The sequence below is a fragment of the Petromyzon marinus genome, chromosome 3 (genome assembly GCF_048934315.1).
Source record: "Petromyzon marinus isolate PM22_M1 ecotype Great Lakes invasive population chromosome 3, UKy_Petmar_22M1.pri1.0, whole genome shotgun sequence".
Taxonomy (NCBI): Eukaryota; Metazoa; Chordata; class Hyperoartia; order Petromyzontiformes; family Petromyzontidae; genus Petromyzon; species Petromyzon marinus.
This window is the reverse complement of record NC_133669.1, coordinates 10,227,798-10,353,614: the sequence shown is the minus strand read 5'-3', so window position 1 is coordinate 10,353,614 and position 125,817 is coordinate 10,227,798. Positions and strand designations below refer to the sequence as shown.

Genomic DNA, 125,817 nt, shown 5'->3' with positions numbered 1-125,817 from the left:
CGAGACTGTCTGGTAGGACAGCGCTGGAGTGAGAGAGCCACGTTCAGATCACGGCTTTTAAGCTGTGTGAGAGGAACAAAGAGCCTTGACGAAGGAATTAGCATAAAATTTAGCATTGAAATGGCTGAATGATTAGCTTGTGACTGGTCACAGAAATAGCTATGTTAAAAGTTAAAGCATACACATCCGCAGAGGCACCCATTGTTAAAAGGAATTAGCATAGAATTTAGCATTGAAATAGCTAAATTAAGGCATACACATCCGCAGAGGCACCCCTTGATAATGCTAAATTCTATGCTAATCCCATTATCAAGGGGTGCCTCTGCGGATGTGTATGCCTTAATTTAGCTATTTCAATGCTAAATTCTATGCTAATTCCTTTTAACAATGGGTGCCTCTGCGGATGTGTATGCTTTAACTTTTAACATAGCTATTTCTGTGACCAGTCACAAGCTAATCATTCAGCCATTTCAATGCTAAATTTTATGCTAATTCCTTCGTCAAGGCTCTTTGTTCCTCTCACACAGCTTAAAAGCCGTGATCTGAACGTGGCTCTCTCACTCCAGCGCTGTCCTACCAGACAGTCTCGCTCCCTTCACCTGATGAAGGCCGCTTGTGTTGTGGCCGAAACGTCGTGAGAATATTATTGTGTTATTTTATTTTATCAATTTATTATTTTATTCTCATTCTACGTGACTTTACCGAAAGAACCAAAGAAGAGGAATCTAAACGCATGTTTCTGGCTGTACCGCCAGATCATTGGCCCGCAATTGTCTGGCTCAACCACCTCAATGTGAATTCAAAGTTGCTCCTCTGCATCACCACCGTCAGCCGGATTCCGCCCACTGTTGGCGTAGATCGCAACTCAGAACTCGCTCAGGAGGTGGGATGGACAACCGAGCGCGTTGCGAATGACCGCTACACGTCGAGCCAGTGAACCCGAACCCTCCCCCTCCCGAACCACGAATCGAGAGGCCACGCACGGCAACTAATTACCATTTATTCCGCCCAAATCGCAGAGATCTAACGTATTAGAGCGTACACCCACGACATCGATGTGTACTATATACCGAGAGGGCAGAGGCATCCGTGGGAACTCCGCTCATCCTCATAGCAGCGGCTTTTGGCGAGCATTTGAACAAAGACGGGTCACTGACTGCATCGCACGCTTTCAGTATCGCTTCTGCGGCCGTCTGGAACGCTCTTCCTTTCGATGTTAGGAAGCCACTGGAGCTATATGCAATTTTAAATCTAGATTGAAAACTCCTTTCTTTAGAACTTATTTGTGTTTAGTTTGTTGTCCTTCACCCGCACCTCCGATTAACACGGTTGGCTACTTACGGTGCGAAGGACGTTCAACATACAGATAAGAGAACATTTGGGGAGATGGCAAGGAGAGGAGATGGCAGGGAGATGAAATGGAAAATGGGAAAATGAGACGAGAGACTCGAGAGATAGATGTCAAGAGATATGAATGTGAGTTTAAAGAGAGAGAGAGAGATGTCACGAAAGGGAGGACGGCGCTGTAGATTGTGGGGGTCACAGAGATTAGCCATGTGTCAATGTTGGTTCTTGTTTAGATCAAATGTTTGGCCGTGGAGCAGGCGGGGCGGGGTGGGGGGTAAAGTTACAAATTAGACCACATTCCCTTGCAGCCCCGCCCCTCACAGCACCCCGCTGGGCTCTTTCCAGAGCTTGTCCACGTGAAAGCGCTGGTGCGTGCTCATTGGAATAATCCCACATTGATCTCATTATCTTCATCAACCACGCTCTATTTGCAGGTGGGTGAAGGCCTTCACAAGGCGCAACCATCCATCGCGGTCACGCAAATGCAACCATCTCGCAACTGCACACGAGCCGATTTAATTTTGCACGATCTCCCTAGTGGACATCCTCGCGCCCTTGTTTTCCTCCTTGGGTTGCCACTTCGTCGTTAGACTCAATCGCCGGCCACGTGTCATGCCCAAGCCCACTGACTTTTCTTAACAGTCAACATTATGGGCTGACTCGAAGTTGTATGTGTTCCTGTGTTTGTCTCGTAATTTCTCAGCATCCACTCCTCCACGCTCCTTTGTGCACATTTTAGCTGCTATTCCATTTTCTTTGCCAGTGTCCATGTTTCTCATGAATGTGTCATAAGCAGAAAAAAATAGAGTACTACTTTGTGGGAAATGAAAAGTACTTGTCCAATGAAATTACTGACCCCCCCCCCCCCCCCCGGTGTGGGAATATGGAATTCCCATCGCTGGCACAGGGCTGACAACTAACATGAGCATGGAGACACTTTGATTTTAATACATTGTGTGGTCGAGTAACCCTAACGTGAGTACCACGTGGAGTGTAGGCAATGGCGATTATACAGGAAGCATTGGTCGGGATCAAGGCCCCCCCCCCCAAATGAACAATAATGTATTATCCCCACCCCCTTCCCCCCTTTACTCCTCATTCAGGGACAGTTCCTTGAGGTGGAAGCCCTCGGGCTAACATCAGGCCTTTTACCAACTCCCTTTGAAACAGAGCTCATACAGTAATTTAAAAGCAGCCCACGCAGTTATAACCTCTCTAAGCTGGATTCGGCGAGAAAGTGCAGGCGTCATCACCAATACCACCCGTGGAAGACTGGCACGATCGATGAACCCGTGCAATGTAATTCATTTAGCTATTTAATATCCAAACCATGAGACAGCGCAGGATCACCACGAGCAAGAGGCACGGTGTGAGAACCCCTGCCCTGAGACGTGTCATACTACCCACCACGTAGTCTGCTCGTATTAATGTTGTGCGCTCTCATTTTTGGGCACTGATTTATTTTAAAAATTACAACATTCCATCAGTTTAACGTAATTTGAGTCCTAAAATACAGTCCAGCCTCCCGAAAGAATATATTCGCTTATGTGTGGCCGGTGTGGGCAGTGGTGATTAGACAACAGTCTGCGCCCCCCCCCCTCTCTCCCCCGGATGGTCACTTTGTCTCATATCATGATGCTGAAAGCACAAACGGAATAAAATTAGGAAAAAAACTACGAAATCGCTGACAATGCCGTTTAATGACATTACACCTTGCCATCACTTATTTCCTTCTGCTAAAGTCCGCAGCATTGGTAAAGTCGATACCCAGCCTCCAGGGTATTCCTCTAGCGGTTGCAATTATGTGTAAAAAACACATTTTTATTCTTGAGGGTATTCCTCTAGCGGTTGCAATTATGCTAAAAAAACACGTTTTTATTCTTGAGGTTAATGTAGCAGCCGCTAGTGGCTGGAGGGGTCATGTGAAGCCATTCCGTACAAATGTGAATAAAAACATTGATTCCTATTAACATCCCATGCAAACCAATGCAAACATATATGTACACACATGTACATACAGGCATATCTGCATGCAAAAAGTACACACATTGACACATCCACATGTGCCTACACAATCACGCACATGTACAGACACACATAGACATCCTGTAATGTATGTACAGACACGCCCACATACGTAAGCGTTATTTGCCACTTAGTGACAGTGGCGTCATTACGGTGCTCGTGCCAGGCTAGGTGCACATTGAGGTTAAAATGAAGTGTCGAAGGCTCGCTGGCAGGTCGTGGGACAGACCCAGATGTTATAGGTTAACTGGTATCATTGGCAGTGCTCCTTGCTGTGTTTTATCCGCCCGGTCTGCTCGTTGTTGTATCGCTGCTATGCCCTCCGTTGTTGCTGGTGTGCGATTGCCACCAATTGTCCAGCAGCATCCTTCATAATCCTTCTCAAGTACCACAGCAATTCATTTCCCCCAGACCGAACCGCACCCGTCGAAACCCCTCTATCCTGCCAAACTAAATATGCTGGGGCATGCGGTGGCTGGGTATGCAGGGCAAACGGATCCACGCCTGCCAGGGGAGCTCACCGATGGGGCTGTTTCCACATCTTTCAAAGATGTGTGATCTCAAAACAATCCTGTCTGGTTAAACCTAGGATGGACGATAGGCAGGCGAGCCTGAATGTTTCAAGCCGGAGCAAGCGTTCACGTGAAGGGGGGTCCACAAATCACTGTAGACATTAAGAGAGTGTGCGATTGTGGCCATAAAACACTCGGGAGGCTCCGTGTGGAATAACACGCCAGACAACTTCTTCCACGCCGCCTTTCTTAGCCGATTTCGTAAAAAAAAACCGCTTGACTGATTCGGAGTGTGCCACTGTTCCCTCCACAAAACACACAGACATGTACACGCGTGGCCACCCACACACACACAAGCACTTCCAATGTATATACATACCGACACAAACACAGACAAATCATGGGACCTATTTTGCCAGTACCAAAATATGATAATAGGGGTTTCCCCTTTTATCTGGCAACAAAACAGGTGTTAAGTTGTCAAAACACCAAACTGAAACCTTTTACAAGGAATCATGGCGTCCGCTGGTCTAACACCGTTTGAGACGAGGCTCAAAAGAAAGCTCTCTGGTGTGGACCAATCAGTTTCAAGGACAATGCATCATATATTATCAGAGTATGCTTTTTTTTGCATTTTGACCACAAGTATTGTGGTTGATGCAGACATGATTCCTTGTAAAAGGTTTCACTTTGGTGTTTTAACAACTTAGCACCTGTTTTGTTGCCAGATTTAAGGGGAAACCCCTATTATCATATTTTGGTACTGGCAAAGGAGGTCCCACGATGTAGATGCTCACCCCGAGCTCTCATTACTCTGATAGTGGCATTGTCTTTGTGCTGTACTCCTTTTGGCGTCCTCTGGTCTAACACCGTTTGAGACGAGGCTCAAAAGAAAGCTGTCTCTGGTGTGGACCAATCAGTTTGAAAGACAATGCATCATATTATCAGAGTATTTTTTTGTTTGCATTTTGACCACAAGTATTGTGGTTAATGCAGACATGATTCCTTGTAAAAGGTTTTAGTATGGTGTTTTAACAACTTAACACCTGTTTTGTTGCCAGATAAAAGGGGCAACCACTATTATCACATTTTGGTACTGGCAAAGGAGGTCCCATGATGTAGCTGCTCACCCCGAGCTCTCATGACTTTGATAGTGGCGTTGTCTTTGTGCTGTGTGACGCCTTTTGGCGTCCTCTGGTCTAACACCGTTTGAGACGAGGCTCAAAAGAAAGCTGTCTCTGGTGTGGACCAATCAGTTTCAAAGACAATGCATATATTATATTCTTGGTTCTTTCGGTAAAGTCACGTAGAAGGGAAACAATAAAATAATTAAAATATAAAACAATAAAATTCTCACGACGTTTCGACTGCAGCACGAGCAATCATCATCAGGTGTGAAAACCACATCAAGAAAATCTTTAAAAAGTGGTTTTCACACCTGATGATGATTGCTTGTGTTGCAGTCGAAACGTCGTGAGAATTTTATTGTTTTATATTTTTATTATTTTATTGTTTCCCTTCTACGCGACTTTACCGAAAGAACCAAGAATATGAATTCCTGCAGTCACGAAAGCTTTAAATCAAAATTTAATGCATATATTATCAGAGTATGTTTTTTTTGTTTGCATTTTGACCACAAGTATTGTGGTTAATGCAGACATGATTCCTTGTAAAAGGTTTCAGTTTGGTGTTTTAACAACTTAGCACCTGTTTTGTTGCTAGATAAAAGGGGAAAAACCTATTATCACATAGACAAATATACACCCACACCCGCACCCACGTACGCACACACGAATACGCCACCACCGCTACTGGCTGGGGGTGCCTAGGAGCCGTTCGGGCCTAGTGGCCTTCCGAGACAGAGGCCTGCCTTGCTCGGTTTTACTCCCCGCCTCCCTTCACATCGCTGGGTACAGCCACGGCGCATGCCGTCACTGCGAGGGGAGCAAAACAACAACGCCCCAATGTGTTTAAATCTGGATTGTGTGTGTTTTTTTTGTCTAACCCCTTGATAAATAGTCCCGTTTGTCTGTGTAGGGCAAGTCCCTTAAAGCAACACTTTACGATACAATTTTTAATGTTGCCTGTGACGCCCCCGCTGCGATAGATGGACAGCAAATGCAATGGCATTTTAAACCTTCGCTGAAATAATTAAAAACGTTTTGTTTACGTGTCGAACCTTACTAACTGGCTGTGTCGCGTGGTGGCGGATTAACGACACATTTATATGTACGCGATCTAATAGGCCTCAACTTTGGTTATGTTTAAAATTAGTGATATGTCATAGCCGGTAGTACGCATTACGTAATGCATTCTATTTAGGTACATAGGCAAGTTACTTTTCATGAAGTTTAGCTTTCCAGATACTATTTTTATCTGTTTCCTGTTGTATAGAGTACATGCAAGAAGTATGACCATCAGGATGGAGAAATGCGTGAACAATTAACATTTCCACTCAATAATTCTAAAGTGTAAATACTTCCAATGACAAATGCATATAAGAAAGCCTTACAAAATCCATGCGTACCTTAAAATTATTTCTTAACTAATTATGTTGCCAATGTTTACTTGCTATTTGGACCTCAAAAATTGGATGCGATGATCCACTTTGTAATTTATGTACAGTATAAAAATATGGTCAGTATAATCTTTAGTATACGATTTAGAAAATACATGCTTAGCATTTTTTTCCCCCATTGTTCCTGTATTGTATTAGAATAACAGCGATTTAAAACCGCAAATCCACCGCTGGACGACGGCCTCTCCAATAAGCAGGTCATATATTATTGGTACACAGTACAAATAATGGCACGTGCACTTACATGTGCACCTCGGTTTAAATCTACACAGGGACACGTCCCCAAGCCCGCCCATCTCCCTTGCACGTGATAATTGAGAGCGTCCAAGCGTTAATTAGGGACCGGCAATTAACGACCCTGAGTCACAGTGCAAGGGGGTGCTGCACGCCCACACAACAACGGCTTTCATGATACTAATCATCAACAGAATATTTATTTGTAATCGCCATCATAACTTTCGTAATGATCAAAATCTGTTATATTTGTCATTCATCCAAATAATTGCCAGCTGTAATATCAATCATTTTAATGTTCATCATCGTTATCTGTAATCATATCGAATAACCATCTATAATCTATATCCATAAGTATCACAATGTCCGCTATACATAATCGGCATCATCATTTTCTCGACTGTCCCTCATTACCTTCCCTACGATAATCGTCATTATACCTTTCTCATCTTTTGTACTATCACCACCTTACCCCGCTCATCATCTAATCATCACCTATCACTCACCTCCCACTTGACTCAACCCCATTCCCTATGCTACTCATCATCCACACCACTTCCCTGCCATACTCCACACCCGACATTGCCATCCACCAGGCTCACCACCCAGCCACCCACCTCCCAACCACCCACCACCCAACCTTCCACCACCTACTTCACGTTCTACGCTATGCACCACCCACTCACGTGCCTCTGGTCTTCCCCACTTCATATTCATCATCCACCCCACTCACCTCTCAACCTAACCACTCACCACCCCATTGACCACCAAGCCACCCCACTCACCACCCAACCCACTCACCACGCAACTCACTCACCACCACGCTCCCTGTAATACAGGGTCGCTTTGCTGTATAGCCGCTATTTGGTTGCTTCATGAGTCACATACCGCAAAAACACGGTTTAAATTCAGCTAGTTGTCGGTACAATGGGTATAATTGTACACCATTATTAAATAATTGTTTTAGAATTATGTTCTATAAGGGCTAGAAATCTCACGTTTCTAATTTTTGGGCCCCCACTCCCCCCAACATTTTGAAGTGGCCAGGTTAATTAAACTTTTGTTTCTAAAACCTATGCGTTGGGAAAGTTTGTATTCTGGAGGTTTTAAAGAGTGCTAGATACAAATATGACATCACATTGCCAACGACTACTTTTTTTAGTGGATGGTAAAGTGCAGTCCATATCGGGACGAGCAAGACACCAAAGCTAAGCGTAAGAGGGCAACACCCGCTACCCAGTTATTATTGTGGTAACAAGTACGGGAGTATTTCTATTTTATAAAGATTGAGCAATGTATAGACACCCCACTGAAATAATGCGAATTATAGCGAACCCTACATTTATTTAAACGCTTCTGCATGTCTCCCATCGAGTTCAATACGCTATGAAAAGGTGCAATACTGTCCTTAACATATGGATCTATCGTTTTCATCGTGTTCAATAATTTATTGAGAAGATAGATTCATTATAAATGAGTAGGGTATCTATACATGGATGACAGTGTACGTATTATTGTTCTCCAGTACTTTTAACTTTGGTGCTGGGCACATTTATACATTTATTTTCAGTAGTTTACCATTAAGATAAAATATATGCACTCGCGATTCCTAATGTAAGGAACGAAGCGAACCCCTTGCCCCTCCAAATATAAACTCGGCCTGTGGGTATACCGCTGACATCAGTGGCGAGTGATATCAGAAAGGGTTCAAGGCCAACATATGGATGGATATGCTGAAATGCATTGTGGATTTATGGGGCGATACAGGGATATTAAATTTGCCGATGACTGGGTCACGGGGAATGCGCCTGATCTCGTCTGATCTTGGTAGCGAAGCAGCAGGGTATTGCTCGGTTGGAGGTCCAGCATGCCATGGAAGGTGATACAGGCGACTGCGGACCAATGTTGTGGTCAGCAGAGGGCAGTACAGGTGAGGGCAAGTGGACTGACTGCCGCATTTGAGATAATACGTTATCACTGAAGCTTAAAACCCCAAGATATCTAAGTCTATCTCAGAGAGCCTCTGATATTAACACTAAAGCTTAAGAACCCTATAGAAGCATCACTTAGTCTCTTTGAGCCTCAAATATGAACACTGGAGTATACTAAAAAAAAGCCTTAGTCCGGCTCAATGAGCCTCAGTCATAAATACTGAAGCCTGTGAATCATCGAGATGGGAGAGCCTTAGTGTGACTCTGAGTCTCAGTCACGAACTCTGAAGCCTGTGAATCATCGGGGGGGGGGGGGGGCTCAGTGTGACTCTGAGTCGCAGTCACGAACTCTGAAGCCTGTGAATCATCGAGGGGGGGGGCTCAGTGTGACTCTGAGTCTCAGTCACGAACTCTGAAGCCTGTAAATCATCGAGGGGGGGGGCCTCAGTGTGACTCTGAGTCGCAGCCACGAACTCTGAAGCCTGTGAATCATCGAGGGGGGGGCCTCAGTGTGACTCTGAGTCGCAGTCACGAACTCTGAAGCCTGTGAATCATCGAGGGGGGGGGCCTCAGTGTGGCTCTGAGTCGCAGTCACGAACTCTGAAGCCTGTGAATCATCGAGGGGGGGGGCTCAGTGTGGCTCTGAGTCGCAGTCTCGAACTCTGGAGCCTGTGAATCATCGAGGGGGGGGGGCCTCAGTGTGGCTCTGAGTCGCAGTCACGAACTCTGAAGTCTGTGAATCATCGAGGGGGGGGCTCAGTGTGGCTCTGAGTCGCAGTCACGAACTCTGAAGTCTGTGAATCATCGAGGAGCTCTGTGGGAGCCTCAGTGCGGTTGGCTCTGTGAGCCCCCCCCCCCCACACAGGTGCGTGACCCCTCCCACTTCCTTCACCCCAGCCCCCACGGAAGTGACGTCACGTCCGTTATTCAATCGACGAGGTGACGTCACCTGGGCGTCGGCAGGTAAAGCGGAGAAGACGAAGTCGCCTTAGATCGGCAGCGCCATCAACACCATCATCGCGATCGTTAACAATTACCAACACCACCAACAACTCCTGCATCAACTCCTGCATCACAGCATTAGCGTGGACCCGCATGGGCCTCAGTGACCGCCAAGGTGAGTTGGGGTGGGGGTTGGTGGGTCGCCTGTCCAGGTGTGTTGACTGACGAGGGTGGGTTTAGAGGTGGATAATGGAGGGGTTCGTTAGGGGGGCTACCTGTCCAGATGTTGTTAGGATTAGGAGAACGTTTAGGGTGGCGCCGAGGGTGGGGTGGGGGGGGGTAAGAGCTTCATCTTGGTTATCACCTGCAGCTCACCTGGTTCTTAACTAAACACATCCGATCGCCTGTCTCAATAAAGCAATGGACACGCCGCTCGGTGGCGGAGGTGAGAGAGAGAGGATGGGTGGATTGTGTGGTGGTCAACGGGGCCAGTTGACTTGCTTTGGCCTGCCTGAGTGGAGGGTTGGGGTCTTGCCCTTTTCGTATAAACCTGCTCTTATTCGCATAGATTCTCAATCATTGAGGACTGTGCCTTCACGTTTGGAAATACCATCTGGCCTGTGCTGTTGTTCGGAGACTGGGCGAATGGGTTGAGTTTTTGAACATTCAACATCGCTGCCACAAACTTTGCCATCACCACTTCCATTGCTGCCATTCACAATCACCGTCACGATGAGCACCACTACCACCGTCACCTCCACCGCTTCCACCACGAAACCATTCGCTCTCGCAACCACCTTCACATACCTCCACCATCACAGGTCTTCAACCATTTCCACCACTTCCCTCTACCACCTCCACCATCAAACCCACATCTGCCACCATCGCGATCCCCGCTTCCATCGCCTTTACAACCACTAAAGACCGCAACAACCTCGTGTATTAACCGCGATCACAATCACCACACCTCCACCACTACCACCACCATAGCAACAAGCTCTGTAAAACCTCACCGCAAAACGAAGCCCGTTATCGCCCATTAACGCACATGCGCGCTGTTTCCTCCTGCCCGATGTAGGGGGGTGATGGGCGAGCAAAGTAGAGGAAGATGTGGCGGTGGCAGGGCGCCCCATAGGTTTCGGGGGGCCCGGGCAGATTTCCACGTAGGGCCCCCATTATTCATTAGCGACAACGAGAGAGAGATAGGAGAGAAAGGAAAACAGGCCCCATGTGGAGGCTCCCTCTTTTGTGCGATGCCTGGAGCTAATCGTCACTTTTCCCTTTTCTGGGCAGCCGTGCCATGATGGTTATTCACCACCCCCCTCTGTGCCTTAGCTGCTCTTATGTGGCTAAATCGGGGTTTGAGACCCAGGTGCGTTATCTCAGCTGCCTGACATAGATCTATGGTAATTATAGGATTGCCACCTGTCCAGGTGTTTAGTACTGTACCGAGATCTCATGGTTAATGTGTTGAAACTTTATTGCGGTACACTGCACAGTTTTGATATACCTCGGCTGACTTTGGGGCTGGTAACCCTATTTAATTTCCAGGCCCTGCACTAGTTATCATATGTAACTTGATGTATGCAGTACTGTATATTTTACACCAATCAAATATGTAATGATGTTATAAAAAGGTTAGAACGCTGACCTTTTGCCACATATAGCCCAGTCTCCTCTACTACCCGTAGCTGTAAAAGTTTGAACAGCCCAAATACCTGTACAGTATTCGAATTTGGGCCTACACATATTACTGCGCAGATTTTGATTGGGTTTCACTCTTTGTTCAGGATCAGTCTAAAGTTATACAGTCTTGTTTATTGTATTTAGTCTCATGCCAATTAGCTTAATGGATAGACCAGATAATTGTCCGCTCCTGGTCACAAGTGGATGTACACGCAGAGTTGTAGTTGTTTGTCACGTATTACAATGACGAGACCACATCGCAACAGAAACATTTGTACAGACCGGAAAACAAACATTTAACAACACTCGGAGCATCTTTTGAGGTCGATGTTTTGACTGGTATTGATGGGAACATTGCCGGGTCTGATGATACTCAACATTATGTTCGTACACACACGTGTATAATGATACAGTACACACATGCTGTTGTACATGCATACACGTGTGTGTACTGCAGTACATCATACTGTCACTGTGTAGACACGTGTAGTGCAGTTCATACATAAGTGCATATACATCTAGAGTACTGTATATACCACTACAGTTTAGGGCGTGCACACACACGTGTGCTTACAAACGCAGTTCAGTACGTACGCTTGCATTGCGTTCGGACATGTGCAGTGCACAGTATGGGTGGGTGATTCAGTGTGTACTGTAACGCGTAGTGTACCTTTGTGAGTAATCGTGCGTAATATAACGCACGTGGCTGTGCGAAATGACTTCGTAGGTGCTAAACGGGGAATTTCTTGTGTTTTTGAGTCGATAAGCGATTTGTCTTACGCTGATATAATTGTAGACGCGCTCAAACATACATCAATATACTTAATTCACAAACATCTATACAAATATGCTCACCTGCACACAGGTGAGCATACACACGCTACTACAAAGACATGGAAACCTGTACACAGGCTTATGTGTAGGTGTAAACTACCGCAAATTAAAAGATCCCCCGTTCAGACTGTTGGGCCAAGTGCTGTTAGCGAGCACCTTTGAAGGCCGGCACGGCACACGAGGGGGTGGGTGACCAGCACCACGCCCGATCGCCTTTGTATCCCCCAGTGGCGATGTTTACACACCGCCCCAGGTACTCATTTGAGGTTGAGTCGACCTGGGAGAGGCCCAGATAATCGTCACTGGCGTTGGCCGTGAGCAGGAACCGAACTGGGGACACGCCGGGAGTCGTAGTGCAGCGCGCTAACCGCTACACCACCGCTCCCCACACATGCAAACAAAGACAAAGATTCCCCATATAGCCTCAACAGACTGTAGGGGCAAGTGCTGTTAGCGAGCACCTATGAAGGCCAGCACCACGCCCGATCGCCTTTGTCTCCCCAGTGGCGATGTTGACACACCGCACCAGGTACTCATTTGAGGCCGAGTCGACCTAGGGGAGGCCCGGGACCGGTTCAGATAAATCGTCACTGATGTTGGCCGTGAGCGGGAATCGAACCCGAGTCGCCAGGTTCATAGCGCAGCGCGCTAACCGCTACACTACCGCTCCCCACACACACACACACCTTTATTCACACACACACACGTAACATTGTATACACGACAACTGTGACTCCTCTCTCTCACGCGCACACACACACACGAGTCATCACGCACACGCAGTAATTACAAAAGCGCACGCATGCCCACGTAATTACACACGGTCCACGTGAGCACGCCTCTCACACGTCCCTAATAATGAGGATCCTGACTCTGCCGCTAATCTCCACGCTCCGCTCTCTTCTATTCGCCACCTCTTCTCGCGTCCTTCCGGAGTTTGTCTTGGTTGCCGTCTCGGACTCCACCTGTCTTGACAGTTTCTGCCCCGATAACCTGTACCGGACTCGACAGGATAAACTGGTATGCAGTGCCTCCCATTCACGTGTACCACAGTGTATGGGAGTTTTTTTTTTTAATCTGTTTCGCTGCCTGCTTCTGTCAGTTTTGTCTCAATTACCGACACTGTACATGTATGTGTGCGTCTTTCCCCTATACTTAAGTTTATCAAGGTGTCTCCGACATCTACTGTAGTGTATGTCCGTATGTATACGTGTATGCGTCTTATTCACATGCTGTAGTGTCTGCTATATATACTCTGCGTGTCTCACCTCATCTGTCTCGCCTCAATTTAATACCGTGAACGTTTGTTTTATCTTTGCGCAATCGTGTATCTCTCTCTGCTATTTTACTGTTGTGTACCTTTCTGCGTGTCTCTGTGTGTCCGTCTCCTTTCATGTTCATCTCGTGAACTTCTTTCGCACCGTACGTAGCAGACCGTGCTAATCGGAGGTGCCCTGACTCATGACGCTTAGATAATAGATCAGTCGCTCAAGAGACATCTCTCACCATCTCTGGCCCTCTCTCTCTCACCATCTCTGACCAGCTCTCACACACTCGAACTCTCTCCATTGCACACTCTACATATCGCCTTCACATTTTGCGTCTCGCATCCACTCTCTCTGCCAGGTAAGTGCGCATACAGGTGAGAGTCCAAGTAACAGCTAAGACAGGTCCAGGGAATGCAGCGGTGTGTACAGTAGTAATAGGGTATGTGTGTTTCTCTAAGCACGTTTTCGGTGTTTGCATGTATTTATTTATATGGACAGTATGTGCACCTTGTAGCCCTGTGTACAGAGTCTGTGTGTGTATGTACTCTACAGGGTCGAGGGCTATATTTCATTTACAGGGTGTAGAGGTGCTTGCAGGGTGTGTGTTTATATACAGGGTCTAGGGGTTTGTTTATCTACAGAGTGGTCCATGTACAGAGTTTGCAGGGTGTGTGCGTAAGTACATGGCGCACGAGTGTATATGTCGGGTATTTGTATTTACAGATGGAGTGATGTGTTTTTATTTTACAGGGTGTATGTATCGGGGGTTGTTGTGTACACGATATGGAGAGGGTGGATGTGCTGCAGGGTGTGTGTATGTACAGGCTGTAGGGGATGCTTTTTATTTACGTTATATAGATGTGTGTGTACAGGTTGGGTGTTGAGTGTGCAGGACGTGAGTGTTTTATATTCATGGTGTAAAGGGTGCGTGTATTGGGTGTGTGTATGTGTACATGGTGTGTGCGTGTTTACTTGTAAGGGTGTGTGTACGTATGAATATATAAGGTGTAGGTGTGTTAGCGTTATAGGGTATGTGTGTACAATGTAAATGTGCATACAATATTAGTATTTGTGAATGTGCACCGTTTTGCCCGAGTGTGTGGCTGGACGTTAATGTGTGTGGGCATCAGTGTTGAACTTCTTTCCCACCGTACGTAGCCGACCGTGATAATCAAAGCTGCCGTTTGTGTTCACGACAGCGTGTGTATTTACACCCGTGCTTGTACACTATAATTGTTTGCGTTTCACACCATTAAAATGTTTGCGAACATCACTATTCAACACCCTGCCACATCCCAAGCATCCAATCCCGTTATTGGGTGACTGCGTGTGCGCGAAAAGGAGTACATAGTTGTGCTTGTGTAGTGTGTAAGAAGAGACTTGTTGTGGGTGCGTGTGAGTACATGTGTGCGTAATGTGGGGAGCGGTAGTGTAGCGGTTAGCACACTGCGCTACGAACCCCGGCAACCCGGGTTTCGATTCCCACTCACGACCACCAACACCAGTGACAATTATCTGAACCGGTCCTGGGACTCCCCTAGGTCGACTCTACTTTAAATGAGTACCTGGTGCGCTGTGTAAACATAGCCACTGGGGAGACGAAGGCGGTCGGGCGTGGTGCTGGCCACCCACCCCTTCGTTTGCTGTCAGTCTTCATAGGTGCTCGCTAACAGCACTTGCCCCAACCGTGTTAATGGCTATAATAGGGTTCTTTGTCTTTTTTGCATACGCGTGAACCCGTGTGAGCCGGTGTGACTGTCCGTGAACATGGGTGCATGTATATGAGTGGGTGTGAAGTGAGATCGGTTTTGAGGGTGTGTATGAACTGGTGTAATTATGGTGCATGTGCGTAGCTGGTGAGGTTGTGTGCGGGTGTGAGTGGGTTTAAATGTAAGCGAAGGGGTGACTAGTGTGTTGGCATCCGTTTGTTCGCATCTGTGTGTGTGTTTGGTATGCAGGAGGTTCGCGGGTTCGATCCCGACCCTGACGCCTGCTGTATATTTGGAGTTTGCATATGCTGCCTGTGGTCGCTTGGATTTTTTTTGGGTCGTCCGTTTTTTCCCTCCACTTAGAAACATGCGTTTTGACTATTTAGATGTTTTTGTCTGCTATCAATGTCAAATTGATACGCCATTTTGTTGAGCTATCATTTGTGGCCAGGCCGCTTTAAGAAAATAAGTTAATACTTCAGTGGGCTGAATTATTAACTTGGTAGGATGGGGATGGTTTAGTTTTATTTGTATGTTTGGGTGAATGTTTACATTTCTTGTACTTTGCACTCTGATCATGTTTTTGTATTGTTTGCTGTAATGTTCTTACCCGCCCCGACTGGACATCTGTGAAAAAGAGCTTCATAGCTCATCGGATTCTTCCATTATAAATACATATTCTGATTCTCAGGTAGTGTTTGAGCGAATATGTAAGCCTGATCGTATGTATCATCACATGTGTAAGTGTATGTTGCTGGTGTATAAGCATGGGTATGCATGAAGGTGCATGCATGTGTGAGTGCATGCGTGTGTAACTGGTGTGGAAGCATGTGTGTGTGTATGTAACTGGTGTGGAAGCATGTGTGTGTGTGTAACTGGTGTGGAAGCATGTGTGTGTATGTAGCTGGTGTGGAAGCATGTGTGTGTGTATGTAACTGGTGTGGAAGCATGTGTGTGTGTATGTAACTGGTGTGGAAGCATGTGTGTGTGTGTGTAACTGGTGTGGAAGCATGTGTGTGTGTGTGTAACTGGTGTGGAAGCATGTGTGTGTGTGTGTAACTGGTGTGGAAGCATGTGTGTGTGTATGTAACTGGTGTGGAAGCGTGTGTGTGTAACTGGTGTGGAAGCATGTGTGTGTAACTGGTGTGGAAGCATGTGTGTGTAACTGGTGTGGAAGCATGTGTGTGTCTGTAACTGGTGTGGAAGCGTTGTGTGTGTGTGTAACTGGTGTGGAAGCATGTGTGTGTCTGTAACTGGTGTGGAAGCATGTGTGTGTGTGTAACTGGTGTGGAAGCATTGTGTGTGTGTGTAACTGGTGTGGAAGCACGTGTGTGTGTGTGTAACTGGTGTGGAAGCATGTGTGTGTGTGTGTAACTGGTGTGGAAGCATGTGTGTGTGTATGTAACTGGTGTGGAAGCATGTGTGTGTATATGTAACTGGTGTGGAAGCATGTGTGTGTGTATGTAACTGGTGTGGAAGCGTGTGTGTGTGTGTAACTGGTGTGGAAGCGTGTGTGTGTGTGTGTGTAACTGGTGTGGAAGCGTGTGTGTGTGTGTGTAACTGGTGTGGAAGCGTGTGTGTGTGTGTAACTGGTGTGGAAGCGTGTGTGTGTGTAACTGGTGTGGAAGCGTGTGTGTGTATGTAACTGGTGTGGAAGCGTGTGTGTGTATGTAACTGGTGTGGAAGCGTGTGTGTGTATGTAACTGGTGTGGAAGCGTGTGTGTGTGTGTGTATGTAACTGGTGTGGAAGCGTGTGTGTGTGTGTGTATGTAACTGGTGTGGAAGCGTGTGTGTGTGTATGTAACTGGTGTGGAAGTGTGTGTGTATGTAACTGGTGTGGAAGTGTGTGTGTATATAACTGGTGTGGAAGCGTGTGTGTGTGTAACTGGTGTGGAAGCGTGTGTGTGTGTGTGTGTAACTGGTAGGTGTTCTCTAACAGCCACCTACCCCAACCGTTTGGTAAAGGCAATACGGGAGATCTTTTGTCTTTGTTGGAAAGCATTCGTGTGTGGATGTGTGAGTGTCACTTCGAGACTCGTGTTCACTCACGAGTCCCAACAGGTCTGAGCTCGCGACGCCCGAACACTTGTTTTGAGCCAAACTCGGTGTGACGTGTGTGTTAATGTGTTTGTGACCGTGTGTTAATGTGTTTGTGACCGTGTGTTAACGTGTGAGTGTGGAGAGTGGTGGCGTAGCGGTTCACGCTGCACTTCGAACATGGCTACCCGAGTTCGATTCCCGTTCACGGCCAACACCAGTGACTTATCTGAACTGGGCCTGGGCATTTCCTATTTAAACTCAGGCCAAAACCAGTGACTTATATATATAAAAAAACATGACTACTCGGGAGACACGCGGCTGGAAATGGTGCCGGGAATGCCTTTTATGTCTTAATAGGTTCTACTAACAGGACTTACCCCAGTTTGTGTAAGGTTTCACGAGAGATATTTGTCTTATGCGCGTGTGTGATTGTGATTGTGGTTATTTGTGTTTGTATGAGTGTGTGAGTTATTGTATACGAGTGTTTTTGTGTATGAGAGCGATGTTTATTCACGTACCTATTACTTTGTAAGTGTGCCCTGTTTGTCATGTCGTACATTTTTTTTTACTCTTGTGCTTCCATCCCAGCGACCTGTCTAGTAAGACACAACATCCTCAAACCAATTTGGCTCTAACCTGGCCTGCATCTCCACAAGATTGGCTATACGCTTGAGTACCAGTGTTTCAAATCCACTGTTGAGAAAACATTTGTTAATGTCCCTGGAATAATTTTGAAGGCATGTTACCTAGTATGGCTCCCCTTCTATTGGACATCTGTGAAAAATATCTTCATAGCTCATCGGATTTCTCCAGGATAAATACATATTCTGATTCTTCTCATATATTGGGGGTACTGTTTTCACATCTCGGTATAACTGTAACATTTTTGAAACTTTTTTTTACCATTTCAAAATATATTTTATTCATACCTTTTATTTGTGAGAGCTTGGATAACTGCAACAATTTCCACTGAGCCGAATGCCTTGCCATAATAGAGATGATAGCATGTGGTACATTCACACACGCACACACCCCCATGCCTCTAACACGAACCCGCATTCTGTCATCCCTTGTATGTCTGTCTCAGGATTCCATTGGGCCAGATAAAATCTCCACATCTCCGTGCTGTGCCCACCAACACCTGTCAAGCTACTCAAATCTGGCAGGTCTGCATTTTTTTTCAAGAAGAGTTTTTTTTTTAATTGAGAAATCTCATAAATCCCCACCAGCGATAAGACAAATCCCATAGGTTATTACTGTATTGTTTTGTGGAGCTAAAGTCTAGAAAAATGTTTCCTCATCAGTGAAGCAACGCTGTGTAATGAGGTGATCTGATGACACTGAGAAGTGATCTCAGATTTAAAGTTTTACCTTCTGTTTGAGATGTTTCAATCGTGGGAAATTCAGTCCTGGTACGCGCAGTGATTAAAAAGAAAAATGTCTGCTCTAACGTTATCTCAGTCAATAACAGTTACCGAGCGACTCGCTTGTGTCTCAGTGTTTCGATCAGGCAACAAAGTGTCAATGTCAAATTCTTTGGGTCTTTCGGTAAAGCCACGTAGATAGAAAAAATAATTCAAATAATAACAATATAACGATGTTTCGATCGCAACATAAACAATCGTCATCAGGTGACAAATATAGCGGGAAAGCTGCTGAGGCAGGAAAAAATATATGGCGGGAGAGCTGCTAAGGCAGGATGTTATAAAGGTTTGAGATGGGTGTAGCCCAATGGTAAATGAGTGGGGCTAGAGATGAAATTTGCATGTAAATGTAAGATCGGTGAGCTGAGCCGACGACGAAGCTGTGGGGGAGGCCATTGTATTGTGAGAGATTAGCATATCAATGTAAGGATTTGCATGTAAATGTGAAATCGGAGAGAGCTCGGCAAGAGCCACCGCCACATCGAGGAAAACGCGCAACGGTGGCTGTGTTAGTGAATGTAACTCAGAGAGTCGAAATTAACTGCTAACATAGGCAGGTAGGAAGGGAACATCACAGCCAGTTATGACCTAAACTGGTTATTAACGTCCTTCCAATGATTGCTCAGTTTGTACCCATCTTCTCAGTTGAAATTGTCTTTATATATCTGGATGGCTTCATGAACGAATCTTTGCTGATAGCCAGTGGGTTTGCAGAGTACCTTCGTCTTGGCAAAATCAATTTCGTGTGTGTCCATAGCGTTAAAACAATGATCAATTATCTACTATTGACTCTTATCCGATTATTAGGTGTCCAGTTATGCAAAATCTAATTGCATACTCATTAAATCCTTCACTTTATACGACAATCATTTACATACCTTGGCCCGATAAAGCAAAACGGTAAACGTGTGAACATCTCTTCAAATGTACAAAAATAATGTATTGTTAACCCTCGGTTATTTTCATCTGGTATATTTTGCATATACATCGTCATACCAGTGAAAAGTAATATATATTTTTTACACGCTTTCTATTAACTCACTCTCTTGTTGTTGTCGTATCCTCAAATCTTGTAACTCAATTTTAACCCACTTCCCAATATGGTATTGACTGCAAACTTGGTATACTTATGTCATACTGATGACAATACTATATTCTATCATTATAAATAAAAAATATATATTTGTAAACATTGCTTTTTATATGTTATGTTTCGGCTTGGGTCTAATTGTGCACGCTCAACTGACGTTGGCTGTAAATCACCACGGCCCCTTAGGTTATGCTAAGCTTTGGGGCCACTTCCTGGAGTCGTGAATTTCTGCCATTATGAGTACGGTACATTTCATTAAAGCGTGTTTAAAAAAAAGTATTTTAAAATATTACTTATTGTAATTGCGTTTTACTATTTAAAAATATATATACTTTGGTTTGTGAGAGCTTGGATAACTGCTACATTTTCCACAGTCAAATGCTTTTACACCCGCTAGAGGCGCTATACACACCGCAGCAGCAAAAACAATTTATTCGTGAATCAAACGTGCACCCTGAATTGTGGAGATTCATTGGTTCCTATAGGAGAGCAGAGTGACATTGTTACAAGACTGCCGGTTATAAATAACAGCCACTGATCCATCTTTCTCAGGGATCGGAACCTGAAATAACAAGAGCCATTTTTTTATTCTGTAATACACTAAATATTACAACAGCATGTGAATACAAGATGGTGGTCCTTAAAGAGCCACATGTGGCTCTGGAGCCGGAGGCTGATGACCCCTGATCTATCTGGTGGTTTCACACAATGCGTTTTTATAATTTTTACATTTCCCCATATTTTATTTGCACACTCCATTATTTTATATAATTAATTGTGTCAATTGATATCCATTTTATTATTTTGCCCCTTTCGGGGTTTGCATCTTGTTAAGAGTTGGTCTTAAATCAGCTCCTTGTTTGCTTAGATGATTTCTGCTATTTCCTAACTTTATTTTGGTTTCAAATGAAATATGCTCCCCTTGCTATGTCTCTTCATTTAGGTTTTTGTCTTCACCAATCTGATTGTATTTGACACATAACCACTTAAATTGGCATTTTAACCGAGAAGATTGGTAAACGCGGAAAGGCGCTAACAATACTTGGTTTTTTTGTCTGTCCAGGCGGCTCTGGCAGCGCCGTCGTGGTGTGCCATGCCTCCTGCGGTGATGGGGTTGCCAATGCCATCACTTTTCCTGCCACTGCTGCTACTGGTTTCCACGACACCGCTGGTGCAGGGGGCCTTGCTGTACGAGGTGGACGAGGAGGTTCTGGTGGGATACGTCATCGGGGATCTCAGGCAAAGCAAGGAAGTAGCTGATATGGGACCTAACCTGGAATTCAAGGTCATGTATTCGACAGAGGCCAAGCATCTCATTAAAGGTAAGCACTGGACACGGGCTTAAGTTCTGTGACCAATTGCTTAACACTTTCTTAGTGAAAATGTCTCTTTACTGACACTGATTCAGATCGGGGTAGCTAAGATATATCATATTTTAAGTTGTGATTATTTACATTATTTTGCTGCTATAAATGTCCAAATGATGGGCCGCTTTATTGAACTTGTATTTGTGGCCAGGTCGCTTGTGAAAAATGACTTAATACCTCAGTGGGCTTTGCTTGGTAGGATGGGGATGGTTTATTTTTATTTGTATGTGTTTGGGTTATTTGTTTACATTTCTTGTACTTTGCACTCTAATCATTTTTTTGTATTGTTGTTATAACGTTCTTAGCCGCCCCTACTGGACATCTTGAAAAAAGAGCTTTATAGCTCATCGGATTTCTCCAGTATAAATATATTCTGATTCTTATCATTTACAGCCCTATGTCGATCCATTGCTAGATTAAAGGCCTCCCCATACCGGGTAGATTGTGGGGGTTTTCTGAAATTTCTGAACCATGTGCTGGTCAATGTGGGTTGGTGAAGGCGTGGGTTCCGGGACAGGTCCAGATACCGCTTGCCACTGATGTTATCTATTGCCAGGGATCGAACTCAGATTGGCATAAACCACACTGCACAACCACTACACACCTACTTTTATCTGTGCCTTGGAAATAATACATGGTCTCTGTCAATGTGACATTTAATATATTTTCATGAAGACTACAACACCCCCGAAACCAATATCTGCAAAATGTACTCCACCACTCTTAACACTATTGCCAGATTTATATAGAGTTTGAAAAAGATTGGCAACAACAAAATGCATTTTTTTAAAATGCAAATGTTTTTGTGTACCAGCAGGATGAGCATGCATGTTTGTTAAAGCCTATGCCCGACTTGTACGTTCATTTGTGTTTCTATGCGAAAACTTCTTTGCATGGTAAAATCCCTGACAATATGCAGCCTCCCTCAGTGGAATGAGTTGTAAAAATTTTAATAATATAATATAAATAATTCACAGCCCCTTGTCAACACTGTTGCAAGTGACATTCCCTGCCCCCGTGGGTCCTGTCCCCATTTCTCATTTGCCCGCGTCTCTTTTCTGTGTCTCTTGCACCCTCCCATGTCTCATCCCCATGTGTTTTTTTCCCTTCCATTGTCTTTGGTCCTCCTGTGCCCCATCCCCTTGTGTCTCTTGTCCTAACCCTGTGCCTTTTTTTTCTCTTTGTCTCCTCTGCGTGTGTTTCTTCCCCCCTGCACCCCATGTGTCTCCTCTCCCTCTCCACACCCCCTCCCTGTGCATAGTGAACGAGTTGTCGGGCGAGCTTTCCGTGGCCTTGCGCCTTGACCGTGAGGCTCTGTGCATGGAGGAACCCGACGCGTGCAGGAGCACCGGCTTCATGCACACCGTGCAGGTCGCCGCCATGGCCAAGGGCCAAGGCTCCAGTAACCTCCGTCTCCTCGACGTGCAGCTTCTGGTGCGTGACATCAATGACCACGCGCCAGCCTTCCGTGCGCCGCATCTCAATGTCTCCATCTCTGAGAGTGAGGCCGTGGGGCGCCGCGTGCCACTGCCCCGTGCCATTGACCCCGACGCTGGCACCAACAGCATACAGCATTACCGAATCTCGGCGGCCAGCGGAGATGGGCTCCAGCTCGGGCCCTTCAGCCTCGTCGAAAGCGACGATGATGACGATGGCGGCGGGGTTGGTGTTGATGGGGATGGTGGCATGGGCCATCGGGCCCTGCTGGAGCTGCGCGAGCAGTTGGACCGCGAAGCAGTGCCCTCGTACGAGTTGCTGCTGTGGGGCGAGGACGGCGGCAACCCGAAGCTCTCGGGCTCCGTGCTGCTTACCATTGTTGTCGTCGATGCCAATGACAATGCGCCAGTGTTCGTTGACCCACCGACGCGACCCGTCCGCATCACCGAGCACTCAAAGGTCGGCACAAGTGTTGTACAGCTACGTGCGGCTGACCCCGACGCTGGCCCCAATGGTGCCATCGCCTACTCCTTCCACACGAAGCTGACATCGCTGGCGACGCAGGCGGCATTGCACGTGGACGGCACGACGGGTCTCGTCACGGTGAGGAACGCGGAAAAGCTGGATCGTGAGACGATGCCCGTGCACCGGCTAGTTGTGGTGGCGCGTGATGGTGGGCAACTTTCTCGTTCCGCCTCGGTTACCGTGACAGTGGAGCTGAATGATGACAACGACAACGCGCCGGTATTTGAGGTGATCGCGCTGCAAGGCGAGTACCTCCCGGATGGCGGTGTAAAGATTGTCGAGAACCTGCCATCAGGCACGCCTGTGGTGCTCATTTCCGTGTCTGACCCAGACCTGGGGTCCAGCGGCACTGTCGATGTGCGCCTCGAGTTTCCCACTGGTCCCAACGCCGCCTTCGAGCTCACCAGTGTGGGCGGCTCTGGTGGGGGCGGTGGAGCTGGATCGACTTCGTCGGCAGGAGCAGAGCTCGCCAGCCCCAACAAGGTGCAGTTCCTGCTGAAGACGACGCGTCTGCTGGACTACGAGGAGGCGCAACAGTACAATGTGAGTGTGTTGGCAGCGGACAGGGGTACCCCCAAGCTCTCCAAACTATTGAACCTCGTCATCTCCGTGGTGGACATCAATGACAATACGCCGGTCTTCATGAACCCCGCATCGATCGAGGGCGATGTGGCCGTGTACGAGGTGTCGCTGCGCGAGAATGGCCCAGCTGGCACTGTCGTGCTGAACCTTTTGGCTACAGACGCTGACAGCGGGCCGAACGGGGCCATCACATTCACGCTAAGCGAGTTGGCGGGTGGGAAATCTGTGGCAGAGCTGTTCTTGCTGAACATGCGCACGGGACAGCTGACGTTGGCGACACCGCTGGACCGCGAGACGCACATGCGCTACGAGCTGTCGGTGGAGGCGTGCGACGGGGGCTCGCCCCAGCGCAAGGCCCGTGCCATCGTGCGCGTCACCGTGCTCGACGAAAATGACAATGCCCCCACATTCGTGGGCGTCTCCAATTCCACCAACTGCATGTACCAGTTCTTCGTGGAGGAAGAGACTTCGGTAGGCACGTATGTGGGCACCGTCTCAACGAGCGACCTGGACGAGGGCGACAACGCCCGCGTTGCCCTCAACCTCGTACGGGAGGCTGGGCCTGACTGGATTGGCGGCGCAGGCGATGCGGGTTGGAGTAACCAGTACTTCTCGATGACACCGGGTGGGGTGGTGCGCACACTCGTGGTACTGGACCGCGAGGATCGCGTTCAGTATGAACTGAGCGTGAGGGCTGTCGACTCGGGCCGCCCCGCCCTGTCAGCGTCATGCCGTGTGAGCATCACAGTCAGCGACACCAATGACAATGCGCCGGTGATCACGTCACCCAATACCAACGACACTTGGAAACACGTGCGCACCTTCTCGCCGGCCGGAATGCTGGTCGGGGTTAGCGTGACAGCGAACGACATCGATGCTGGCGACAATGGGCGACCGCTGTACGAGATCGCCGGAGGAAACCCCAAAGGTATCTTCCTGCTCAACGCCGACTCGGGTGCCCTGTCACTGGCACGCACGGTCAGCAGCTTGGACGAGGGGCTGCACCGGCTGGTGGTACGTGTGCGTGATCGTGGAGGTAGTGGGTCACGACGAGTCCGGGCGGTCTCCGGGTTGCTGGAGGCAGCGGCGCCGGTGCTGCTCCATGTGTTTGTGAATGAAACGGTGGAGAACGTGACGCTCATCGAGCAACTCGTGGCTGAGAGCCTGATGCGACCGCTGAGTGAGGATGTGGTGAATTTGGGCCGGCGCACTGGGCCCGATCTGCCCACGTGGGCCATCGTTGCACTGGTGGCGGCCGTGGGCGTTATCCTCCTCGCTGTCACCATCGGACTTATTGCCTTCTTTTGCCGGCGCCGCCGACGGCAGAGTGGGGGGAGGGGCGGAAAGAAGGGCGCGCCCAGTGGCGGTGCAGGCATTATAATGTCGTCGTCGTCATCATCATCATCCGGGCAGCACTTGCAGTCACAGCAGGCGGGCGATTTCCTCATCGCGGGCAGCAAAAAGGGGCGCAGGAAGCAGAGGACGAACAAGGGCGCCGTTGCTGGTATCCAGATGCAGTCACGCGGTGAGATGCTTGCTCGCTAGCTCTTTCACTCCCCCAGTCATCTACTTGCTTGCTGTCTTACTGTTTTGTTTTCTTGTCCAATTTTTTGCCTGCTTAACCGGTTTGCATGAGCACATTTGGTAACGTGCAGGATCACTCGCCTGTGCTATTTCATCGCTTCACTATCTTCCTTGTGGCGCCCATTTATGCGTTTGCTTAAATCACTCTAGTGCCTACCACTCTCGCATTCCTTTGTTTTATTGTTCACTGAAGATTTTTGCTATATGCCCGCCCATCTACCTGCACACCTGAATCCAAGCAGTGGCTTTGCTTCCATGTATTTACCTGCTTGCATGACTACGAGTTTCCTGTTTTTAGCCCACATTATTGTCCGCTCACTCATCCGTTCACTCATTTTACCACCTGCTCTCTTCGCTCTTTCACCTGCTACCTTGTCCATCTGCTCGCTTGATCGGCTCTCATTTTTTATGCCAGCCAAAGCTTTACCTGTATGTGTGTGTGTCCGCTTGTTCCCTTGTATTCAGGCTCTGTGGGTGAGCGTCTGGCCGGGAGCCCCGAGTCTCAGCCGTTCATGAAGAGGTTCCGCTTCAGCTCTTCCTCATCGCACGGTGGGGGCTCCAGCGTCTACCGCCCAGCCTTTCTCGCCGGTGAGACGCTCCTGCCCCCACTCACCTGTTCGTGTCCCCAATGTGTCCCTCTGTGCATCTCTCACCTATTTCTGTCTCTCAACGTGTGTATGTTCACCAAGGTCTGACTGCATGTCTTTCTGTCACGTATGGGTTTCTGCGCTCATTTTGTGTTCCCTACTTATGTCCACATTCACCATGTGTCCGAGTGTCGTCTTGTGTCTGCCAAATGTGTCCTGTCTCCATGTATTCTTCACATGCCCCTCAAAGTGTGCCCATATTTCTCCATTTGTTCCCCATAGTTGTCTGTTTTTTTGTTGTTATTCTGTCTCTCACTTCAAATAAACCTAACATTAGAATTATAGACTGATAATTTCTTTGTCAGTGGGCAAACGTACAAAATCAGCAGGGGATCAAATACTTTTTTCCCTCACTGTAAGTGAGATGTGATTACAACCAAAATGCAAACCAAACGGCCACTTACCTACTTACCAGCCAACTAACCAAGCAAATGTGCAACCAATTAACCAACCAACAACAAATTTGTATGGGCAGAGAATTATGGGAGAGCTGAGACGGCAAACACTGCGACACAGCCCCGGTAGGAAACGGCACCAATAATAACAAGCCCGATTAACAGCCGGGCCAGCTAACGCAGTGCCAATTAGCACCCAGGGCTTCCAATTAGAGGTCTGGGTCCATTCACGAACCAACAACCAAACAAAATACTGAACCAACCGACCAACAAAACTATCAAAGACACCGATGGCCTCTTGGCCCGCCTGATCATGCCGGCTCCGTGATGGTCGCTCGCTTAACGCTGTCTTCTCATTGCAGGGCCAGACGGGGATCCAAGCCCCCCGCCAGCGTCAACATTCAAGCCGGATGCTCCGTCTTTCAGCACCTTCGTGGAGGCGCCGGTCGGCCGGGTCATGGGATCTGGGGGCCGTGGTGGTGGTGGTGGTGGTGGTGGTGGCGCTAGCAGAGGCAGTTATGCCAACGACGGCCCTCGGAGCAACCACAGACAGGTGACGGCGGGGACATGGGGGCCACCACACTGTGCGGTGACGAGTTTTCTACAGTGCACCGGCACCGCCGGCATTAACACCACTTGTGGCGTGTTGGGTATGTTGCATTATTCAGGGTGATTTGTTAATAGATAGCTCACCAATTTCCAAAGATCCTTTTACTTTCGCAATAGGTTATTGATTATTGTGCCTCCCTATCTTACACAGGGACATTAAACGATTTAATATTTGTGTTTAGATTCCTCAGATCTGGAGAAGCATGGAATTAATTTAGTTTTCTCCTAACTTCTTCCTCTTATTTTAGTGACATCTGTAAAAAGATCACCCTGTCTAATAATGGAGCCGTGGGGTCCAGTGGTAAGCACAGTCTGCTGGGAACCTGGCCACCTGAGTTTGATTCCCTACCATGGAACACATCAGTGGCGAGTGATATCTGAACCCATCCTGAGCCTCCTATAAATCGAGACCTCTTTAAATGATCAGTTGATGTGGTGTGTAAACATCAGCACTGGAGAGACAGGTGGCCAGACGTGGTGCTGGTTGCTCTCCTTTCTTGTGTGCTTTGCCAGCCTTCATAGTGGTTGCCAACATAAGAACATAACAAACGTGAGAGGCCAATTCGGTTGTTAGTAGCATATTGATAAATCTATCCGAGTCCAACAGCATTTGTCCCAACGGTCTGTTAAGGGCTGTACAGTGGATGTTTGTTTTTCATCATGGTTGTCGCATTATACAGGATGTTTCTGGTGATTGTTTGTATACTGTGTATTATATATGCCTTTCTTGCTCTGTTGTGTAAAATCTCAATTGTTTGCGTGCTCTTGTATACTCGTGTGTGTCCTTTATGCTCTTATGTATGCTGCATGTGCTGTATGTGATGTGTACGTAGAGTTTGTGGCGTACATTCCGTTGTCATGTATGTTTATGGTTTTGTTTGCTGTGTGTTTCATAGGCTGCTTTACGTGCCTTGTGTCATGATGTAAATTGTGTTGCGTGTGTTACGGTGCTTTGTGTGTAACATGTATGTAGGAAATTTACGAAGGAATTTTATTTGTGCACAGCACGGGGGACCAGACCGATATGATGACGGCTATGAGCATCACATGAGCGGCCACCCCCCTTTACCCACAACGCATCGTCTGAACCGTACCCACGACCGCAGCACCCCCGAGGGCAGCGTTGGTGGACGCGACGACCCCGAGACTGGCGGTAATCACCTCCTAACCTGTCCCCCGTCTGAGCTGACCTTTACCCGTTAACCTCTGATGTTTAATCATCCTTTCACCTTTTCTGTGTGTGATTTCTTCACCTGTTGGAACTGTTACTCTCTGAAATAACCCTACGATTTTCGACCTCGCTCACCTGTAACAGGTTTAAAATGTGACCTTTTCTGAAGCGTAACCTCCACACCTTTGACCCTCAACCAGTGACCCCCATGAACCTGACGAGGTGAGGTGGGTCCTGTGGGTCTTTTAACGAGGGGTTGGAGTTTGTTAATGACACCCGAATGTTGGCCATTGAGAGGACAGACTAATGGAGGAAATGTACTAATTAATGATGAAATACACTTTGCTCGTTAATTGTGAAACCAGGTTTGTAATGAGGTAGCATTGGTTGCTAACAACAACACTTGACTTCTTGAATGAATGCACAAAAATACTATTAAATGAGATTCTGCACTTAATTTGGCTAACTTCCAGCTCTCTCCGAAATGAAAACCACCAATTTGGCCATTACGTGAAGAACATTACACCGTGGCAGGGTAGGAAATCGCTGCCGCCTAATGCGTGGAACATAGGTCACTTGAAGGTATTTCAGAGAGAGCTCCACTTCTATGAGCCTCTACTCGAACACAAACGTGAAGGGTTGCATTGTTCTGTGAGACTTCCAATGTACTCTTTGTGTTTTTTTTTTCGGTAAAGTCACGGAGGTAAAAAAAATCTATAAAATAAATGAAAAAACAACTAAATTAAATCACGACGTTTCGGAGGCAACACAAGCTTCCGTTTTCAGGTGGAAACCGTCACAGCAAAATTGCTCTATCAAGTCAAGAGAGCTCTAAGATACCCGAGATTATATACAGGTTAAGTGGGGGGGGGGGGGGAGGAGCCAAGAAAAGACTTCCAATGGTTTCTTCATCTCCTGATCAGATTAAAGTTGGAGGAAAAGACAACAATAAATAAAGAGATGTTACTCGCCAATGACGGCGAAATGTTCAATTGCACTACACCACTTTTCCTCCTCCCTCCCCTGCCTTAAAAAAAATCCTCAATTTGTTATGTTTTATCTCATCATCGGGTGGTGCGTTAGGGGATCTCGCCTCCGGCAGTGCAGCTCCACGTGATAATTAATCATTAATTGGTGTCACTCGCCACTTGGGGGTTATATTTGGCTGCGGCGTGGGCCGTGCGTCCGCTCTCGGTACTGGAGGTTTTCGAGTCTCTACGCAGATGCCTGCTAATTAATATTCATCGTTATATATAGAATTATTACCACTCGGGCGACCGACACCCTCTCCCAACCACTCACGAGGTATCCTCATACACTGCCGAGAGATAGGAAAAGCAATGCATGAATTCTAAAACGTGCCCGAGTTCGATAAATTGCATTGGTTGTTTATAAAGCAAATTGGTCTTTTGCAAGACCTGTTGCTAGAAGGGATGATGGCCAATGATCTTGAATAATAGTGGAGTAGCAGCCAAAGGCAGGAAACTCGCCCGACAGCACATCCACCGTGGGCAATGAAATCGGCCCATGTTTAGGAGCTATATAGATTGTTGGATCACGAGAAAACGTGAGAAATTGGGGAGGCTCTTACCCTGCATTGGATAGATCATGCCTGATGCTGAATTATAATTATAATCGCACGAATCCTACAACCACAGTTAAATCCCAGCATTGGCTATGCTCAGTGGCGAGTGATGTCTGAACCGGTCATGCCCTCCCCACCTGCCCCAAATTCACCGTTTAGCACTGACCAGGCTGATTTAATATGGTCAGACTGGCAGCTTTAATCCAGCAGTTGACTGACATATGGGTATAACCTATAAGTGTAATTATTACCAAACATGTGCCATTGACTGAAACAAAGTTTACAGAGTCTAATGTCACAAGAGGTTGGGGGACCATGACCTAGGAATTGAGGTTGAATTTGGCGTTAGTTCATAGTGACAGAATATGTAACAAACTATACATGAATGCATTTGGCCAAACATCTATATACAGAACCTTTCAACAAGTGTTTTGAGACTCATTAATGCTTTCCTGGGTGAATGATGTGGTGGGTTTTTTAACAGGTCTCTGAAGCATCTATTAATTTGCTCTAAATTATCTTTTCCATATCTAATAGGTCTCTGATAGCAAATGTTGATCACTTTTACTACTACAGCTCTATCAAATTTAATGGAGGGCTATAAAGTCCAGCTCTTGCGTCCATTCCCTTGGGGTGTGAGATTACGTTTGCGAGTGACGCCGCTCATCACGTGCCTCTTTCACCTACACCCCATACTGCATATACATCCTACACACTACACCCCACACTTACACCTACTCGATGCGTACAATCTACACCACATCCGTAACCCCACACTGCACAATCTACACGCACACTACAATATGCTCTCCACCAATCCCAAAACCCACACCCGACACACCATTTATACACACTGCTCTCCCCACTTCCCCTCCCTCTCTCCTGCTACAGGCCGCCTGCCTGACATTGCACGCTACCCTCCTCCTCAATTCCAAGACTACGCAGACCCGTTGGACGCTGATGTCGTCTATGACCCACGCGGCTTCGACCCCCATGACTATAGCCAGGACTATGATGACCAGCACGACTACGGCAACCAGCACGACTACAGCGACCCACCCGACTTCAACAACCAGCACAACTACGACAACCAGCAGCACCAACACTATGGCGAGCAGCTGTACAGTAACCCGGACCGTGACTACGAGCAGGAAGCGTACGGCTATCCGGATTACGACCGGCCACACGAACGCACGGCGAGGCATGTGCCCACCACCGAGTTGTGAGCTTGTAAACGAGCGAGTGTGTGCGCGCATGTGCTTGCGGGCGTATGCACGTGCATGCACACACACGCTCGCGCGCATGTACATGCCTGTGGGTATGTACGTGTTTGTGTGTATACACACGGCCATGTGTACACGCACGGCGTGGTTATGCACACCATCGAGTTGTAAGCTTGCGATCATGTACCTGCAGGTATGCATGTGTGCACTTCACATGTACATTAGTGCATGCCAGGTGCGCAATCTTGCACGTGTGTACCATACGCGTGCGTGTACATCCGTACAACTACCATGTACGCCTGTGCCTGTATATGCGTGTGGGTGGGTTCATGGGTGTGTACACTTACCTACAAGCACACAGTGTACATGCGTATTAACACAATGGATTTGTTTACACCTGTGTATCTGACCGCCTGTATATACACACAGGTGTGTACCTGTGTGCATGCAAATTGTATATAAAGTTGATCTTGTATGTCACATTCAAGCAAAAATTCACATCGTGCATACAGACACATACGTGTGAATGTACGCACGTGCATGTACACATACGCTTACATACATACGTACACATACACGTTCAAGAACGTACACTTGCAAACAATCATATGCAGCGTTCATGTATGTGAACCCTCCCACAAACATGCCGTGTATAGCCTGAACAGACTGGTGGGGAAACTTCTGTTTGCGATCGCCTATTAAGGCTGGCATGGCACGTGAGGGGGTGCTTGGCCAACACCACGCCCGACCACCTTTGTCTCCCCGGTGGTGATGTTTACACACCACACCAGGTACTCATTTGAGGCCGAGTTGACCTACGAGAGGCCCATGACCGGTTCAGATACTCGTCACTGATGTTGCAGCGGCGCACTAACCACTACACTACCGCTCCCCATGAATCAACCCCCACCCCCCACACGCGCACACGCGCGCGCGTGGTATGCGGTCTCATGTCAAATTAATTAAGGAGATTAAAAATAAGAATAAGCCATTTCGCTAACTAACTGCTTGTTGCTATGGTGACTAACGTTAGTCATAGAGTAATTGTGGTGATGGTTTGTGTGCTAGTGCATCTCGTTTGTAAAAAAAAATGCGTCTGGGTCTTTAGGCACTTTAAAACGGGGACATTCAAAATGTGGGGTTCAGTGGTGTTACGTTGTCTACCGGCGTTTAATAATCTCAATTACAGAGATTCATAACCTGGGATAAACATGTTAACTTTGTGAATAAAAGCTCATTAACTCGAGATTAACACCTTCAAACTGAACTGAACCTCATCTTGTTAACGTGGGATGAAGTAACTGACACGTCAGCCTTGTCAACAAGAACTTGTTATGCCAGAACATTTGCGGGCTTTCATTAACCTGCACTAACCTCCGTTAGCAAGAGCTAATTTACCCAAGATAACCTTGGTAACCCAGGCTAGCCTTGGCAATGGGAGCCCTTACTCGGGGTAACTTAGCTCTGTAACCCAATCCACCTTTATCCGAGGGCCATCTCTGCAGATAACGGTTTTACAAGTGAGGTGCGATTGTGATTTCATTTTTGTAAAGACGGTGTTATGATGTTTATTTTTGTTAACGTGCAAATAGATGATTGCTTATGGTATTTTTTTTTTATAAATTTGTTTTATATTTAATATCTCGCCAATGCCAGGAAAGAGGATGCGCGCGAGGTGGCGTCTTTACATGTATACATCGGCGTTCACTTGCACAAAAACAAATTAGGTGTTTTTTTTTTGCTTCTCTTAATACAGCTTTCAAAGACAAACAAGATGGAAATAGTTTCTGCTTGGGGGTTTTGTGCAACCATTTGCGGATTGTTGTCATAACAGGATGTGTGTAATATTAGTTTGCGAGCGAAACGTTTCGTCCATAGACAATATTGACTTGAAGTTTTTGTTAAAACATCGCGATGTCTGTTGCGAGGATGCCGCTGTGCTGGGCGGTGATCGTCCATTTTGCTTACGCTGGCATCATGAATAGCATGTCATAGTTTGATATCATCATCCCTTATAGGGGAACTGCCCCGTGTAAACATGGCTGCTTGGTTACAACAGCGAGTTATCAAACGGACGTCTCGTCACTACATTTGTAATTATTATTGCCTTGAAAGTAAAACGAGCCAACACAGACAATTTTGACCAATTACGCTCCGAGAAAAGAGGGAGCAAGCCTGACCGTTGTGGCTTAGAGTTGGAGCATGCAAAGGTTGTTAATGGTTAACCTGCACTGTAGTTTTTAAAAACCAAATCAAACTTGCCTGATTTTTCTAGGTATTCCACTCTTACACATGATTTGCTCCCATTGTTGTCATGCCTTCATGATAAAAGCGTATATTTCTTTCAGGCAATTATGCAGCAAAGTCAGGACATTATTTCACATCCTCATCAGTTTTTAGACTCGCCCCTGAAACACTGAACTATACTACTGTGTCAGAGACGCGTATTACCAAACTTTAATTTCAGCTGGTTTGGCATGTTCTTTCACGATGAACTTAACACCGTCATGCAGTACATAACGCACCGTTTGCCACCGTACGGAAATGCCAAGACTGATTTGCGCAGCCATATGATGTAGCTTCACACAGGAGTTGCCAGATACTGCCACGACCAGCTCCATCGAATTGAGAAGCGATTTGTCACAATTTATTTAAAACAGAGAGCAGGTTCACTGTAAATGACCCTCGTATATTCTGCAGTGTGGTGCCTTGTAAACATTCGGACATTGGGAATGTAGTTATTTTAATGTGGAGACTATTTAAGAAAGGGTTTATATGAACAGATGGTGTGCCAAACACTTTAATGGCAAAACAACAAGTTTAGGAGACCCTTGAATGGGAAAACTAGTAAAAAATTAAAATGGCGTTTTGAGTTGGGGTAATGCACGAATCCAAAACTGCAAAATGTAATTAATAATAGGAGAAACTTATAAAATGCCACATGGCATTGCAAGTGTGTAACGATATCTGTGTGGGCACACCACTGCCAACGCAGTCCCTCAAGTGTTTTTTTTTGACGCAGGTTACCGGCGTCGATTTGAGTAAGCGACGCGCGTCGCTGAGGGACACTCAACTGACCCTACGGACAGGAAGTCTGCGTTTCGCTTCCAAGTACAAAGGCGCCGCTTTGCTAATTTTAAAACATGTTGTAAATGTTTTCTTTTTACGGTGCGAGTGAGTGCTCGAGAGCGAGGTTTTTTTTTGTCATGTTCAAAATGAAAATGGAATGGATGAGGTTTGAATAAAATACAAAAAATAAAACGATTAATTGTTTTTAGACCTGGCCGGCCATGTGTGCTGCTTTTTTAGGGCTCTTTCGCCAGGTACAAGCGTCGATCATTTTCTTCACGATCTCAAGTGGCCAATCGGCCGGAATATCAGATCTCGGAAGCTAGGAGTTTTGAGACTGGATAGCGCTTGGATGTGCAACCCCCCCGCCCCGCCATGCACATTACAGGTGTTGTAAGCTGCTGCGAGGGCAGTGCAGAACAATCCATTGTACACTACTGTAGTGTGCTCCCATATCTGCTCCTTGCCTTCAACAACCCAGACTGACCAGCATGGTGAAATATGGTTAAAAAAAACCCAGAGTATATGGTCAAATACCATCGCAAAACGTGTTGACCGCCTATGTGGGGTCGCCGAACTGAAAAGCCCTGGGAAGTGTGACTTGTGATGATGCAAGGCCTTGCTTTCCCGGGGGAGATCTGGAGGGACGGCTCTGCCTTGTGACTTGACTGAATTTCGCACTAATTTGGATATAATTGGTGCCATGCTGGTTTTTTGGATACATGTTTTCTAACAGTCCAGCAACCAAGGTCCTCCTTGCAAGGTTCCCTTGACTTTGGGTATAATTATATATTTTTTAACCAGCACATGCATGAACTCTCATATGCAAGCACAAATACAATATATATCTAAACCTAACACTAAACATACAAAGATTCAGATTCCTCTGACTTTAACAGATGTGGGGCAAATGCTTTTAGCAGGCACCTAATTAAGGCCAGTATTGTACACGAGGGGTGGTATGGCCAACATTTCCCCAGTGCTAAGGTTGACACACGGCATCAGCTTCTCAAGGCGTGGTTGATTTTAGGATGGCACCAACAACGGTTTGGAAATCAAGCGCCACTTACGTGAGTCATAGCCGGAACTTGAACCCAGGTGGCCAGGTTCATAACTCGGCACCACTGTTTCCCGGCACATGTATACGCATGCACACAAATTAAAAAGAAACCCATATATTCTTGGTTCTTTCGGTAACGTCACGTAGATCGAAAATAAACAAAAAACCCACGACGTTTCGATCGTAACACAAGCGGCCTTCATCAGGCGGAGAGAAAAATGTTACTACATCACCCCCCCTCCCCCCTTGGTAGCATTCATCCGTCCCAGCTGTCAACTCCTCCTCCAAACGGACGAATTATTGAAATGCAATAAAAACAGTGTGCCTCAATAACAAATAAGTACCCTAACCCGCCTGTACAAAAATTACACTATCCACAAATGTACAAACCAACAGGGAGAAGGGTGTAAACCTCCGAACCCATACTAACACCACATCAACAAGCAATATATAAATAAGTAATATTAAAAATAAACTTTTTTTAAACACGCTTTAATTAAATGTATCGTACTGGAGGAACTCCACGACTCCAGAAAGTGGCCCCGAAGCTTGCCATAACGTAAGAGACCGTGGTGATTTGCAGGCAACGTCAGTTGTGCGTCGACAATTCGACCCAAGCCGAAACATAACATGTATAAAATTATGTTTAAAAATATATATTTTATTTTAATGATAGAATAAAGTATTGTCATCAGTATGACATAAGTATACCAAGTTAGCAGTCGATACCACATTGGGAAGTGGGTAAAAATTAAGTTACAAGATTTGAGGATACAACAACAGACTGTTAACAAAAAGCATGTAAAAAACGCGCAAACCCTCGGGATCTCCCCCCCCCCCACCATCGCACCTCCCACCTTCACCGTGTAACAACGCTCGTGAGCTCAGTGGCAGCCAGGATCAGCCAATAATTGCCATGCGTTAGTGAGCGTGACAAGCATCTGACAGCGTGGGAGAGTATGTGCAAGGGGATCACGAAAAACAAGTCTGTGAGCGAGTACTTGATGCCGGTCCCCCAGGGGAGGTGGGCTCGCTCACCCTGGAGGTCCCGGGGGGAATGTGCCAATGTTCCGCCGAAGCCGGCTCCTCACGGAGAGCAGTAGGCCGGGTTGACGGATCCTCCGTGCTCGAAGCCTGCGAAGCCAGCATCCGCGGCCGTGCAGGAACATCAGTCGTGCAGCACCTGGGGGCGGAACAGAATCGCTCTGCTGAGGACCAACCTCAGCGGGCATACACCTCGGCTCGTCGGACACATTTGACACTTGGCCCCTGTGATGTGGAGATAAAATGAATTCGCCGGCGCGATAAATGGTTTCAGACGAGAGGGATGCACGAACCAATTCCGCCGACCCAAGTTGATCTGGACACACTGTGGTCGAACAACCTGAACAACATCGACTAGCCCCCGCCAGGGTTGGAGTAACTTAGGCGATGTACCTACCGGCACCTGTGAACATTGCAACCAGGCCTTGTCCCCAGGTGTTTATTCATACAGAGAAGCACGCACTCCCTTAAGCCGTTCGTTGGCCAATTGTCGCGACTCAGAATTAACCCTGGAGGCTTCCCGTGCCTCGGAAAGCTTCTGAAGAGTGAAACGAACGGAGTCAGAAATATATATTCTTGGTTCTTTCGGTAAAGTCACGTAGAAGGGAAACAACAAATCTTGGATTTATACTTTGTCGGCATGGCCTGTAACTACATCGATGGGGGGTTCGTATTCCCTTCCATACATTAAAAAAACAGTGAGTAGCCAGTGGACGCATGCAGGGCCATCATGTAAGCGCTGAGGACCGGAAGGATATGTATATCCCAATCGAGTTGTGACTCATTGACCTGGTGGCTCAACATGGAGGTCAGAGTCCTATGTAGCCGTTCGACCATGCCATCCGTCTGCGGGTGGTACGGTGACGTGTGCACCTTATTTGTTCCCAACAAAGCGCAGACCTCGTGCAACAATTTAGAAGGAAAATTATTGCCCTGATCGGTCAAAAGGCATTCAGGAGCGCCTTTGTCCATAACATAACCATGGAGGAATGCCTCCGTAATAGTCACAGGCGATTGGTTAGGGAGCGGCCAAGCAACAGGCCATCGAGAAAAATACTCAACCCCCACAAGCAGGTATTTGTTCCCTCGAGCGGTAGTGGGAATCGGGCCAAGTATGTCCAGAGCAACAAGTTTGTTGATGCGCGATACCTGAATCGATTGCAAGGGGGGTCGGCAGAGTTTCGACGGTGGCTTCCGCCGAGCGCACTGCACACACCCTTTGAGCAAATCGTCCACATCCGCGGACATGGCCGGCTAATAGAAATCCTGTTTGAGCGTGGCCAGCGTCTTCTGGACGTCCAGGTGCAAGAGACGCTCATGCACCGCCCAAACAACCTCGCCTCGCAGGGCAGTGGGGACAACTATGGTATAACGGCGCAGCCCCCCGTCCCAATGCATGAGTAAGCCGTCCCGCAGAACCACCGAGGTGACACCCTGTCGATCATCGCCCCCATCAGCTTCCCTCACACGACGCCGCAATTTGAGTCGCGAAGCGTCTTCCGCCTGAAGGCGTCCCCATTCCACGTAATCCAGACCAAGGACCACATCCCGTGCGCCCAGATCGGCGCCCGGATCGGCGCCCGTCCCACCTGTCACTGCATCGGCAGATGCTGCGAGAGGTTATATCAGTCAGTTTACATCACCCGGAACCCGAAAAACATGCACAACCTCCGGTTGTTGGTAATCGCGACAGGGCATCGGCGTTCATATGGCGAGAACCCTTGCGGTACATAACAAGGAACGAGAAGTCCTGCAGGATCTCCAACGAGTGTGATAATTGGCCTGACGGCTGATCCACACGCAGCGCATATTGGAGCGCTGCATGATCGGAGCGCACCTCAAATCGTCTACCGTACAAGTAGGGGCGATATTGCTGCACCAAAACCACAATGGCTAGCAATTCACGGCGCGTAACACAGTCACGCTGTTCGGCCGGAGACAGCACCTTACTACCATACGCAACAACTCTCTCCACCCCGTAAACAACCTGCGACAAGACGGCACCAATACCGATATTGCTAGCGTCCGTATCGAGGATGAGCGGCAATGAAAAATCCGGATAACGCAGTGGAGGGGCGTTCAACAATCCATCATGGAGGCATGAAATGCCGCCTCCTCCCCCCAATGAAACTAATTACCCTTAGCCATTAACACGTGGAGAGGTTTTGCAATTGACTCGAACTCGGCAACAAAACGGCGATAGCAGGACGCAAAGCCGATTAAACTGCGCACCTCAGTCACCGAGATGGGAGTCGGCCAAGTTCGAATGCACGCAGTCTTCTCTGGGTCGGTCGCAATACCCAATTTGTTAACAATGTGGCCAAGATACCGAACCGATTTCTGGAGAAGGTGACATTTCTGAGGTTTAAATTTAGCTGGACACATTTTGAGAAAGACAGCACGCAGACGGAGCAAATCGTCGTCAAAAGTGCAGCTGAAGACGATTACATCATCGAGATATATCAAACACGAGTCCCATTGGAAACCCGCCAGGACCAGTTACATTAAACGTTGGAACGTGGCCGGCGCGGAATGGAGCCCCATAGGAATCCGATTAAATTCGAACAATCCCTGGGGCGTACGAAAGGCCGTCTTAGGTCTCGAGACATCGTCAAGCGGCAACTGCCAGAACCCGGATAGGAGATCCAGGGTGGAGAATAATCGTGCCCCCGTCAACGAGTCCAGCGAATCATCCATGCGAGGCAAGGGATACGCATCCGCAACAGAGACCTTATTAAGCTTTCTAAAATCGACGCAAAATCGTAAGCTACTGTCGTGCTTCTTCACAAGCACAATCGGAGCTCCCCAGGGACTGGTGGATGGTGAGATAATGTCTGCGGCCAACATCTCATCAACCGCCAGCTGAACATGTTCTTTCTCCACCGAGCTCAGCCGGTAGGGATTCTGCCGGATAGGGGCCGAGTCGCCCGTATCAATGTGGTGACTCAGGAGCGACATGCGAGCAATATCAAATTTGCCCTTGCTAAAAATATCCGAAAACTTAGGGAAGAGCATGCGCAGCTTCCCTATCTGGTCCGTGGACAAGGTACCACTTTCAGCGCACAGTTTGTCAATCCAATTTTCATCCACATCACGGGATTGTCGGGTGTAAGGCTCAGCACCCACATTCCCGACGACGCCCCCTTCCGGGCATGCCGGTGACGCATGAGCCAAACACCGTACCCTCCTGGATGACCGTGTTGTCCAACCCAGCATTAAGAACCTGAATAAAAGGCTCCTGGTCATTGGACACTATCGTTTGAGCCGCCACCAAAGTCAGTCCGCGACTGACCTTGTTGGAAGGACCCAAAACAATTCCATTCTCCGTAGTTCCCATATCGAGCGGCTTCCTCAAGCGGAGGGGAACTAACATCTGCGCACCGGGAGGGATTCTTACCATTCGGCGCGCGAGCGTCTGCACCATAGCGTTGGCCGTACACAACCGTGTGGGGGAAGGCAAAAATGCCATACGACGGCCGGATGGCAATTCCAAAAAGCCATGGTCATTGCGGATTTTCAAAGGCATCCTACCAAGGAAATCGGTTCCAAGTAAACACGGAACAGCCAGGGACGTGGAGACAAGAATGTGCCCCGAAAATATAATGTCAGCGAAGCGCACCTCGGCCGTTATCCAACCGATAATACTCAATGAGCCACCGTTAGCGGCGAAACACAGTGCATCAACAGAACCTGACACTTGGGCGGCAAAATATTGTAAATCAACTCCGAGATGATAGTTGCCGACGCACCTGTGTCGACTAGCATCCTAATTTCCACACGCTCAATAAACCCAAGCACGGCAGATGAACCCGCGGCTGCAGCTACCACTCGATGGGCCAGCTCCGACCACTGATCCGGTCGGAGCTGACGAACCTCACAATTACGCATAGGACTCCCCCGTACCGACGCGCAACTGAGACGCAAACCGAAGCACCAAGATGGGTGAGATGAGGCCAGGGGTCGAGTGTGGAGTGCTTCGCGACTCGCCTTAGGGTGTAGGGAAGCGTAGGATGGCGGCGATACTGAGAGACGCCGTCGTGGTACGCGGCAGCCCGATGATACGTGCCCCGGCAGGCTGCAATTGTAGCAGGTGACACGGCCGCCTCTGGAACGAGACAACGATCTTGGCCACCGCTGCTCGTCTCTCCGTCACGCGCCACCGTCACCCCGGTCACCACCACCCCGAGTCGACGTACATGGCGACAGGGGCTCCCCTCCATCCAGCAGCCCCAGCTCCGTGCGGAACACGGCACATGTCACCAGCACCCTGTCCCATTGTAGAAGTTGCTGGGCTTGGATGCACTTAGCGACTTCATCTTCGGCTGGAAGGATGGTGTGAAGGGTTTTTGCCAAGGCCAGCAGTCTCTCGAGGACCAATGCATCGATTTCATCGTGGTCCATTTTAGGAAAGACGGCTTTCGCTAGTGCCAAAAGCGCGCTACGGAAGGTGAGGGCCGACTCATTCTCCCCCTTCCGTCGCGTGGCGAATTTGTGGCACATGTCCGCCGGAGGCTCGTAAATAGACGCCATCTGGTGGAAAGCCTGCGTGAGGGTGGACCTTTCCGGCGGTGGGATGGCGAGAAATGCTGCTAGGACGTCGTCATCGAGGGCGGCAGGCAACGCCCGCAGCGCCTCCGCCTCCGTCCATCCTGCCAAGTCGGCATTCGTGAGGAATCGCCACTTGAAAGCCACCCAGTCGCCACTGGTAGCCGCGAACTCCTTAATGAAGGGAAGCCGATGTCGGAGAGCCAGGATGTCCATTGGCGCCGACGGCACGCTTTCAATTTTGGCGGGCTGCGTGTTTCGCGCCAGCGACAAAATGGTGGCCGAAAGCACGGGCTGCATCGCCGAGTTTCCTGCCTGCTGCGAAATGGCGGTATCGCCGCTCCTTCCTTCACTGGGGAGACTGCTGGACTGATCTCCGCGAGGAGCGAAGCCGCAGCGTGGAGGAGCTCCGCGAGGCGACCGTGCGCCTCCCGGAGGGACGCCTCCGCCGACGGCGAAGCGTCGTGCGGCCGGCTGGCGCCCTGCTCCGCCGGCAGCGTCTCCACCGCATCCTCCGGAGCTGTAGGCAGCACAAGGTGTTCGTCCTCGCTGTCCGACGTCCTGGTACGTGGTCTGCGACGTGTAGACATAGTCTACTGCTAGCTGTATAGACTAGCGTGTTGGCCACTACCGACACCAGTTGTAGTGATACCATCTGAGTCGCAGACGTTTCTCTTTAGAGGCAACACATTTATTGTAACATCAACACGTTAACACAAAGGGGTAACTGCCCCTTCACCAGATACAGCTAACTACACTATACGTAGGAGTTATCGCTACGAAGGGTCAGACCCTCACTCGGGTCCCCGACCACGTGTTGATGCCTCGTAGGACGTAGAGCTTCCAGCTTGTAGACGTAGAGCTTCCAGCTGTCGGATGAAGAACCCCGGTCCCTTTCAGGGACCCAAATTATATCCTCCCGGGTCGGGGCTGCTCCGCCCTCGGCCCCGCCCTCCTTCTCGAGCGTTTTAGCTCCCTCGATCCCCCTTCGAGAGCTCTACCTGGACACATGATCACTCCCTAGCCTCCCCACCTGTGGCCTTCTTTGTGGACACTCTGGATCACGTGTCTATGGGGTCAACCCGAGTGCCATGGCCCGGGGCAACCCTGCCCCTGGGCCGACACTCTCCCACTCCCCCTGGTGGGAGCCCGCACTGCACGCTATGCGTGGTGCCCGCGCTATCTCAGCTCTCACCAAGCGCCGCTAGGGCTGGTACTACACCCGCCCACGGGGTGTACGCGATGACGGTGCATCACACGCTGTGCTGTGCTAGAGCCGGCCTCACACAGCAACCCACACAGTGCTGTCCGCGACGTAGGAACATCGCACGCCACGGCCCTCCCGGGCCAGCACCATACAGTGACATCCCCGATGTCACTACAGACTTAATGTTTTAAACTATTTTGCGTGTGAAATGTTGATATTGGGTTTGTTTATCATTAAATTATGTTGTGGAGCTGGGCAGGTGGTTCAGCTCAGAGCGCTGAACCGGCACCACAGATCCTGGGTTCGAATCTGGGCAGCCACCCATTATCAAACCGGCTTCTCCAGTTTAAGGAGTTAATGATCTCCGCTTAATCATTCATGACGACATAAACATGCACCATGTTAAATGTAAAAAAAAAATCTGTAGTATTGTGGATAAACCACTTGGAAGGGGTTTTTAAAAGCAGTTCCGTGAAAATATCCTTGCTCAGTCTTGCTAGAACATGCGGAGTCGCATAGCTGCGAGATTTCCAAATGGTTTGTCTTAAATGATGCCGACGGTGCACCGGAAATAAATTTGGGGAATAGGCAAATAATGTTTGTTAAAATGTTATCCTGGGAATAGAAAAATAAGCTCAAATGGAAATCAAAGTGTCCTATGACCTTCTTCTTTGGTTCTTTCGGTAAAGTCACGTAGAATGAGAATAAAACAATAAATTAATAAAATAAAATAACACAATAAAATTCTCACGACGTTTCGGCCACAACACAAGTGGCCTTCATCAGGTGAAGGGACGAGACTGTCTCGAGGACAGCGCTGGAGCGAGACAGTCTCGTCCCTTCACCTGATGAAGGCCACTTGTGTTGTGGCCGAAATGTCGTGAGAATTTTATTGTGTTATTTTATTTTATTAATTTATTGTTTTATTCTCATTCCACGTGACTTTACCGAAAGAACCAAAGAAGATGAATCCTTGCAGTCACGAACGCTTTAAATCGAAATGTCCTATGACCTTTCGATACCAATGAGATGCTCATTTACGTGGTAGAGGCTTAGACACAGACACATAGTGACCCATGTAGATATCCCACTAAATAGCAATGGATAAACTACAGAGAACTTCAGAGCATTTCAAAGTATATTCTTAGTTTTTTCGGTAAAGTCACGTTGAAGGGAAACAACAAAATAATAAAATATATATAAAACAATAAAAAATTCTCACGACGTTTCGACCATAACTCAAACGGTCGTCTTCAGGTGTGTTGGTTTGCATAAATTTATTTTTAAACGGCGCATTTATTTATTTATAAAAACGTTAACGCCACACGCAACGATTTGCCAGTTTATTTAGGACTAGTCCATCTATATTCTGAAAAGAGGAGGGGGGAGACGATTTTTTTTATAATGTATGCTGTCTGAAAGCCACTGTAAGCGTGAACAATCAATTAAGACCTGAAATGGTTTATCAAATCTTTCCAATGATTGCTAAGATAGAATCCATCTTCTCGGTTGAAATTGTCTCTGTGCTTGTATATGTGGATAGCCTCATGAACGAATCTCTCATAGTAGCCAGATGGCTTACAAAGAACCTCTGTCTTGGAAAAGTCAATGGCATGTGAGCCTACTGAATTAGAACAATGATCTGCCACGGCCGAGGTGTTGGTCCTACCGTGTTTAAGGTCTGCTTTGTGTTCACGAATGCGGTCCGAGACATGGCGTTTGATTTCTCCAATGTAACTACTACCACAGAGGCAACTTAGTTTGTAGACACCAGGGTATTGTATGTCCGGAATCACATCTTTTACAGACGGAACCAGATCACGGGTTTTATGTAATGTGTTGAAACGGACCTGGATCTTGTGTTTATTCAAGATTTTGGAGATCTTTTTTGTGATCCCCGCAATGTAGGGTAAAGTGATGGTTTTGAAAGGCTCCTCAAGAGGGTTCTTCTTCATGGTTTGAGTGATAGCTTTGCGGATTGTATAGTCGGAGTAACCATTAGCCCTAAGAGCTTGGTGTACGTGCTTGAGTTCACTGCTTATGTGTTCCTGGTCGGATATGCATTGGGCTCTATGATACAGAGTCTTGATGAGAGAATTCTTCTGTGATGGATGGTGGTGGGAATCCGGTTTCAGATAAGCATCCGTATGGGTAGCTTTCCTGTAGACAGAGTGGCTCATTGAACCATCAGGTCTCTTTAGGTCTCTTTAGGTCTCTTTTTGTCTCTTTTTACCTGTCCCCCACCAATCTCAATACCACATCAAATATGTCAACACTTCTCTAAAAAAAAATAGAACCATCGCTTCCACGCTCTTCAGTCACCGATCGAGGACGAGGGTAATCATGTTTAATATGTGGAGCATCTGTACATGGATCACGTGTGTTGGAGTTTGTGCAATGGTGCTAATAGCGGTTGTTAGACAACTTACGGTGCAACCCCCAGGGACTCCATGGATTGGTCATGATTCGTGGTCAGGATGTTTTTGCCGAATGTGTGTGTGTTTGTCTGACGCGTTTTTTTGGATGATTTCTCACCCGTTGTGTATCGTTCCCTGTTTCGTTCGCTCCTTTTGCCCGAATGTGACGCGTATGAATTGTAATTAACCCCACGTCTACACTTCGATGCACGTATCCGTGAGCATTAAATTACATTTTAATTAACTGATGTGTAGAGTTACCTACCTCGTGGTTGTGCTATGAACCCCGCCGTAGGAACGTGGAATTTCCACCAAACTACCAATGGGGATGATCACAGTCCAACGAGCGGGGTGGGGGGGCACATTGTATTGTTATAGATGTATAGCCCTTGTCAATCCACTGTTGGATGAGGATTATATACAGCACACCGTGCTGTTAGTGAGTACCTATCACGGCCGAAATTATAATATATATTGGGGGGGGGACACGAAATGCCCCCCCAAATATATTGCGAGAAAAATAATCGCTATGCTTTGTAAATAAAAACAACAATTTGATAAACCTTGGCTACAATATCTGGACTTGTTTTCGTATAAATCAATGCTTAGATGTATGTTTATATGATTGTGGTTATGGTTGTACTTTATTAATCCCTAATCTCTGCCATTACGTACAATGAAACAAGAAATGGTAAAAAAGTAAAAAACAGGGCAATGTAATACAATACTGTACACTATTCGACATTATTGTAAACAAATAAATAAAAAGCCCATCCCATGTGTTAGTGAATTTTTGAATATTTTAGGCAGGAAATGAGTTTTCAAATTTAGATATTTTTCTGGGTTGGGACGCCCAGACACTCTGGTAAGATTTCGTCCCCCCCCCCCCATGTTTACTCCATGGCTACGGCCTTGGTACCTATGAAGGCCGGAAAGCCACACGCGGCGGTGGTGTGGCCAGAACCGCGTCCGGGCCACCTTTATCTCGATCTTCACGCTGCTGAGTGCAGCTGGGTGAAGTCGCGGAGCGGATGTGTGGAAGCATAGAAGTACTGCTCTACGTGCATGTTTGGCCGCACTGCCCTCACGCTGCCCGCCACGAAGTCCCACAGTCAAATTATATAACCCGGGTTTGCATGGCGCCTCCACCTACCCTGCAAAGTGCTTTGATTCGCGTCGTTTCGATATTCGCCGCACCTTTCAGGAACGCATCCCCGACGTAAACCGGAGTGCCACTCTACTTTTGTATTATCATGGCTCAAACCCTGCTTGGCTTTTGAGATCGGAGGGTGCGACCCGAGTTATTTTTTATGTTATTACAATATTGTTGCCTGGATAATACACTGAGATGGAACGTCGCGTTTGCGGGGGGAGGGTGTCCATGAATTGGTCCGAGTCTCGTGTGAAAGTGACTGTCATCTAAATTAACGCTAACTTTAGCCGCAGCTATCAATCGTGTCAAAGTATATTGACGTCCTCTCCATCTTTGCAAATAACACTGCGAGCTGACACGGAGACGGCGCCGAGTGGTGGGTGACAGGTTTAAACAGAAAGTGCTGATCTCAGCGGATTAGACCGCCTTGCCTCTAATCCAGCTTTTCTGGGATTAATCCCTCCACTCACAGATACTCCTCGCATGCCCCGTGCAGGAGGCAGCGACAGGCAGGGAATAGAGGTGAGTGTTTGCACCCTGCCTTTTTCTTGTATCATCATTAGCATCGTTAGTACTGCCAGGCTATGTTAATTGTCATCGGTGTGTTACGAAGTTGCTGCTTAGGTTAATATATAGCAATTATTTAAAATCACAGCCCTTTGTCATCCACTGGTGGGTGAAGGCGTTGGCCACAACGTGTCAGTCGTGACGATTGTTTTGACCATACTTCACCACGTTGGGTCAGTGCGGGTTGGGTTAAGGCGTGGGGGTTGGATCCAGAAACCGGTCCATATATCACTCCCGACTGATGTTAGCCGTAGCCAGGAGTCGAACTTGGGTGGTCAGGTTCACAACACAGCGAACTGTGCCGTGAACTTTATCAAGGTAAGCCTCGCTGGATCTCGACATTTTTTCTGGAGGGATCTGCATTGGAATATTTGACCAATAATAATCATAAGTAGCACCTACTCCTGTAAAATGCGTACGATGAATAACATGCTAATTTAAAATAACAGCATTTTTTCCCACTGCCTTTGAAAGGAAGGGTATATTTTGCCCAACGTGCCTTTAGATATATTCACTGGGTTTCCAAATGAAATTACATTTCTGTAATCCATTTCTAATACATGAAGTGACTGATTCAAAATTTATGTATTTGTCTGACCGATGGACTTGAGGTAAATCTTAAATACTGTAATTCTAGAGGGCCTAGCAAAGTTGAATATCTGCTTATATCTAGGGAAATTACAAATCTAATATTTTGCATGTATGGAAAAAATATGATCCGGGGATTGATCGTGTTGACTCATAGGGAAAGTTCGCCCAAAAATGATGCGTTACTTTCTCATAATTATCATCAATTAACCAAGTAAGTTGCCTTTTGTGGAGCGTGACGCTCAAAGCAATAAGTATCAAAGAAATCCCACTACCAGTTGAGTATAATAATGTATATCACCTGCTGAGTACTACTGTATATGCATTCATATTGTTTTAATGTGCGCTTATTTTGGGGTATGGTTTGTTTATTTGCCCTATGTATTTCCCAAGCACTTGTTATTTTAACTCACTGTTACAAGGTGGCCACGAGATGGATGCACGTAGCACAGATTCCAGCCTGACCTGCCCTCGCTCGACTTGAGCTGACATTCTGCCCTGACTTTAACTTGACCCAAAACCGACCTTCAATCGGACCTGTCCAGGTCTTAACTCAATGACCCAGCTTGACCTGATCTAAAACAAGAATAACCTGAATTTATCTTGACCCGTTCCATATTGGCCTGAGCTAACGTGATCCGATGACGTGACCCGATTTTACTCAACCGGACCTGACCTCAATTGACCCCCACTGTGACCTCACCTGGCTTCATTCTGACCCAGCCTAAATCAACCCTAACCTTACCTGACCTTGACCCGACCTGGCCCCTTATGAGAAATCCTCAGCGAACTCTAAAACATGTCCCTCTGTGTATTCCCCACTCACGACGCATGCGTGGGACAACAGGGACATGGGACGCAGCAGCAGCAACAACAAAAATATAGGTGACAGTAGCAGCAACAACAATAACAACAACAACAAAGGCGGCGACGGCAACGACAACGATAAGGTCAACAAGGATGGGTGAGTCTGGTGTGGGGCGCGTGGCTGGGCAGTCTCAGTACAGAGGTGTCTCTTCCCAGGTGTGGCCAGGTGCGTGTGTGTGTGTTTGCGTGCGCGTGTGCTCAGGTGTGGGGAGTAGTGGTGTCACGGTTGGCGCGACCCGAGTTCGATTCCCGCTCACGGCCAACACACCAGTGACGATTTTCTGAATCGGTTCCGGACCTCTCCTGGGTCGACTCAGCCTCCAATGAATACCTGTAGCGGTGTTTAAACATCCCCACTGGGGAGACAAAGGCGACCGGTCGTGGTGCTGACCACCCACCCGCTCGTGTGCCGTACCGGCCTTCATAGGTGCTTGCTAACGGCACTTGTCCCAACAGTCTGTTGTGGCTATGGGTGGGGGATCTTTGTCTTACATCTGCCAGTCATCTCAGTCAAACCCATAGCACCTGGGTCTGTCCGGTGATCTGTCATTGGGCGTTCGACACGTCACGTGGTCTTAAAGCGCACCTAGCCTGGCACAAGCGCCGCGGTGACATCAACGCCACTTAGTGGCGAACGGAAGTTGTTGCGTGTGCAACAGGTATCTCTCTTATTCTTGGTTCTTTCGGTAAAGTCACGTAGAAGGGAAATATTAAAAATATAGATGGACTCATCCATCTGAATAACTGCCAAATCGCTCTCCGTGGTGCTAACGTTAAAAAAGTCACTTTTTTCAAATTTTATTTCTGTGGTTTTCACACTTGATGATGATTGCTTGTGTTGCAGTCGAAACGTCGTGAGAATTTTATTGTTTTATATTTTTATTATTTTATTGTTTCCCTTCTACATAACTTTACCGAAAGAACCAAGAATATGAATCCCTGCAGTCACGAAATCTTTAAATCAAGGTATCTCTCTGTAGTGAGTCCAACTGAGTCGCAGACGTAGACTTGGAGGCAACACATTTATTTAACTCCAACACACAGGATAACTTCCCCTTAACAGAATAACCACGTAACTGGTGTAGTTAGCCAGGTGGTGACCACCAGGCTCACTACACTAGTTACCACGTGACTGGTGTAGTTAGCCAGGTGGTGACCACCAGGCTAACTACACTAATTACAAGGTAACTGGTGTAGTTTACCAGGTTGTGACCACCAGGCTAACTACACTAGTTACAACGTAACTAGCTACTTCGGAGCGGGACCAACAGCTTTTGTCCAGGTCCACGTGTTGGAGACTCGTTGAACGAAGAACGTAGATCGTTGACGAAGGTTTCTTCCACAATGAACAACAACTCCGGTGCCTCTCGGGACCCGGCTTATATTCTCTGCGGCGTGGCCGGTTCCACCCTTGGCCACGCCCACCTTCCAGAATCCTCGAGCAGGATCTAGACCCCGACCACGTGACCACCCCTAGCCCCCCACTTGGGGCCCCTTTGTAGATTTAACTGGTCACGTGTCCTCTCGGGTCAACCAGAGTGCCATGGCCTCTAGTAACCTCATTCCTACGGCCGGCACTCCCACATCCTGTCCTGTAGGGGTCGGCACTGCACGCCAAGCGTGGTGCCATCCAGCACTATAAATCAGCGCTCCCCGGGCTCCTCTAGGGCCGGTACTACACCCACATCCACGTGGTGTCCCCGATGTCGTTACGCCGCACGCCGTGACTCTCCAGGGCCGGCACTGCATGTTGACATCCCGCGATGTTACTACATCTGTACACAGTTGTGTCTCAGGTGTGAGCTTACAGGTGTGTAAGCAAGTGTCCACACGTGTCTACAAATGTCCAGATTTGAGTATCCAGATATCGGCTCGTCCACGTGAGCCCAGATGAGTTGTGTGTCTGACCTTGATCGGAGTTCGTTGACAGCACTTTTCCCAAGGATATATGTTGATAGTTGTTTTGTGCGTACTCTTATGGCCAGGTTCAAGAGCTCAGATGTGCGTCTATGTCATATATATACGTACACTTAGGTGTTAAAGCGTGGATATGTGATATCAGCTGTGAACCCAGGTTTTTCTAGCCCCAAGTTGACTATAGCCCACGACTGACCACTGCTTATGATGATGATGTGCGGTGACCACGCCACACTCAGGGTTCCAGAGAAAGAGGAGCCCAAACCCCCACCTCCACCGCCCCCTCCGCCCCCCAAAGAGACCCCCAGGTGAGTACACGTACGCGTGTGTGTGTGTGCAGATGTGACTAAGCCTCAGCTGAGTTATTGTACCTGGTGCTGTCATCATTACCACCAGGAAGACAAAGGCGGCCGAGTGTGGTGCTGGCCAACCACTCCCTCGTGTAATGTGCCGGCCTTCGTAGGTGCCCGCGAACAGCACTTGCCCCCATAAGTCTGTTAAGGCTATAAGGGTTGATGTTCTTGGTATGTCCGTGTTGTTATTTTGTATTCACATACGTTCGTGTGTAGTGCAGTGGTTAGCGCGCTGCGCTGCAAACCCAGAGTCTCGAGTTCGGTTCCCGCTCATGGCCAGCATGGCCAGTGACGATTATCTGAAATGGTACTGGGCCTCCCATAGGTAGACTCAGCCTTAAGTGAGTAGAGTAGTAGCTAGTGCGATATGCTGTATATACCTAAGAACTGTGGAGACAAAGGCGGCCAGGCACGGTGCTAGCCACACCACCCCCTCATGTCCCTTTCCGGATTCAATAGGTGATCGCTAAAAACATTTTCCCCAGCTACTGTTGTCTGTGCAGGATATTTAGATGGGTCTTTGTATATTCGAGTGTATATGTGGTGTGTGTGTGCGCGCAAGTATTTATGTGTCACGTGTTCATCCCTCCCTTTAACACTAATGGAAATGTGTTCATGCGTATGGCCCCATGAATCCCAAGTGACCCCCATCATGATCCCAAGTGTCCCCCGTGCCTTCCCGTGTTGGCCCCATGCGAGTCCATTTGCCCCCACGTACCAAATCATGTGTCAACCATGTGACCCCTCCCCCCATAAGACCCCACGTAATGTCACGTGACCCCACGTAATGTCACGTGAGCCCATTGTGGGCTCAGGCAGGACGCGTCGCTTCGAAGGGGCGATGGTCGGAGGTCGAGACTACGGAGTGGCAGCCAAATGAGGGAATGCACCCGAGAGGGCGTCCACCACGAAGATAGGGAGATGCAATAAGCTCGTGTTCTGGCGCTCGGTCGATTTAACATCGCAAGGGACCGTAAAAGGAATGGGCGACGGTTTTGAGCAGCCCTTCATCCAGCAGTGGATTGTTCATGGCTGACGATGACACATCACAGGACCACGTGACCACGTGGTGTGTCATCACCAGTGCCCCCATAGGACATCGCGTGACCTCCCCACGGGCTCCTGATTCCATGTGCACTTAATGTGACCCCCCCCCCACTCTCATTGCCCCTGCGGGGGTCTCCTTGTGCGCCCCCCTACCCTAGTCCCCCGAAGAAGGTGTTTGTCCTGGACCCCTCGAGTACCCTCTACTACCACTGGCTGTGCGTGGTGTCCGTGCCCATCATGTACAACCTCCTCATGCTCGTGTGCCGGTAGGGGCTCCCCGGGGGGGTCGGGTTGGTGGTGGTGGTAGCGATAATAATGACGACTGTTTGCGGTGGTCTTGGTGTTTTTGTTGTATCAGATGGTGGCGGTAGTCAAGGTGGTGGTTGTATTTGCAATGGTTGAAGACGATGGTGTTGTGTTGATAGTGGTTATGTTTGTGGTTTTGGTGGTGGTGATGCCGGTGGTGGTCAATAGTGGTAAAAGTAGTGATGATGTATTCGTCGGTGGTGACCATTGGAGGTGATGATGCTGGTAGTTATAGTAGCGGTGCATGCTGTGTTTTGTCAGTATGGGGTTTCAATGAGGAGATTAATATATTTTTCACAGAACATGTGTTGGCATCCACATGACAGACAAAATCTCCATAAAGTTGTTGTTGGTGGTGGTGCAGGGCATGTTTTGATGAGCTGCAGACTGAACACACCTACACCTGGATGACCCTGGATCTGCTGTCCGACCTGTTGTACCTCCTCGACACCTTGGTTCGCATCCGCACAGGTTATAGATGCCTCATCACACCTCATCACACCTCATCACACCTCATCACACCTCATCACACCTCATCTCTGATCTCATTGTGCATTGTTACCCTCAACGCATCCATCACACCTCATCATACCTTATCACACCGAATTGTTACCCTCAACACATTGCACCTCCTCACACCTCCTCACACCAGCTCGTACCTGTTCACACCTCATACGTGACTTTTGTTTTACGCGTAGTTATCTTGAGCCCAACGTTGCAGCAGCCTTTTTTCCATTAAGTTTTTCTTACACTTTCTGTACAGTTGCTCATTCCTGTTGACCATCACGATGGCTTTGTGATCGCCAACTGTGAGTTGAATGTTTCCTTCATTTATATATTATGCCTTTGTTTCTTTCTTCGATCCAGTTATCAGAAAACACTGGTCAGTGTTGCTGTAACACAAAAAGAAGGCCTCAATAATAAAAAAAAACATATTTAGATAATATATATGTAAATAACGCATTACACGAGATACTGGCATACTTATTAGAAGTGGAGGCACACAAAGAGACACACTTTTGCCAACGTTATGCTCGTAAATGACTGTACTATACATTCTACATTTTACAATGACTACCACTAAAAGGAACAACTACTCGAACAATCGCAACAACCACCACCACGCTGACATGCATAACTCCAAGATTGACACTAAACACCTCACACCTCCTAACACCTCATTCACGACCCAGCGACACATCCAAACCCCTTTGTACCTCCTGACTGATACATGCCAGTGTTGGTGAGATGTGATGATGGAGAAGAGGTACGTACGTACGTGCAAGGGAAGGATAACAAACTACACACACACACACATGAGATCATGACGAGGTGTGGCGGTGATGGAGAGGTGTCGTGTTGTGCAGGGTTCCTGGACCAAGGTCTCCTCGTGCACGACTTGAAGCGTCTTCGACAAAACTACATGAAGACGCGGTTATTCAAACTCGACCTTGTCTCCATCCTTCCCACCGACATCGCTTATATATGGGTACTCACGGGGAGAGTAGGAGCAGTGCAGCGTGTGAGTTGAGTGCTGGGGGGGGGGAGATGGAGAGTTTTGAGTGACAAAGGGCGTGTGGGATGATAGTGGCCTATGGGGTGTTCGTAATGTGGAGTGTGACTGACTGAGAGTGATGTACAATTCTGGAGAGTTGCTAAGAGTTAGTAGATTTCTGGAGAGTTCTGGAGAGGTCCATAAAAATGCCCAGAGCACTGGAAAGTGTGTCGATTTATGGAGAGTGCTGTAGAGTTCTGGAAAGTTTTATAGTTTTTGAGAGCACTGGAGAGAGTGTAGAGTACTATAGTGTGCTGGAGAGTTCTGAAGAAAGTATAGAGTACTTGAGAGTGCTGGAGAGAGTGTAGAGTACTTGAGTGTGCTGGAGAGTTCTGGAGAGAGTGTAGAGTACTAGAGAGTGCTGGAGAGTTCTGGAGAGAGTGTAGAGTACTAGAGAGTGCTGGAAAGTTCTGGAGAGAGTGTAGAGTACTAGAGAGTGCTGGAGAGTTCTGGAGAGAGTGTAGAGTACTAGAGAGTGTTGGAGAGTTCTGGAGAGAGTGTAGAGTACTAGAGTGTGCTGGAGAGTTCTGGAGAGATTGTAGAGTACTAGAGAGTGTTGGAGAGTTCTGGAGACAGTGTAGAGTACTAGAGAGTGCTGGAGAGTTCTGGAGAGTGTAGAGTACTAGAGAGTGTTGGAGAGTTCTACAGAGAGTGTAGAGTACTAGAGAGTGCTGGAGAGTTCTGGAGAGAGTGTAGAGTACTAGAGAGTGCTGGAGAATTCTGGAGAGAGTGTAGAGTACTAGAGAGTGCTGGAGAGTTCTGGAGAGAGTGTAGAGTACTAGAGAGTGTTGGAGAGTTCCGGAGAGTGCCTGTGAAAATCTGTGCTGTCCCAGCTCGGCCCGAACTTCCCGGAGCTGCGCTATAACCGCGTGGTTCGCATCTACCGCATGTCCGAGTTCTTCCAACGCACGGAGACACGCACCAACTTCCCCAACCTCTTCCGCATTTCCAACCTCGTGCTCTACATCATCGTGATCATCCACTGGAACGCGTGCATCTACTTCGCCATCTCCAAGGTCTCTCCGCGGTGGCGGTGTAGCTGTCGAGTGATTGGTGTGCAGGCAGTGCAACTGCACTGGGGCCCCACTGGCTGGAGGGGATCAGGTGCTGGGCTATCAAGAGAGTGGGGTGGGAAATTGCTACAGGGGGCCCCATTTCATTCCTTACATCAGGCCACACACCAACCACGCTACTCCGTTGGTCCCAGGAGCCCTGGAACTGGAGAGACAGGGGTTCCGTTTACAGATGAGGGTGCCTGGGAGAGATGACGGAACGTGGGAGATAACGGGATTTCAGAAGAGGGGAACCTGGGAAATACATGGGGATCTGGGGGAGACTTGGGGGTCTGGGTGTCCCTGCAGGATTGAGAGAGAAAGGGACCTGAGATTGAGGGGATGTGGGAAACTAGGGGACAAGAGACTCGAGGACAAGTTGACCTACGAGGTTAGTGAGGGGATTTAGAAAATATAGTGCTCTGAGAGGCAGGGTTACCTGGATATCTGTGCCGCTAGGAGACCTGGGGAGTGAGGCAGCATTTGGAACAAGGGAACTTGAAGCTAAGCCTCTTCTGCGTAGACTGTTCACTCCAGGACACTCGTCAATGATGATGATGACCATTATAGCGATGTTATCAATGATAATGATGAATATGATATTATTGACAGCGATGATGAAGTGGATGTTCATGATGATGTTGTCATATCTCGTGTGCAGGTTATCGGGTTTGGCTCTGATCAGTGGGTTTATCCAGATGTCAACATTCCTGAGTATTCTCATCTCATGCGCAAGTACGTACACACCACACAAATGCAGATAGTTTACACACGTACATGCAACCTTATACTTACACATCATTCAGTTAATACAGGAATGCAGGTGTAGTGAGTTCAACTGAGTCGCATACGCACTTCTTGGAGGCAACACGTGCTAAACAGTTATTATACCAACACACGGGGCTAACAAGATAACAACCTTTGGTGGTGAACCACCAGGCTAACTGCGCTAATTACTCTGTAACGAGCTACAATGGAGCGGACCACAGCATGGGTCCGGGCCCACGTGTTGGTGACTCTTCAGGACGTAGAACGAAGATCGTAGACTTCTTCAGGATAGCAACAGCAACGCCGAACCCCGACCCCTCCGGGGACCCGGCTTATATCCGCTCTGGCCGTGGCTGGCTCCGTCATTGGCCACGACCACCTTCCAGAATCCTCTACCAGGATCTCGCCCCGACACGTGACCAACCCCTAGCCCCCACTTGGGGCCCCTGTGTAGATTTTACCAGTGACGTGTCCTCCGGGGTCAACCAGAGTGCCACGGCCTATAGTAACCCCATTCCGTGGCCGGCACTCTCACACCCGATCTTGTAGGGGTCGGCACTGCACGCCAAGCGTGGTGCCACTCAGCGCTGTCAATACACCGCACGCCGAGACCCTCTAGGGCCGGCCTTACGCAGTGACATCCATGATGTCACTACACAGGTATTATCAGCGCAGGTTGAATATTTACCTGGGTTATGGCAACTAGAGTCACAACGATGCATCGATTGATATAATTGAACCAAACCATACGTGCATCGATTTGCTGACCAAATAGTTGATTATTTAGCAAGCGTAATTCATGCTAAAGCTAATAATATGGGACTGTCGTGTCATTTCCCGAACTGGTACGGCACAGGGAGGGAAGCAATGAGCTGGAGACGGGACAATGTGGATAAAAAAGTACGTGTTACCCATGGTTACCCCTTCACCAGGAGGGTTACCCCGTTGCCATGGTGCAGGCACGTGTTCAGCCTGTAGCGGTGTTACACATGTTACCCATGGTTACCTTATCACCACGGTTACCCCGTTGCCATGGCGCAGGTACGTGTTCAGCCTGTAGCGGTGTTACACATGTTACCCATGGTTACCTTATCACCACGGTAACCCCGTTGCCATGGCGCAGGCACGTGTTCAGCCTGTAGCGGTGTTACACATGTTACCCATGGTTACCTTATCACCACGGTAACCCCGTTGCCATGGTGCAGGTACGTGTTCAGCCTGTACTGGTCGACGCTGACGCTGACGACGATCGGGGAGACACCGCCACCGGCGCGCGACGAGGAGTTTGTGTTTGTGGTGTGCGACTTCCTCGTCGGGGTCCTCATCTTCGCCACCATCGTCGGCAACGTGGGCGCCATGATCTCCAACATGAACGCGGCACGCGCAAATTTCCAGGTCAGGGTCTCCACCCCGTGGTTGTTCCTGGCCAAGGGGTCTGACGAGGCTTCGGAAGTCCGCCTCGGAGTGGCAGACGCACGGAGACACTCGCAGAGACGTGGGACACACGCACGGAGACACTCGCAGAGACGTGGGACACAAATAGGGACGCGTGGAGTGACGTCAACATAGGGGGGCACAAAAGACACGCGGTGAAGGACAGACGCGCGCAGATGGGCAGGACACATGGAGGTCCACCTCAGTTAGACCCACGTGGACGTGGTGAAGCGCTGTATCTTCTTCCCACCGGTCTGTTCATCAGACCCACGTGGACGGGGTGAAGCGCCGTATCTTCTTCCCACCGGTCTGTTCATCAGACCCACGTGGACGGGGTGAAGCGCCGTATCTTCTTCTCATCGGTCTGTTCATCAGACCCACGTGGACGTGGTGAAGCGCTGTATCTTCTTCCCACCGGTCTGTTCATCAGACGCGCGTGGACGGGGTGAAGCGCTACATGCGCCTGCGGGGGGTGACGCGGACCCTTCAGGATCGCGTCGTCGCTTACTTCGACCACGTGTGGGCGTACGGCAAGGCGGGCGACGAGGCGGCCGTGCTCGCCTCTCTGCCCATTCGGCTCCGCGCGGAGGTGGCCTCAAACGTGCACATGGAGACCATCAGGAAGGTGGGAGGGGGGCAGAGAAGCTACGAAGCGTTGTTCTTGGATCGTGCAAGTGTCCACCTGAGCATGCCCACATTTTTTTTCCACGTGTGTCTCTGTCAACACGCCCCATGTGGTGCATCTTCGCATGTCCCCATGGGTGTGTCAACACGCTTGTTCCCCCGTCTCTCCGCCGCTGTTGCTTCCGCGTGTCCGTAGGTGCGAATCTTCGCAGACTGCGAGGCAGGGCTGCTCATTGAACTCGTCCTAAAGCTGAAGCCGCAGGTGTTTGGCCCCGGGGAGTACATCTGTCGCAAGGGAGACGTGGGGCGAGAGATGTACATCGTCAAAGGTGGGGGCTGGGTGACGGGGGTGGTCCATTATCACGGAAAGGAGTGCCCATTATCACGTGTGTGTTCACACGTGTGTCTTGTGTGTATACACGTCTGTGGCGGTGGGGAAGTGGTTGGCGCACTGCGTTACGGGCCAGAATTCGATTCCTGGCCATGGCTCACAATTCCTGGCCATGGCTCACGTCAATGGTGAAATCTGAACTGGTCGTCCCCTGGGTCGACTCAGTCTTGAATGAGTACCTGGCGGCCAGGTGTGGAGCTGACCGCACTGGCACCGCATGCCCCATGCCGGCCTGAGTGGGGGGCACATGAACAGTGTTTGCCCCAACAGTCAGCTATGCAGGCTACAAGGGGACTTTCATCTTTGTAGGCGTGTTTGTTTAAATTTTGTTTGTTTAACCAGGTGGGTACTCGAGAGACCAGGACAGTCTAATTTGCAAGGGTTACCTGCTATGTATGTGCTCATGTACATGTGCATGAGTGTGCGTTTAGTATGTGTACGCGTTTGTGTGTGCGTGCACATCAGTACACAAGTGTAGTGACATCGCAGGATGTCACTACAGAGCTGGCCCTAGAGGGGCTCGGTGAGCACTGAGTGACACCACGCTTGGCGTGCAGTGCCGACCCCTACAGGATATGGTGTGAGAGTGCCGGCCGTAGGGAAGGGGTTACTAAAGGCTATGGCACTCTGGTTGACCCGAGAAGACACGTGACCGGTTAGGTCTACAAAGGGGCCCCAAGTGGGGGTTAGGGGTGGTCACTTGGTCGGGGTCGAGATCCTGCTCGAGGATTCTAGAAGGTGGTCGTGGCCAAGGGCGGAGCCAGCAACGCCGCAGAGAATATCAGCCGGGTCCCGAGAGGCACCGGGGTTGTTGTTCATCCTGAATAAACCTTCGTCTACGTTCTAGCGGGTCTCCAACACGTGGACCTGGACCCGAGCTGTGTCTTTAGTAGCTCGTTACGTGGTAATTAGTGTAGTTAGCCTGGTGGTCACCACCTGGTTAACTACACCAGTCACGTGGTAACTAGTGTAGTTAGCCTGGTGGTCACCACCTGGTTAACTACACCAGTCACGTGGTAACTACTGTAGTTAGCCTGGTGGTCACCACCTAGCTAACTACACCAGTCACGTGGTAACTAGTGTAGTTAGCCTGGTGGTCACCACCTGGTTAACTACACCAGTCACGTGGTGACTATTGTAGTAAGCCTGGTGGTCACCACCTGGTTAACTACACCAGTCACGTGGTGACTATTGTAGTTAGCCTGGTGTTCACCACCTGGCTAACTACACCAGTCACGTGATAACTAGTGTAGTTAGCCTCATGGTCACCACCATAGGGTGTTAATCTGTTAAGGGACAGTTACCCCGTGTGTTGGTGTTAATTAAATGTGTTGCCTCCAAGAGTACGTCTGCGACTCAGTTGAACCTACTACACAAGTATAATGCACAGACACACGATGTACACGTTTGTGTGTGTGTGTACAGACGGCCGTCTGGCTGTGGTATCAGATGATGGACTCAAGCAGTTCGTGGTTCTGTCTTCAGGAAGCTACTTTGGAGAAATCAGCATCCTCAACATCAAGGGTGGATCTATCACTGCCATCATAGCATCAAAACCATCATCGCCAACACCATCACTACTGTCACACCGCTACCATCACTTCCAACAATCACTAACATCACCACGAGCAGCGCCAGCATCACATCGCTACCATCACCACCAACAGGTAACTTCCACTGTTATCGCCCCCAGAACCATCGCTACCACCATCACCATCAGCAATGGGGACGCAAATGTAACTCGTGTGTGGTGCTGGCTAAGCCATCCCCCTTCAATTGTCGTGTCAGCCTTAATATGTGCTCGCGAACAGAACTTGCCCCAATGGCCTATACTGGCTATGCGGGTACTTTTGTCTGTTTGTTTATACGTATCAATGTATCCTCCTATGTCTAACAACATGTCAGGCAAAACATTTGCATATATTTCATCCTACAGGGTCAAATTAGGGCTCATTCTTGCCGGAGGGAACCAGGGAACTGTAGTGATGATGATGATGAACTATGCATGACCTGTGAGATCTGGGCTCAATGCCATCGTACCAACTCTGGGTGGGGGGGGGGGAGAGTGGTGGCACAGTGGTTAGCACACTACGCTAAGAACACGATTACCCGAGTCTTGCCACAGCTAACATCGGTGGCGACTGATATCTGAATCGGTTCTTTGTCTATCCACCCCATTCACCAACGCACATGGACAAGCATGTTGAAGTATGGTCAAACAACCCGCATGAGCGACATGGCACGGAGATGCCTTGACATCCAGCAGTGGATTTACGAAGGGCAACAAATCATTGTTTTAATTAATCATACCGCCACTAGAGAGCAGCAGTGACCAGGCATTAGTGGGTAAAGCCGACACGAACAGACTCAGCTGGTGAGCGCACTGAGCTAAAACTGCCCTTTTGCCAGGACGACCACAGCCCAAGACCGTCAGCAGTGACAGCAGTTACAGTACAACTTTGCAGGGTGGGAGTGTGCAAGCTAAGGTCACCCACGTGCATTTGCAATGCAGTCTTCATTTATTGGGAACTCCTGATAAGGTGAACAGTGGCAGGGTGGTGGAGGGCAACGTCTATAAAGGCTTCACATCACTCAAACAATGCGGTTTATTTTGTGATTGCAGACTATAAAACAAACCATTCTCACCGGGTATGTCTGCCACCAACTTGTGTATGTTTGTGTAAGTACGAGTGGTGGAGCAGCGATTAGTGCACTTCGCTACGAACACCCCGTCACCAGAGTTCGATTCCCAACGATGGCTAATATCAGCGGTGAGTTATATCTAACCGGCCCTGGGCCTCCTCTTGGTCAACTCAGCCTTAAATTATTACTTTGTGCAGTGCGTACACAACAGGAAGATACAAGGTGTGGGGCTGACCACACAGCCGTTCCGACCTTCATAGGTGCTCACAAACAGCACTTGTCCCAATATTATATTAAAGCTATACGGGTGGTCTTTGTCTTTTGTATGTATGTGTATATTGAGACTGAGGTTTTTAGGGAGATCTTTGTCTCTGTAGATGTACGAATGTTATGTTGTTGTTGTTATTATTATGCCTGTTTACCCGGGAATGCCTCGCTGAGTCTCGCAACTCTTTCTCAGGAGGGCCCTGTCACGTGTTCGCGGTTGGGGAAGAGCGGGGTGGGGGGGTCGATGATTGCTGCTGCGTGTTACAATTGAGTCAGTGGATGCGTGTGTGTGCGTGTGTGTGTGCATGTGTGTGTGCGTGTGTGTGTGCGTGTGTGTGCATGCGTGTGTGTATGTGCGTGTGTGTGTGTGTGTTTCTGGGGAGCGGGAGTGCAATGGTTAGCGCTACGCTGCGCTACGGAACCGGCGACCCGAGTTTGATTCCTGCTCACGGCCAACAACACCGGTGACGATTATATGAACCGGTCCTGGGCCTCCCCTAGGTCGACTCAGCCTCAAATGAGTACCTGGTGTGGTGTGTAAAATAATCGCCACTGGGGAGACAAAGGCGGCCCGGGGGTGGTGCTGGCCACCCACCCCCTCTTGTGCCGTGCCGGCCTTCATAGGTGCTCGCTAACAGCACTTGCCCCCCACAGTCTGTTCAGTCTCTCTGGGGGATCTTTGTCTTTGTAGGGAGTAAGTCTGGAAACCGGCGCACAGCAAACATCATGAGCATTGGGTACTCGGACCTTTACTGCCTGTCCAAGGACGACCTCATGGAGGTACTCACAGAGTACCCAGACGCCAAGCAGGTACTCACGCACTCGCACTAAGGGGCCATCCATAAATGACGTCACGCACCTGGGGGGGGGTCAGACATTTGTGACGATGTGTGACGAGGGGGGGGGGGGGGTGAGAAATGTGACGTCACATCAAAATGCGCAACTTTATAAATAAATATAGACAACACGTTCTAGTTAATTAAATAGACTTTTTAATAAATGTCTTTTCCTACAACGTCAGAGTGCAGCGCCACATTAAATACCCAACTATAATGACAATAGTTTAAAGCGATTTGAAGCATGTTTATTTTTTGGGGGGGGGGCAGAGCTTTATGACGTCATATTTGAGGGGGGGTCTGACTGTGACGCCGTGTGACTAGGGGGGGGGGTCAAAAATCGTCCGAAATCGCGTGACGTCATTTATGGACGGCCCCTTACAGGTATTTACACAGCTACTCTCACAGTAATGCTACCAGGTACCCTGTGCCGTGTGTGTGTGTGTACTGTGTCAGTGTGTACTTTGTGCAAGTACCGTGCGTTCCGTGTGCGTCTATTGCATGCGAGTGTGTGAGTACTTTCTTGTCGACTCAGCCTCAAACAAGTACCTGGTTCGGTGTGTAAATATCGCCACTAGGGAGATAAAGGCGGCTGGGGGCGTGACGCTGGCCACCCATCCTCCCGTGTGCCGTGTTGGCATTCAAAAATGCTCGCTTACAGCACTTGCCCAAACAATCTGTTTAGGCTATACGGGGGATCTTTGTCTTTGTGCTCGCATGCACGTTCTGTGCATGTCATGATTGCACTGCGTGTGTGTATGTGTGTCCGGTGGTGTGTATGTACACCTCCGATTCGCACGGTTGGCTACATGCGGTGCGAAAAAAGTTAAACATTCATATATGTGGAGTGACTGTGATTGTCACTGTGTGGTGCCGGGCTTACGAAGCCACGGCGGATGTTGTGTTGGCATTATGTGTAGCCTGCTTGCTGGGCGTAGTAACAGCCCTAGTGGGGTTTGGGTGAGTGCTGGTCAGCGCAGAGGCACCACGTGCAGTGTGCGGTGCGGGCCCAAGGTGAGGGAGCGAGAGGGAGTGTCAGCCAGCCAGAGTTACGTTGGGGCATGATACGCTGGTTGACCTGCCGACACGTGACCTGATGATATTGGAGGGGGGTCACCGGTTGACGGGGGGTGCTAGGCGGTCACGTGGTATAGAGGAGCTCTCGGGAGCCTTCGGGAAAGAGCTCAAGAGATCGAGAAGGTGGGCGGGGCGAGGGGCGGAGCCAGCCCCAGCCCAGGCTGATGTAACGGGGGCCCCGTGAGGGGCTCGGGGTTCTTCGGGTTGCTGGTGAAGAAGATCCACGTCAGGTAAAAGAAGCCTCTAGCCACGCGGTCCGGGACCCAGCTTGTGGTCTGGGCCGGGATAGCGAACCGTGTCTAGTTCTGCCGTAGCGTTGCTAGATGGGCATTTAACACCCAAGTGTAGATTGTGTTATGTTATGTTGAGTTGGTGAAATAGTGTTGCTCCCAAGACAACGTCTGCGACTCAGTTGGACTCACTACATATGTACTGTGTGTGTACTTCGTATATCGACTGTGTAATTAGTGTACCACAGAATGAACCGTGTCCTGTCTGTGTGTCCCGTGCAGGCCCTGGAGGATAAGGGCAAAGCCATCCTCATGAAGGACGGCCTAATCGACGAGGAGTGCACCAATGTGGGGCCCGACCCCAAGACACTCGACCAGAAGGTACAGGATCGGGGGCGTTTGGGGGACGTGGAACACGGGGAGTACACGGTGGGCTATGGTAGGGTGGAGAGGGACACAATGACATCATGATGAAAGGAGAAACGGGAAAAGCAAACCGAGGTACCACAGAGAGGAAATGGAGAACATAGGATGGGGACACCGTGCAGCCAGTCCTGGACAGTGCGTCTCTGTGTGTCTTCGCGTGTCTCCCACTCGTCCCTCCCTCGCATGTGTGTCCCCCGTCCTGTCTGCCCCCCCCCCCATCGCATGTCTCGTGACAGGTGTCTCACCTGGAGACGCTGCTGGACGGGGTGCACACGCGCCTGGCACGCCTCCTGGCGCAGCAGGGCTCAAGCGTGGCGTCGACACGCGCCCGCCTCACCTCGCTGGAGACGGCCGTGTGCGGGATCGTCTCCTCCCTGGGCAGCGCGACTCCCACGCTCCTCACCATCACCACACCGCCCGAGGAGTGACGGACCTCGCCATCGGAGCCGCCGACCTTATCCCGGGCGGCGATGTCGACGAATTACTCGCGGCGGTGGCAGGGACCGTGGCGACGGCGGCAGCGGCGGCGGGAGCGGCAGTAATGGCAACATCAGCAGCGCGTGCAACATCACGGACGGCAGCATGACCAGCTGAAGCGTTACTAGCAACATCACAGGCAACGGCATCAGCAAGCGGCATAACCGGCAGAATGGCCGGCAACATCTGACATCACCAGCATCACCAGCAAGCATCGGCAGCAGCATCAGCAAATTAAATTGCGACATCACAAACATCACCAAAAATGCCGGCAACTTCACCTATACCATTGTCAATATCACTAACATCACAATTAGCATCGTCGCTCATGATATTGTAATATGCTATCATCGGCAACATCTCTAGGAGCATCGCCGTTAGCATTGAATGAGGAACGTGACAAATAAAACCGGCAACATCATTGGCATCAATGATATCACCAACAACATCACAAACATAATTGGTGGCATAATCATCATCGTCATAATCATCTCCTACAAATTCAACTGCATAAGCATCAGCATCCAGGGCTGGATTCAGGGATGGGGGTGAATTTGGGACATTTGCCCAGGGCCCAAAACTTAAGAGTGGTCCACACGCAAAAAAAGCCCCATTAATGTTATAATTAAGAAAGTAGGACAGCTTACTCACATTATCATGTTATTTGAATTAAAATGAACAATTTGAAATTAATTAATTGCCGTGCTTAATATTTATTTCTACCTTCAGTATTCTCCATCTGACCTAGATTCACTCCATCTGACCTAGATTCACCCTTGTAAGGGTAGGGTGCGAGGGGGTAGGCGGTAGCTTTTTTTACTCTGGTGTCCCAAGAGCAAAGATACCTCGATATAGCTCTGTCAGCACTAATATCACCTTAGCCACCAGTATCCACATCATCATCATTGACATTACAAACATCACCAGCGTCATCACCGGCAAAACCACCAAAATGTCTGAAAAATCACATTAAATAATTCGCCACCACCTCCACCATCATCACCATCCTCGGCATCCTCCCCATGTGTCCGTGGTGTCGCGAAGTGTGTGTAACGGATGACGTTAACTCCGCACCTTCCTCCCTGCGCCTCTTCACTCCCCAGATCCTCCACGCTCCTCCTTAGAGCCCAAGCCTATAAACGTACGTGGATAATTATGGGTATTATAAAATACATTGAGCTTTCTTTTGTATCTCCGGGGTGGAGCGGTGACACAGTGATTGACGAGCTACTGCTATGACCCCGGCGGCAACCTGGGTTCAATTCCCAGCCATGCTTAAGCATCGGTGGGGGGTAATATCTGAACCGCTCCTGGTCTCCCCCTCCCTTCATCAGCCCGCACTGACCAATGTGGTGAAATATGATGAAACAATCTGGATGATGAACACGGCGTGGGGAGGGAGACGTGTCGAGTTCAGCAAAGAGATCGTAGTCACCATCAGTCTGATATTTCCCCATCATAGCTATGGGGTTGAGTTTGCAGAGAGCACATTGAGACGAGATGGTGGTGAGACTGCACGGAGTGGATAGTGTATACGGCTCAATGGGTCACATTATACATTGTTCTATATGTAGTACTGTACATAACTGTGCAGTGCGCTAACCACTACGCCACCGCTCCATGCCCTCGGTGCGGGCCAAACATGGCGAGTGATATCCGAACCAGTCCTGGGCATCTCCTTCACCGACCCGCACGAACCAGTGCTGTTAAGTAGAATCTAACAACCCCAATGAACAACAATGTGAGGAGGCCTTCATCCAGCAGTGGATTAACAAAGGACCCTGAATGAACACAATTCTCTATCCACGTAAAACATTGTGTTTTCATCCAGAAGGATTTGTTTCAGCAAGCTGGACCGATTTCGTGCTTCTGGGTCTCAACGAGCAGCAGTCAGGCTTGCAAAACAAACACTCATCGTTTAAACAATCCTGTACTGCGTCAATAAAATACCATTTACGTGCTGTGAAGGAAGGCCCTCGACACAATGCTGGCCGTGGGGGTTACTTCACCACCTTTTATCGCACTTTGTTCAGTGCATGTCGTGAAGACAGGGATCACATATGTGGCACCATAAAAGTAAAGTACAACAATTTATTTTTCGACGCCGCACTCTGCTGCCCACTTCATAACTCTGCAGCCTATTGCACCTGCTATGCATGGCAATTGCCCATCGAGGCACTATCCAGGATTAACAATCATGCTCACCTTCTGAGACCTGGTGAGGTTGTGCACACTAAGGGAGGCTGGTCGTCGATAGTGGAGCATGATGTGTAATAAATAACGAAACAACTCCCAAGCCCTCATTGTCAGATGAACAGAAATAGTCCATGAGCCCAGCGGCCTTGCGCGCTAACACTATCCAGCAGCGTCTATCGAAGCATGCAAACTCATTTTTCATTGAGCTGTGCATGCGGGTGGAGCTGGAGTACCCAGAGGAAACCCACAGATTCATTGCAACAGGCTTCCATCGATTAGATGCCCCTGTAGTATAGATGCGTCTATACATAGAACACTGTGTACTTTAAATAACCTTAATGCTGCTTCGGTAAGGCATTACGGTGCCTTATTACTACCCGAGCTGAAGGAACATTGACAATTTATGACCGTTCTCTATGTCGGTGTGGCTGGGGCACAGTTCCCTGATGAGCCCATTAGAGCAACGATATCCAGAAGGGGGGGGGAAGGTGGGCAGCAGACCCGGCGTCGTGGTCACGGCTAACATCAGTGGCAAGTGATATCCGAACCGCTCCTAGACACGTCCCTTCATCAACCCGGACTGACCAGCTTGGTGAAGTATATTTAAACAACCCCCATCACTGGGGGAGGCTTTTTTTGCCCAGCTTATTTGATTAATGACTAAGGGCTACACGCGTGCAGCAATACTCTGGATTTTAATTGACGGTCTGTCGCCAGGCATGGTTCACTAATGAGCTCCTGCGAGAGCTAAATGTATCCGTTTCTCCCAACGCTGTTGCTCATTGTCTTCTGAAAATCTGATTGCCTAAAAGTTTTACTGATATTTGCCATCGCTCCGTGTACACGGCACAACGGACTTCTCAGAGGACCGACGTTGTGCCTGTTCATATTCACGTGAGGCAGTGCTCAATTCCGGGGCCATTGGGAGCAAATGTCACATTTCCGTGGCATCTGCCAGTATAGCCGTAGGAAAACAATCACTGTCGGTATCCCAAAAAAGTGGCGCTCATATTATCGACCCTAACGGGCTGATAGGGTGCGGTGACCCACGACTGGCATTTGAGTTTGCGATATTCTGGTTGAGAGCCGAGTGCTCTATGGTTGCCAGCAATCAGTAAATTGAGTCTTGGACAGCTGGGTTTGTTGTATTGATCCGCGATGACCTCTGCCTATGACCACATTCCAAGCCTCTTACAGCAGCAGCAGCAGGCTCCGGAGTAATTGGTGATTTGATGGATCGCAGGGTATGCAAGGGCAACCACGAGTCCCTCCATCAGGTCGGTGAGGACAATCTGCCCGATCTGACCTCAGTGGTGAGCCTTAAGTTTTTATGTCAATGGTGAGCATTTTGGCTTTATGTGCAAAACGTTGTGACGCGTATGATGAACGCGAGTTGATGATGTCCAATCGCGTCGTGAATGACTTTCCATGTTGCTTAAAAAGTTGATCCACTTTCTACCAAGCGAAAGTGTACGTTGCACTTCGTACATAGCCAACCGTGCTAATCGGAGGTCATTGACAACCCGTGTAGAATTATTCCAGTCTCCTCAGTATCGCCAGTGACTCAGATCAAGCACAATAGCATCGGTAGGACACAGGTCTTATTGTTCCTGATTTTCATGCCAGGTCACCGCTTTCCTGGTCACCATGGATGAAGGCCTCCCCATGCCATGTTGGTCATGGGGGGGTTATTTGATCCTACTTCACCACGCTGGTCCAGCTGTGCAGGTTGGTGAGATGAAGGGCTCAGGAGCGGTGAGATATATCGTCACTGACCTGAGAATGGGTGCCAATTGAGCTCGGGTAATTGGGTTCAAAATCACTACGGTCCCAAGTCCTTTGTGTAAATGCGCAAAAAAACAAGTAAACGCGACACGTACTTTAAGAAAGCAATACTTTATTCCAGTTAGTAATTCATGTTAACGTCATTGTTAATAATAACGATGATCAATGGTGATGATGATGTCAGTGATGGTGGCGATGTCAGCGTGAGGCAGACTATTTACAGCAAGGACTAGGACTGCAACACCCTTCACGTGTCCCGGCCTCCCGTACTCATGACTAGCGCTACAACCTCGGGTTCCAAAATGTTAAATACAATTGAGCTCCATTAGTATTATTAGCTTTAGTTAATTTAATTGAAAAAAATATATCAAGTTAAAATTCTACATTTTGAATTTAATTATCCAAGTAGGTTTTTTATTGTCGTTATTTAATAAAACCGAGAGTTTAAATGGATATGAATTGTGGATTATACAGTGTATTGATTAATTTAGTCAGCTATTTGCCCTCCTGTGTGAGGGGTGGGGAATCTGTGCCCCATCCCCTGAACCTTGACCCCCACCCCTCCCCCATCAATGGGAAGTGCTGTAATACCACCAAATAACTCGCTTTCCCATAACCCTGAAAATAATACTCAGAGTGGTACGGGATTCAAACTTAGACTCGTATTGTACTGAAACCTTATCTTGCATAGGATGGATGCAGAGTCGTATGGAATTACCTGGTGTCGGCTTTGAAATGTGTCATAAAAGTAATACTCTGCAAGGGGATTCATACTGCAACAGTATTTTCACTTCAGTTAGGATCAGGATTAGGGGTTAGAATCCGGGTTAAACCACTACACTCCAAATGAAACCGTACTAAACCCAAATGCCAGATAACTTTTGCTCTGGATCTCAATCCACCAATGGTCGGTTTGTTTGATTCACTCGGTTTGTTGATATGTAAACTCCTTTGTCAAGGCGCTCTCCTCCTCCCACCCAGCTTAAAATACGCTGCCAAGCTTAGCAGTGTTCATTGGGACGCTGTCTTTCCGCCAGCTCTCTTCTTCATCTGAGGACGGCTGCTTGCGTTGTTGCCGAAACGTCTTGAGAATTTTGTTTTATTTTTATTATTTTGTTATTTCCCTTCTACGCGACTTTACCGAAAGAACCAAGAATATGATTCACTCGGGTTAATTTTCTCAGAGGAAATCGTGACAGCACCCAAAAGGCGCTTTGTCCTCACGCGTCAGCACTTGGAGATTCCACGGAACCTGGGGGAAGAGTTTGCATGGCAGGAGCAGCACCACCACGAGTGGCAGAAGGCACGAGGGCCATACTCGATTTGTAAGTACAGTATGAATACCCATGCAGAGTATGAATTTACAAATAAAGTATACGTTTTTAGTTACTTTCATAAAATATATTTTTAATCGTAAGGGGGTGTCTGCAAACCTGGATGGTGATGGCAGCAAAATCTAAAAGACTTGAGCATACGGACACCTGCTGGTGCAGAAGCCAAGCTCTGGGGCCTTCGGCAAATGTGGAGCTCTTTAATTGTGGAAATCTAGAGGCTAATTGTGAGGCCTGAAACTATAGATGCCTGGGGAGACAAGATCTAGATTCCAGGAGCTTTAGATGTAGTGGAGCCTGTAGGTCTGGAGGGCTGAATATCGAGATATTTGGTGAAGGGTCTGGATGTCTTGATCTCGTTGGATCCTAGAGGTTTGGAAGTGAGGCCTGGAGGACTCGGTTTGGTGGAGGACTAGACTCAGGGGGGCAAGAGACCTGGAAGTCTAGGTGTGTATTAACCTAGAGAACTGGAGGTCTTGATTTAAAGGAAGGTGGGGGCATAGAAATCTAGATGTGGAAGGACCGAGAAGCCTTAAGGCCTCTGGTGGGGTCTAGAGGCTTGGAGATCTAAATATTTAGGAACATAGATGCCTGGAGGTCAAGACATGGAAGAGCCAAGAGGCCCTAGACATATTTATAGACGTGGTCATAAATACAAATACCAAGGTCCGTGCAGATCTAAATGCAGAGAGTCCTGTGGTTTTAGATGCGTAGGAACCTAGATGCCTGGAGATCTTTACATAGGGACTTCTAGACACCTAGAGATATAATTACCAAGGGCAATATAAGTCTGCAGTCACCCGCTTGAGTCAGTTCAGTCACCACCCCCAAGGCTGTGGTCACACGAGACTCGGCAGCGCAGGTATCTGACCCCTCGCGTCACCCGAGAGACGAAAAATAAAGTCATAACGTGAGTTGTAAAACCTTCAAACGCATGGCAGCTGAAGGGGAAGGGGGGGGTTGAGCCCAGCCAGAGTGAGGGTGCCAGTGTCCGATCAGCATTACGAAATCCAAGCACCACTTACAAGCACTGTGAGATCTGAAGAGTGGAGTCATCTCATTACGGAATCGCAGCAATAATCATAACAATACTGTTATTGATAACACCGTTATAATGCTTGTTAAACATTTCTCTCTCAAATAATACACATCTTGGGGTGTGAGATGGATGCTTCAACTTAACACTTAAGTTTTCTTCACAGTAATAGCTATCAGTAGTATAATTTTTTTTTAAGAAAATTAGTCTCAAATGATACCTTTTACCTCCAATAACTCAACAAAAGAATCACCCGCAACGAATCCTAAGAAGCCTTTTTCACCATTGTTATTAATTTTACAAGTCACAAAAGCACCAATAAAGCAGATAAAAGAGCAAAGAAGACTGACTGCACCACAATTCTCACCCCTATGATTACCCCCACCTCATCACTGGCCATTATGAACGTAGCTCCTAGTCTGTAACGTCTGTAAAGCGAGCCCTGTTTGTCAGGGACCAGTTGGCCAGACTAGACTGGATACGCAGGCCATGGAGCCAAGGGGATCGGGAATGAGGCGAGCCCAGGGATTCAGGATCCACACAACATGGGTTTGGGGACCCACAAATATCGTTCTGGCTTTTTCTCAGGCCTTCAAGGCCAGTCTTATCATGGTCACCCCCTCCCGTTCGTCCTAAGGTGACTCTGAAAAAAGAGTGCCAAATCTACAACACCCTGTAGGATATTAAGCAACATCCTGTAAGATATTAATATTGTTTTAGTTACCCAGAAAGCCTCACAAATATCCATTTCATGAAATTCCTTTTTTTACTTATGGGAGGACACCAGACAGCTCAGAACATACCCATGCACAGCTCCCAATGCATGTGCAGGAGCAGCCACACACAATGCGGGGCCCAGAAGCTACAGCATCGCAGTGGCAAACAGCAAATGCAGCCACACACGAGCAATGTGGGGCCCAGAAACTCCAGAATTTCAATGGTAAACGGCAAATGCTAAATATTCTTTGTTGTTAGATCACTGGACAGCAGTCACCTTCGTGAAGTTACAAACTTTAGCAGGTGACCCGTTAAATAATCCCATGGGCTATTTTTGCTGTGCAGTCGACAAAATTCAAACAACGAAAATAGAACAAATATCCATTTCATAGTTATAATTTTGTTCCAAAGTAATGAAAGCTACGAGTGCTTTAACGTGGTAAACGTTTGCCCATTTAAAACTTCCAAGTAAAAGTTCATGCAAGCATCGTAAATGGGAGTGTGAGATGGGTGTGAGAGTGCGTTCGTGTCGGTACCTTTATATAATTATTCCAAAAACTAAACACTTTTAACTAGTATTTTTGGAAATAATGTTCTATATTTTTTTGTTAGTTTTCATTTTTTTTAAAGTTTTAAAAAAATGTACAGTATATTGTTATTACTCCTGCCCCAGAAAGGCATCCCTTAGCAGTGGGTCCCATGTCCACCTTTTTTAAAGGTACCCTCTCAATATCACCAAGACCTGTCGCAGGCTTCGCCCAGGTGTTTGTTAGCTTTGACGGTGCAACCTTGCTCTTTGACTGGCCTAGAAAAGCGTTTTTTTTTTTAATTAGCAGATGTTCAGGCCCGTTTAAAAAACGCTGGACCAGTTACTGTTTTGTACTTTAGTGACACACACACATTTCACTAGGCTTATCTATCACGAGTGTGATATTTGCCATTTTCAAAATGTTAATGGTACAGAGGCACAATTCCTGTACCTGTGTGTTGAGGCCAGTGTGGTGCAACCGCGAGGGTGAATATGAACATCCCACAGTGGATTAATGTGATTGTTCACTATTCTCGTACAATAGATATCAACGTTTGGGCTGTTCAACACCCCCTAAAGTAACTTGCGGTGCCATAACCATGAGGTCCCATGAATGAACCGATGTTACTGGAAGGGCCTCTTGAGACGATGATGCTAGGTAAACTTTTGATAGATTTTTTGTCCATGCTAAAGGAGACATTCCCCGGATCTTCTGACCTTCGCCTCAAAGACCCAACCTAAATAAGATAACCATCCCACGGCCGCTAACCGCACCACTCGCCCATCCAAACAAATTCACGAATCTGCCACACTTTTGTCTCTCAAGGCGAGCACATTTTTGTACAATCGTGTTTTGTTTTCTCGATGCACTTTTGTTTTCAAAGGCGGACGCTTTCGTGGGGACTATCGAAGGCATGAAAAAAGGTGTTTGTTTTTAGTTGTAGTGTTTGGCTTTGAAGCCTTTCCCCGGGTTGGTCTTTTAACGGTGGTGCAGGCTGCGGGCTCGCGATCCTTTCAAGCGGCCAGGCAGCGTCGAAACCTGCGGAGATGCACACCGAGCAATCGGCATTAACAAATTATAATAATTTACCATCGTTTATCAATCCGTTACTAGTGGAGGCCTCCCCATGCCATGTCAGTCGTGGGGGTGGTTCGGCCATACTTTACCACGCTAGTTTGTACGGGTTGATGAAGGGAGTGTGGAAAACCAGTGTTACCCACCACTAATGTTAGCCATGGCCGGCAATGAGTCAGATCGCTGGGTTCATTATGCACAAATGTATCCATTTGCTCAGGTCGTGTTTTGTCCATTTCGTTAAGATTTGAGTTTGACCCAAAAGGTCTCCACACACTCAAATGGCATGAGTATTGGGTGGCAATGCAGTGAGGGCCCAATGGGGGAATTCCACATGCCTATGTCTATAGGACAGCCACTGTTATTCTCCAGGGTGATCCAGATATCTTGTGACCCACCAATTAATCGACCCCGAACATTTTTTTTGCATATTCATGTTTGTTTGAAATAGACCATACTTTAAAAAGATTATGGTTTAGATAATTAAATGGGGGTCGTAAGACATCTGGACCACCCTTTAGACAGTGGAGAGGGATAAAGTCAATGTCGAAAGAATCCAGACTACCAATAGAAAACCCACACATACATGGGGATAACATTGAAACATTTCACACACAACATTTAAGGAACCCACTTGCTTTACTGCCATATCCTGTCAAGGTGTGAGTTCTCATCAACTATGAAGCATGGTTGTCATTTGGCCCTGTTGCAAATATTAAAATGGGTCCCCACATGTCCATTTTCCACCCTATCCATAGCCCGGCGGCTGGGACTCTTCAGCCTGTGGGCCTTGGTACAGTTTCACCGCCTGCAAATTCAATAGCTAAACCACTGGCTCTCAGACACACGATAAAACCTGCGCAATCCATAAATATACGGCTCCACGGTGCTAGGTTAAAGGTGTGCGCCACTGTGGCTATTCAACAAGGCCCTGCATAGTGGGACATTATGACTGTGTACGTTAGGGTTACGACCTGTTTTGGTTTCCCAGGACCCGTTCTCTTTTTTGAGATAACCATCCTGTGAAATCGAAGTCTTTCCGCAAGACTAAACATGAAAAGTTAATTTGTCGTTTACATGCAGTTGTGCCCTTCTTCCCAAGATACGTTTTTTTGTTCATACTTCAGCGGCGGCGACCATCGTGTTGCGCGTGTGCCCATCGCCTTTCACAGTGGTCTGTGGCAGTACCGGCGGCGGGGGCCTAGGAGAGGTCGGTGACGCTGTGCCCATGCCGCATGACGGGCAGCGCGTGAAGCGCGCGGGGGAAGTCGGCGCCCAACATCCGCCCGTTCTCGCCCAGGCTGCCCGTCAGAGACAGCCGCCCCTCACTACGCAGCGCCTCGCCAAACGCCAGCTGCACGCGCGCACACACGTGGGCACAGCACCAGCGATGAACTCAACTTAGCCTTTTACTGTAGAAGTGTGGTTCCCACGCTTGAACTTCTTTGGCACCGTACGTAGCCAACCATGATAATTGGAGGTGCGGGGGGAGGGTCTCCTAGACGTCCGCAGACCACTGGTGGTCTGCGAGGTTGTGGGAAATGCTCCGTGGAAATGTTCCAGACGTGACGATTTTGAGTAGTTTTTTGCTCTCGTTTATCTCGCTTTCATTTCACTAATCTGTATCGATGTCCCCGCGGGCAATAGCTCAATGGACCACTCCAAGAGCCTGCCACAGTCAGATGTTGCCTGCAGGCCACGCTTGCCGTAGGCCATAGTGAGCAAGTGTTGCTGACAGGAGCCTGTTAAAGGTGTAAACAATATATCTCATCCTCAGTTTAACACGTAGGCTTTCGAGACCAATATCCATAATACGAATTGGTACGTTCTGGTTACGTGACAAACCTTTCTAATTGGCTGTGTCGGGTGGTGGCGGGTTTAACGACAAATGTATATTTACGCGACCTAACCCCCAAAAAACCCTGTATTATGGATATCTCATCCTGTCAAAACGCACCTAGGTTGTATGTCTGACCCATTCTATACTCGCTTTGTGATTGGGAAAAAAAAATCTTAAAATAAAAACTTAATTTACGGACTCGAATTACGTCAGTGTAACATTATACCTAACTGACCAAAATAGTTCTATTTGTGTATCTGTATTTTCCAAGTTATGAATACACATGTGCCAATATGCAAACTTGAAGGCAGATTTGTAAGAGATAGATGAACGAGATATAGTAAGGACATGACGATTGTTCAGAGGCTGCCATGTTGAACGAGATAATGGTGCAACAATGTAGGTGTTTGCTCTGTTACAAAGTTGTTGCGCGCACAGCTACAAAAACAAAGATCCCCTGTATAGCTTTTAACAGACCCCTTTGGGGCAAGTGCTGTTAGCGCCTATGATGGGCCAGGATCGCACAAGAAGGGGGTGGGGTGTGCCAGCACCACGCCCGGCCGCCTTTGTCTCCCGAGTAGCAATGTTTACACATGGCACCAGGTGCTAATTTAAGGCTAAGTCGACCTAAGGGAGGCCCAGGACCAGTTCAAACATTCGCCAGTTATTATTTGTGAGCGGGAATTGAACTCGGGTCGCCAGGTTCATAGTGCAGCGCACTAAACACGACACTACCATACCTCATAGGTACACAAAATAAAAAAAAATCTCCTGTATAGTCTTCAACAGACTGTTGGGGCAAGTGCTGTTAGCAAGCACCTATGAAGGCCTAAACGATATGCATGGGGTTGGGTGGCCAGCACCGCACTCGACCGCCTTTATATCCCCAATGGCGATGTTTACATACCGCACTAGGCACTCATTTGAGGCTGAGTCGACTGAGGGGAAGCCCAAGATCGGCTCAGATATTCGTCATGATCGGAAATCGAACTCGGGTCGCCGGGGTTCATAGCGCAGCACGCTAGCCGTAACACTACCACTCGCACACAGGTGCGCGCACACACACGCAGGTGCGCGTGCACACACACAGGTGCGCGTGCACACACGCAGGTGCACGCGCACACACGCAGGTGCGCGCGCACGCACACAGGCACCCCACCTTAAGGCGCTTGGCTTCGGCGCGGGATTTGCAGCAGAACTCCACGAGCGCCACGAGCATGGCGAGACCGAGTCCACCCACGAGGATGTAGAAGACGCCGGCCACATTACTGAGGCTCAGAGCGCTCGTCTTATCCTGCTCGCACGGGCACGCACGCACGTCACCATCCACCGCGGACCGCTCTACCAGCTGGCGCACCTCCCCGACCCCCCCAAACCAACACGGACGCTCGCGTGGGGACACTCTCAGGGATCCAGCAGCACGGTCGTGGGTTTCAGCCTGCTCACATACCTCTGTGCCGCAGCACTAACGGGGCGGGCAGGTGAGCGGACGAGTGGGAGTTCAAACAGTGGCGGCTGGTGGCTCCAGTTTGAGCAAAGTGCCAAATTCCAACTCGGATTTCGCAGCCTCGGTTGACGCGTGCAGGTTTTTTTGTAGTCGAAAAATCAAAATGCAAAGACTGAAGAATTCGAATGTAAAGAATTGGAAATGCGATGAAGATCAGATGAAGTGGCTTCATTAGAGGTTACTCATTGGATGGTTTCCCAAGAAACCTGGTCAGTTTGGGAGATGAATTAAAAAGGTCGGCGTCTTCGTTATCAAATTAGCGATGGGCGGTATGTTGGCGGTCCTGGATCGGTGGCGAAAATTCCAAATTCACTTGGCGTGGGGTCAGTCTCTTCAGAGACAACTGTTGAGATTCCACAAAAAATGGTGTTCTATAATTATCTACAACCACAATGAGTATGATGTTAATGGGTTGAGTCAACCTCAACCAGGATTAGAACTTGCAACCTTCTGATTTTGAGTCAAGTGCTCAACCTGACCAGGTGAGAGCCCCACAGAGGGCCTTTTCACGTGAGTGGGATTTACGCCGACTTAGTCGTGTCGATACGAGTTAAGTCAATTTAAGCTCCATTTGAAGCGGTACGGCATCAACTAAACTTGCCACCTCCAAGAGGTGGAGATTAATTTACCTGCCGACTTAAACTGCACTGGCACGAGTAAATCCGACACACACACAAAAAAAACCACAAGTGAGAAAATACCCACTGTGACATTATTATTACAACGCGCTGCCTCCGCATTCTAGTTAAGCATTGCCTGCACGCGTCACCTCCGGCTGGGAGAAGCGAGATGGAGGCCGTTACCTCTTCTACTTCAGAGCCGCTGGAGGCAGCAGGGCATTGTTACCATCATCAGAATAAGCGCGTGGGCTGTTGCGGAGAGGATGTTAACATCCAAGAGCCTGTGACACCGCTTGCAAAGGGTAAGCCATAGTGTGCCTGAAATCCTGGCCCAAAAAAATAGACCTCTGCACTGGTTTAAGTCCAAGTTACTTGAATTATGGTGCAACTTAAGCAACTGGGATAATTGAGGAGCTATACCAGTAACATCACAATCATGATTATTATCAGCCATGATCTATCCACTGCTGGATAAAAGCCACCTCAAGCCATCGCCATTATGGTCTCGCGATGAAACCAGCTCCATCTAGGTTCTGCACTCGAGATGAATCCATTGCTGCATATCCACGGTGGACGTCCCCTCGGGCACGTTCCCTCTTTTGGCTCCCACTCTGTCATTGTTTCAACCACAGCCATCATCCCGTCACCCCTTCCACAGTCGTCGCCTCCCCACCGCCCCCCCCCCCCCCCCCCCCACATTAAAAAAGAAAAAACGGAGCAGTGGCGTATGGTGGGGCGGTACTGGAAACTTATTCTTAGGGTCCCAAAATGTCGTCGTGCTCCTGCTGGGAGCATGTCCCCTAAGTTCTCAGTAATTGTGGGCACACCAGCCCTCTGTCTGACATGCTGTGACTGCAGCAAGGAGATTGTAATCAGTAGTCTTAAATGTCTTCACCAGTGGTCACAGCCCCTGGACAGTTACGTACTATTAATACGTGATAATCGACCCTTTGTCAATCCACTGCTGGATGAAGGCCTCCCCACGTTGTGTTCATTGGGGTTGTTAGATTCTACTTAACAGCACTGGTTCGATCGGGTCGGTGAAGGAGATGCCCAGGACTGGTTCGGATATCACTTGCCATTTTTGGCCCGCACCGAGGGCATGGAGCGGTGGCGTAGTGGTTAGCGCACTGCACAGTTATGTACAGTACTACATATATAACAATGTATCATCTGACCTATTGAGCCGTATACACTATCCACTCCGTGCCAGTCTCACCACCATCTCGTCTCAATGCGCTCTCTGCAAACTCAACCCCATAGCTACGATGGGGAAATATCAGACTGATGGTGACTACAATCTCTTTTCTGAACTCGATACGTCTCCCTCGTTAAACATATATTTTAAAAAAAGGGCTGATTATGGTCCAATTTGTCATCAGGTTTCACATTTTTCATCCGCCCTTCACTGTGTATTAACGTCCCTTGAGATATTCCCAAGCAAGCGTCTCCCAAGGCAGAGAACCACATGCTGAAGCCAATTAAAAACGTCTATACGCGGTGTGCCCCCCAAGCCCTACTAGGCCCGTGAGGGAATCGACGACATTGCAAACTACGATGCCGCTGGAGGTTGCTGATGCTTATTTGAGATTGTAATCTCAGCGAGCTTGGACGTGGGATTGGTGGGTCACGGGAAGAAGGTTTTTTTTAACGGTGGTCATTACGGAGACGACGAAGTGCTCGAGATGCGCCCCAACCCCCCGGGGTTGTGAGGTGGGCGAGGAACACGGCAGGACGCAGCACGATGAGTGTCGCCCCTTTTCCTCACGCGTGGGGATCCTCCGGGCACTCTGGTTTCATTCCTTCCATGTTTAAACACTCGGCGATTAAAACATTGACCCAGCATCTCAAGTAAGGGCCTCGCTGAACGCTGAAAAAAATATTCTTGCGACTCGGTGAGGCTTTCTTGCATCAACAACACCAGTGTCATATAATCCTGAATCGTCACTTAACCCGTAACTCGCACGGCTTGTGGAGGTCCTCAACAAGCAGTGGATAGATTTGTTTTAAAGGCTGTTTAAACATGAAAATTTGTTGTTGTTGAACCCAGGCCCAAAGCACCAAGCGGCCAGTAACAAGCAGCACTATGTACGGTTCCTTCATAACCCGAGTCGAATTTGGGCACACGACCACTTTTGCGAACGTTGTCACAGGAACCTTTGGCTGTCGCCATCCCCTCAAGAGGCAGCGGCGCTGTTTAAACGATGGATTTCAAACCGCCGAACCATTTATCCTCCAGCGAACCCCATAGCAGGTCTCCCCTCTATAGAGTTATGGGAGGGGGGGGGGTGGTCTGGGTCTCCACTTTCCAGACGTGTCCCAGGTCTCCCTTGGCTCAGTCTCAAGGCACCGCGACTCATCCAGGCGTCAATGCCAGTACGTGCTGTATTTGGGATTGTTGCTGTTGTTGTCCTGAGCTGTAGTTTTTTGTTTGTTTTTATTTGTAGGTGATGATGGTGGTGGCGTAATTCACGGCCTGGGATAGCATCGCAGCATTTTTGCCGCCTGCAATGAGGGGTTAAACAGAAGCCACCGGATTACGTCCGATTCGAAGCCATCGCATCTCATCTAGGCCGTGTTTTCGTTTCTGATTTCATCCTGAGGCTTTAAAACTTTAAAACGTGCCCTCTTTGGTCTTGATGATTGTTACAAATATCCTCTTTGGAGGTTGTGTCGTGTTATGTGAAAAATACAGCAATTAGTATGTTTTTGTCTCTTCATATTTTCTCTGTGGTGGACAGTACAGAAATAAGATTCCTCACTCAATATATGGATAATTCTGACAGAATGCAGTACAGCAAGAAGGTGGGTAGGAGGTAGTAGAAGATGGTCGGTGTCTGACCCAACCAGAAGTTAACTGTGATAAGAGGATAGATAGCACAGCGAGTGAGCTCCTCACATGCTGTCCGTACAACGGAGTGCCCCCCCTTTCACGTGCGTGGCTTTTCTCTGGGAACTCTGGTTTCCACCGGCAACGCTAAACTACGTTGTAAATGTTGAAGTAGCCGAACGTCCAAAACCCGGTCAATTGTGAAAGTGAGAGGTGGCCTGGTGAAAGCTTGATTCAACTCAGAATCTCAACGGTGATTCTGAGTTGAAACAAGATTTCCGCTGCCCGCGATTTAACTGGGTCCCCAAGTATAGCAAGATGGCACTCAGCCCAGTGAACAAAGATTGCGTAAAAAATACTGTAACTATCATTTCCTCATTCTAGCGTTGGTAAGGAGAAACTTCAATTGCATCGATATGCAATTAATCATCTTTGCAGGGCATATAAAGAGTATGCCCCCCAGTGTGGATAAAATCAATGCAGTGACTTCCGAAGTAGTTCCTGTGACATTATCTTATGGGACAACTTTCTGACGCAGGGTGATCCACTGCTCGCTGAAGAGTTCTAAATGGACATTTTCTTGCCTCATGATGTGATAACTATAGCACAATTGGAACATCATTGGGTGGTTTACAAGCATTAAATAATGCTACAAATAGAAACTACAAACGAGCCAAAATGTTTCAGCAGTGCTCATCTCCTATGGCAATTCCGAAGTGCCAGTGGAAGTACTACATTTAAATGAAATGGCCAATTTCTCCATAGGAGAACCAATGTTTCCCACAAAGTGGTAGCTAATTTATCAGCCCTGCAGAATTGATGAAGACGGGCTCATCCCACCATGAACCTGAAGTTAAACTCACAAACTTGTGCTTGTGAGTCAAGTGCCCAGCTCACAGCACCACGTTGGCCACCTAGAGGTCAGCAACCCAAGCCAAGGTGTTGATGAGACAAGAGGAGATCTGCGATGCATTTGTCGACATTGCATTCTTCTTTATTTGACTGAGTGGAGCGGAGGCTGTGCTGACTGAGCCAGGGTGACCCGGGGGAATCTGGCAAGGGAGCATCCTTCAGGGGTCCATAACCCTCCTCACAGGGGCCCCCCTTTGGAGTCCTACTCACTCCCACTGGGATTCTAGCGGGGACTCGACTGAGGCTGGACCAGATCCCTCTGTGCATCCCCATGCTCACGACAAGGCTAAACCTCCAGCGTCCAACACCCATAGGAGACAATGCGGTCAGGGGTCACAGGATGGAAGTCTGGATCAGCATCTCCAGATTCGGTTTCAGTTCCTGGTTGCACTCGTTCACCGTGATCATGTAAACTTAATTTAAGTTTTAAGTTGTTCACAAAATCAACCGGTAATTGTATTACCAGCAGTTAGACAAACTAATTGTTAAAAGTCACACTGCTTCTATGCTTAAAATTAACATTGCGAAGTGATAACTGTTGACAGCCCTGAGCCAGGGGTAGAAATTCCACATTCCTTTGGTGGGGGCCAATATGGATAGAATGACTGCTAAAATTTGCTAAAACCAGGCTTCAAAAAGCACCTGTTTGGCCATTTTGTTATATTGATATGTTCTGTAATAAAGTCTGTTTTACTTATGACCGGCATTGTGATAACAGGTGTTGAACTTGAAGAGGTTTTGCCAATTGAACATCATTAGAGGTAATCCGTTTCAAATAAATAGAAAACCTGCGACTACCAAACCTTCTTTGGTAATTAACAGTCCTCTTAAGGTGTAACCTTTTAAGTCGTCAGGCAGCTGAGTAAAATGTTGCCTTTCTCAATGTCATCGTGGTTAACAGGTGTTTGGCCATGACCTTATGACCTTGTGACCCCAGGAAGGCGTGGCAGTCGCTGTATGAGATCATCTGCTACCCAGGTGAGAGGTCACCACACGCTGAATTGACCGTACCACTGATGCACGGAGGGGAGTGGGATATGAGAGACTGTACTACGTTAAGATCATGGGAAGCTGCAGAGTGGGGGGAGGGACAGATGATCAAGTTATTCAGTGTAGGGAACACAGGTCATGCAAACAACGATACTATGACGGGGAAAAGCAGTGGGTTCCATCCAATACGCAGCAACACCCGCCCCCTCCATGTCGGAATGGTACGGTCCTATAATGGTGATATCACAAATTGATTTTACCAGATGGTGAAATGTTTGGCTTAATGTGCTTTTTTAAGTAATGTATTGTCAAAATTTTGAAAAATATATCGACCTCATTTTGCCAAGAGGTAGCAGTGATCGTTAACATTTCAGTTACTGACATTTAAAACAACTTTAAAATCTTTTGTTGGTGGAAAGGCAGTTTCTACCGATTTGGCTCTTGTTTTTTCCACAAAACATCGGTAGAAAAGCAGTTTCTCCCAACACTTGAACGAGACAGTCAATTTCGTACTTGCATAGATATGAATTGTATCTTTTTTACAATGTCACCGTCAATCCGCATTATTACACAATTTTAAGTATAATTGTACAATACATGTTGAAGAGTTATTGCGAGATGGCAAGTTACGAAATTAACCTCTCAACATTATCTCGTTTTCTCAAACGAGCGTACAGAACTTTGGCGTGGGTCCCTGGCTCTACTCGACACCCCTCAGTCCAGTTTGCTGGGTTCAAATCCCGCTTGTCGACAGTGCTGACCGCCAGATGCGTGTATTGTCAGTAACGCAAGTTGCAGCGGACAGCACTGCATCCCCAAATATGTAACTGAAACGGTCGCTGTTACTTTAGGTCTGGTGCTGAGGTCACCTTTCCCATCACCACTCCTCACCCCCCTCCCCTCCCCGCTATCACCAATCCTTATTAGATAATCCTCGTTCTTTTCATGGGTGCAGCATGGGCTGTACCAAATATATCAGGTGGGTAATGTGGTGGTGGTGGCGATGGCGGTGAAGATTACGGTGATGGTGACAGCAGTAGTGGTGGTGTTGATGGTAATGATTGAAGTGATAATGGTGACGATTTTTACGGTGGTGGTAGTAATAATGATATTGCTGGTTATGTAACATTGGAGAATGTGTGATGATGACAATGCTGGAGGTGATAATGGTCACAAATGGTAACGTTACAATGGTCTTGGTGGAAATGTTGACGATAGTGGTAACGATGTTGCCAAATGTAGTGAAGGCAAGTAGAGCTTGTGATGTTAAATTAAATAAGTCATGGCGAGTATGGTGGCAATGTTAGTGATGGGAGTAATAGTAGGGGTTATGCCAATGATGATGGTAATTACAGTAATAGCTGGTGGCTGGTGGTGGTGTTAACGATGATATGGTAATGACCAACAACTCAGCCTCATTTTGACCGTTTCACTACACTGTGCGGGGTGGGTATAATGAGCCACTGTGCACTCAGGATTTATCATTTCACATTTCACACAGAGGTGACATCAAGACCACTGCAATGTGACCCCATCACAGCAGACAATTGAATGTCCTTTGATGGGCCCCATCTCTTGAATATAGAGCCTGGCGTCTCTCTGTCGCCAATGATACAAGATCACAACCGTTGTCCTCAATGAAGATAACTGTCGGTCAATTTGTTTAACGTTGTTGTCTGCGGTGATGACCTGCACAGAACCTCACATTTCACTGGGTCATGGACCAAGCACGGTTTACATAGCATCATCATCACCATCATCACATCACTACCAACATCATCACCATCGTCCTCGGTGCTTACAGCAAGGTGTTGATGTTGCCAGTGATGGTGGCGTCACTTGTTGGTAAAGGTAATTTTTAACATTTACATTTATTTGATGCATTGACTGATTTTAGGTACAAATGCTGGAACCACGCGCCAGTGTAAAGGTAATGTTAAAGACCCACGCCTCGTTCTCCCAATGACGGACCAGCACAGTGAAGACGCACGGCAGGTTGTGTGGACAGGTGAGTGCGCAAGTGATTGCGAGAGTGCGTGTGTGTCGCTCGCTCCTTCACACGCGCACTCATATTCCCAGGTGCACCCACCCACGCACCGTGTGTACACGAAGACGTAAACACATACATCCACATAGAACACTAATACACGCACGCACACACACAAACATACGTGCGCACACACAACGCACGCATACACATAGACGCTCGTGCACACATAGACGCGCGCACACGTAAAGCACATTGAGACATGGACACACACACACACAGCCGCATTTATGTTAAACACGTAAATGAGCACTAACCTGACACAGGAACATGTATACACACACAATGGTGCCTCGTGTGCACATATTCACACGTACACGCGCGTGCACACACGGGGACGTTGCGCACGCGTGTACATGTATGTACGGGCACGCACGCACGTATGTGTCTCTTACACGCGTGCGAGCACGGGGATTGTACACGCAGACGTGCACACGTACGTGCACGTCTGCATGTGTAACGCGCACACTCATACATACACACATATATCGAGAACATCTATATTGCATATACAATACTTTGCATACAAATAAACACCTGCATAATACACGTGTAAACATAAAATATACGCATCAGACTTTGCAATTTATTTAGTAAAATTATTCTGACTTTAATTGCAATTATAATAATGCAAGTGTGTTATTAATTATTATTGAATCTCAAGACTTTTTCAAGAGGGTCCTGCTGCATTAGGATGTTTGGTTAATTACGGTAAATTAATGTTTGGATCCATGATGGAAGAAACCAGAGAACCCGGAGAAAATCCATCACACGTAAGAAGGGGATAACCCTCAGTACTACCATCCCATGGGCAAATCGTGTGGCCCCATGTCTTCAGTAGTTATGACCGAGTTATGGCTCACAAATAACTAAACGTTCAAGGAAAATCCAAATATCTTCCGCAACAACGCCATGACGATGTATAATTACCGGACCAAATGCGTGAAGTTAATTTAAAAACAAAAGGAAAAGACACGACACCCACCAATATAATGGGAGACTAAACTGCATTGGTTCAACAATCCTAATGTAGCAGGACCTCCTGATAACGGGTCTTGAGACTTGGTGACATGGAAATTACTGTATGTTAAAAAAAACGTATAAATTCTTATTCCACATTTTTATTGAATTATACTTTTTGGTCACTATAAACTGAAAGGTCTAATATTTAAAAATTATCTTAGAGTACATATGACATACAGTACGTACACATAGAGTACAGTGTATCGTAAAACTATTCAAACTGGGTGTACATTACATTAAATACAAATATTTCTCTGGATGCTAACCATTTCGTATAATCTCTTAGACAGTAGCTTACCTAATTGTTTTCATCAATTGGAAGATTTCTTAAGTTCAGCCCATATATTGTATGCAGATAAATGCAAATATAACCAAATTAACATAACGAGTCGGGTCAAGGGCTGTTTGCGAGCACCTATTATGGACGACAGGGCATATCTGTTTGACACGCCCCGGTTAGCACCACGGCCAGCTACCTTCATCGTACTCGGTACCCATGTTCATAGGCAGGTGACATTCCAAGTTCACCTAGGAGAGTCCCAATCTATGTGCATGTACCAATCTATGCATGTACTGCATGTTGAACTTCTTTCGCACCGTACGTAGCCAACCGTGCTAATCGGAGGTGTGAGGGAAGGCCAACTTACTAAACACAAAAAGCAGTTCTAAAGAAATTAGTTTCCTAACACACATATACTACTGTATTATCTTGTCTCGCTTTGCCAAGGAGATTTTACTGGTAGGAACGAAGTTGTAAACTGAGTGTACCAGCCTGCAATAGATTAATGTGTCTGTCCGTCCGTCCGTCCCCATTCAATACTTTAACGAAGTGAAATCTCGTGCTGTTGGGTGTAATAAAATTGCGCAAAATTCCAATGTTCCTACCAGCCCACCCTGCAGGGACCTGTTTTTCATGGTATAAATATAATAGTGTACACACACACAGAGATACAAGGTACACATCGACAAGCAATACGAACACACGCACAAATACGTGAATACAAAAATTACCTTTCAGCAACACTAGTGTACACATACAGTGTACAAACATACATACACACACACTACTACACTATGGACCCAAGTCACATGTTGGCTGAAAGGCATTTTTCACCAATTTTCTAGCGGCGGGGGGGGGGGGACCCCAACAAAATAATGGTGAGCGAATGCGTTATTTCCCCTCCATCTCATTGAATGTTGGCGGAAACTGCCTTTCTGCCAACGCATGAATTGGGCCCGTGGTCTTGTGCAAGTAAATGATGACGTGCAGTCGCTATACAATAGGGGTGCACTGCTGCTGGGGTTGCCAACCGTCTGCTTTTCGACCGGACTGTCCAGTTATTTTTTTCCCCTCGACCTTGCCTCGAAAATGTCCGTTCCATGCCTCCAACCCGACGGACGTGAAGTCCGTCTGCTCGTGGGATGCGTTCGCCGTGCAAGACAAGCACACCTCCACCCCAATATGACATGGAGCGCGCTTGGTGGAACCCACTGGGTCTAGAGCCTGCCTACGGTAATACAACAATGCCGTTAAACATTGGCCCTGAAGGCCATTGGACTGACGGATTGCAAAATGTACAATGTTTTTGAGGTGAGAAATGGAAACTTTTGTCTGTCCAATGTTTGATAATTTATTGATGTTTTAGCCATGATCAGGGTTTATTTTTTTTACTTAATGTTTTCGGATCGCTGGTCAATAAAAAAAGACAGGTTATGAGTAGCCACATCCAGAGCCACAGGAAGAAATATTCTGGATGTGGTTGTGCCGGGTCATCAAAATGAATCACCAAAAATGAAGCTCTACCCATGATCCTATATAGTGGTGCATAATGAGTTATCTACAAATCGTAGACCAACATTCCATCAAGCGGTCGCCGCCCCCTCCTCCAACTGCTCCTGTCCCCTAACTCTCTCCAAACCAATGAACCATGAACACGCCCTTCTGTCCGTTCCTTGAAAATGGGAAAGTTGGCAACCCCAGTCGGTGGTTGGATATGTGCGCGCGTGGGGGGGGGGGGCACGCGGGGGGCACATAGGAGCACGCGCAGGGGGGCACGCACTGACCTTGCTGCCCGACTCCTTGCTGCCACACTCCCCCTTGTCGTACCACCACTTATTTTTGAGTTTGTCTAGAATGCCCTGCTCGCTGAGCTTTAGCACGGCCAGGTTCACCTGCGGGCTGCCCTCGCCCCAGGGCCGCCCGCCACCCACCCACCCATCCCGCCACCCGGACAACCGGACAACCAAAGGATAAATGGATAAAGGGACGAATGGACAAATGAACAATCGGACAGGACAAAAGCACACCCAAACGATCAAATGACCAGACAAAGGGTCAACCGGACAAATGAAAAAACAGATAGAATGACATATGGAAAAAAGGACAACCAAACAAAAGCAAGACGACATAAAAGCACAAGCAGAGAAAAAAATATATAGACAATAACACTACCAGACACAGGGATAACAGGACAAAATGACACATGAGCAAATGGACAAACAAGACACAAAGGATTCATGGCGCAGACATAGGACACAGAGATATATATATGGGACACATTGGAGATGCACAGAAGCATACGAGATGTGTAACACACGTGGGAGACATGGGGCTCACACGAGACGCAAGCACAGAAGGGGATAGGTGGGACACACACAAGAGCACACGCAAGACAAACAGAAAACACAACATACTTTTTGTAAATAAAAATTATCGCACCAGGAATGTAGGACCCATGGAGAAATAAAGGTTCGGGGGGGGGAGCACAATAGGGAAAGACATGAAACATGGAGATGCATGGACACACACCAGACACATGGGAAACATACAGGAGACACGGGGACACGGAGACACAAGGAAACGGAAGCACGGAGGCACAAAACGATGGGTACATGGAGACAAGAGGTTTAGTGGTTGCCGTGGCCCGGGGGGTGGGGGTAGGGGGAGTGGCGGAGACGGTACCATAATTGCCGGAAGCAGCACGCGTGTGAACGAGGTGGTGGTGGTGATGATGATAACGGTGGTGATAGTGGTGATGTAGGTGGTGGTGGTGGTGAATACGGTCATCACGGTGGTGATGATGGTTAATTAATAATGGTAGAGAATTTAGATGAGAGTAATTTTAAGTTAATAAATTAGCAATGGCCCGTGGTGATTTAGGACATATCTTAGTAACAATTAAAATAGCATTGATATGAATATTAATTTACAGTAGTCATTTTATTAATAGCAACCCATATTTAGCGATTGTGAGAAATGTGGAGTCATAGTAGTTATAGAATGAAGGTGCTAAGAGTAATTTGCAAACATTGTTTTACAAATTGTCAATATTTTTTGTCATATAAAAAATCAAACAAGAAAAAATGACAAATGTATGTAGTGACGATGACGGTGGTGATATTTTGCAATGGTGATGACGATGGTGGTGATATTGATGTTGGTGATGATGACGTGCCACCCTTAACACCCAATGTGACGTCATTATTCCGTGTTCAGCGTTTGCATAGGGGTTAGGAGACAAGGCACGCACACACGTGTACACACACACGCACATAGACACACACACACGCACACACAAATACACACAGAGAAATTTCATAAATAATATCACATTTCTTGGTTATATTATGTTATGATTTCTCAAAAACGACTTTATACGAAAGCGATATCCACGCCGCCTTAAATAAAATTTAAATGCAATTTTTTTTTCAAGGGGAAAAAAATGCAACATTGCAAAAACAATTTTCCCTCCCTCTCAAACAAATTGTAAATGTTTGCTTTTCCACGGTTTTCCGTTTGTTTCCCTTATTTGCGTTCGCAGTATCGCTTTCAGTAATCGGCAGCGGAGAGACGCGCAAAAGGGTCAAGTTGTAAACCGAGTAATATAATCGTATTGCTTGCCTTAAGTCAAAACTCCTCTCGTCCACAATGTAGCGGATTAGAAGAGAGTCGCGTATGCATATGAAAATGCACAGCGTCATGCGCCCTTCAAGATGTTGAATTTGTTGTTGCTGTGAAACGAGCGTGGCTGAACCAAAAGTGTGTTTTAGAATTGTTACATATGCGTTTCTCTGAGTTGTTGCCTAACGTTAGTAAAAATTGATAACAGTGATGATGATGATGGTAATTTATGATCAGCGGTGACATTATACGTTAGGTTTTAAGAGTCGTGCCGATTACTGTTGGGGGAACCGGGGACTGGGGAGACAAAACGATTATTAAAACACCTGTTATCTATGACCCAACCTGGGACACACGGACGGAACTGACAGACAGACCCTCACGTGGACAGACATACCCTGACAGACACATACGGGGACAGACGGACATACACGCATGCAGACATGGACACAGACGCACGTGGACAGACAGGCAGACAGACACCACTCGCTCACACGGGACGGTCACGCGGATGGACAGACACTCACGGAGACGGGCACACTCGCTCTCACTCTCTCTCTCTCTCGCCCTGTCTGTCTAGGTCACTTATCTGGGGTGTGCGATTATCGCGAGGGGCATCAGGCCAGGTCACAGTGACCCGGCGCGTGAAGCCACAGGGCTCAGCGCGGAACCCGTGCAGAATTCTCTTTGTCAGCCTCTGTCTGTTTTGACTCTCTCTGTCTCTCCGTATTTCTGTCTGTCTGTCAATCTACTTGTGTGTCTATCAATATGTCCGGCTGTCTGTTTCTCTTTCTCTCTGTCTGTCAAGTTGTCAATCTGGTTGGCTCTCTGCCTGTCTGCCTGCCTGTATGTTAATCAGTGGGTCCATCCACTTATCACTTTAACTGTACGTTTGCCTACCAGCATACCTGACTCTCGTCAACTTGTCCATCTATCAGCCTGTCTCTCTGTGACTGAACGTGTACATGAGTCCGTTTGGATGTCTGTCGAGTTTTTTTTTTCACGCAGTGGCCGTGAGTTCCACTGGTCAATTCAATGAGCAGCTACACACTATTGGCTCCCACTCAAGTCTGGATCACGCACCATCAGGGGCCACGGAAAAATGTGACATTCGTGATGATGGTGAGAAAGTTAAACATACATGTGCAAAATAATTATCCAGCACTGCGCTAAACAAATTAACGGGAGTCCGAGAGAGAGAGATAGGCACATAGACAAAGACACTCTGAGACAGAAAGATGCATGAAACAATAATTGGATGTAAACGCAAAGATAAGAGACAACGTCAGAGAGACACCTGTGAAGATAAAGCCAGCAGTAGACAGGACAGAGAAGATAGCGTTTGAGACACACAGGACTGATTTGTGGACAATAACTGACATACAGGCATTGAGATAGAAATAGTGAGATATACAGACGGAAAGCGAGACAGAGAGACAATCCAATTTGGGACTGAGATAAGCAAATATTTGAAGACAGAAACTAAAGAAAACAGCCAGGCTGACTTGGTGAGAGAGGCAGAATGGGAGACAGACACCGAGAGAGACAGACATACGTAAACATCAGTGGCTACACAAGTCAGAGAGACAGATGTAAACAGAAATACTCTTTGGTTCTATTCGGTAAAGTCACGTAGGTAAAAAATAAAACAACATCAGGCCACTTGTGTTGTGGCCAAAACGTCGTGATTTTTGTTTTATTTTTTACCTACGTGACTTTACCGAATAGAACCAAAGAGTATGGATCCTTGCAGTCACGAAAGCTTCAAATCTAGAAGTAAACAGAAATAGCTTCCCAAGACTGACAGAGAGAGTGGGTGTCTGCACGGGTTATGCGCTGGAGCCAAATAGGGTTAGGGGTTAGGACTGGGTGTCATTGATTAGGGTTTAGGTTTAGGGGTTATGGGGGAGGGTTGATGGCTCGGGGTAGGGAAAGCGGTAGTGGTGCCACTACCTTTGAGTCTCCCGTGTTGCTGCCGCACTCCCCCTTGTCATACCACCACTTATTTTTGAGCTTGTCTAACAGCCCCTGCTCGTTGAGCTTAAGAACGGCCAGGTTTACGGAGTTTCTTCACAGTGAGGGCAGGCGCGGCACAACAACAGCAACACACACGCGGTTAACGCACTTGGCTCGCCATCGCCACAGCACCGCCGACGACGTCACCGCACACTGGCGTCACTCGGCTCCCCATCACCACACCAGAATCACTCACAGCATCATCACTCTGATCCCTATCATCACACCAGCATCACTCACAGCATCATCACTCACAGCAACATCACTCACAGCAACATCACTCCACTCCCCATCACCACACCAGGATCACTCACAGCATCATCACTCCGCTCCCCATCACCACAAGATCACTCACAGCAACATCACTCCGTTCCCCATCACCACAACAGGATCACTCACAGCGACATCACTCCGCTCCCCATCACCACAACAGGATCACTCACAGCATCATCACTCACAGCAACATCACTCCACTCCCCATCACCACAATAGGATCACTCACAGCATCATCACTCACAGCAACGCACTCCACTCCCCATCACTACAACAGGATTACTCACAGCAACATCACTCCGTTCCCCATCACCACACCAGCATCACTCACAGCACCGCAGTGGCACAATGATAGCGGCTACGATGACGATTATGGTTATGGATCGGGGTGGAACAACGCGTCAATTAACATAGACGAATATCAATTGCATCTTATGCTTATGATACATGCATCAAATCGGTTGTGTTAAAAAATGTTTTAATCTCTATTGGAATAGGGGATGGATTAGTGCTGCAGTGGTTCACGTATTGCACTTATGAATGCAATGATCGGAGTTTGATTCCCGACCCCCACAGCTTGACAAGCGACATCTGAATCGGCCCTGAGCCAGAGCGGTGCAAAATTCCACACACTTCCATAGCAGGGGGAAGCTGTGTGTCCTCAGGATGACGACTGTTTGACTTCCCACAAATTTGTATTAACTTTAACGACCCTAGAAGGAAAGATGATGGAGAATGGCTGAATCGATCACCGATCGTAATTCCGTATTTGTCAAATTGACGCGTTGCGGTGGACACGTCGGTGTGTGGGTTGTAAGGGAATGGATGTGCCCTGCACACTTCCCGGGGGGGAAGGCATTCACTCACGTTCTCCCTGATTTCAGAGTAATGCACGCTCACTCGCATTAGTTCACACAAAAACAAACACAAAGATCCCCCGAATAGCTTTAACGAATTTGGGGGCAAGTGCTGTTAGCGAGCACCCATGAAGGTCGGCACGGCCCACGAGGAGGAGGGTGGCTCACACCATGCCCAGCCACTTTTGTCTCCCCAGTGCTATTTACACACTGCATCAGGTACTCCTTTGGGGCTGAGTCGACCTCCAGAAGGTTCAGAAGCTGGATTGGTTCATACATTTGCCATCATTATTCATTGTTAGCAGGAATCGAACATTTTCATCCCCACGATCACACTGCACTAAATCACACTTTCACACTCACACACATGATTACATACACATTATTTTGTATTCACTGTCATATTCTCAATATTTCCCTCTCTCTTACATTCACTCTCACACTCTCTCTCACATCTTTTCACTCTCACCCACACTCCCGCGCTCACAGGATGCCTCCCTAGGTGGTGAGGGTATTTAGTTATCTGGCTTCATGCATGGATGGTTGGCAAGATATGTTATTGTTATCTGGAGGGTTAGCGTGTTAGAAGGATGCATATATTTCTACGTTGTATCTCTGTAAACATCTATTTGACAATGGTTATTTCATCATTTAGGTTTTTTGGGTTAGATCGCGTAAATATATAAATGTGTCGTTAAACCCGCCACCACCCGACACAGCCAACTGGTAAGGGTTGTCACGTAAACAGAACATGCCAAGCCACAACATTTAGATTGTAAATGTTGTGGCTTGGCTCTCCAACACACCTTACTAGTTGACACAGCCAACTAGTAAGGGTTGTCACGTAAACAGAACATGCCAATTCGTCACTAGTACAGCACTAACCGGTGTGTTGGAGAGCAAAGCCACAACATTTACAATCTGAGTACGACACTTCACCAGTAATTACAACTAGCTTCATCCACAAATCTGGCTGTCGCCTGATGAAGATAGTTGTAATTACTGACAATCTGAGTACAACGTAGATTGTAAATGTTGTAGTTTTGCTCTCTAACACACCGGTGTGCTGTACTAGTAATGAATTGGCATGTTCTGTTTACGCGACAAACCTTACGAATTGGCTGTGTCGGGTGGTGGAAGGTTTAACGACACATTTATATATTTATGCGATCTAACCCAAAAAAAACCCTGTATTTTGGATATTGGTCGCGAAAGCCTACATGTTAAACTTAAATGGTTATTTCATCTGTGATTTGCTGCTCAATTGTAAATCTGGTCAGTTTTCTGGTTGGTTAAGTGTGCCACTGGTTTTAAAGTGATTTTACTCGCTGGTAAGCAATCTGGATATCTTGTTAGTAATCTGATTGATTATATATCTGGCTGTCTGATTAGTTGCTGTATGGGTATCTGTGAATTATTTGTGTGGTTGGCTCTCTCATGTCAAATGGTTAGATATCTGGTTAACTGCCTGTTTTGCCACTATATATGATGTATTACCTGTCTCATTATCTACATATCTTATATGTTATCTGAACAGTTGGCTGACTTATTAGTTTCCTGATTAGTTATCTCATGACCTGTTTTTTTACTGGCTGGTTTTCCATACATTTTGCTAGCTGTTCCTCTGGAAAGCCGTCTGGTTACCTTGCTAGCTCTTAGCACAACGGCGTGTACATTTATAAGATGCGCGTTCGTGTGGATGTACGTGAGGCGAGATGCTCACTCAATGGATTGCCTTGATTGTAAATTTACCATGATTGCATTGGAACTCCTTGTTTGAATAAGCACCTCATGGTAGACTTCACAGTGCTCATAGGCGCAGGCCAAATAAGGGTTCACAATAACGACCCCAAGCAAGGGCTCATTAGAATACGCATTTCTAATGAGCGTGCAAATTCCAGCACTTCGACGTTCGTTACATTTCAGGGTGGTTATTAGCAGAGTCCCATTGCAGTTGGTAGTCCACATAAGCATAGGATTTGTGATAAAGTGTAGACAGGTGTGGGGGATGTGGGGGGTCTTACCTTGAGAAGGGACAGCCTGGGGGGGCCTGGATTCAGTCGAGGGTCCATGTTTAAAAGGGTAGCGTATGACTTTGCCTCTAAAGATAGCCCGGTCGTGCCTAGTGGCTTATGAAGAAGCCTCCTCAAAGCTGTTAGACAACTTATTTTTTTTAAATCAGATCTTAATTCATATCAATTGTGGATATTAATCTACGCAACATTATGTAAATGAAGCGTTTAGACGGTTTTCTGCAATCTACCAGTGCTCCACTGGGGTTAGAAAATATGCATTGAGAATATAAAAGGCGTAGGTCACTGCAGATATGGAAGACCACCAATGACAATGAGACAGTAATGACTATGATAGTTTGCGTGGAATATAACGACAGCTTTAGGGAAAACATTTTAAGTCATTGAAAAAAAGTAGCAGAGAGGAAACATGTGCAAATACTTTTTTTTCCCTCAGTGACAGGAAAAGCATTTTTAACTGCAAAATGTGCCTGTGTTTTTAATCGTTAAAGGGAGTTTGCCTCAATGTCTTGATTGAAAGCCACAATGAATCGTCCTTCAGGCCTTCCTCAGGATGAACATTTTTTCCCAATGGCGGTTTGTTTATTCACTTGGGCCACAAAACGGATTGGTTTCCACTTCACTTAGGCTCGTTAGAAGGGTAGTGCCTCATAAGTTATGCCACCGAGTTTTCCTCACGTTGTGAAACTGTAGCCCTAAAGTTGTGCCACCGTCACTAAGACTCATCAGTGAGGTTTTGCCTCATAATCCTGTTTTAATGTTCAAGACCGGATTCTCAAACTTTACCGTGTATCATGAGCAACACGTAGCCACATATGACGAAGCTAGTTGTTGGCTTGATGCTATTTAGTCTCTGGATTATAAGACGCCCTTCCTCCCCCTGTATTTTAGAGCATACGTTATGAAGATGTCTTATAATCCAGTAGGTGCATGTGTGTGAGAGACCAGATCTGTATCACTTGCTTAACACTCGGCACAAGTTTGGGTTGGGTTGTACTTTCCAGAACGTCTTAGCAATCCGGGGAATCGGATACTTATTTACAGACCGATTATGCGATCAATAAACTGATGCTTGTTTTGTTTTGCACTACTGTACTGTCATTTATTTGTCTAGGCGAGACCGGGACCTGCTGGCAAACTCCCACGCCACCCCTTTAAAGGTGGCACCCCCTTCTACCTGTCTAAGTTGACTCAAGTCCAAGGTGGGGGAGACCCCACGGCCGGAGGCGGGATGGGCACGGAGGAGCGAGTGTGTGGGTGCGTGTACTTGTGTTTGTGTGTGTAAGGATGTGTGTGTGTGTAAGGATGTGTGTTTGTGTAAGGATGTGTGTGTGTGTATTCGTTTGTATCTTTGCGTGCGTTTGTGCGCACATGTGCACGTTTAGTAGTTTGTGTTGGTCTATGTTGGTGCACATATATGTATTGGACTCTTGGCGGGTGTGCGTGTTTATTTTTTTGCGATTGTTGGTACACGTTATTTTTTGCATTTTTTGATGTGCGTTTTGTTAACGTGCATTAGTTAGCTAACACAGCTGCATTGTAGATTTAAAGCTTTCGTGACTGCTAGGATCCATACTCTTTGGTTCTATTGGGTAAAGTCACGTAGGTGAAAATAAAATAACAAAAGGCCGCTTGTGTTGTGGCCGAAACGTCGTGATTTTTTGTTATTTTATTTTCACCTACGTGACTTTACCCAATAGAATCAAAGAGTACAGCTGTATTGTGTATATATCTGTTCACCTTGGGATGCAACAGGGATGTCTTCCGGTAGCCTACACATAGTGCAAGATGCTTGGTGTGGTCAAGGGATGGCCAATTATTGGTTAACCATATTACCTATGCTGTTGATCTGGTAATGGCTGCTCACTTTGAGGAGTTGGAGACAACTACTGATGGAACGTGCTAATAAGAGATGGGACCTGAGCATCTGCCCGACAAAAACAAAAAAAAATCCTGGGTAGTTTATGTCATCAAATACTCCACTGTCTCAACTCCCCACAAGTGATGGGGCAGTTGTGGAGTGAGTGTAAAAGTTTCTGCTCCTGGGCAGCATGCTTAGGGCTCGCTCCAGTTTCGCACCAGAGGTTTCACTCCAAATCAGTCGAGTGGCATCTTATCATCAGCTGTGTAACGCTGTGTGGAAGTTACCTATCACTCCATACGAAGTTTCGGGTCTTCTCGGCCACAGTCGTGCCCTCCCTTTATGCTTGTGAAATGCAGACCCCTTTGAAGGAGCATTTGTGCCAGATTGAAACATTCAGGCTGACGTCTCTATGATCCTTCCTGGATATAACTAAACTGCATTTGTGTGAGCTCCCAGATCCTTGAAAGATATGGACACAGTCCCATCAGTGACCTCCGGCAGGTGGCTGGGTCATGTAGCCCACATGCCCAGCCACCACACGCCCAAGCAGTTTCTATTTGGCCAGATAAAGGTGGATAAACGGGTGCAGCACGGGCTAGAGGAGAGACGGACTTATGTGGTGCAAAAGGATCTGGAGCTAATTGGACTTGCTGATGACTGGTACCAGCTATGTAAAGATCGGCCTCTGTGGAGGAAGCTTATGAAGGATGCTACTGGGATGTTGCAGACAGATGCTCTCCAGCAATAGTGAAGGACAAAAGCAGGTAAACTAACAGCGTATGGAACACTGGGCAGCTAAAATGCAGCAAGTTGGCAGTGGGGGGGCACAGATGGCGCATCTCATTCAATCAACCAACCAACTCATAACACATGGTTCCGTCCCGTTACCTCCACTCAGCGAGGCTTCCTAACTTCACGTGGCCTCAAGGTGCATCTAGCCTGGCACAAACACCATGGTGATGTCACCGCCACTTAGTGGCAAATGGCAGTTATGATGGTGTGTGTATTGTGCATTGGATTTTATTGGTTTTGTGTGTGGGTATTGCGGTGTATTGGTCTACATATACACTGGTGTATATTGCTGAGTATTGGCGTTTGTATTGTCTTTCTTGGAGTGTGTGTATATTGCAGAATAATGGTATGCGTGTATATATTATTTGTATTTGTGCGTGTCTATATATTGCTGTGTATTAGTACTGCTGTGTATTCCAATTCATTGTTTGTATGTATGTGTATATTGCTGCATCACAGTGTATATTGATCTTAGTAATGGTGTATTGTTGTGTATTTGCATTGGTGTGTGTAAGTATTGATATGTGAAGTATCTGCAGAAGTATTTGTATTGGTGTGAATATTTATATATTGCACCTTTGTGTGCATGTATTTATTCTTGTGTATATGCATGCATGTGTACATTCATGGGTGTTTGTATTTGCGTGGGGCTGTATTGGTGTGCATGTGCGTGAGTGTCCAGAATGTGACCGTTCCTCCTGCCCTTCCCCAGGCCACACGAAGACCCCACCACAACCCCACACCTCCAGCCTGAAAACCCCAAGCCCAACACAGCCTCACAGGTGCCACCTCCTCCCTTGAGCCTCCTCCACTGCATTTATCTTCAACTCACATTGGCCTCAATTTCACTTTCACTTCATGGACATGGGTTCAAATTACGTGCCACACACTGTTTTCTTGAAGTGCTGAAAAACTTCGGGCTTTGATTACATCCCAATTTCATAATGTGTAAATGGCCGAATGGCACTGTGGGTACAGGGGTCAACTCGGTTATCAAATTAAGTGTACCATTCTGCAATAAGTTAGAAGTGGTTGCCATGTGAACAGACTGTCCCCTGTTTACCGGCTCAAGGCCATGATCATAAATGAATGCTGCTTAACATTCGTTTTGGCGGACAAATGAATTGGCTTTTAAACTATTTCAAGTAATAAATTTGGTGTCTTTTATTTAACCACCTGAGAAACCTATAATAGAGGTTTTTGAGTGAGATTGCGTAAATATAAATGTGTCGTTTAACCCGCCACCACCCGATGCAGCCAATTAGTAAGGTTCGTTACTAGTCTTGCACACTGGTGTGTTGGAGAGTAATTCCACAACATTTATAATTCGCGTACAACATTTCGCCAGTAATTACAACTAGCATCATCAGGCAACAGCCATATTTGTGGAGAAATCCTCCTGTTTCGTCCTTAAATAGAGGGATAAATATGATGTCGTCACTTGTGAGCCAATCAAGTGCGAAGGCCAAAGGGGGGTGCATATAAATTACAATGGCTATCCACTGTAGTTCCCTGTCTGTTTTGCTTTTAAGATCTCACAGCCTGTCATTAAGTAGATGTAGTGCTTTTCAATTACTTGCAGGGAACGTTTAAACTTAGAAAATGTGTGCATTATGCCAGAGGCTCCCAACAGTCTACTTTTGTGCGCTTCATCACACGGTCTTTGAATTCTGCTTTACAACAGATTAAGCACCTTGGTTTGAACAGTTTTTTAGAACTCTAATGGGGCTCCTAAAAGCCTACAGGGAAGTAAATCAAGGTGCATAGAGGTTTGGGAAAGTTCACTGAGGCTCCTGAATGCATGTAGGTACTCAGGAAGGTGCATTGAGATGGCCCACAGGGGGTCTTTAAGGATTATAAATACGCGAAAAGCCTCTTGAGGCTTACGAGGGGTCGTGAAGCCTTGTAGAGTTTTGAGGAGGCTTGTGAAAGCACACTGGGGGTGGAGTAGTGACGCAGTGGTTTATCGCACCAACCTGCTCATCTGAGTTTGATTCTTGGCCATGGCTAACATCTGAACAAGCTTTGGGCACCTCTTTCACCAACCCGCATTGACTGACATGGTGATATGTTCAAATAACCTCCGTAACTGACACTGCATGGGATGGGTTGACAAAGAGCTGTACATGATATATGATTATGAAGGCAAATTAAGGCCTACTAGAGGCTTGTGAAGAGCCAACGGTATACAAAGAACCCTTAAGGTCAGTGAAGGTTCATGGATACTCATTAAAGAAAGTGAAGGTTTGTAAAGACCATATAGAGGCATGAGAAGGGCCATCAATCCCTAAGAGGACTGAAGAAGGCGTATGGAAATTGTATAATGCTCATAAGAGACTCATGAAGCCTACGGGTGCCCATTATGACTTATTAACAGTAGTCTAGCTATCGAGCATGCAAGCAATGCAACTATGGAGAGGGGGGAATTCGGATAAGGGGCTTCATTTCATTTATTGCAACCTGTACCCATGCCAACCACACCACGCTACTGGCAAGACATTTTAGAAAATGTCACATGAAGCCTACCGAGGTTTGAGGTTTTCTTTTTTACAAGGCCTATAAAGACTCAATGAGGCTTGTGGCAACCCGTGGGGGTCTGAGTGGGCCCCCTTTCAAAACGAGAAGCGGGGTTAGCGGCAGGAGGCTTCTGGGATGCAACTGGGATTGTGGTGGGGTGATCTCAGCCGCGGGGACCCACGCACCTAAAACTGGAGCCCTTGGGTGTTGCGATGCCATAGCCCTTGGAGTCGAGGTTGCCGCCGACTTTCATAGTGTCACACGGCTTGCGCTGCTCGATGTACTCGTTCATCGTGGACTCGAGCAGGTACGCGTACTTGCCCTTGGACTTGCGCACGCGCGCCACCCCCTCCGCCGTTGTCTTAACGAACACAGATGGCTCCGCTGACTTCATGTACGACCACATCTTGTCATACACCGCAATCTTGGAGCGCTTGAGAGGTCAAGATAGTTATAAAGGGGTCGCAGGGGTTACAGGGACCATACAACAGGGATGAGGTGGTGAGAGAAAAGAAATTGTTATTGAGTGAAAGTTGGACACGAAAAAAGTTAGGCATATTCCTGTTCAATTAACCATGGGGCTGCAAAAATCTCTGCTTGTGGCCATGACCCAGTGGTGGAAATTCTACATTCCTATGGTGGGAGCTAGTTAACCATTGGGGCAACGCCTCTTGAAATCCTACAAAATGGTACCAATTTCATTGATCCTGGAGGAATGATAATGATGGGCTAAGTCAATCCCTGAACGATATTTGAACCTGTGAGCTTCTGAGAACGTGGCCAAAACAACTCCCGGCCAAGAAAGAAACCACAAATGTTCACACTGATCCTATCGTTCTATACTTTACTCAGTTCACTGGCTCCTGTCATAGGAATATGACACTTCCACCACTATCCATGTCATTGGGATACACTCATACATTTGACCTTTGTCTTGTGATTTTTACCCAATTTTGTCATAACAATTTAAATTGCAATACAGTATAATGCAACTTACAGCCCTTATGTCAGTCTACTGTTGGATGAAGGCATCATGCCCATGCAGAGTTCGAGGTCGTTTGGCAATTCTTCATTACACTGATCTGCGTGGGTTGGTGAAGTGGGGCCCAGGGCCAGTTCAGACATCACTCGCCACCGATGTTAACGGTGGCCAGGAATCAAACTCTGGTTGCTGGGTCTATAACGCAGCGTGCGAACCGCTGCACCATCACCCCACCCCAGTACAGTACAATACATCACGTATTTATATATCATTTAAAGCAATGCCTTCATTTTACAGAGTACATAAAATGGAATGGATAATCGTGGGTTGCTCTTACCCAGATTTAATACAGGATCTCAGCAGCTATAGAATTACTACTATGAGCCCAAATATAGAGACAGATGACCAGGTCAAGGACTAGAACTAATAGGGTCACCCAAATACCATAACCTCTGCCTCAAATTTGAGTTACCAACCCCATGCTGTCTTGTCTCCCCACAACTCCCTATGTCTCTCCATATCTCCCCATGCCTCCCCGCTTCTCTCTGGTTTGTTCAGTTTCCACCCACATCTCTTGTATCTCTCCATGTTTCCCTGCTAGTCCTCTCCTCTCTCCATTTCTTCCTGTTTCTATCCACACCTCCCCATCTCCCTATGTCTCCACCCCCCACGACCCCTGGATCTCACCCGGAAGAACTCCTTGGTGGAGCCAGCTTCAAGGGTTCCGTACGCAATCTCCGTCTGCTTAGCCAGGTCCTCGGCGCTCTCGATGGGCGACACCATGCGCTCGACCGTGAGGAAAGCAGCCAGGTTGGCCGTGTAGGACGAGATGATGATGAGGGTGAAGAACCACCAGACCCCACCAACGATACGGCCAGACAGGGACCTAGTACCGCACAAAAACGCGTATACAAAACAGACATACGCACGAACACAGGAGTCCAAGTGCCGGAATATGTGAGGCATATAATGGTTCATCTCACTCCCCTACAACTGGATGAATTGTCACAGTTCAAGGTTACGATCAATTCGGGAATAACCATGTACCCTCCACCCCCTTATCTCACCTCCCAGTATTTCTGGGCACACTAGGGGAAAGCGCATGCAACGCACCTAGGGGAGATGTCGCAGCCCTGGCGCATGAAGGCGCCCAGGGAGAACCAGAGACTGTTGAAAATGCCGAACTCGTTGGGCTGCTCGGTGGAGACGGTTCCCACGAAGGCGGTTCCAGCCATACCGGCACCACCGGCCCCACCATACACCGAGCCCACCAGGCTGAGGCCACCCCCGTTGGCGATGCTGGCGCCCAGGTCCCTGCCCCCGAGACCTGGGGGCACACGGGTATGCCGGTTGTGTGGGCTTGTCGGCAAACAGGTACACAGGTATTTGGGTATATAGGTACACAAATATGTGGGTATTGTGGGTTCATGGGTATGTGATGTATGTTATGTGGATACATGGGTAGAGGATGTGATTGTACGGGTATTGAGGTTTTCAGATACATGGTTGCATGAGTAAATGAGTACTTGAGTACACAGATATACAGCTGAGGAGGGGAATGAGGCAGAGGAGGTGGAGTAGAAGATCATAGAGGAAGAGCGAATGGAGAGTAAATCATCCCCCTAACGTGTGAAAAACTGGCATCCACCCATTGGTGATGGTAATATGGTGATGGAGCACATGGATGACAATGATGACGGTGATGATGATGATGAACAGGAGGCAGTACTGCAGGACTCTCACCTCCTCCGTCGTCAAAGGTGGCGGCGCTGTCGTCGGGTCGCCACTCGTAGGGGCTGAAGCGGCTGACGAGGAAGAGCACGACGCTCACGCCGATGTAGGCAAACACGATGCACATCCAGATCTCATAGGCGAGCGGGTCGAGGAACGAAAACACCCCAGGTTTGGACTTCTGCGGCTTCTTGATCATGATGGAGATGCCCAGACTCATGAATGGCTTGGAGAAGTCGATGACCTCCTCGCGCACCAGCGTGATCGTCAGCGGAGCCACGGCCAGGTCGGCTTTCTGCGTTGCCACGAACACAGGAGGGTCAGGAGTCAGGGGTCAAAGTCAGGCAGTGGTGTAGCTATCGGGGATGTGGCACACCGGAGAGCAGGAGAAATGGAACACGGGGACCCCGTTGCATTCCATGCATCAGGGACCATACACACCACATAACACCACGAGGGTTATGGGTCACGTTTGGGTTAAGGTTTTGGTTGTCAAAGATGGCCGGGTGGCTCAGGCATCAGAGCACTGCGCCGAATGTAGGGGATCAGAGCACTGCGCCGAATGTAGGGCTTTAATCCGGGGTTCGGCCAGTCTATGATTAATCCGCGTTTTCTCAAGCATAGTGAGATGATAGTCTCAGTTCGATCACTTATAACAGTCAAAAAATTGTGGGGTTTCTTTGCTGAATTATGCACGTCAGCTCTGACAAGATTGTATGACTATGCAGACAATGCAGGCAGTTTCGCAGCACCAGGTGGTGTGGCTGCCAAAATACTACGACCACACCGGTCACTGTGGCTGACACACAGACATCTACACCGTACTCGCCGGTATGTGTCCTCTCACAAACCTTTATACCATACCAGGTGGCGTGCCGTGACCAGACACTTTTTACTGTATCAAGCGGTGCGGTCGGAAAAAAAAGACATCGCGACTTTTATCAGTCGCAGGCCGACAATGATTTCCACTACACCAGGCAGTTGCAGCTCACACAGATATTCATACCATACAGAGGCAGCGTGGGAGGGATCAGAGACCAATGCGTCGTACATGCGTTGGGGACGGTGCAGCCGACAGCGTTTTGCATCTCACCCCATAGATGAGTTCCCCCACGATGCCGTTCCACGTGCCCGATTCGGAGTTCTTCTCGCCGTACTTGGAGTCGGGCACGATGGCGAGGTGGTATTTGATGTTCACGTGGCGTGCGATCTCCAATGCCAAGTCCACACAGTAGCCCTCGTAGCGCTCGTTCCCCTCCAGTAATTCCGAGTTCTTGCGCAACATCACGTACGGGGCCTCCTGTCGGTGGTGGGGGAGGGAAGAAGGCCAGGGGGGTGGTAGGGAGAGGTGAGGTTCAGGGAGATGGGTGAGGGCATCGCTGTGTGAGTGAGCACGAGTCGGTGAGAGTCCGAGTTCTTGTGCATCATCACGTAAAGTGCCTCCTACCGGAGTTGATGGGCAAGATGGGGTGAGAATGTGGGTTTGTTCATGTGTGTATATGAGTGTGGGGAGCGGTTGTGTGGGGAACGGTAGTGTAGCGGTTAGCGCACTGTGCTACGAACCTGGCGACGCAGGTCTGATTCCCGCTACACCAGTGATGATTATCTGAACCGGTGCTGGGCCTCCCCTTGGTCGACTCAGCCTCAAATGAGCACCTGGTGCAATATGTAAAACTTCGCCACAAGGCAGACAAAAACGGCCGGGCATGGTGTTGGCCACCCACCCTCTTGTGTGCTGTGCCGGCCTTCATAGGTGCTCGCTAACAGCACTTTCCCCAAAAGTCTGTTACAGGCTATAGGGGGATCTTTGTCTTTTTTGGGGAGCGGTAGTGCAGCGGTTAGCAGAAAACCTTGCTCTATTTGGAAAAATGGGGTTACGTGAACTAAGGGGTGAAATGGTACATTTTTGAAAACAGTAACTTCAATAAATAGTAAATAATACAGAACAATGTGTTATTTAATTACTGATGATGATTTGACGACAATGGAGGTGGTGGTGATGGTGAGGGATTCAGGAGGATGACTCCTCGCAAGATGCACGTGTTTGGTCAACAACGCACAGTTGTTATCCTTTCAGCACTCTGGGGAGCACTAACCGCATTCGCTTCCTTTAGAATGGACCTCACAGTTAACTCGTTTATACCCAAACGTCTCAACGTAAAAGGCCACAATAGCAAGTTCAGAGTGGGATTACTGCGAGACCGAGGACTAAGCGGGCAGCCGAGAGGGCGTGCCTAATCTTCGCAGACCGTTTCAAATGTAAAATTCTGCGCGCGCCTCTCCGGTGTCGGTGGCCTGGAACGACGTACACTCGGAAACACTGGTCAATCCACTGCTGTCCGGCAGGTCGCGAATAGGGAATTAGTATACATTTAGTAACTCGCAAATGTGTGAAAATCGCAAATCCAAAATTCACGCATCGTAAGGGTTTAATGTAGTGTATTCTTTGTGGGCCTCTAGAGTTTTGGGTCCTGGATCAATGTCCTGTTCCCCCCCCCCTCCCCAAGATGCACTGACAGAACAGACACAGGTCCGCACCCCCTCGTACCATGATGGTCGACACCACATACGTGTGATTGTTGGATTCGGTCAACTCCTTCTCCACGACGTTGTCCGTTGGCATCTTCAGCCCCATGGACTCAGTGTAGAACCCGGTCTGGGACACGAGCACACGGGGACACAAGGGGACATAGAGATACATGAGAACACGTGAACGAGATGAGGACACGGGGGAGCACGTGGGAATATGTGCGAACACGGGAATGCAAATACTTGGAGAGAGGATGCAGGGATGCCAAAGAACACGTGAAGAAGCATGCAGCATACAACAAAATCAGGTGCGCACAGGAATGTATAAGGACAGGCACAGACGCATGCAGACAAATGTAAGGACATTGGGAAGCCATAGGATGTGAATGCAATTGAAGGACAAGAGAGGGGTGATACAAGGATGTAGGGCAGAAAGGTGAACAAGGCGATACACGGAGACACATGGGGACATGGAGGAGATAGGAAGGACACATGGAGAATACGGTGAGATGTTGACAAATGTAGGTCTCTCTCTATACTGTCTCAGTGCATGAGACAATTATAGCCTCTTTATTCTTATTGGCTAATGGGGTGAGTGTTGTCTTCCAGTGCTGATACCACACCACTGCAGCAATATTTATGATTTTATCTTAGGCTGTGTTGATCTAGGGAAGACCCAAGCCAGGTTAGGGTACCTATCCATGAGTAACAATGATGACGATGATGCAAAAACGCAGGTCTCTGGGATTATAACAAAAGAGCACTCACAGTCAACTACACCACCACTCCTCAATATATTGCGGTGACATCACCTAGGTTCAGTTTGGGCTACGTAAAGTGTTGGGGAGGTTCGCTGGCAGCACATATAACAAACTCAGGTGTTAAGGGTTGACTTACTAAGATGACTGGCAAATGCACCATCTACACTTCCCACTGCGCCATCTTGCTGTGTTTAGTCGGCCGGCATTCATCTCATTGTTGTGTCTCTGATTCTATTTTTGGAGGATGGCCACTGTAAACTGCCACATCGCTCACACGTTCGTACACATGTCCACATGCTCAGACAAAGACCCCCGTAGGTAGCCTTTACCAGACTGTAAGGGCAATGGCGGTGAGCAGGCTGTTACACACACGCAATCATCCACACGAATACACGTGCTCGCACGTGCATGCTCCCTTACACACACGCAGTTGCTCATGCAGCACACGTGACCTCACCTGCTTTGGGCCAGTCTCCTTCATCTCCATGACCAGGATGGAGTAGTTCGTCCGTCTCCCAAAGCCATCAAACTGAATGTTCTGCGTGAGTCCTGACACACGCACCTGCACAGGTGTGTGTGTGTGCGTACACGTGCACATATATATATGCATGCATTCATAAATACATACGAATATATCATAGTTTACAGCCACTTGATAATCCACTGTTGGATGAAGGCCTCACCATAGTGCCAGTGCGGTGTACTTTTGAGGCCACATGAGAGAGAGGGTGAGGGAGGCCTAGGACTGCTTCAAATATTCATAAACGTTGATGTTTGCCATGACAGGGTATCGAACTCCAGTTGCCGGGTTATTAGCATAGGTTGCAAACTACTGCAAACATTGTTATCCACTGTGCCACCGCTCTACCCCCATATACACGCATGTCCACGTGTCCCCTCATCTCCTCGTCCCATGTGTACCCATGTGTGCCCCTGTGTCCCCCTGTCACATGTTTGAGAGCTTGCTCGATCTCGATGCCCTGGTTCCAGGGCACAGCTGGATTGGCGAGGCAGTCCCCGGCCACGCCGCGCCTCAGGATGTCCGTGCGCCGAGTCCGCAGGTAACGGAACGCCTCGGCCAGCACCAGCACTGCGTCGTATGACAGCGCAGACGTGTACTGCACGCGCACAGGGACAAACACGGACAAGCGCAGGAACACGCGTGGTCATGTGGGGGACACGCACAGGGAGAAGACGATTTGGAGCCACACACGGGAATAAAGAGATAAGGGGACGGAACTGGGGGATATAGGATTTGAGATAAAGGAGACAGCACACACAAGGGGAAATGCACAGAGATGAGGAAATAAGGTGGATACACATAGGCGGCCAAGAATAAGGGGATAAGGGGACATGCAAAGACAAGGGATGTGGGGACACTCACAGATTGACATGGAGACACACACAAAAACTCGCGTATCACTTCATGTCCCATCCAGTCCCTCCATCCTCCATAAAGGCCCTGTGCATCTCTCTCCGTATGTCCCATCATGATCCCGTGGATACCTTGAAGGGGCCGTCATGTGATCCTCGGAACTCTCTCCCATCCAACTGTTTCCAGCGCTGCATGAATTTCTGGACCATGGGCTTAGTGTAGTCGACGATCTGGAAGCCGGTGACATTTGCGCCGCCACGCTGCAGGGTCTCGAGACTCATGTCCGAGAAACCCTGTGGGGAGATGGGAGAGACATCGGGATTCAGGGCATATCGGGAGACACGGGAAGATATAGGGACGCAAGGAGACATGAGGACATGGGGGTGGACGTGGACGTGGATACATTAGGATGACACGGGGATGTGAGGAAAAGGCATAGACACAAGGAGAAACGGAGGAGACGTGGGGAGAGACAGGGATACAGGGAGGCATGGGGAGCAGGGAATGATATGGGGATGTAAGGACACTTAATTGTAGTTGGTATGGGAGGAGATGACATATGGAACACAGAATGGGGAGATGTATTGCCCCGTGGCCTTGCTACTCACCAGATTGGCGAGGATGTAGTGATATCCCTTGACATTCTTGCCGATATTGATAATCTGGGTGATGGTCTTCTGCGTGACGGCTGGCTCGCAATCCAACACCACGTAGCGGGGGTCGTGCGCCGAGTCGATCGACGTGAAGGCCGTGCGGAGAGCTTCCTCGGCTCCATTCTCCTCCACGTTCACCGCGCTCACCTGGGACACGGGCAAGGGGCCGCGCGGACACAGGCCAGAGATGCACACACTCACGATCCTCCATGTTTACAGTGTCACCTGGGATAACACGAGACCACGTGGACATAGTGGGACACACCCAGACACACAGGGGTGCATGGGACTGAGAAACACACACAACAAGCCTCCTCGATATTCGTAAGAGACACGGGGACACACAAAGACACCTGGGACGCACAGAGACACAATTGGTGCACGTGCCTCCACCATGCTCAGCTGACACCCGGGGACATGGAGAAACACAGGGACAAATGGGAGAGACCTGAGGATCCAGATTACGAAAAGGGACCAAGGGACAGGTACTACTTGGAAGATGTGGCAGGACACACTGATGCAGGAGGTTATTGAGAAAAATTACATACACAGGTAAATACGTACATGCATGGATATAAACGTACACTTGCATGTGTTTATGTGGACAAGTGCACATGCGTACCTGCCAGCCGTTATGAGCAGCGGCTTCCAATACCGTCTGTAGGACGGAGAGACCTGCACACACATAACCACCATCAGCACCACCCATCCACATCATCAGCACTATCAACACTATCAACATCATCATGACCATCAATATGTCCATTGCGATGGACCGATCAAACTGGCACGTGTGCAGGAGCCAGATGTATTGTTACATCGCAAGATGAAGGCCGTCATCCAGCAGTGGATTGACCAGGGCCAACGTTGACAATGACGAACGATGCGGTTATTGCGGCGGTAGTGGCCCTCGCCTCTGTGCGTGTCGAAGAAGTAGAGGAGGCGGGAGGCGTTGGCGCGGCCCAGCACCCCGAGCAGTGCCCCGCTGACCGGTGGTCTCAGCTGCAGCACGAATTGCATGGGGCCATCGGCCGGATGCGACGGCGTCAGCAAGGAGACGTGAAGTGCCCCGCAGAATGACGTCAGCGTGTGCACCGAGTGCTTGTCGTAGAAGCCGAAGATAGCGTACACGCCGCGCGTAAACTGTGAGCAGACTGCAGGCACCGTACACAAAGGTCTCCCGTGTAGCCTATACCAGCTGTTAGCGAGCACCTATTAAGGCTGGAACGGCGCACGAGGGGATGGTGTGGCTAACACCACGTTCCCCTTTGTCTCCCAAGCAGGGATGTTTACATACCTTGCCAGGTGTGTATTTAAGGCTGAGTCAACCTAGTGCATATGCACTTGGGTTTCGACCTGTCCTGGTTTTCCCAAGGTCAGCCACTTGCTGAAGTAGCCATCTTTGGAAGTCTGTAAGTCTTCCCGGGATATTAAACATAGCAGTGTTTGTCAATTGTGAAACAATAATAATAATATATCCCTCAACACAATGGATTTACATGCAGCATTGGGAGATATTCTTGCCATGATAAATTTCGTTTGTACCTCAGAATAGGAAACTCTAACATGCGTGAACACGTGCAGGAAAGACATGGCAATGTGTACATACAAATAAGAGTGGTGGACACATTTTCCTTGCCAAGGGCTCAACGAGACTTTAAAATATCAATGGCAGGCCACATGTTAGCACATATTCCTCAAATAAAAGAGGCCCTTGCAGTGGCAAGTGACGGAGGGAGATAAAATTAGAAACAGTGGTACAGGTATCAAATATTCTCCCCCAGTACCTTATTAGTGCAGCTAGGGTTGTTGTGAAACTACAACTATGGATCAAATAGTAAACCACTGTACTCTGCACTCCTTCAACAGAGGAATAGTAAATCTACATAAACTCTGCCCTGAAGCCCTCTCGTGGCAAGCAGACCTAGACATCGGTATTAAGCTCCTGAACATGTTGGCAGATGCAAGAATTGTCTGCCTAAGATTCTTGAAGTCATGGATAAATATTGTGTGAAGGCCGTTTCAAATTGGTAGGCCGTATGCAATTAGGTCACAGCCTAGATACAATCAACCTACAATAGCTTCCCTACTCCTTATGTATAGATACATACATTTGTACTAAGCCAATGACCAAATCATCCAGATTACTAAGCATTGAGCCTGGGTAGTGCTTAGATTGGTAACCACCACACAGACAAGGTGGTATAGGCTGTGGGGCCTCAATATGGACTGCAGAGGGCAGTGCAGCAAAATCCATGCTTGTACAATGTTTCCACGTCTTTGCTAACTGTCCTCACCGACCCGCACTGATCAACGTCGTGAGGTATGGTCAAATTGCCTCCACACCCCGCACTGTATGGGAAAGCGCTCGTCAAGCAGTGGATTGACAAAAGGGCCGCACAAGTACTATGTACTGTACACACACAGGGCAAAATAATGATGAGTCGGTTCATCAATTAAAATCCATTCCTGGGTTCACGATGCATGCATGGAATTGCGCATGGCCTGCAAGAATTAATTATTCTTTTGCGCAATTAACATGCCAATGTTATACTGTTTATACAGGCTAAGGGAGTAAATCTAATTGTACAAATGAGACAAAAACAATTAATGAAAATGAGATGGTAAAAACATTTTGCTCATTGCCAATAATCTTGAGCGGAAGCTGATGGACCCCAAAAGCAAGAATAACAACCCAAAGCTCTGAGATGCTGATGAGGGTTTTTTTTCTCTTTCGTTTTGTAAAGCATCTTGAGATGTTGTATTTCAAATTTGTATGCATTCAAATTATCGTTGTTGTATCGTAGCTTTGACCAATTTAATAAACATGTGCATAGGTCATTTTTTTAATTCCCTACCCCTCTGCTGTAGCAGACAAACAAAGGGTATGGCATCAGTGCGGGGTCGACTATAACTGAATCCACATTGCGGCTCCACACGCTTGTCAGGATGCCTCGCAAGACAATGAATTATCCTTTCCTTGCAAGCTAAGGGAGATGCTGCAGTAGTTGTTAAAACCAATGCCCATCTCCCTTCTTCCAAAAAGGAACACCGTGGCTTCCTTACAATTCTGCAAAAACCATTCAGTGGTCTAAACAGATTTTACGATGTCATATAAGGCAGCCTCCACACAATCGGCACAAACCCTTGGAAATTCGCTTAAGTGGTTATCCCTGCTTGACCCTTTACCTGGTCTCAGGCTACGGATTGCTCTGTGCACCTCCACAGCAGAAGGCATACCAGCCAGCCGCTCACAGGGAACATTTTATTCCTCCAACCTTTGGGGCTCCACATCCTTTGCAGAGTCATTTTTGCTTGGGATGTGGGGGTCCCCGCTTCCAAAACCTCACAAATATTCTAAGAAAATCTACAGACTTGGTCATCGAGTTCAGATATCTAATTACCATTTTCTCATTTAAGGATGGTAATTGTGGTGGTGCTGTGAACTTAAGTATAGATGGCATTAACAAATTATTTGTGATCATGAAGTGCTGAAACAGTTTCCAGCTCAGCATTTCTTGACCACCGTACATCCCTACAGCACCAAATTACTCTTTAAACCTCCGAATGAAGGTTGTGATGTCTCCTGATTCCCGGGGGTATGATATGTTGTATATGGTGAAAATAGGCCTGCCACCTCCTCCACCAACCTGAGTTTCTGGGGAGGTCTGGATTCGGTATCCCGTGCAACCATAACGGCTGCATAAGCCAAAGTTCTAAACCTCACCCCTTTCTGCTCGACGTTAGGGGGATTGAGATAAATAAGTCAGTACAAGCTGCAATCGTTGATCAAATTCTCACTTGAGATGTAATGCAGTTGGATGAGACCAGGCTACTGTTGGGTTGAATGGGGTCCGAGTTGATTGCTCCCCCCCCCCCCCCATGGTGGAAAAACAGTAGGCACATCTTACAGATGGCAAGCCAATGATCAGTGGACTGATTAGTGGACTGATCAGTTTCAACGGTATGCACTTACTCTAACTGTTCTACCACCGTATAGTCCAACAGATATTCACGATTTACCCAGCAAGCACCCAAGATGTTTTTTTGTGGATGCACTGGTGGCGGAAAGGCGTGATCACAAGTCTGTGAGCTGTCCAGGATTCCGCAGCCTTCCACTCTTTATATTGAACTGATCATGCCTTATAATCACTTCCACACAAGCGCTAGGCGTCCACAACCCACTCGACTATTAAAGTCACCCCAATTAAGATGTCTGCCCCAAGAGGCCACTTTAGCCAACAACTCAGACAGAAAGTTTTAGAAAGCATCTCTACAGCTTTGCCTGCATCAATCCACAGATGTTCACCTTCAGTTGGAGTGTAGGCAACCCCACCACCATCATTGTTCGCCTTCTGTTGATGGAGGGATACTCCCATAACAGACTTGAGTATCACCTCACACCCCTCACCGACACGCTGCCACACACCCTTAATGTTTTTTTGTTCAATAGTAAGAAAACTCCCTTTTGTTTGCTGTTACCCTGGCCTGAGATAACTGTCCACCGCTCGCGGTGACTGGAGACAGAACCCAGTCAACTGGGCCTCCTCTATTCCACAGACGTCCAAGCAGTAATAGTTTATGGGTTTTAATCCCTAGGCATTGCCAAAAGTGATTTGGCCAGAGGATATGCTAGAATAGATGTCTGCCCCCAGGGGACCTCAAGTGTATACTTATTTTTGATTTTCTCATGTGGTTCTCTGATAATGAAATTTAAGAGGTGGAAAGGTTACCAACCGCTCGCACCTGACCACAGCATAGACGCACACACCGACACATAATGTGTTCACACACATACACATGGTTACACACGTACACATGGTTACACACACAATGTTGTGAGGTGACAGTAGCTGTGATGGTTAGAGATATGTTTGATGGTGTTAGTGGTGGTGGCTGTGTTGATAGTGATATTGGTAGTGTCATGCACTATTCTGTAGATGTTATTCATATTCATGCTATTGATGATGACAATAATGGCCTACAGGGTTTGCAATGGCTATAATGTTGATGTTATTGTTTACAATGTTGTTCATTATGCTATTAATGATATTGGTGATGATGTTATCAATGTCACCCACAACTGTTGGTGATGGCTATATCAGTGGTATTTTGCTAATGCTAATGATATTAAGAGTCTGTTATATCATTGTTGATGTTGGTGATATTGCCACATTAATGTTTTTTTAGTCATTATGTTATTGATGATGATGATGCTGATGTGGGTAATGTCGCCTCCATAATATTGGTGATGGCTATGACAGTATTGTCGGTATCATGTCTTTTTTAATGATATTTACGATGATATGTTAGTGATGCCAATGATGATGAGGCCTACATGCGTTGGTGATGTCGAAGCTGTTGGCCGAATGCAGGTGGTCGACGCGAGACTGCAGCTGGAAGGGCGCCATGGTCATGTTGGGGTCGCTGTTGTGCAGATAAATCCCGAAGCGGAACGCCTCGTACTCCTGTTCCATGTGCGGGATGAAGAGGGCTCCTGGAGACACGCGAGGCCACACAGAGGCATGGTGAATGGGACATCAGGACACGCTGAGATAGGTAACACGCAGAGACACGTGGGGGAATGCCCAGACACATGACAAACTGAGACAGGGACACACAGAGACATGGGATACATTTAGACAAGAAGGGGACAAGGGAAACATGAACAGAGGTACATTCGAGAGTGAAATCTGGGAAAGACGTGAGGACATCATTAGGTGAAGTATGGTCAAAGGAATAAAGAAGGCTAATGGGCATCACACCCTTCCTTCCAGTAAACTAAAGGAATCACGTCGCCTTCCTGGAGCAGTAGGCAATAAAGGAGGAGGCCGCGTGCTCCGTGACAGGAAATGGGGCTCTTATAATAATAATCATCATCATTGAGCCTCTGACCTACACGAACTCTCACTCCAACACAAACCCTAACTCTAGTCCCTCGACCAAAACATTGTCCCCCCCCATTGTAAATATTTTATATAGCGAGGTATATTATTAAGTTACAAATTGGATATCACATTTTGGATATTTAATGGTGCAACATATAAAGAAAATGCTGATATAAAAGAACCAACGTTTTATATGATCAGCAAAAAAAGGCCTTCATCCAGCACTATATTGATCAAAGTGCTGACCATTTCATTTTTTTCCTTCCCCAACCAGTGTGGAGCAAAGATGTGGCGCTATGAACCCAGCAACCTGGGTGGGACTCCTGGCTATGGCTAAGATCCTTGACGAGTGACATCTCCTCTGGTCTTAGGCCCCTTGCTGAGCCAAACCGCACTGACCAGCGTGGTGAAGCAAAATCAAACAGCCCCCCATGCCCGACACAGCATGGAGAGGCCTTCATCCAACATTGGATTGATTAATGGCAATGTGCTGTTGCCCGGTTGTAAATAAAATAATAATTTACAACCGGGAGATGGCTTATTGATGCAAAAAACAATGTTCAATGGAGACTGGGGCTTGAAAACAAATAGGACAAAATGGTGAAAATATAAAAGCCACAAAACAAAAAACAGTGGAGCCGTGGGAACGTTTAAAAACACATTATTTTAAATGTATGTACACATTTTAAAAAAATGATAATAAACGGTCAGAAAAGTCTAAATGGTTTCCTCTTCAATTGAGATTAGATTACAACCCTCAACCACTGGTGTAAATTCCACGCTTCTATGCCCAGGACTTGTATGTCCAAAGGACAATCACTGTTGACTTCCCCCACAAACTGGTACTCGTTTTAATGACCCCAGAGGGATGATTGGGATTAATTAACTGCTGTCTTTCTGACTTTAAGTCAAGCGCTATTCCGACATGCCATGCAGATGGTAAATTACACTTTCAACTAAGGTTGAAAGCGTTATAAAAGGGTCTCAAGTGCTATTCACCCTGTCTGTAACGTGGGGGAAGGGTGAGGCATCCATCATGACTCATGCAAATATGGCTTCAGTACTGTTAATTAAATTCAAACGAAAACAAACGCATGCTGGAACGCATTACATAATCCATGCATATGCGTATGTTTTCCGACTGAATTATTTTTTTACAATCTATTTCTTGCTTTTTAAAATGCTTATCTCAATCGATGCTAACTAATTCAAAGGAATGATGGCTGGTGGTTAAGAGTAGAAGGCAGACATGGAGACATGCACAAATACACTTGTAGACAGTATAACACGTAGGCTTTCGCGACCAATAGTATCCATAATAGAGGTTATTTGGATTAGATCACGTAAATATAAATGTGTCGTTAAACCCGCCACCACCCGATACAGCCAATTAGTTAGGACACTTGTAGACAAATATAGATACGGGCACAAAGGCATGGAGATATAGGAGCACATGAGAGACATATAAAGGCAAGGGGACACGTGGCAACACAGGAACACTAAAATAACAGGGGCACATTGAAACAGAGACATTGGGACAGAGAGACAAAGAGACACGAGGACACGTGGAGACATGGAGAATCGGGATACATGAAGAAATTGTAAACATATAGAGACATGGAGAAATTCATACACGGGGAGAAACAAGGGTCTTCCACGAAGCTCATGGTCCTCCCGAAACCGCATGAGGACAAACCATGGCAGATGTGGATACCTGATGCACATACGGAATTTTTTTTTAATTGTCCAGTGTGCAGCTGTGGTCATCCAGGACGGACCGTGCAACATATAACGACGCAATCCCTGATCCACAAATACGAAGGAGACGTAACAGCGATACACTCCGCTGCTCCTGACACGGTTATCTGGCTTGACCACCTGGATGTGAAATTGTCGTTGTTGCTCTGCATCGACATCAGCAGGCATACGAAAGAAGACGACGAGACAACAGAGAGACACACGGCGACATGCATGCGTTGTCCACAGGAAGCACCCCTCCCCCCACCCTGTCAATGGGTGAGAGGAGGGGTTGTGCCCCCGGGGCATCTCCATCGCTTAATTGAACCATCGACCCAGCTTTAGATAATCACACACTCATACATACACACACACAGTCATATACATAACAAAGACAAAGATCATCCGTATAGCTTTAACAGACTGTAGGAGCAAGTACTGTTAGTGAGCACCTATGAAGGCCGGCACAACACAGCACCATGTCTGGCCGCCTTTGTTTCCCGAGTCGATCTAGGGAAGGCCCAAGAAACTGGTTCAGATCGTCACTGGAGGCGACCGTGAGCGGAAATCTAACTCGGGTGGTTGGGTTCGTAGCGCAGCGCGCTAACCACTACACTACGGCTGCCCACTCACTACCGCTCTCCATTCATACCCACACTCATATATACACACACACAGTCACAAACAAATAATTTACTTTAATAAGCAACCTTATACACAGAACACCCCTCGAGTACTGGCTTATTGATGATATCATAAGCCTTAACCAGGTCAAATAAAGCAGAGCTATAGGACCCATTGCAATTGCCTACACCTCTGCTGTAACAGATGGACAGGGAATATGGCGTCTGCTGGGGCACCCCTACCTGTAATCAAATTGGGCCTTCGCAAGCTTCTCAGCGTGCTTGGCAACACAATGAATAATCCTTTGCCAGGACCATTCTTGGCAAACTAAGGAGGGAAATGCCCTGGTGTTTTTTACAATGTGATCCCCTTTCTTAAAAAGGGGGCAACCAGTGCATCCTTCCAATCCTGCAGAACCTGTCCTGTGGTTCAATTAGATTGAACGATTTAAGTCAGGCATCTTGCACGCATTCACTACCCTGCTTCAGCAGTTCACTTTGGAGGTCATCCCTGTCCAACACTTTACCTGGTCTCAGGCTTCAGATTGCAGATGTCACATAAGCCAGACACTCACAAGGGGTAACTATTTTCTCCAACGTTTGAGGCTCAAAAACTCTCTAAGGTATAGTAATAGGGTTTTACCATTTTATCTGGCACAAGGGTAAAAACCTATTACTATATCTTGTTACTGGCAAAGGAGGTCTCATAATTTAAGTGCTTACCCCGAGCTCTCAATACTCTGATAGTGCGCTGTTTTTGAGTTGTACGCCTTTTGGTGTCTTCCGGTCCAACACCAGTGGAGACTAAGAAAAGCCGTCTCGGGTGTGGACCAATCAAATTCAAGGACAGTGCATATTATCAGAGTTGTCTTTTTTGCAAACATGATCCCTTGTATAAAGGTGTCAGTTTTTGTGCCAGATAAAAGGGTAAAAAACTATTACTATATCTTGTTACTGGCAAAGGAGGTCTCATAATGTAAACTCTCTAAGGATCAGTCCTCCTTCCTCCCCCTTTGTCCCATGGTGCTGTATGGCTTGAGAAGTTATCCATATCTCTAGAACTCACAGGAATGTTCATCAAATCTACATACCTGATCTTGGGAGTTGATCAGATTGTCATTGTTTCCTTTCAGGATGGTAATAGGGGTGATGTTGAAAATACACTTTTTAGATGCTATTAAAGAGTATGTATGTTTAACTTATTTTGCACCGTTCGTAGCCAACCATGCTAATCTGAGGTGCGGGGCAAGGACAACAGACTAAACACAAAAATCTGTTTGAAAGAAATTAGTTTTCAAAGAGTGATTTGTTGTTATGGGCCATTGAGACAGTTTCCATCTCCTCAGGAATCGGCAACCACAAGATTTTGTTAGTGAAAAAAGACTCTAAACTTCTGAACGTAAGCCTCTTTATTCTTGGACATGGGATATTGTACATGTTGAGAATGCACCTGCCACTTTCAGATATCTGGAATACATCAGTCAGTTATTATGAGGAGGGCTTATTAGGCATCCAATTTAACTCACATCAATTGCATCAGCCAGAGTCCTGAACCTCATCCATTTCCCCTCAACATCGTAAGGAAAGGAAGATGCCAATTCCTACTGCAAACAGTCCTTAACTTCTCAATTCCAAGAGCTAGCTGATACCAGGCTATTGTGGGTTTAAATGGAGTCCAAGATGGACACCTATCCCCCACAGTGGAAGTGCTGTACAGCACAAGCATCTTAAATATAACTAGCTAATGGTCAGCGGACAGATCAGCTCATCCAAACAACCCCCACCTCATCGTGGTGCTAAATTGTGAAACTGTGGTGCGTTGTGAAAAATGCTGATATTGGCTGATTATCGTTGTGTGGCATCTAGATCCACACCAGCACCACCTAACGCCCCTAATGCCCCCACCACCGTGGCTTCCACCTCACTCCCTCCATCCTAGTCACTACACGATCCCAACCCTAATCTTGCCATTTTGTACCATAGTCGGTAAGCATTGTCACGCACCTTAGTGAAAGGTGCTTTATAAAATCCAAAATAGAATAGGAAAAAAACATTGACTTTGGTCTGGTGTGAGGGGCTGGTAGCCTTTCCTCCTCACCAACGAGAGATGAGGAATGGTGGTGGTGGCTGCCTATGCCCCCACTAAAAAATGAACATCCATAGAGGAATGAAGGCAAGGCTCATTAGTCAGACGCCAGGTGTTGGTTAAAGTGGCCCCGTGAGACAAAGTCATCTTAATAGGTAAAGTAAATGCCCAAATGGGTCATAAAGCTAGCACCTGGGTGAGAGGGATTAGGAAGCATAGGTAAAATCAGCTCAATGATAGCGGCAGGAGGCTGCTAGGTTTTAGTGCGGCTCATGGACTTATAATTACCGACATGCTGTTCTGTCATCGGCACATCCACACAACACCTTGAATGCATGCCAGGCCCAAGAGATAACATCTGCTGGAATATGTAAGGGGTGGAACAGCAAATGTGAGTTTATGTCCTTGACATCATGACCTACTGTAGACCTGATTTGCCCAAACATATTTACATACAAAGACAAATATCCCGGTTTTAGCTTTAACAGACTTTTGAGGCAAGTGCCGTTAGTGAGCACCTATGAAGTCTCCCTAGTGGTGATGTTTGCACATCACACCAAGTACACATTTGAGGCTTCATTCGGCCAATGAGAGGCCAATGATTGGGTCAGATAATCGTCAATGGTATTGGTGATGAGCAGGAAAGAAGACAAATGTCCACTGGTTTAGCCATACAGAGTGTTGGTGCAAACGTTGTAAGCGAGCACCTATCAAGACCGATGCAACACACAATTGGGTGGTGCGGTCAGGTTCACCATTGGCCACATTTTCCTCAGTGTTTACACACTCTAGTAGCTACTCATTTGAGGCTGAGTTGACCGAGGGGTGGTCCAAGACCGGTTCAGATATCAATTGCCACTGTTGTTGATTATGGCCTCGAATAAAACAGGTCGTTGTAATTGGATTGCAGGACACTTAACACTACGCAACCACTCTCCAGACTCGAATACACACTAGGGACGAATTTTTTTAAATAAAAATCAGATTTAGATTTTTCTGCTTTTTAAGGAGAATTCAGATTTATTTATTTTGGGCGGAAGATGGGGGGGGGGTGGATTTCAGATAACTTGCATTGTAAATGTATTAGTGCTAACAAAGGTGATGTCATGCAAAGTCGAAACATTTTTGTGGGAAGAGTGTGGACGCGCCACGATGAAAGTGAATTCGCTTTCCATTTTTTATTTCTAAAATAGAAACATTTTCGGATCACCTGGAATTTGATGTCTAGGCCCTATTTTGAGATTTTTCAGGATTACTTTAACATTGCGAAGACATTCCCAATATTCATACACATATGTATGCACACGCGGACATACATAGACACAACACAACTACGCGTGTATGTACACATGCGTATTTGTTTTGTGTTTGTATTGTGACTTAAGCATGTGTGTTGTACGTAGGTATGCCGTGCACTTATGCCGTGCACTTATGTGCATATGTATAATTACTTTTATCTGCATACATTACATATGCACACATATAAGGTACATTGTGAACCGATACTGGGCCCCAAACTCTTCACGATTTCACACTGAAAAGCGTGAGTTATGATCAAACAACTCCCATGGCCATCACGGTGGAAGGAGACTTTCTTTCAAAGAGCAATGGATTGCCAATGAGATGCAAATTATTTTCCATTTTATATATTATATCTAGGAAAGCTTCGCTGAGTCAAGACACTTTTTCAAAGAGTCCTGCAACATGGGGATGCACGACCATTTCCATTCATTTTTGGTTTCATGTCAGAGAAAACCCAGTGCACGTACGCGTTACATAACATTCAAAAGGTGCGCTATACGGAGAGGATCATGCACATCCTTGCAAGTATTGCCATCTCCTCTGCAAATCTGCATAGTCCCCTTCGTATCCCAGCTTGTTTGGAAGGTTTACTCATCTCTATGTGATCCGTCAACCCTTGCCTACAAAGATCCACGAGTGCATTTCCCCCACCAAGTGTGACGGTAGCGTGAGATTTATAAACGCAATGGGTAAGTTAAATAAATGTGTCAGCTTCATTAAATTGTCCTATTTCTGTCAAATATATTCGTGCCGGATTAATATTACTCTATATTTAATGCAATAAACAATGCGGAATTACGTAGGGTATAAATTTGGCTGTATTGCAAGACGATGTACGGAAACCACTTACGTTTATTTCATAGACAGAGGCCATCGGTCAAGCAGAGGAAATATCGAAGGTATTGGGTCCTGATTTGAACGAGAGCAGGGAGTCGACAGCACCGATTGCTCGGCGAATGGCGTTAAGACTATGAATGCAGCAGATGTATACAGCAGGGGAGAATGATTGACATTCCACCGAGCTAAGATTGACTGGGGGGGGGGGGCTTCAACAGAAAGCTTTGGTTGCAGGAGTGAAGAGTTCGTGGCAGGGAGTTGAGTGAGATGAAAAGGGGAAAGGTAGGAGAGCACAGGGAGGGGGAGTAGAGCGAGATGAGACGTAGGAGAGCACGGGGAAGGGGATAGCATGAGATGAGATGTAAGAAAACGTGGGGAGGGGACTCGAAGTGAGATGTAGGCGAGGACATGGAGAGTAGAATGACATGAGAGGGTAGAGAGGTAGGCCGAATGTTAACAATCATAAAACGACGCTTACGGTTGTGTGATATCTGAGCTGCTTCTGAGGTTTCCCAAGATCCACTCGGCCTTAACTGAATACCTGGTGCGGTCTGGAAAAACATTAGCATTTGGGAGACAGGCGGATGGGCATGGTCCTGGCCACACCACTTCCGTGCGTGGCACCAGGCCTTAACAGCACCTGACACGATAGCCCATATGGATACACTGGGATCTATCCCCTATGTCCTCGTGTGTGACGATATTGTGGTCAATCTGTCTCACATGTGGTGCCTATATATATTTTTTAACTTTAATCGTTTAACCAAATACTCCGGAGACCCACACAATGCACCTGACACTCACAAGACACTCACAACTCATCAGATACTACTGGCCTGACACCCCTTCAGACAATCACCATTCACACTGTGCGGGTGGGTGTTGTAGTGGTTCCTGACGATATTTCGATTCAATTCACCATCAGTGGGCACGTGGTGTCTGAACCCGCCTCGGGCTTACTCTCGGTCGGCTCTGCAGTGATGGTGTGTTGACCAAGTTCAGCAAAAGGAGAGACAAAGGCGGCCGGGCATGTATAGTACTGTGCAATTGATTTTAAGGATTAAATTAACTTTCTTTTCACATTGCGTCGATGGGGTGGCGCCTCCAGTGGGTTGCAGGGGCCACGTGAACCCATTACATGCAGCATCTAGATCCCGAATTCCCTTATTACACACGCATTCGACGCACGTATCGCTCGGTTAATAATACTCGACATCTTTAATTAATATAAATCTGTGCCAATTCCAGTATTTATTCTAAATGAGTGTGCACATGACAGCGTATGATTTACAACCATCATTCAACTACTCTACCTCTGCATCATAAAGAATCCGCATTTGTTTGCTTACTCAAATCAATTAATAACCCGCATCAGTATTCCACACGTCCTCATCATCACCATCACCATCAATTAACAACTCGAATTTGTTTAATCACTCATTATCATGACCACCACCGTCATCATCATCATCAATATTGCACTGTCCAGTTCTGTCGTTCGTTTGCATTGTCTGTCTGGATGTTGTTGTCTTTTAATGTTGTTTTAGTTGCTAGGTCTCTCTTGTATATCCTCCATTTAGTTTGTAATTGTCTCGTGTTGTTCTGACTGGTTCTGACTGGTTTGCAACTGTTCCGTCTCTCATTGTTCCATCTCGTTCTGTCACATTAATCCCATTAGCATGAACTCATAAAGGTTACGTTTGCATATTATTTGTATAAATCGTAAATGCTATAATAGAGTTTTGTTCGTGACGATGGTGACCGCGGTGGTGATGCTGGTTGTTAGTTAATTAAGATTGATATGGGGGACGTGTAATACATATGCGGGTTGTGAATTAACTTGAGTAATTCAACAAATGCGGTTAATTAATGATGGTGATGATGGTGGTGATGATGTCGAGTATGATGGTGCAACAACCTCCCGTTCCTTAGCAACGCGACCTTGAAGCACTCGCTCTAGGACCCATATCTTAAAGAGACGGTCCTTGTCCTATAACATCTGGCAGTTCATCAGCATTGATTCAAGCAAACCTGACTGCTGATGAGGCTCTTTGTCAAAAACGGTCAATGCTGCTGAAATTATTCACTCCCAGAAGGCCGTAGTGCCGATGGGTTGTGTAAATATTTTTTTGTGTATGTATAGGGACAAATGTTATGAAAGATATATTGTCTGCTTATCTATTCTGGACTGTTACGAGCATGCGCAGTCACCGTGTGACTGGGCAAGACTGACAGTCACTGATGAATACTGACCGCGAAGAAAAGCCAGTGGGATTGGCCAAGACACATCGCTAGAAGGGCAGATGGACGAGAATGGTGACAGAATGACAGTCAATGGACGGAATCCATGCGAGGCCAACCACTGTTAAAATGGAGTGATGAGATCCGCTCATGTGCAGGAGTAAGAAGGATCGTGGTATCACGGGATTGTGAGGGATGACGGCAAAGTCTGAAGGTCGTCATCCAGCAGTGGATATACGGTGGCTGAAAATGTATCCATTGTTGTACTCTATTTACGCACTTATTTGCTCCCTACCTTCGCAAAGCAGTACTGACCATTGTGGTAAAATGTGTTCAAATAACCAAGACGAGTGGTGAATACTTAAACCAGCTGTGAATATACTACAAAGGTTGAACATATATCCAGGGTGTCTTTAGGGTGTATGGAATTCGGGGTTTATGTGTACTACACAGCCGGTTCCAAACGCAGGGAAACCAGGGACCCAGACCAAACCAGGATTCAATCAGTCCCAAACTCGGTCCCGACCTCATCAGACCTGGAATCCGTCCTGCACAAACCGGGGACCCAACCACACCAGAACTGGAGATTAAACGAGGCCAGATCTGAACACAATCCAGACGATCATCAATTGCCATCTCAGACCCGACCCAACTGCATTGTGAGTGCTGCTTATGTCTTCTTCACATGCGTTAACTACAGCAGAAGCGTGGGAGTGAAGCAGTGTGCACGACTGTTCACGTCCACAGGTGTCCATGTGTGTGTGTGGAGGTGTGATGTGACACAAGGTATCTACTACGTGGGATGAGACAAGGTTATCAAGGCTCAACTCGCACGTCACAGATTCCTTGACTCGTCAAATGTATCTGCCCTGACAAGTACTTCCAATCTCATCCTATATTGAACCCTTGTATCATCTGATACAGAACCCTTGTCTCTTCCAATACTATTACAATTTTTTTTATTTCACCAGGTAGGGCCCACTGAGCTATATACCTCTTTTTCAGAAGCGACCTGGCCGCAAATGATAGCTCAACGAAGTAGCTTGTGGAAATTTATAGCAGCCAAATACTCTAAACGCATGTTTATAAATGAGAAAAATCCACCCAACCACGAGGATAACATGCAAACTCCAAATTTACAGGCATCAGGGTCGGGATCGAACCCACGATCTCCTGCATACCAGGCGAGGTAGTTAACATCTTGCCACCATTGCCTCATCCAGTACAGAATCCTTGTCTCATATTATATAGAAACCTCGTCTAATTTAATACAGAACCCTCGGCTTACTTGACACAATATCCTTGTCATCACAAACATTGTGTCCTCCACATGTGTATACATATATTCAATTGTCTGTGACACTGATTTGCTCGTAGAATATTTATATTGAACCGAACGTTGCACTCTTCCCACCTAAAGTTTCAGTAAATTCCTGTTGCTCGTTTGGCATGACATCAGCCAATCTGAGATGGGGAGGGGGGTAACATACTTTCCATTCTATATTTATAACTTTTTTTTATCCGCTTCCAATGTTTCTAAGACATCTACTATCACTGTGAATATCTTGCCTAAAACTTGTCTTCTTTGTCTGCTGCTTATTTTACATGTACAGTATTTTCTTTCTTCATACAATCCCAGCGAAGCAGTTCCATTTGTGTAAATGTTTTATTTTTTAAGTTGCATGTCTAAATTATATTCCATTTAGGCCTCGGGTTTGTAAGAGCTTGGAAGACTTGCACCATTTCCACTGTGCCAAATGCCCTTTTTAAAGTCTTACAATAGCCAGGCACTATGGTGTTTGATTTTCATCTTTTTTCTTCCAGAATCTGATTGATAGTATGCATTGTTATTCATGGAAGAGAAACCTTTCGTACGCCTGTCTTGCTCATGTTGTTGCTTGGTCTCAAAAAATGTATTTCTTCATTTCCCCAGTGATCTTTGTGAGCAATATTTGCACATGTTAATAAGTCCGATGGAAATGTAAAAATATAAGTGGGTTTTTATCATCCTTTTTTAATATAAGAATCATTTATCCATCCATGAGTCAGATATTTCATTACTGTGTAAACATTTAGTAAATTGGTCTGATAATTTATTATGTACTTCTTTGGTGTCCATGTTGTCCACAGTTGAATAATTTAAGGCCGGGGTTTTTTCCCTCTGTTGGTTATTGAAGGGCAGAGTGCACTTCTTCAAATATAACATCTGAAACTTCCTCCCCTTCATCCGAAAAAACAGCTCGATTCCCATTCGATAATTTTGATAAAGAGATATGCATACAATTATTCCACAAACTTTAAGATTCTATCGTGTGTTATGATTCCATCTTTCTCCCCAATGGCTTTCATTTTGTCAATTGCCAACCATCAACCTCCTTTTTGCTTTTATCGTGCTCCCATTGTTTGCAATGTCTTCTGTGTTCATTGTTTGGTGCTGCTATTATCAGTTTCTTGGTATATCTCTCCTTCCACGGAGTGTCTATTGTGGTTTTCAGACTGCTCCTTCCCTGAATGTTATCATTGGCCCTCACTTTGAATGCAAAGCTAATTACAGGCAAACACACAAGATAGTTAACGTCAAAAATCTAGGTCAGCAGGGAGTCGATTTTAGGCAAAATCTAAACAACAGATTCAAATGCCCATAGGAGCAAGATTATAAAATGGATGTCACCACCTTATTATATACTGCATGGATTGACTAGCATAGAGTATATATGTGTGTTATATGTGTGTTTAATCATGTTTATGTGGCACTGTGGTACGGGAAACAGCGAGGATAACCGGCGTGCTGCGTTCAATTCCCATCCGCGGCTGACCTAAGTGGGCAAGTGATATCTAAATCGGACCCTCGACATCTCGTCCGTCGACTCAGCCTTAAATTAGTATCAGGCGCAATGTGTACACATTATCACTGGGGAAACGAAGGCAGCCAGGTGTTGTGCTAGCTAGCCACACCAACATTTCGTGCGCCATCACAGCGTTGGGTAGGTGCTTGCTCACAGGACTTGCCCCACCAATGTTAAGGCTTTAGGGGAGGATCTTTGTGCTTGTGTGTACAGTATATGTCTATGTATATGGTCGTACGGGTAAATGCGTGTACTGTATATATACATGCCTTGAGTGAAGGCGCTCTATAAATATAAAGTGTGTATGAGTGTGTGGCTGTGTGCGTATATGCGTGCGAATGTCTGCGTGTGTCTATTTCTGCGTGTGTTTACGAATGTGCCCGTGTGTATGGGGAGCGGTGGCGCAGTGGTTAGCGCAATGCGCTACGAACCCGGCAACCCGAGTTCAATTCCCGTTCACGGCCGACAATCAGTGACGATTACCTGTACCGGTCCTGAGCATCCCCTATAGGTAGACTCAGCCTGAAATTACTACCTGGTGCGTTGCGTAAACATCAACACTGGGGAGACAAAGGCGGCCGGGCGTGGTGCTAGCCATCCAACTCCCACGTGTGCCGTGCCCGCCTTCATATGTGCTCGCAATTATCTCTCCAGCAGTCTTGTTAAAGGCTATACGGGTGGTGGTGGTGGTGAGAGGGCATCTTTGTCGGCCTGTGTGTCGCTCTCTTCCTGTGTGTGTGTGCACGCCCGTGTCTTCTCGTCTGCATTCCGCGCACGTTCCGCGCCGCTCGTCGCATTGTGAGATATATATTTTTTTCTCTTCATCAATTTTTAATTCATCCCTTTCTTATTGCAGCCCCTCTTTATATTCATTTCCTGTCGCTCCACGCCGCTCCATCCCCGCAATGCACACGACCGTGCACACGCTCTACATTTTTTTTACAATTTCATGCTCGTTACATGCAAAATATTCTCTGGGCCCGAACGCGAACGGAAACCCAACCCAGCCTGGACCAGACCAGACCCAGGACCGCAAAAACGATCTCGAACCAGACTCTGAGAATCTTAACCCCCTAACCTTAACTCTGCGTGCGTGGTATTTACGATCTGCGGTTCCCCAGATCATTAAACCCCCCCAACACAGACCATAGCAGACCGGGAACGCAAGCCGAACCAGACTCAGAACCGTGTCCATGACCCGGCCTAGAACTTAAAGCCACTAGGGGGCCAAGAGCCGAACCCCTAACCAATAACGCATCGTGCAATGAGGATCATGGGTCTCCAGATCCTTAAACCCAACGCAGATCAGACTAAGAACGCAACCCGAACTCTAAACAGACCACGACTCAGAACCTTACCTCCGATTCCTGCCAGTTACTCAAACCCAGGCACAGACTCGAACCTCGAACCCTACCGATGATTCTAACCCCGCATTATATTATGATTTCCAGATCCTTAAACTCAATCGAACCGAGAACTATGACCGGCCCACAATTCAACCGAACACGAGTTATACAACGGGTCCCCATACAGAACCTTGAATCAGGCATCTTCTTAAATTTACCCTCACCCTGACTGAAATGCTAACAACCCCTTCCCTAGACCCGAACCTGGGCTCTTAAGCCAGGCAGAGGTCGCTCAACCAGGACTCGAACCCAAACCCCAACATGAAACAGGGATCAGAACCCCGGACTAAAATGCTCCAAAGGCTAATTCGGATCCGATCCCATACACCGAAACGCATAATCCGGATTCTGAAATCCATCACAGGAACTGCGCATCCGGACTCGAACCTTAAAACACGATCTCGAACCTTAAAACACGATCTCGAACCTTAAAACACGATCTCGAACCTTAAAACACGATCTCGAAACCTGAAAGGCGAACTCACCGATATGGACATAGGATGGAAAAGTGCTGCCGGTTGCTCTGGCCATCACCAGCATCATCACCAGCATCACCTTCAACCACAGCGCTGTTGTCACCTTCGCCATCCCCGCTGGCCGTCTTCCCATCACCATCGTCATCTCCCTCCTCATCACCCCCGTGCCCATCCTCACCGTCGCCATCACCCCCTCCCTCCTCATCACCCCCATCGTCATCCTCATCGTTTCCATCATCATCACCATCATCCTCCTCATCACCATCGTCTTGGTCGTCGTCGTCGCCGTCGTCATGGACTCTGAGACATCGACCCCGGCACCACCACCAGCACCACCACCACCTCCTCCTCCTCCTGAATCACGGCTCCTCCCGTCTCCACAACGACAATGTCACAGTGAGGAGAGGGGAGAGAGACCAAAAAAAATGTGAAAATAAAAAAAAACCCACACCGAGAGGGGGGAACACCGCCAAATATTAACCAACCGCCTCGTCGCTCACGCTCGACGCTTGAGATTGCAACATTTATGTTGAATTAAATACGAGGGGGTTTATATAAATGTATATTATTTAATTTTTGCGCAGACGGGAGATGGGGTTTGGTGGTGGTGGTGGTGGGGGAGAATACAATCTTCGCTTCAGCTCGCGCGCCCGGGCGCACAGAGCGAGGAGGGGTCCATGGCTGCTGCTGCTGCTTCCTCCTCGCCAGAGAGAGAGACGGTGGTGAGAGTAGTGGGGGGAGAGTGGTGGGGGGGGTGGTGGGGGGGAGAGTGGGGGAGTGGTGGGGGGGAGAGTGGGGGAGTGGTGGGGGGGGTGAGAGTAGTGGGGGGAGAGTGGTGGGGGTGGGGGGGAGAGTGGGGGAGTGGTGGGGGGGGTGAGAGTGGTGGGGGGGGGTGAGAGTGGTGGGGGGGGGTGAGAGTGGTGGGGGGGAGATTGGTGGGGGGAGAGTGGGGAAGCGGTGGGGGGGGGAGAGTGGGGGAGTGGTGGGG

The 125,817-nt window shown here is 47.5% G+C and overlaps 3 protein-coding genes across 9 annotated transcripts; 2 read left to right on the top strand and 1 right to left on the bottom strand.

The window, feature by feature from the left end:
* The first annotated feature begins 9,547 nt into the window (after window positions 1–9,547).
* Window positions 9,548–34,024, top strand: LOC116953398 (protocadherin-1-like). Of its 3 annotated transcripts, none has more exons than XM_032973571.2 (8): window positions 9,548–9,744; window positions 18,194–18,272; window positions 20,684–20,942; window positions 22,249–25,056; window positions 25,581–25,703; window positions 26,520–26,710; window positions 27,772–27,919; window positions 30,414–34,024. In XM_032973571.2, the coding sequence occupies exons 3-8, from the start codon at window positions 20,714–20,716 to the stop codon at window positions 30,746–30,748; spliced, it is 3,834 nt and encodes a 1,277-aa protein (XP_032829462.2). In that variant the 5' UTR covers window positions 9,548–9,744; window positions 18,194–18,272; window positions 20,684–20,713; the 3' UTR covers window positions 30,749–34,024. The 3 variants fall into 3 exon arrangements, with proteins under 3 accessions (XP_032829462.2, XP_032829479.2, XP_032829470.2); XM_032973579.2 differs by lacking the exon at window positions 9,548–9,744 and adding an exon at window positions 12,661–13,109; XM_032973588.2 differs by lacking the exon at window positions 18,194–18,272.
* Window positions 34,025–45,039: 11,015 nt separating this feature from the next.
* Window positions 45,040–67,099, top strand: LOC116953379 (cyclic nucleotide-gated channel cone photoreceptor subunit alpha-like). Of its 3 annotated transcripts, XM_076073926.1 has the most exons (15): window positions 45,043–45,762; window positions 47,243–47,359; window positions 49,419–49,487; window positions 50,738–50,845; window positions 51,250–51,356; window positions 52,253–52,374; window positions 53,274–53,456; window positions 54,154–54,227; window positions 55,466–55,655; window positions 56,125–56,319; window positions 56,515–56,647; window positions 58,135–58,233; window positions 60,311–60,429; window positions 62,045–62,143; window positions 62,425–67,099. In XM_076073926.1, the coding sequence occupies exons 2-15, from the start codon at window positions 47,247–47,249 to the stop codon at window positions 62,614–62,616; spliced, it is 1,803 nt and encodes a 600-aa protein (XP_075930041.1). In that variant the 5' UTR covers window positions 45,043–45,762; window positions 47,243–47,246; the 3' UTR covers window positions 62,617–67,099. The 3 variants fall into 3 exon arrangements, with proteins under 3 accessions (XP_075930029.1, XP_075930041.1, XP_075930034.1); XM_076073914.1 differs by lacking the exons at window positions 60,311–60,429; window positions 62,045–62,143; window positions 62,425–67,099 and having other exon boundaries at window positions 45,040–45,762; window positions 58,135–60,304; XM_076073919.1 differs by lacking the exons at window positions 45,043–45,762; window positions 60,311–60,429; window positions 62,045–62,143; window positions 62,425–67,099 and having other exon boundaries at window positions 45,784–47,359; window positions 58,135–60,304.
* On the bottom strand, window positions 66,742–125,573 carry LOC116953367 (glutamate receptor 4-like). 3 transcript variants are annotated; one of them, XM_032973517.2, is made up of 18 exons: window positions 124,839–125,573; window positions 110,726–110,884; window positions 106,302–106,541; window positions 106,010–106,062; window positions 105,343–105,534; window positions 104,866–105,027; window positions 104,310–104,477; window positions 103,817–103,921; window positions 102,618–102,725; window positions 101,163–101,369; window positions 100,082–100,364; window positions 99,452–99,665; window positions 99,026–99,224; window positions 97,542–97,789; window positions 88,958–89,072; window positions 74,334–74,468; window positions 72,523–72,688; window positions 66,742–71,298 (listed from the first exon to the last, which is right to left on the bottom strand). In XM_032973517.2, the coding sequence occupies exons 1-17, from the start codon at window positions 125,122–125,124 to the stop codon at window positions 72,536–72,538; spliced, it is 3,027 nt and encodes a 1,008-aa protein (XP_032829408.1). In that variant the 5' UTR covers window positions 125,125–125,573; the 3' UTR covers window positions 66,742–71,298; window positions 72,523–72,535. The 3 variants fall into 3 exon arrangements, 2 of the variants coding, with proteins under 2 accessions (XP_032829408.1, XP_032829415.1); XM_032973524.2 differs by lacking the exon at window positions 88,958–89,072 and adding an exon at window positions 85,168–85,282; XR_012946846.1 differs by lacking the exons at window positions 66,742–71,298; window positions 88,958–89,072 and having other exon boundaries at window positions 72,550–72,688.
* Window positions 125,574–125,817: the final 244 nt, after the last annotated feature.

Excerpts from the sequence above, each read along its gene's own strand:
- LOC116953379 (XM_076073914.1), top strand. The coding sequence starts at position 47,247 with ATGGGACGCAGCAGCAGCAACAACAAAAATATAGGTGACAGTAGCAGC. Across the intron at positions 54,228-55,465 it reads TATTCTCATCTCATGCGCAA|GTACGTGTTCAGCCTGTACT; the intron begins GTACGTACACAC and ends GCCATGGTGCAG. Across the intron at positions 56,320-56,514 it reads ACATGGAGACCATCAGGAAG|GTGCGAATCTTCGCAGACTG; the intron begins GTGGGAGGGGGG and ends GCGTGTCCGTAG.
- LOC116953398 (XM_032973588.2), top strand. The coding sequence starts at position 20,714 with ATGCCTCCTGCGGTGATGGGGTTGCCAATGCCATCACTTTTCCTGCCA. Across the intron at positions 25,057-25,580 it reads TATCCAGATGCAGTCACGCG|GCTCTGTGGGTGAGCGTCTG; the intron begins GTGAGATGCTTG and ends CCTTGTATTCAG. Across the intron at positions 26,711-27,771 it reads CTCGGAGCAACCACAGACAG|CACGGGGGACCAGACCGATA; the intron begins GTGACGGCGGGG and ends ATTTGTGCACAG.
- LOC116953367 (XM_032973517.2), bottom strand. The coding sequence starts at position 125,124 with ATGACGACGGCGACGACGACGACCAAGACGATGGTGATGAGGAGGATG. Across the intron at positions 99,666-100,081 it reads CACCTTTGACGACGGAGGAG|GTCTCGGGGGCAGGGACCTG; the intron begins GTGAGAGTCCTG and ends GTGTGCCCCCAG. Across the intron at positions 97,790-99,025 it reads CCACCAAGGAGTTCTTCCGG|CGCTCCAAGATTGCGGTGTA; the intron begins GTGAGATCCAGG and ends TGACCTCTCAAG.